This window comes from Pituophis catenifer, unplaced genomic scaffold (genome assembly GCF_029215685.1).
Source record: "Pituophis catenifer annectens isolate HBS135680 unplaced genomic scaffold, rPitCat1.0.hap2 SCAF_18, whole genome shotgun sequence".
Lineage (NCBI taxonomy): Eukaryota > Metazoa > Chordata > Lepidosauria > Squamata > Colubridae > Pituophis > Pituophis catenifer.
Genome location: NW_027256898.1, coordinates 636,756 through 776,883, shown reverse-complemented (window position 1 = coordinate 776,883; position 140,128 = coordinate 636,756). Strand labels below are relative to the sequence as shown.

General features: G+C 46.9%; 6 protein-coding genes across 11 annotated transcripts in view; 2 read left to right on the top strand and 4 right to left on the bottom strand.

The window, feature by feature from the left end:
- Positions 1 to 2,909, bottom strand: part of ICMT (isoprenylcysteine carboxyl methyltransferase) — a 4,945-nt gene extending 2,036 nt beyond the window's left edge. Inside the window, exons 1-3 of the mRNA XM_070956348.1 lie at positions 2,681 to 2,909; positions 1,697 to 1,785; positions 726 to 895 (exon numbers count right to left, since the gene is read on the bottom strand). Coding sequence (XP_070812449.1) covers positions 726 to 895; positions 1,697 to 1,785; positions 2,681 to 2,893 — 472 coding nt within the window. The 5' untranslated portion in view covers positions 2,894 to 2,909. The remainder of the gene's footprint in view (positions 1 to 725; positions 896 to 1,696; positions 1,786 to 2,680) is intronic.
- Positions 2,910 to 9,472: 6,563 nt separating this feature from the next.
- Positions 9,473 to 15,475, bottom strand: GPR153 (G protein-coupled receptor 153). Its single transcript, XM_070956338.1, has 5 exons — positions 15,120 to 15,475; positions 13,578 to 14,007; positions 12,210 to 12,399; positions 10,876 to 11,060; positions 9,473 to 10,276 (listed from the first exon to the last, which is right to left on the bottom strand). The coding sequence occupies exons 1-5, from the start codon at positions 15,473 to 15,475 to the stop codon at positions 9,473 to 9,475; spliced, it is 1,965 nt and encodes a 654-aa protein (XP_070812439.1).
- A 10,370-nt stretch (positions 15,476 to 25,845) lies between these two features.
- ACOT7 (acyl-CoA thioesterase 7) lies at positions 25,846 to 52,350 on the bottom strand. The gene is made up of 10 exons (XM_070956347.1): positions 52,198 to 52,350; positions 47,196 to 47,313; positions 46,349 to 46,505; positions 40,993 to 41,084; positions 40,538 to 40,652; positions 38,464 to 38,478; positions 37,634 to 37,720; positions 33,431 to 33,547; positions 29,463 to 29,647; positions 25,846 to 26,359 (listed from the first exon to the last, which is right to left on the bottom strand). Exons 1-10 carry the CDS (start codon positions 52,263 to 52,265, stop codon positions 26,255 to 26,257), a joined length of 1,059 nt encoding a protein of 352 aa, XP_070812448.1. The 5' UTR covers positions 52,266 to 52,350; the 3' UTR covers positions 25,846 to 26,254.
- Positions 52,351 to 53,434: 1,084 nt separating this feature from the next.
- On the top strand, positions 53,435 to 57,539 carry RPL22 (ribosomal protein L22). Its single transcript, XM_070956351.1, has 4 exons — positions 53,435 to 53,527; positions 55,560 to 55,664; positions 56,374 to 56,498; positions 57,328 to 57,539. The coding sequence occupies exons 1-4, from the start codon at positions 53,468 to 53,470 to the stop codon at positions 57,470 to 57,472; spliced, it is 435 nt and encodes a 144-aa protein (XP_070812452.1). The 5' UTR covers positions 53,435 to 53,467; the 3' UTR covers positions 57,473 to 57,539.
- A 3,315-nt stretch (positions 57,540 to 60,854) lies between these two features.
- On the bottom strand, positions 60,855 to 86,260 carry KCNAB2 (potassium voltage-gated channel subfamily A regulatory beta subunit 2). Of its 6 annotated transcripts, none has more exons than XM_070956345.1 (15): positions 86,184 to 86,260; positions 85,339 to 85,380; positions 73,534 to 73,577; positions 72,311 to 72,348; positions 70,950 to 71,029; positions 70,354 to 70,398; positions 69,941 to 69,985; positions 69,169 to 69,212; positions 68,220 to 68,306; positions 65,420 to 65,505; positions 64,493 to 64,613; positions 63,571 to 63,665; positions 63,368 to 63,488; positions 62,349 to 62,437; positions 60,855 to 61,141 (listed from the first exon to the last, which is right to left on the bottom strand). In XM_070956345.1, exons 1-15 carry the CDS (start codon positions 86,258 to 86,260, stop codon positions 61,052 to 61,054), a joined length of 1,104 nt encoding a protein of 367 aa, XP_070812446.1. In that variant the 3' UTR covers positions 60,855 to 61,051. The 6 variants fall into 6 exon arrangements, with proteins under 6 accessions (XP_070812446.1, XP_070812442.1, XP_070812447.1 ...); XM_070956341.1 differs by lacking the exons at positions 85,339 to 85,380; positions 86,184 to 86,260 and adding exons at positions 67,173 to 67,214; positions 79,493 to 79,710; XM_070956346.1 differs by lacking the exon at positions 85,339 to 85,380.
- A 13,296-nt stretch (positions 86,261 to 99,556) lies between these two features.
- NPHP4 (nephrocystin 4) lies at positions 99,557 to 137,393 on the top strand. Its single transcript, XM_070956333.1, has 30 exons — positions 99,557 to 99,568; positions 101,235 to 101,429; positions 102,421 to 102,573; positions 104,770 to 104,942; positions 105,455 to 105,519; positions 106,175 to 106,324; positions 108,194 to 108,321; positions 110,663 to 110,856; positions 111,478 to 111,604; positions 114,492 to 114,674; positions 114,954 to 115,098; positions 116,870 to 116,928; positions 117,278 to 117,388; positions 118,884 to 119,038; positions 119,844 to 120,035; positions 120,835 to 121,004; positions 121,792 to 121,952; positions 122,558 to 122,738; positions 126,803 to 126,931; positions 127,100 to 127,311; positions 127,932 to 128,158; positions 128,311 to 128,497; positions 128,629 to 128,718; positions 129,116 to 129,272; positions 129,815 to 129,900; positions 130,651 to 130,736; positions 132,630 to 132,801; positions 134,276 to 134,455; positions 135,141 to 135,284; positions 136,620 to 137,393. Exons 2-30 carry the CDS (start codon positions 101,292 to 101,294, stop codon positions 136,758 to 136,760), a joined length of 4,296 nt encoding a protein of 1,431 aa, XP_070812434.1. The 5' UTR covers positions 99,557 to 99,568; positions 101,235 to 101,291; the 3' UTR covers positions 136,761 to 137,393.
- The last annotated feature ends 2,735 nt before the right edge of the window (positions 137,394 to 140,128 follow it).

The following is a 140,128-nucleotide window of genomic DNA, read 5'->3' as shown; positions in this document are numbered from 1 at the left end:
GGCCGCTCAGAGTTAAAAATGGCAGAGAAGGGGCTTTGCAGATTTGGAAAACGGAGGGAAAGTGTTTTGTTATCTTGTTGGTGTATCTCTCTCTCTCTCTATTTATCTATCATCTGTCATCCTATCTTCTGTCTGTCTCTATTTATCTATCATCCATCCATCCATTTTCATCTGTCCGTCCATCTACTTACCTACCTATCATGTCTGTCTGTCTGTCTGTCTGTCTATCTATCTATCTATCATCTCTCTCTTTCATTATCTATCTATCTATCTATCTATCTATCTATCTATCTATCTATCTATCTCTATCATCTCTCTCTCTCTTTCATTATCTATCATCTATCTATCTATTTATCTATCTATCTATCTATCTTTTATCTCTCTCTCTCTTTCATTATCTATCATCTATCTATCTATCTATCTATCTATCTATCTATCTATCTTTTATCTATCATCTCTCTCTCTCTTTCATTATCTATCATCTATCTATCTATTTATCTATCTATCTACCTATCTTTTATCTATCTCTCTCTTTCATTATCTATCATCTATCTATCTATCTATCTATCTATCTATCTATCTATCTATCTATCTTTTATCTATCTATCTCTCTCTCTCTCTTTCATTATCTATCATCCATCTATCTATCTATCTATCTATCTATCTATCTATCTATCTATCTATCTATCTTTTATCTATCTATCATGATAAATTCAAGTGTTCACCTGGGAAAATGAATTTTTCCACGGTGAACTCGATCCACGAGGAAAGAGCGGCCATGTTATATTCGAAGCTGTGGTTGAGCAGGAAGGAATCCAGAGACAGGCTACGGGGGTTGTTGACTGCCGTGACCAAATATTCTGAATAATGGAACAGAGACAACGAACACATGTACCTGCAGAGAGAGACAAAGAAAGTGATGCACAATTGAGAAAATAAATCTGTTTTAAACTTCAAGAAAGTTCCCCCCCCCAAAAAAAACAGTAAGGTTTTCCTGTATTGTCAACAATAAGGATCAGCAAAGAATCAACCAGACTTTATTAAAATCTAGTTTGAGTATCACGAGTTATTTATTTATTTATTAAATTTGTTTGCCGTCAGTCTTGTTGCAAGGCGACCCAGAACAGTTTCGTTTAGTGTCGATTTATGACACGTTGATGTTTCTTATCCAGACACAAAGCCTGTGTGATAATCATAATAATCATTTTGTTATTTGGATGTTATTTGGATGCTATTTAGATGTTATAACACCCACTTGGCTCAAGTTTCCTTGTGCTTATAACACCAATTTGCAGTAACAGATAAGCACAAATGTATTTTTTTTTTTATTACAGATAGTCCTCGACTTACCATCCTAGACTTGAAAGTTTCAAAGAGAAAGGGATCTTAAGAGACTATAGAATCCTAGGGCAGGAAGGGACCTTGGAGATCTTCTAATCCAGCTCCATGCCCAAGGCAGGAATCCTAGACTGTGAGGTTATTTAGTCCAACTGCCCCCCTGAACAGTGCAGGAATCCCCAAAACAGTGGAGAATCCTACATTGGAACATTTGAAAGGGATCTCTGAGGTCATCTAGTCAAATCCCCAGGTATCCTTGCCCCCTCACAAAAAAAAAAAAAAGAGCAGATAATTTTTGACAGGAATGTTCGGAAGGGACCCGTGAGGTCATCTAGTCCCCAAAAATGGTTATTCTTACCAGCCAAAATGTTTCCAGGAAGACTGCCTGAAGCTGAGCAGCAGGCCGCATCCGAATGCGAAGCCCAGGAAACAGGCCCGGATTGCTATCTGCAAGAAAGAGGCAGACAAGGATGGTGAGCTGGGGGGAGGCAGGCTGCTATGGCACCGGTAGAGTTACTTGGGGCAGCTGGTGGGAGGGACTGCAGGCAAGGGGGCTGCCTTCAGTCAACACTACATGCCTCAAATTTGGCGATTCAGCTTCTTTGGTCTAGCCAAGTTGTACAGTCCTTGACTTACAACGTGTACAGGCAGTCCTTGATTTGTGACCACCATTGAGCTGAACATTTCTATTGCAAAGTGTTAAGGACTTTTACGACCTCTCTGGCCACATTTAAATGAATATTGCAATCATTATAAAAAAGAGGGATCCCATGACCCCAGGGGCAACTGCAGCTGTCATAAGTACGAGACAGTTGCCAAGCGTCTGATCATGTGACCGCAGGGGATGCTGCAACGGTTGCTAAGTGTGAAAAACGGTCATATTTAGAAGGGACCTCAGAGATCATCTAGCCCAACCCCCTCCTCTGCCCAGTGCAGGAATCCCCCAAAAGACGAAAGAGAATCCTAGTCTAGAACATTTAGAAGGTCTCTGTGAGGTTATCAAGCCCAACCCCCCCCTTCCCCCAGTGCAGGAATCCCTTTTAACAAGCAGAATCCTAAACTGGAATATTTGAAAGGGGCCACCGAGGTCATCTAGTCCAACCCCCGGGAGTTAAGCTAAACCAAAATTAAGCCCCCCCCCAATTTAAGTTCTGACCCCCCCATGTCGGGGTTGCGAAGCCTGGAGTCAAAGGAACCCTCTGTACATGCTCAGGAGCCCTTCCCTCCCATTCCAAGGCAAAGAATCCATTCAGGCAGGAAGCAGCAGAGAAAAAGATGCTCCTAAGCCCCGCCCCTCCGAGGACCAGGGGGCGTGGCCTCGCGGCCTAGCCCCGCCCCTCACCTGGTACATCCCGCCCGGCGCTCGGCCCCAGGCCAATAGGAGCGTCGCGTTGGCGCCGGCGACGTGGAGGGCCAGCGCGGCTCGGCCTTGGAAGCCGGCCCGGAGCAGAAGCGGCACGGCGGCCACCACGGAGCCGCCCAGCAAGAAGGCGGCCAGGCTGGTGCGCGCCTCGGCCCCGCGGAGCCAGCCCGCCCTCCGCTGCTCGCCAGCCATGGCGGACGGCCCGAGGCCCGCCCCGCCCCGCTCTCGCGAGACTTGCCGCGCGAGCGGGGCGGGGCCGGCCCGCCCGCAAGCCTCGCGAGACTCCTCCGTAGAGTCGAGATCGCAGAGATATGAAAAGGGTAGAGGTGTCCGCGCGGGGGGGGCTTCTTTCATTCATCCAAGCTTCTCCTGGAGAGCCGGAAGGTAGAGATAAAGAAAAAAAAATGTAGAGCTACGAAAAGTGTAGAGCAGCCCAAGGGCTGTTTCTGAGTCACTTTCCGAGCCCTTTTGTAGCGCTGTTGAGTCCCATGGGGCTACGCCGGGAGCACATGGGAGTTGGAGTCCTTTTGCAATCTGGAGGTGCTTTCCTGCAAGTTTGGAGGGTTGTGCGATGTTAGGCAGCCTGGAGACTGGCTGCACTATCACTACTGGCATTTAGAGGATGGAATCATTAAAAGAGAGAGATTGATCAGGGGGACCTCAGAGGTCATCTAGACCAACCCCAGTCTAGAGCAGGGATCCAGCACTGTAGCAGCGTCTGGTCCAGCAATGAGGTCCCATCTGTTGTATTTAAGTGCCCCGTGATGAAATAAAAGACCCCAAATTCCATTTCTCTCCCCCCCCCACAAGACTGGATCCCTCCCCCCAATTCGATGCGAAGGTCTTAAATTTTCTTTATATGACACTAAAAAGCGGTAAGCAACCTCAGCCAGGCAAGGGGGAGGGGGAAAAATTTGGTATTGGGAGTCTTTTCAGCACCACGGATAGCGACTTTCCGCTTCTGAGCACGGAGGCTCGGCTAGATGATCTTCAGATGCCTCCTGGGCTGGGACCCAGCGGTCCCCCCAAGCCTTCTGCTTCAGCCCGGAGGGGCAGAGGCGCCCATGATCCCTTGCTAGGAGGCCGGTGCCAACCAGGAAGCTGTTCAGCAGAGCCTCCAGCTGTGGAGACCCTGGAAGGAAGCACAACTGGATCGCACACCTGTGCCCATTTACGTGCCAGTAAGCATGGGTTTGCACCAACATGTGTCCTTCTGTGCAAATTGCAACGGTTTGGGCCTGGGTGGATGCCCCCTGGCCATTCTTGCAGGGGACATTTGCACCTGGGGGTCCCATCTGTGCCCCCTTGTCTTCCCTTCCACATTCATCAACTCCCAGCACCCGGAAATCTGTTTCCAGGTTTGCAGGACACATGAACCTGGTTAGTTGGTGCGACATGCCAAAGATGGTTAGTTTAAACCTGAGTTGGCATCTTGGGGTCCGGCCTGAAGCCAATCCTGGTCCTTTAGGATCCAAAGGCTTGCATGAAGCTTGAAAATTGTTTAAAATCCTAATATTGGTTCAGTTGGCCTTAGGACTGCTGATATGCTCTTTGTAATACCTGGTTAGGGACTTATTTTTTTAATACAATGCAGGTAGTCCTTGATTTACGACGGAGCCCAAAATTCCTGTGGCTAAACAAGACAGTTCTTAAGTGAGTTTTGCCTCATTTTACGACCTTTTCTTGCCACCGTTGTTCAGTCTCTGCAACGGTCATAAGTAAGAAAATTAGTCCTAAGTCACTTTTCTTTAGTGCTGTTGTAACTTTGAACAGTCACTAAACGAGAGTAGGTGTTATTTTTTATAGATTGGCGATGGGGGTGCTCAAATGCAGACCAGCCTGTGACCAGTAGATGGCACTATGACCCCACAAATTGTCAGATGGTTCTCCCGCTAATTATTTGCCTTTTTCACATATTCAAGGTGACAGAATCAACATTTAAATCAGTGTCTTTCAACCTTGACACCTTTAAGATGTGTGGACTCCAACTCCCAGAATTCTCCAGCCAGGCATGCATGTCATTTTTTTCCCCTCCCACTCCTTAGAGCAGAGAGATTGCAGAGGAAGGGATTAAAAGAGAGTAAGCCGGCATACAATAGGGGATAGCCATAAAAAGGCATGCGTTATTACCAGGGAATTATGGGAGTTGAAGTCGACCAATCTTAAAAGTCGCCAAGGTTAAGAAACCCTGCTCTCCACACACACACAAAAATTTGAATTAAATGTACCCCGACCCTCAGGAAGAAAATGAATGACCGACGAGACGACTTTTCTTTTTAATTTTTAATTCAACTTTTTACAGGAAGAAATCCTCAAGAGGTCCAAAAACTTAAAAAAGAGAGAAAGAGAGCAGGCTACAAAGAGTTTGGGAACAAAAAACCGCCGTGAAGAAAACGTGTTCGGGTTGAAAATCAAAGTCCGCTAGGACATGTTCTAGAAATATATATATATATATATATATACATATATTGCACCCCCAGAAAAACTGTTTAGGGAGGAGCGGGGTTATATCGAAGACGGAGCAAACACCCACTTAGATACCAGAGAGGAGAAAACGGGGGGTACAAAGTATCGCCCTAAATGTTGGAAGTCGCAGAACAAATTAAAATGCTTCCAAATTTCTGGAAATGCCACGAACCTCATTTCTTAACTGGAAAAAATAAAATAAAGTATTGCCTTAGGACCCCAGAAAGAGATAAAAAGGTACAGTATAACAAAGGGTTTAACAGTCCCCCCCTCCCCAATATCCCACCCTCCTCCTGTGTAAAAGAAGTCCGAAACCTCTGGCTGGTTGGATGACCTCTGGGAATCCCAAAATGGCCAGCATGGTTAATTTTTTAAAACCCTTTTAAAAAGGCACCATATTCTTTATTGTTTTGCTTTTTTTTTTTTTTTTTTGCAGGGAGGTGAGATTTGAGACGGCGGGTATGGAAGCCATCGGCAGGGTGGGGAGCTGCCATGAAAGTTTTTCAAAATTAATTTTTCAAAATTAATTTTTCAAAATTAATTTTTCAAAATTCACCCATTTTCTCCCCCACCTGTTCTCAAGAGGTACCGTCCATCGTTCCTGGTATGTTCTTGTGTTAGGTGGCTTCTTTGGGGGACCTTTTCATAGTGGGTTATTGTGCAAATTAGGCTCACCCTATCCTCTCATGAGGACTAGAAACCTGTCTAGTTTCTCAAAAGAGAAATGAACGATCAAGCTGTTCTTTTCTCTTTCGCTCACAAGATGAGTTTTGAGGATGTTTCTTCCCATCTGGCGGATTTGATCATGATGGGAGGTGGCCTTATAACAATGGCTTGTTCAAAGAATCCTGGTTAAAAGTGGCAACTCCATCTTGGCTTAAGTAAACCAGTCGGCTTCCTGGGTTTTTTGGTAAAACTTTTGATACACCGTGCCTGATTATATTCTGCATAGATATTACACAGCTCGCTTCCTGCTTGGAGACGCGAACAGTTTTACAACAATAGAATTGAGGAAATTGAGCTTCCATATTTAGTGGCAGTCTACCAGGATAAAGACACTAATGGTTGTTTTCTCATCATGAATATTTGGTTTTTTTTTTTTTTCAGAAGGATGCATCTAAACTTGATGGCTGCAGAACAAGAGTGGACTTCAACTTCCAGAATTCCCCATTAGTCTCTTATAATCCCTTCCACTGCAATCTCTCCGCACTGGGAAGGGAGTGGGTGAAAACGAAAATGAGCATGGCTGGCTGAGGAATTCTTGGAGTTGAAGTCCATCCATCTGAAACTTGCAAAATTTAGAATTACGGGTTGTTAGACAAACCCACATAAAGTTTAGATGCCATTCCAAGCTACGGGAAATAGAATTAAATTTGGTTTTTAAATCTAGTCTTGTTCTGCCTTTTTTGCTTTTAGAGAGAGGAACGGAGGACACCAATATTTGCATTGGTCATAATTCAAGGCTTTGGACGTTAAGCAGAGCGAAAGGTAACCAGGTTATATGCCGGGAGGAAAATGTGATTTTTTTAAAAAAAGCCCAGAACAATAGAAATGGCACAATTTGTCTAGATTTGGCACAGACACGATACCCACTTTAGATAAAATGTGTTTTTGTAGTAGAAAAAAAAAAAATCTTATTGCCTTCATTTAGATTTGTTTTTGTTTTGTAAATTCTCACTATCTACAGTTTAGTGATCGCTTCATAGAATCCCATCGGGAAACTCATCTTGCTTTTGGGGGGTCTTGAGCCCGGGAACCCAAAAATAAAAATTATTTTGGTTTTACAATGTGTAAACTGGCTTTTTTTTGGGGGGTAGGGGGTATCTTCCCAAGGCCACCATAACCTCAACACAAATTTTTAAAAATTGGATTGCGCGGAAGAGTTCTTGTCCAAAATAGCGAACTATCCCTGAACAGAAGGTGAGGGCACTTGTTGGGAATTGCTCGGTAAAAATCCAGAAAAGTTGTGTGCCCCCAACCATAGAGAGAGGAAGAAAGAGGGGCAACTTTCAGTCTTTAGGACAATTTTTCTTCCGACCAAAACTGGACGTTTGGGGGCAGGTAGCCTCCTTAATTCAGGACAGCATACAAATGAAATGAAAAGGCGAAGCTTTCGTATAATATTAGCAACCATTGCTCTCTACACTCCCTTTCTCTCCAGGCGCTAGATTTTTCCCCATCCCTGTTTTATTTTCAATCAAAGAACATGCAAATAGCTACCTGGATTAGGGCAGAAAAATCCATTCCCTTGGCCTGCACTGAACTGACCAGATGTTAAAACATTTGGTGGGGGGAGAGGGTGGGGTTTCCTGCATGCCCCAAGGTGGGAACCCTTGAGAAGAAAGGCGTAGGGCGGGCGTGACACGGGGAAGGACTCTTTGTCACAATGCAAGAGAAAAAATAAATTTTGTGTCCCCTGGTATACAGTTAAGGAGACTAAACAGCCCTAAAAAGTTTCCCTCGAAGCTGGATCCATGCATTCTTCCCCACACCCCATTATATAGGGCAGCAACCCCACTGGTTGTGGGTCAGGGCAATCCCTCCTGCAGGGATTGCCCCGTTTGTTGTATTGCTCGAGTGGGATGCTGCAAAAGGAAAGCTGCCATTTTTAGTGCAACCTTCCTCCTCCTCGCCCCATTTCTGCATCCTGTAAATCACCCTTGGGAGGTTATGGGGCTGTGGCTCTGTGCAGGATGTGGGGTGAGGCTTTGGCACTGAACAGGAGGTAAAGTGGTGAGTTTTCTTGCTTAGGGGGCTGGGGAACGAAGCCAAAGGGATTTTTTTTCTGGATCGGACTTAAATTTTGCTCCTGAGACAAACCCACAATTTTTTTTTTTGCAAACAACCAGTTGTTCCAGTCCCAACGTTGACGCTATTCTGGAATAACGGATCACATGCATGTGACACTATTCTGGAATAACGGACCACATGCATGCAACATTATTCCAGAATAACAGACCACATGAATATGACACTATTCCAGAATAATGGATCACATGCACATGAGACTATTTCGGAATAGCGGACTACATCCATTGGACATTATTCTGGAATAACGGATCACATGCATGTGATACTATTCTGAAATAACGGACCATGTGCATGCGACACTCTTCTGGAATAACAGACTCCATACACCTGACATTATTCTAAAATAATGGACCACATGCATGTGATATTATTCTGGAATAACAGACCACATCCATGTGACACTATTCTGAAATAATGGACCACGTGCATGTGACACTATTCCGGAATAATTGACCACATGCATGTGATACTCTTCTGGAATAATGGACTCCATGCACCTGACATTATTCTGAAATAACGGACCCCATGAATGTGACACTATTTCGGAATAACGGACCAGGTCCACATGACATTATTCTGAAATAACAGACCATGTGCATGCAACACTATGCTGGAATAATGGACCCCATGAACATGACACTATTTCGGAATAATGGACCACACGCAGGTCTCACCCACCACTCATTGCTCGACAAGAGGGTCTCTTGGAATGTAGAACAAGGACTGAGAAAGTTGGAGCGCGTGCCGTGCCCAGGTTTTTGGAAAGGGAAACTTGGCTCTTTTTGGCAACCGCTTCCTCCCACGGCTGTGCTCCAAGAGAGAAGGATCAATACCCAAAGACATGCACATTTAACATCTACCTAGAAAAGTTCTTGGAGAAGACGTGAGATGATTAGAAAAACGAACCAAACCAAAAAAGTCCGTCAATTTTGGACGAGCTGTGTGGGTTCTTGCGGTAGAAAAGAAAGAGAGGAGAACATACCCTCTCTCGCCCCGAGCTGAGATATGACCCGTCTGGATTCGAAGTGCTTTTCTTACAAGGTTGCTCTCTGAAGCATCCTGCTTAACGTCCCTCTCCTGCTTTTGACAACCAGGACGAGAGACAAAAATGAAGGTTCTTTGGTGCTTTGTCCAGTTCCCGTTACCAAATCCAGACCGCAACCAGAAGGAAATCCCGTCGAGCGAGAAACAAATCTGGAAGCCGAACAGGATAACTCGCCGCAGCCAACTCGCTGCGGGACAATTCAACAGATACAAAAGTTAATTTTCGACGGAACCGTGGCCCATAATAACAAAAGGAAGTCATTGCTGAAATACGAGAGTTACAAAAATTTCGACAAAAACGTGGCCACCGATCATAAAGTAACCGAGCGGAATGATTAACGCAGTGTTGAATTGTCCTGAGTTGTCCCACGACGAGTTGGCCGCGACGGGTTGTCCTACCTAGACCTTCTGGAAGATACGTGTACGAAGCGATTCCGGCTACTCTGGTGTCTACGAGGCCGAGCTAATCGAATCCGAGTGGAATGTGACGTATCCAGAGGAGGCCGAAGGTGAGCTCAAGAAACTGCTCGTGCTACCTTTGCTTCCATTTTTCTGAAGATCGTCTTGGCCTCTCCAGGAAGGACTCAGACCTGTCCGGAAACATTCTGTCTTGGAGCAACTCCTGATCATCGGACAATCCTCCGTCCCGGGACTCTCGCAGAGTTCTACGTGAATCTGTTCGTGGCAAGGCATGTCCAAACTCCCTTTGGGGAAGAGAATCTGAGTGTCCTCCTTGGCTGGGAGAGGGCCCGGTACCATCAGAGAAGTCCCTCGTCCCTGGACTGAGATGCTTCGCAAAACTTGAGGCTCTCGTTCGAAAGTGGTCAAAGGGAAGTCTCGGAGAACGGAGGTGGTTGAACGGTGTGGAAAGGCATCTGGGAGGAGAGAGACGGAGGCCGAGCGCACCGGCAGCCTCCTCAGGGTAGGACGGGGACTGGGGTCATCCGTGAAATCCATCACATCCTCTTTGCTAAAGCACTTGTAGCCTCCCTGCCGGTGGATGTCTTCGCACGAGAAGGGCTTGAGGGATAATGGGCTCTCGGCGGACTTCCTGCGCTTTCGGTGCAGACGCCGATCCTCCTGGTAGGAGAGGGCGCTGGTCCTCCGCCGGTTGTATCGAGGCTGAGGGAGGAGCAAACTTGCCAGTTCAGCGGTGATGTCCTCTCCTGCCACCCAGTGCTGAAAGTAGGCCGAAATCTGGCTGGTGGTCCAAATCTCAGTTTCGTCATGCGAGAAACGCCGAGTCGGAGGGACCTATAGGAGAGCAGAGCAAGAAAGACCATCATTTAATTTATTTATTTTCTAAATTTTAAATATTCTACCTTGTCTATCCTAACAGTGAGAACAATGAATGGGTTTCCTCCACTCAACGCCAAAGGTGCATGGAACACTGTTACATTCCCATCAAAGGTGGTCCCGATTTTTCTACTTGTGTTTTTTACCTGCTTTCGAACTGCTAGGTTGGCAGAAGCTGGGACAAGTCACGGGAGCTCATCCTGTTATGCGGCACTAGGGATTCGAACCGCTGAACTGCCAACTTTTCGATCGACAAGCTCAGCGTCTTAGCCACTGAGCCACCGCGTCCCTTCAGACTAATTAGCACATGGCAAATGCACCCTGCTGACAGCAGGTGAGAAGGTCACTTAAGAGTCGAACTCCCTCAGTCAGAGGGAGTATACCTTAAATAAAATACACCGGGGATCAATAACGGAGTGAGGGCTGTTGGCCTGGAGTCTGCCTCCTGGGAATTTGGATCCGATCTCGTGGGATATATCCTTTTAGCACAAGACAGAAATGAGAAAGATCAAACCTTAGTGGCATCTCCCTATCGTTCCCAAGGGCAACCTGCTCACCTGGAGATACTGCATTTTATCCTCCGGGACAGGCTTCGTGGCGTAGACCTGAGGGATCCCCCGCTCCAGTGCTGACAGGTCGTAGCTGGCGATCTGGTCCACAGTGAGAACGTCGCCGGAGAGGCTGTCGGGATAAGGTTGCGAGTACATCGCATCTGTGGGAATCGGCCGGTCCAAGCTAGTCTCTTTGGTCCCGGGGTAGACAAGAGAGGACAGGAGATAAACCGCGAGAGTCAGTGTGTCTCTGCCACATCTACCCAGTTCCCACCACAAGAACGTTTGCAAGTCTGAAAGTACAATTCTTCCGCCATCGCCATTACAGCCGGAGAAACTAGGGAGGGTCCCTTCTGAAGCTGTTTATCCACCTGTTATGCAACTGAGGGCTTTGTAGTCTCTTATCTGGACTGTTCCATTGGCTGTGTCTCTTTTCCCTGTCTACAAAGGTCCTTTCAACGTAGCACTATAAGAACCTTGCAAGCTTGAAAATACGATCCTCCCCACGCCCTCTCCTTTACAGCCTGAGAAACTAAGGAGGGTCCCTCCCAAGTCTCTTCCTCCACCCATTATGCAGCTGTGGGCTTAGCTGACTCTTATCTGACCCTTCCCTTGGCTGTGTCACTTTTCCCTGCCTCCAAAAATTCTTCCCACGAATCACTGCAACAACCTTGCAAGTCTGAAAGAACAAATCTCCCCCCGTCTCCTTTACAGACTGAGAAACTAGGGAGGGTCCCTCCTGAGCTTCTTGCCCTATCCATTGTCCAGCTGTGGGGTCAGCTGACTCTTATCTGACCCTTCTCTTCACTGTGTCTCTCTGCTCCATCTCACTTCCAACCACAAGAACCTTGCAAGTCTGAAAGTACAAATCTCCCACGGTCTCCTTTACAGACTGAGAAACTAGGGAGGGTCCCTCCTGAGCTTCTTGCCCTATCCATTGTCCAGCTGTGGGGTCAGCTGACTCTTATCTGACCCTTCTCTTCACTGTGTCTCTCTGCTCCATCTCACTTCCAACCACAAGAACCTTGCAAGTCTGAAAGTACAAATCTCCCACGGTCTCCTTTACAGACTGAGAAACTAGGGAGGGTCCCTTCTGAGTCTCTTTCTCCACCCCTTATGCAGCTGAGGGCTTAGCTGACTGTTATCTGTTTCCGTAACAGCAGCGTCGTATTTCCTGTTTGATCTACCTGGTAAAGCTGACGCCATCCATGCCTTATCTATCTCGCACGTCTTCCGCGCAACCAAGACAGGAACGGAAGACGGGAGCACCTGTACTGAGGCGTCGCCGAGGCACACCACCTGTACTGGAGGTGCACCGCCGCTGGGAACCGCACGCTCACCTTCCCCGCTGTCATCGTTGGACATGATGGCCACGCACTTCTCCCAGACCGAGCGGACATTGGCCCGGTAGCGGTCGCAGGCCCAAAGGAACAAGGGCAGGAGAAGGGACTGGGCCACGGAGCACCAGATGATACACAGGACCATCCAGTCGTAGGCCACGTCCGACTTCAGGCTGGCAAAACTCACCACCTGAAAGAGGACGGATGAAAACTCCTAATCCATTCTCATCAATAAGGCAGGCTGAAATTATGCATCGGTTATCCCTTCTAGTTTCCTTTTTCTTCCTCCCACCATTTCCTTCCTTCTCTCTTATTTCCTCCTCCCTCCCTCCCTTATTTTTTATAAACACTTCAAGGTGGTAAATATACCTAGTACTCTTTCCTCCTCCTCCTTTACACACGACAACCCTGCCAGGTGGGCTGGGCTGAGAGAGTAACGGGCCCAGCTGGCTTTTACCCCCGATCAACTGAAATTGAATCAATCTAAACAATAAGGGAGGCTATAAATTCATTCTCTCTCTCTCTCTGTCTCTCCCTCTCCATCCTTCCATCCACATCCATTTATCTAACTACCTTTCTCTCTTATCTCTCCTGTCTGTCAGTCTCTATCTGTCTCTATCTGTCTGTCTATCTATCTATGTACAATGTTTATAATCTCTCTCTCCTATCTACAATATCTATCTATCATCTATCCATCCATCCATCCTTCTATGTACAATATCATCTCTCTCTCTCCTATCTACAATATCTATCTATCATCTGTCTTTCTCTCTTCTATCTACAATATCTATCTATCATCAGTCTTTCTCTCTCTCTCCTATCTACAATATCTCTCTCTCTGTCTGTCTGTCTACCCAGCCACCCACCCATCTTGTCTACGTACAATATCTATCATCTCTCTTGTGTCTGTCTGTCTGTCTATCTATCTATCTACCTACTTACCTACCTTATCTATCTATCTATCTATCTATCTATCTATCTATCTATCTATCTATCTATCTATCATCTATCATCTATCTATCTATCTATCTATCTATCTATCTATCTATCATCTATCTATCTATCTATCTATCTATCTATCTATCATCTATCTATCTATCTATCTATCATCTATCTATCTATCTATCTATCTATCTATCTATCTATCATCTATCTATCTATCTATCTATCTATCTTTCTATCTATCATCTATCTATCTATCTATCTATCTATCTATCTATCTATCTATCTATCTATCTTGTGTCTCTTTGGCAGGAGACACCAGATTTTTCTCTGCTTGGGGCACCAAAACCTGCGTCCAAACAACCCCACCCTATGTTAGACTGTTGTCAGCAACAGCAGCCATCCCACTTCTGCCACCAGTTTTACCAAGACAGGAAATCCCATCAGGAAATCGTAGAGGAAAACGATGCCGGTGATCAGGTAAGTGATCTGGAGAGACGTCTTGATGGGTTCGGATCCATCGATGGAGGAGCGGCGTTTGCCCTGGGCGTCCTCCACCACGATGGTGGGCACGTTGAACTTGTTCTTGTCCAGGTTGTTGCCCGTTTGGATGGAGAAGGTCTGGAAGAGGGCGATGGCCACGCAGACCACCCCCATGGCCATGCTGCCGCTGATGAGGAGCAGGAAACAGACCCCGAAGCCGAGGCCGATTTCCGTGACGATGAAACGGCAGTCGCTGGCGTAGAACCTCTCAGTGGTGTCGTGCCAGCCCACAGCGGGCAGCGTGGAGAGGATGAAGGAGACCATCCAGATGCCCATTACCGTGTGAACCGCTTGCTTCTTGGTATTGCTTAATCTGCAGGAGGGGAAAAGGCAGCCCCTAAGATTGGGCAGGATTCCCTATCTGTTAGGTCAGGGGTCTCCAAGCTTGCCCACTTTTGTGGACTTCAATTCCTAGAATTGCTTGATGATAACATACGTCTTTTGACGCGCATCCCCATTGTATGCCTGTTTACTCTCTTAGGGTCCCTTCCTCTGCGATCGCTCCGCTCTAGCCAGTGGGAGAAAAAAATAAAACTGGCATGGGTAGCTAAGGAATTGAGGGAGTCTGATGAATGAATAGATGAACGAACGGATAGATGGATGGATAAACAAATGGAAAGAGGGATGGAGAAATGGATGGATGGAAACATGGATGGATGAATGGATAGATGATGGGTCAAATGGATGAAAGGATGGAGGAACAGATGGATAGACAGATATATAGATGGATGAGTGAATGGACACATGGAAAGATTGATGGATGGACGGACGGACAAATGAAGGTTTGAAGAGTTGGATGGAAAGAGGGATAGGCAATGGACAGATGGATAGGTAGATGAGTGGATAGATGGATGGATGAATGGACAGATGGATGGGGAGATGAGTGCACAGATCATGGATCAATGAATGGCTAGATCAGGGGTCTGCAACCTTAAACACACAAAGAGCCATTTGGACCCATTTCCCACAGAAAAGAAAACACTGGGAGCCACAAAACCCTTCCCGTCCCTGACTATTTCTTGAGCGGCCACAAAACTAGCATATATAGTTGAATTAAACGTTCTGTTTTCTTCTGAAACTTTTCTTTTCTTGGATTTATCCATGGTTGGCCTACCCGGGGTTGAAAAGCTCAATAAATCGCGTGCCGGCGGGTGTCGCACATTGGCGGTGGTGACGCATATTTTGAGTGACAAGGAGCCACAGAAGAGGGGGTGAAAGAGCCACATGCAGCTCCAGAGCCGCAGGTTGCTGACCCCCGGGCTAGAAGATTGAAGGACAGATAGATCTATCTCAGAAAATTTCATCTACCTAATTCCTTTCGATCCACATCCCGCCATTTTATTCAGGAGCTCAAGGTGGCCTCCTCAGCATTTCTCCTCCTCTTTCCCCCCCACAACGACCCCGCCTCCCACCCTGAGGTCCCACCTGTAGTTAACTGGCCAGCGGACCATCCACATCCGGTGGTAGGACAGCGAGGTGACGGAGAAGCAGGTGGCCATCGTCAAGGTGTAGAAGGTGGAGACGAAGACTTTGCAGAGGCCCTCGCTCCACTCATACTCCGAGTGCCGCTGACGCAGCTGGATGACCGAGTACATGGTGATGGGGACGGCGATGTTCAGGATGTGGGTCCCCGCCAGGGTGCAGATGAGGAACTCCAGCGGCTTCCATTTCTTCTGCTTGGCGCTGACACTCAGAATGCCCCAAGCGTTGGCCAGCACCGCCAAGCCCGAGCACACCAGCCAGGCCACCGCGTTGTTGTGGAGGGTCCGTTCGTGGTTCATGATGGAGGGCGGGGTGGTCGCCAGCCGGGGAGGCCAGGTGAGGATGGCGAACCAGGAAGAAGACGGGCAGGGGAGGCATCCTACCGGAGAGGCAGCGCCATCAGGGGTGGGTCAGAGGAGGGGGCGCCCCCCACTTGCGCACTGACAAGCCGGGTTTGATGGACATCGTGTGGTGGCCCATGTTTCTGGAAGGGAAAAACCGTCTAATTTAATTTAATTTAATTTAATAATTTAATTTAATTTAATAATTATTGTATTGTATTGTATTGTATTGTATTGTTGTATTGTATTGTATTGTATTTTGTTTTATTATTTTGTTTTTTATTATTTTATTTTAATAATTTTATTTTATTGTAATTTTATTTTATTATTTTATTTGATTTTAATTACTTTACTTTAATTTAATTTAATTTGTTAAGTTTTCTTTTTTTAATTTTCTTTTTTAAATTTATTTCTTAAAAACACGGACCATCCAAGAAGCTTTGAGTTTTCCTGGTCCCTTCTCTCTTGGCTTCCTCCTTGCAGGCTGCCACCTTCAAGCTGCAAATCCATCTTTTCACTCACCCCTTCCAAAAAAACCATGTCAGTTTTTTTATTTTATGTATTGAAATCTTACTGATTAAATTAACATTCTCCTGGTTTCTGCATTGCTGCCTTTGCCTTCTCAGCTGGGGAAAAAAATTATGTATACAATTTATAATCAATTTAATAATAAATAAATGTATGGTTTATTTATTATTAAATTGATTATAAACGCGGATAATCCAAGAAGCAGCTGCTTTCCTCTTCCTATGGCTTCTTGTGTGCTGCAACCTTCAAGATGTAAATCCATCTTTTTGCTCCCCCTCTCCAAACACACGCATAATTTTTTATATATTTACATACCGTGTTTCTCTGAAAATAAGACCCTGCCTTATATTTTTTTGAACCCTGAAATAAGCGCTTGGCCTTATTGCCATGCGTTCAAAAGCCCGATTGGGCTTATTATCAGGGGATGTCCTATTTTGGAGGAAACAGGGTATAAATCACATATACCGTGTTTCCCCAAAAAATAAGACTGGGTCTTATATTAATTTTTGTTCCAAAAGACATATTAGGATTCATTTTTTGGTTAGGTCTTATTTTGGGGAAAATACAGTACCAAACGCCTCCGTCTGGTTGACGATCTTAACTGGGGCTTACATTTGGGGGTAGAGCTTATATTACAAGCATCCTGAAAAATCATGCTAGGGCTTATTTTCTGGTTAGGTCTTATTTTGGGTGAAATATGATACTAAATGCATCCATCTGGCTGACAATCTTAACTGGGGCTTATTTTTTGGGTAGGTCTTATATTACGAGCATCCTAAAAATCATGCTAGGGCTTATTTTCCATCTGGGTCTTATTTTCGGGGAAACAGGGTAATATAGTAATAAAATATAATAATATAGTATGGTATAATATAGTATAGTGTAGTGTAGTAGTATAATGCAATATAATAGAATATAACGGAATAGAATATAATAATATAGTAACCTGTGTTCCCCAAAATAAGACATCCCCTAATAATAAGCCCAATCGGGCTTTTGAGTGCATTGCAATAAGGCCAAGCGCTTATTTCGGGGTTCAAAAAAAATCTAAGACAGGGTCTTATTTTCGGGGAAACACGGCATAATATAGTATAGTGTAGCATAATGCAATACAATACAATACATTACTATACTGTATTATATATATAACACACACATCTAATAATATAGTAATATACAATAAGAAAAAAAGGATGTATTAAATTCTTATTCATTGAATAACATTTCTCATCGTTTCTGCATTTTCGCTTTGCCTTCTCACTCAACCCGGGGGGGAAAAAGGAATGTTTTCCAACCTCCATAGAAATATTTCTTGCCCGTCTCGGATTTCATGTTTAATCTGCCACGTTTCCGGCAGCTGTAAACTGAGGCGAACTAAAAATGTCATTTTTTTTTTCTTAAAAAAATAAAAGTGGTGCATTTCCCAAAAATTGGGGGTGGGGGGGGAAGCAACAGCCTGAGGACTATTCCTTGATTGGCTGTAGCTCCAACCAAAACAACAAAGCGAATTCTCCAAGGAATTTTCAGAGAGAAATGGCCAGAAATAGAAGCTGCTCTCTTCCGCGGATACCATGTTTATTCTCTTCGCTTGGGGGAAGAAAACCATCTCGGTTTTTTAAAAAAACATTCTCCCCCCCAAAAACAAAATTGCATGCAGATAGTCCTCAATTTATAACCACAATGGGAGCCGGAAGTAAGCAATGCAGTCGTTAAATGATTCACCACCAATTTTGCAAACTTTTTGTTCTGACCCAGCTCCCCAAACATGACAAACCGACTGATGTGAACTCAAAATATTCCTTTATTAGGAGCACCGGCAAAAAGTTTCTCTCTCACCGCAGTCTAACAAGTCCGTCTGTCTGGAAGATGAATAAGTTGTCTGCCACATCTATTCATCTCCGCCCCCTGCCTTTGATCCCCAGAGCTAATGTGGGGCTTCACTAGCAGCCGTGGCTTTTCCATCCTGAGGACCGGCCCATAGATTTCCCCTGCTCTCCTCTCCTCTCTGCCTTCTGTGCATCCGCGCGACAGGCACTGGACCCAGCTATTCCTCCTCTTCCTCATCAGCCACCTCCAGACCTGGGGGCTGTTGACTCTCCATCACTCGTTAAGTGTGAAAAATGCTCCTCGATTCCTTTTTTTTCCCAGTGCTATGAACTGTTGTATTTGCTCAGTTATAGATGCCTTTTAGATAAAAAAGTTAATGGCACGATGACGGAGAGAAATTATTATTTTTGAAAAGTTACAAAATTCCTTCTAGCAAAGGAAAATCATCCCAATTTTCTCCCATCCGCATTTTTCACCATATATATATATTTTAAATCTGTTTTCAATTTTTAAGCGAATATCAGGATCGGTCTTAACCGTGGTCTCTCTTTTAAAACTCTAAATCAGGCTGAGATAGAATATTAGCACATCCTGTGGGTTGGTTTTAATCCGAGTTTCCCGAACAAGCCATAATGACTTTGTTCAGGCTGACCTGCCACAAACTGCAATAAATGAAAAGCCGTGCAACCTTTCTGGGGGATTTATTTCCAAATAGATAAAAGCAGCGGTAGGTTTAACTTCCATTTGGATTAAATTTTAATTTGCGTTCCGTGTAATTAATAGCATTATGCGCTGTGCTGCATCTACTGATTTGGGGTCTGTGCCAGAATGTAATCTCTCGTTTAGGAATAATAGCCTGTGAGAAGGCAGCCGGCCCCCAGTTCAAATCCTCTCCCTAAAATCTCTCTATCTCTCTATCCATCCATCCATCCATCCATCCATCCATCCATCCATCCATCGTCTTTGTCAATTCTATCTAACATTATTATCATTCTCTCTTTTTCTCCCTCTCTCATTTCTCTCTCATACGTCATTTCTATCGAGTCTATCCCTATTGTCTGTATGTCTTTCTTTCTGTGTCTATCTATTTCTCTATCTCCTATATTTCTCCTCTTTCTTTCCATCTCTATCACCATCTCTCTCTCTATTCTATATCTCTCTCTATCCCTATCTATTATCTCTGTCCCATCCATCCATTCATCCATCTTCTATCCTCCATCCATCATCTCTATCAACTGTATCTAACCCTATTATCTTTCTCTCCTCTTTTTCTATCTCTCTCGTTTCTCTCTTTCACACCTGTTCTATCTATCTGTGCCTGCCTATCTATCATCTATATTTCTCCTTTCTTTCCATCTCTATCTCTACCTCTCTCATATATCTCTATCCCCATCTATTATTTCTATCATCTGTCTCTGTCTATCTATCTACCTTTCTCTCTCTCATTCCATCTCTCTCTCATCTCTCTCTCTATCCCTATCTATTATCTCTCTATCATCTATCTATCCATTATCTATCTATCTATCTATCTATCTATCTATCTATCTATCTATCTCTATCCATCATCTCTTTCATTCCATCTCTCTCTCATCTCTCTCTCCCTATCTATTATGTATCTATCTATCTATCTATCTATCTATCTATCTATCTATCTATCTATCTATCTATCTAATCCATTATCTATCTATATTTATCTATCTATCCATCATCTATCTATCATCTACCTACCTCTCTCTCATTCCATCTCTCTCTCTCTCAATTATCTCTCTTCTATCTATCTATCTATCTATCTATCTATCTATCTATCTATCATCTATCTATCTATCTATCTATCTATCTATCTATCATCTATCTATCTATCTATCTATCTATCTATCTATCTATCTATCTATCTAACATCTCTCTATCTCTCTCTCTCATTCCATCTCTCTCTCTCTCTCGGATGGCAGCCTCGCAGAGCATCCGTTTAAAAAGCCGGCAGCTTCCCCAGTGTTGGGAGAAAAGTGCCAAAAAAAATACAACGGAAGTCGGTTTAAGATTTAATTGGGAGCGACAAGTAAGCCAGCTCTGTTTTTTCGGTCCGCACAGCCATTTTAAGCCACGGGTGAAGATCTTCCTCATGGTTTATTAGCCCAGTTGGTTAAAAACAGCAGGAATAAAATTGCTCAGATGCGGGTGGATTAAGCAAGAGGAAGAGCCCTGCTCCAACCGGGAAAATAAATAACTTTTTTTTTTTTAAAAAAAAGGACTGTGTTGTTTGCTTTAAGGACAACAATATAGATAGTTCTTGATTTACGACCACAATCAAAGGCAGAATTTCCGTTGCTAAGCAAGCTCAGAGAGTCGTGCCCGATTTGATGACTTTTCTCTCTTTTTAAAGTCATTTTTATCTGAGCCGTCATAAGTCGCTCAACGAGTGGCTGCATGTCGAGTGGTTGCGTACGCTCAGAGGCATTGCAAAGGAACGTTTTTTTAAAGCATGGTAGAAAGTCATAAGGACGGTCGCTAAATGAATGTTTGTAAGTGGAGGGCTTCCTGTTATTTTAAAAAAGGAAGGCTTGAGGACTAGTCTCCTTTTTAACAAAAGAAACATTCCAAACTGCTTCGGTTTGTCGCACAAAAGCGCTGCAAAATTGTGCTCCCTCTCTCCTTGCCAAGGGGCTCACGCACAACGCACTCACCTCTAAGCCCAGCTTAAATTAGCACACACCGACAAGCTCACAGCGTGGGGGATCAGACTAAATGACCTCCGGGAACACGCTTCGAATTCCCGCATTCGGCTGTAAATCCAGAATCAATCCTGCTGTGACATAATTTTCACCCAACTGCAACGCAGGCTGAGTCACGAAAGGACTCGTTTCAGCCCACGGTTGTAACCCTGAAAACACAACACAAGTGCGTGGGATTCACACCTTGATTGTAATTCCAGGCTTGGAAATTTTTGTGACGGAAAGAGGACGGCAAAAAATAAATAAATAAATAAATAAAAAAGTGTGAATAAAGCCATTTTTAATTTGTGCACCATTTCGCCTATCTAGGCCAGCCTCCCCTGGTCTGGCTGCGAATTTCGGGGTTCAAACAACCCGGGAGACGACTGGATTGAGCCCCCCAAAACTCCGAGGGTGACGGACGGTGAAGAAAGAGGAAGTGTACAGAAAGTCCCTGACTTACGACTTCAACGGAACCCCAAATTTCTGTCGCTAAGCCAGACAACTGTAAAGTGAGTTTCACCGCGTCTTATGAGCTTTCTTGGCACAGTTGTTAAGTGAATCGCTGCCCTTGTTAAGTTAGCCCCACGGTCGTTAAGCGAATCTGGCTTCCCCAGATTGCGTTTGCTTATCGGACAGTCGCAAAAGGGGATCGTGTGATCCCAGGGATGCTGCAACTGTCATAAATGCGAGTCAGGTGCCAAGCGTCACCACGGGGATACTGCAACAGTCGTAAGTGAGAAAAACGGTCCTGAGTTACTTCTTTTTCCAGTGCTGTCGTAACTTTGAACGGTCGCTAAACGAATACAGGACATACCTGTATATATAAGATGAAATAAAAGGAATAATTTAATATTGAAATGTGGGAATGCCTTAGGATGGTTATAATTGCCCATGAAAATGCATCATTTCAGACAGTAGTTACAACAGTTCGTTCAGCGACTGCTTCGAAGTTACGACGACACTGAAAAAAAGCAATTTAGAACCAGTCCTTGCACTTACAACTAATGCCCAGGGTCACAAGTTCAACATTCAAACACTCGGCTTCTGGCTCAGATTTATGACGGTTGCAGTGTCCCCAGCTCACGCAACCTCCTGGCAAGCAAAGTCAACAGGGAAGGCAGATTTGCTTAACGACGGCCATGAATTGCTTACAAAAATGGTCATGAAACTGGGCAAAACTCACTTAACAACTGTCTTGCTTAACAACAGGAATTTCGAGCTCAATTGTGGCCGTACGTTGAGGAGTGCCTGTGATTCCTCTGTGGATACCAACAACCTGCTTCACCAAAAGACGATAAATGAATAGAGAAAGTCCTCAACTTACATTGATTCGTTTAGTGACCATTCAAAGTTACAATGGCACTAAAAAAAACGACTTAGGATCGTTTTTCACTCTTATGACCGTCGCAGCCTCCCCCACGATCAGGAGATCAAAAATTCGGACACTCGGCAGTTGACTCGTATTTATGACAGTCGCAGTGTCCCGGGGGTCACGTGATCCCCCTTTTTGCGACCTTCCGATGAGCAAAGCCAGATTCATTTAACAACCGTATTACCCACTTAATGGCTGCGGAGATTCACTTAGCAACGGAAGCAAGAAAAGTCGTAAAATGAGGCCGAACTCACTCAACCCCTGTCTCGCTTAGCAACAGAAAATTGTTGGCCTCAAACGGGGTCGTAAGTCAAGGCCTACCTTCAAGAAAAACGTGCAGGAAGTGCTTTTTTTTAAAAAAAAAAAAGGAAAAAAAAGCAAAATAAAAAAAATATTCCACAGCAGCAAATTTGGACTTGGTTTAAGGCACACAGGGAAGGGTGGGGGGACCGAATTCCAGCCCCCTCCCCTTAAGCCTTTCCTTTGCTCATCCCCAAAGCCTATTTTTCTCTCTGAAATCTCCTTCTGCTAACAGGTCTCTGGAAAATCCTCCCCAAGCAGGAGCAGTCTATCTGCCTACCCACAGGTGCTCTGAAGGCTGCCCAGCCACCGATGTATCCATCCATCCATCCATCCATCCATCCATCCATCCATCCATCCATCTATCTATCTATCAAACAGGGATGGGGGGGGGGAGAGCCCCAGGAGTTTCTCAAAATATTGGGGTGTCCGAATCTCCAAAGTCATCCAGCTTTGATTGATGGGACCGGACGGGGAGGATGGGGGTGTCTCTCTCTATCCATGTTGAGCGCATTGGACATTAAAAGGGAGAAATGTTCAAAAGCTGGTTGGTTTGACATTGGGGGGGAGGGAATCCCCAAAAGGGTTTTGGGGACTCCTAGGGGGTCCCTCCCCCCCAAACCTCACACTTCTGCATTCAGACAATCAGATTAAACCAGGCTGGGACTCTCTCCAATGCTAAATGACACTCCCCCCCTCCCTGGATTCCACCACCAGCTGTTGCAAAGGCTCTACTCCGGATCCCATGCGCCACGTCCGCAACCCAGCATCCCTCTCCCCACCCTTCCCCCGTGAGCCCCCCCCCACCCTCCCCACAATGCAGGAAGCGCCCCTTGCAAAAGGGTCGATTAGACACTCCCAAAGCGCTCCCCGCAGAGGTGCATAGGAGGGGGGTGGGATTGGGGTGGGTGGAAAGAGGGGAGGGGAGAGGGATGGAAAAGGGGGCGTTCTGTAGGGGAGCGGGGGGGGGGGTTTCGCCTTGTCCACACCCCCTTCCGCGGAGCAGAGGCGCCCCCCCCTTCTCCCACCCAACCCCCGACCCAAACCTTTATGTAAGAGAATCTGCAGCGGAATTTGAGAATGGGATTTGAGTCCCCCCTCCCCTTATTTATTTCTTTATTTTGGCAATCATTAAATCATTGCAGTCCTGGGGAGGAGGAGAAGGGGGGGCACTAAGTGCATTTGGGGGAGGGGGCTGAGCCCCCCTCCCAAGAGGGCGGGTGGGGGGCAAACTTCGAGAGAGAGGGAGGCTGCAGAAAGGAGCCGAGAGGGCAGCGCTGGCATTTGCAACCTTCTGGGGCGGAGCGCGGTTGGCGCCCCCCTCCCCCAGCTGCAAGAGGTGGGGGGGGGCGCCCGGTTGGGAGATGACGTGGGGGGGATCCCCGATGGGGAGGGCGAGTTGGGAGGGGCGAGTTGTTGCCGCCCTGCGGGGGGGGGGTGGGAGGAGGGGAGAAAGAGCTCGGCGGTGGCGCCCGCGGGCGCCCCTGCTCCAGCGCCGGGGACTCACCTGGGCGAAGGTGCGCTCCGGTCCCTGCGCCCCGCCGGCTCCAGCGCCGCTGCCTGCGCTCTCGGTCGCCTGGCCGGGGCTGGGCGGGTCCGGGGCGGGCCAGCGCATGCTTGCGGCTCGGCTCCCCTCCCCCGCGAGAGAGAGCCCGGCCCCTCCCGCAGGATTGGAGACCCTCCCGGTGGGCAGGGGCGCGCCTTGCAGGGGAAGGGGAGGGGGGGGCTCAGCTATGCCCCCCGCCCCGCTGAAAGCAGGCGCCTTGCCCAGCCCAGCCCTCTCCTCCGGGGTCTGGGGGGAGGGGAGGGGCGCTGCTGGCCCCTCCCCACTTGATGAAGAGGGCCGGCTTTGGCGAGGTGGAAGGACTGCGGCTCCCATCGTCCGCAGCCGGGCTGGCCTGGAGGGGTGGGGGAGGGATGGAGCAAGGGCGGAGGGGTGGGGTGGGGAGGACCCCTTCTCCAAGGGATTCTTGGGGGTGGGGGGGAAAGAGAGAAAGGAGGGGGCTGTTGGGAGGTCTGCAACCCTTCCAAGGAAGGGCTGAGAAGTTGGATGGGGCTTCCTTCTTCTCCTTTCTTGTTTCCTTCCTTCCTTCCTTCCCTCTCTCCTTTCTTTCTCTTCTTTCCTCCCTCCTTATTTATATTCCCTCCTTTCCTACTCTCCTCCTTTCCTTCCCTCCCCTCTTCCTCCTTTCCTTCCCTCCCCTCTTCCTCCTTTCCTTCTGCCTTTTCCTTCCCTTCCCTCTTCCTCATTCCCTTCCCTTCCCTCTTCCTCCTTTCTTCAACCCCGGTGAGATGTTATCGGAAGGGTCTCTTTATGAGACTGTGTGCAGTCCTTGACTTGTGACTGTTTTGGGGAGGGGGGACTATTAGCCCCCGTCAAGATGCTTTTGAGATTCATTTGAACTTCCTTGAGAGCCCATCCCTCTGAGTGGTTTTCACCTTAGTTGTAGATCCGTTATCATAGATCGATCAATCCAAATAGAGCTGGAAGGGACCTTAGAGGTCTTCTAGTCCAACCCCCGCCTGCTCAAGCAGGAGATCCTATTCCGTTCCAAATGGCTCTTCTTGGAAACTTCCAGTGTTGGAGGCACCCGCAGCTTCCGGTGGCAAGCTGTTCCACTGGTGAATTGTTCTCACGGTCCTTAATTCCAGGTTGCTTCTCTCCTGGATTAGTTTCCATCCATTGCTTCTTGTCCTGCCCTCTGGTGCTTTGGAGAATAGGCTGATTCCCTCCCCCACCCCCCATTTTATGTAGCAGCCCCTCAAATATTGGAAGATACTAGCATGTCCCCCGCTGGTCCTTCTCTTTTTTAGACGAGATAGACCCAGTTCCTGCAACCGTTCTTCCTAGGTTTTTGTCTCCAGGGCCCTTAATCATCTTAGTTGCTCTTCAATGCACCCTTTCTAGAGTCTCAACTCCAGCAAGGGGTTCTCTGGGTGGGCGTGGCCATGGTGGGTGTGGCCTAGTCAGCCTCCTGTACCACGGCGGGGAGAGGGAGGTGTTTTTGCCCTCCCCAGGCTCCGGAGGCTTTTCTTGAGCCTCTGGGAAGGCGAAAACGGCCTCCCCAGGCTCCGGAGGCTCTCTGGAGGCTGGAAAGGGGCTTCCGGTAGGCTCATTTTTCACCCTCCCCGAGCCTCCGCGTGCGCCCAGCACTTACCTGCATCCAAAACGGGCCGTGTGGGGGCTCCTGGGAGAGGAGAGGGGGTGGGCGGGGCCAGCCAGGAGTGGGATTTGGGTGCACAGAATCTTAGCTAGGGGGTCTCCCGAACCCCTGCGAACCCCCAGCAGCCCCCCTGATCCTGGAGGACTTTTCCTGAAATCAAGATATATTACGATAGCTACATTCCCACCATCTATTACCAAAGTAACCCCGTTCCCCTCCAGAAAACAAAAATAAGGGTGAGCTAGGTTTCTTTTCGATGAATCTGCGATGACTTCTAATAACGACCGTTTTGGACAAATTCTAGCTCGGCTTTCGATGAAGCTCCTTCCTTCGACTCGGCGTTCTGGGGTGGTGGGGTCGAGGGGGACCCCCAAAAGGGCAGAAAACGGTCTCCGACCCCCACGTTTAAAGGCACCAAACCTTTATTTGCGACCGTCGCTGAATAAATTAGGCAAACATATACATCTGCACGACACGTACACTGAAGACGGGGAGGAAGAGGGGCAGAGGAGGGGGCTTTTGAGCAACGCCTGACGGGGAGGGAGGGAGGGGCTGCCGTTGCGTGTGTGTGTGTGTGTGTTTCTTGGGACGGTGAAGATGGACCTTCCCCAAGCGGGAAATGTCTATCTTAAGGTTGTTAATAAAAGGAAGCGATCTGGCTGGATCGGCTGGCCTGTGTGTGTTAATATGTGCCCCCTCCTCATCGGGCCGCCCTACCCTGTCTGATGGAATGAATCTTGGCTGGAAAGGAGAAGGCGAGGGTCCCCCGGAATGTTGTCGCAGCCCCCCCCTTTCCATCTGGGTCTAGGGATTGGGGAGATCTTTGGCCCGAGTGTCACTGTTGGGTGAGGGGCTGCAATTGTGCTTGGCGCTTGGCTTTCGTTTGCAAGTAGCGACTTTTCCCTTCTTCGAAACGTCGCCGTTCGTCCTCGGTTTCCAACTGCGGGGGGGGGGGGAGAGAAAGGAGGGCGAGAAACAAAGGGGGGGGGGGAAATGTGGGTGAGTCGTCCATGTCCCCACACAGCAGCAGGTCTGGCCGCTGGACGGGCTTCCTTTGCCCGCGGCCACCTCAGGATGTCCTGGGGGACTTTTGTCAAATGCTTTTCTGAAATCAAGATATATTACAGTAGCTACGTTCCCACCATCCACTACGCCAGTTAACCAGAGAGAGAGAGGGAGGGAGGGAGGCAGGCAGGCAGGCAGGCAGGCAGGCAGGCAGAGAGTCAAAGGATGGATGGATGGATGAATGGAGGGAGGGAAGGAGGGAGAGGAGGAAGGAAGGAAGGGAAGTACGAAAAGGAGGAAAAAAAGAAAAAGAACAAAGTATAAAGAGAGAGACAGGCAGAAAGAAAAAGAAAGAAGAGAAAAAGAAAGAAGAAAAAGAAAGAGAAGAAAAAGAAAGAAGAAAGAAAAAGAAAAAAGAAAAAGAAAGAAAAAAGGAAAGGAAGGAAAGAAGAAAGAAAAAGAAAGAAGGAAAGAAAGAAAGAAAAAGAAAGGAAGAAAAAAAAAGAAAAGGTGTCCAACTGGACAGCCATTTGTCAGGAATGCTAGAGGCTCTCCTCTTTGAGGACTAGAAGACCTCCAAGGCCCCTTATGTTCCCGTGTCTTTCTCCTGAATCGGACTGCCCGGCCCCACGACTTAATTCAAATTCCACCCCCAGCCCCTCTTTTTCCCTCCCCCCCCTTTTGCAGCCCAGGATCAGATGACCTCTGGGAAGGGCTGGGGGGGGGGGTTGGCACCCTCAGGATCTACAAATCTTTGAGGGTGGGGGTTCCTCCCCCTCCCCTCCTGGCGCTTGGCACCCCGAGGAGTTTGCCAGCTGCGTGTGGGCACCACCGGCTGCTGATAAGCGGTTAGGAGTCTCATTAACGGGGTGGGGAGCCGAGTTGAAGGTCAGGAGGGGGGGGGGAGCCTGACAGCACAGAGCCCCCATTATCTCCAGCAGGGAGGCTGGAGGAAGCCCCACGGTAAGAGACCGGGGGGGGGGGGGAAAGATACGTCAGGAGAGGCCCCCCTCTGCGGCTCTTGGAAAGGCCAGCGGGGAAGCTGGGAGGCTGCCAGATGGGAATGAGGGGTGCCCCCCCCCCCAGGAGAGAGAGAGGGGCAGGGGAAAGGAAAGGTCTGCTTGGCAGGAGGGCAGCTTCTTTGGGGTGGAGAGGAAGGGGAAGGAAGGGGGGAAGGAAAGGAGGGAGGGAGTGGGGAATAGATGGAGAGAATGGATGCCTGGATGGATGAATGGGAAGGAAGGAAGGAAGGAAGGAAGGAAGGAAGGAAGGAAGGAAGGAAGGAAGGAAGGAAGGAAGGAGTTGGAACAGACCTTCCACTATACCAAATATAGCCAAATTTATTCACTATATTTGATATAGTTGGGTTATATTTGGAAGGGAGGGAGGGAGGGAGGAAGGAAGTGGGAAGAAAAGAAAGAAAGGGAAGAAGGGAAAGAAAGAGGGAAGAAGGAGGAAGGAAGGGGAAGGAGAGGGGAGGGAGGGAAGGAGCAAGGAAAGAAGGAGGGAGAGTGGAAGGAGGGAGTGGAGGGAAGGAAGAGAGGAAGGAAGGAAGAGGGAAGAAGAAAGAAAGGAGAGCAGGGAAAGAAAGAAAGGGAAGGAAAGAAGGAGGAAGGAAGGAGAGAGGGGAGGGAGGGAAGGAGCAAGGAAAGAAGGAGGGAGAGTGGGAGGGGAGGAAAGGAGGAGGAAGGAAGGGAAAGAGGGTGAAAGGAAGGAAGGGAGAAAGAAAGGAAGGAAGAAAGGAAGGAAGGGAAGGAAGAAAGAAATGGAAGGACGGAGACAAGGACTTCCTCCCTCCCTCTCAGAATGTAACAGGCAAGAAAGAACAGAGAAATTTTGAGGGGAAAAAGAGGGGATTTAAAAGCAAGAGACGCTTGTGTGGCTTAAAACGCACAAAGACACACACACACACCCTGGATCCCAGCATCCTTCCATGCAGCAAAGGAGGGAGGGGCGCAGGGTGGGGGTGGGGGGAGGAGACCAAGGGACGTGATGCATAAATCGAGGAATGGCTCACTTCGCCCCCTCCTGCATCCTCGTCCTTGGGGTTTTTAATCTTGGCAAGCCGCGATGGCTAAAAATAGATGGGAAGGCAAACCACCAATAGCAGGTAGTGGGGAGGGGGGGGGGAGGAGGAAGAGGAGGGGGGGAGAGAAGGGAGGGGGGGAAAAGAGAGATGGAGGCCGATAAAATACAAAATAAAATTAAAAAGTGGAAGAAGAAATTCAAAGTTCCCCAGGCTTTGCAAAAAAAAAAAAAAAAAAAAGCCTTAAAGAGAAGGAGAATCTTTGCAAAGGCAAGAAAAAAATAAGAGAATTTCTTTTAATTTTATTGCATTGCTGGGGTTTTTTTTTGGGTGGGTGGGAGATGCTAAAATTAGGGTGTCACCTGGGAAGGGGGCTTCAATGGCAGAGGAAGAGATGGTCGAGAGGGCTCTCTGGGTCTTTTTTAAGGGAGGGGTTTTTTTCCCCCCATTGGGGGGTTGGATTAGATGACCTCCAAGGTCCCTTCCAGCCCAATGTCTCCACTGTGGGGAGGGTCAGCAGCTGAGGAGCAGAGGAGGAGGAGGGTGGGGAGGAGGAGGAAAATCAAAAGATTTTGAGGAACAGGGCAGGGTTTTTTTTTAAAGAAAGAGCACAACAGTTATTGCACTCGGCAGGACAATTTTTGTGTTTGTGGGGTTTTTAACGCACCTTTTTAAATGCCCTGTTTATTTTATTTTATTTTATTTTGTTTTGTCATTTTTTTTTGTTTTTGTTTTTGGGAGTCTGTACAGGGAGTCCTCGACTTACGTTTTGTTCAGCAGATATATTCTCATTGTGCCCAGAGAAAGAGAAATATCTGCCTCACGGCCCAATTATTTTGGCAGATTTTTCTGGAACGCAGCAGTTCGCTTGCAGAAGGAAAGCAACTGTCTTAGGGGTCCTGCAGCCCACTCCCCAGTTTTGATGAAACCAGACCTTGGAACCGAACTGGAAACTCAACAACCTCAGAGATGTTGTGTTGGCTTTGACACCATTCCACAAAAACTGACTTACCGCCAGCTGCGGGACGGGGAGGGGTCTTCCTTCCTTGCTGAGGGACACATAGGTGAAGAACGCGCTGACCGCCCGGTACGGCTCTTGGGGTTCACCCACGAAGCGGTCGGCGTCCACAAAGACCTCGATTTCCATGGACTTGTTGCTCGTGAAGGTCATGCGGCCGGAAATGGTGAGCACACTCCCTGAGGGACGGAGAGGACATTTGTGAGTGAGGGTCTTCTGGAGACAAGGATGGCCTTCCAGGTGAGGGACAGCTGAGTTTTGGATTTTTGCGGGGGGCGGGGATCGGTTTGAGGACAGCAGATGGCAAGTCCAAGGGGTCTACACCGAAAGAGGACTATAACCTTTGGAGGACGCCAAGTCACTTTGGTGAAGGACCTGGTCTTCTGGAAGAGTAACCTAAGATCAGGTGCAAAACCATTCTTGGAAATTTCTACAGCCAGCTGGTCAAAAACCTGGACCTTGTGAGAGAATATGGATAGGAAGGTGCATCTCGTTTGCAAAAGGATTATGGAGAGGTTGGAGAAGGTTCTGAAGAGAAGCTGGAAGATGAGATGGGATGTTCCTCAAAGAACTTGGTTTGTCCACAGAGGAATCTGAGATGTTCCTCGAGGAATGTGATTTGTCCCCAAAGTATCTTGAGTTGTTTCTTAAAGAACTTGACTTGTCCTCGAAGGAACCTGAGATGTCTCTTGAGGAATATATTGTCCTCAGAGAAACTTGAGATGTTCCTCAAGGAACTTGACATGTCCTCAGAAGAACTTGAGATGTTCCTCAAAGAACTCAACTTGTCCTCAGAGGACATTGAGATGTTCTTCAAAAAACTTGACTTGTCTCAAAGAAACTTGAGAAGTTCCCCAAGGAACTTGACATGTCCTTGGAGGAACTTGAAAAGTTCAACCTGAACAAAGGCCCAATGGGGAATTCTTGATGATCAAGAGTGGAAGACTCAACCTAGGGAAGTAGTGGCCTGTCCGTCACTGGAAATTTTTTAAGAAGAAGCTGGACAGCCACCTCTATAGAAGGGTCAAGTCAGCTTTCCTGCATCCTGCAGAGGGGTGGACTAGATGACCCTTGTGTTCCCTTCCACTGGATTTTTGCAGGAGACGAAGAAACGGGAATCCAGCTAGAATTCACAACCGTTTTTTGGGGGGGAAGCTGAAGAAGACAGCAGGAGAGGGCAGGACAATCGGGAGATTTCCCCCACACCTCCTGGGTGGGATTGCAAAGGCCTAATTTAAGGAGAGAAACGGGGGATTTACGCCTGCTATTCTCTCTCGTTTTAAGCCACTTCGGTGACCTTCGCAGAAGGCAAACAAAGGCATCTTCAAACAAAGAGCTGAGATGGGAAGAAAGGCAAAATCCCAAACACTGCAATCGTCCAACCGCGAAGACGGATGACTCGCCCGTCCCACGTCAGAGAGTCCCACCCGGGGAGATCTAACCTAAATTGAAACTCCGACGTTCAACAGGGGGCAGTTCGCACGCAACGCCTCGAGCCTCCCCGAAACGCTTCCGCCAAGGCAGCCGCCTCCAAGCGAGCGTCACGTGCCAGCGGAGGCAGGAATGAGTTCACAGGCGGTCCTCGGCTTACGGCCGCGATGGAGACCCAAATCCATCCATCCATCCATCCATCCCTAGGTCTCCATTCACTTCTCCATTCCACCGTCTCATCCGTCCCACCATCTTCCTTCTCTCTCTCTCTCCATCCATCTTTCCTCTGTCTCTCCATCCATCTCCCCAGCCCTCCATCTATCTCTCTATTCACCTATCAATCTCTCCATCTATCTCACCATCTATCAATTCCTCTCCCCATCTATTTCTCCATCTCTCTATCTGCCCATCCATCCATCCATCCATCCATCCATCCATCCATCCATCTCCATCTATCTCTCCATCTATCAATTTATCTCCCCATCTATTTCTCATCTCTTCATCTGTCTGTCCATCCATCCATCCTCTCCATCCATTCATCTCCATCTATCTCTCCATCCATCAATTCCTCTCCCCATCTATTTCTCCATCTCTCCACCTATCTGTCTGTCCATCCATCCTTCTATCCATTCATCTCCATCTATCTCTCCATCCATCAATTCCTCTCCCCATCTATTTTTCCATCTCTCCATCTATCTGCCAATCCATCCATCCATCTATCTCCATCTATCAATTTATCTCCCCATCTATTGCTCCATCTCTCCACCTATCTATCCGTCCATCCGTCCATTCATCCTTCCATCCATCCTTCCATCCATCCATCCATATCTCTCCATCTACCTCTCCATCCCTTCTGTGGCCCTCTTGACATTCTCCCTCTTGAGTCCGACCCCTGGCCAAACGGACCCCTTTCTTCTATCTGTCCCACCTTCTGGCTGTATCTCCTGCCTTGGGCATGTGGATCTTCGGATCTTTGTCCGCCAGCCATTCCTTCCCCTCATCCTGGCCTGATGAGATGCCAGCTTAGATTTCCTTCAACCAGACAAGGTTGCTCCCGATGCCGTCTCCTTCTGACCACCAACTGTGGGTCTTTGACGGAGGCTAGAAACTCCCCCGGGGGTTCTATTTTTAACCGAGACGGGAGGCCTCAAGGAAAGACCCGCCTGGAAGCCGGGTGGCCTGGTTGGTGGGCTTGCCCAGGAGCTAAAGCGGAGCACTTGGGCAGAACCTACGACACCAGCCCTCCGGGTTTCATCAGCCCTTCCCGGCATCTCTGGATCCTGGAAGGGAATTCGCTGAAGCCAAGAGAGGAAGTCAACCGAGCATCAGTAATGAAGAGCAGATGGCTACAAGCCAACCTCATTTGGGACGTGTTCGGATAGCAAGCTGTTGAGTTTTACATTCTTGGAATACTGAATAACAGAGTCAGAGAGGTCGCAAAACGAGGCCCCCCCAAAAAAATCACTTAACCGTCTCACTTAGCAACGGAAATGTCGGTCTCAATTGTGGCCGTAAGGCGAGGACTATCTGTAGATTGTAGGGGAATAAAATTCATCCGAGAGCATTTAGCGTCTGATTGCTCCCAAATTTAGCTAAAGAAAACAGCCAGCTTGAAAACCAAAAACCAAAATAGAGTAGGATAAACTCAACATTTGCTCAAGAAAATAATCAAGAGAGGCGTCCAAAAAAATCAAATTAGATTTCTCTTCAAGGAGAGGGCGTTTCTCTCGAGGATAACAAGCGATGGCCCACATGTCTCATTCAGGAAGTTCTTAAGATGCTAATTTGGTCCGCTTGGAGACTGGAGGGTTTTTAGAAGACGTTGGTGTGACAATCAAAATCATCCCAACGGGGCGTCTTGTGCTTCACGCAACGTGGAACGAAATGTTCCTCCGCGGAGAGCGGAGACTCGCTCCTAAATGCCACCGTGTGTTCCAAGAAATGTCGCAACAAGCACCTTTGCGTAACATCGGCCGGGTTGCAAGGGACGACAACGGTGACAGAAGCACACACCTTCTGAAACAGTCTTCCGGGGTTGAGCAAACGTTGAAGTTGGATACGAAGCGAATCAGCACCCTGGACAGCTCTCTCTGTTGGCCATGTTGCAACAGCCAGGATTGCAGAGAAAATCCGAAGGGATTTAAGAGAGTAACAAAGTTGGGAGGGACCTTGGAGGTCTTCTAATACAACCCCCTTCCACAAGCAGGAGAACCTATACCAGTGATGGCTAACCTTTTCCGGACCGAGTACCCAAAGCTCGTGCGTGAGTGAACGAATGTGTGCATGTGCGCCAAACCCCCCCAAATCCAATGCGCGTGTGGAGCGATGCAGGTGCTCCCCGCGCATACGTGTGCAGCCCCCCCCCCCACATGCATCCCACCCCACGCATGCACGGTAGAGACCCGAAGACCAGCTGCTGGCCAGCAGGAGCACTGCTGGCTGGGGGATTCTGGGAGTTGAAGTCCACCCATCTTCAAGCTACCAAGGTTGAGAAACACTGTCCCAAACCAAGGGTCTTACCGACCGCTTACCTTTTTTGATCTTCTCGTGAAAATTGATGGCATCCACAGAAGCCGTGACGATGTTGGTCTTGCAGTGGCGAGCAGCCACGATCCCAGCCACTTCATCCATGAGTTTCATGGTCACGCCTGGAAAGCAGGATAAGAGACGGGGTTTAATGAGGCAGAGGCCAGTGGAAGAGATCCCTGGGCCAGCAGGCTCCAACTGGGAAGGAGAATGAGGTGGTTGACAGCATTCTGATGCTGCCATAAAAAGGAGGAGACGAGGCTTGACTTTTCACCTACTTATTTTCTCTGTAGATAATATCCCCTAGGAGATGGGATGGGAGGGGGACATTCCTGTGGGCTGAGGTCAGAAGCTGGGGAGACTGACTTGGAAGATGGCCAATGAGAAGATGAGAATTGGGGAACGGAAAGGGAAGGGTTTGGGGGTCAGAGGGTTAGTATCGGCTACGACGAAGTCGGGGCCAGATCTGTCGTACTCAATAAATGGAATATTTCAGCAAAGATTAATTGTTTGGGAGTGCAATTTATTTGAGATGACATCCAAACCTGACAGTGGTCCTCTATGTACAGAAAACTAGAATGTAGGGTCAGAGAGTTGGAAGGGACCTTGGAGGACTTCTAGTCCAACCCCCCTTCCTCGAGCAGGAGATCCTATTCCATTCAGGACAAGCAGTTGTCCGGTCTCTTCTTGAAGACCTCGAGTGATGGGAGCACCCTCAACTTCTAGAGGCAAAACTTGACAGGGTTTCAATATCTCCCTGACCGTTGGCAGAGTGGACTTTTGGAATTTTGCTCTTTGCTTTCTGAGAGTGGAGGTAGTCAGGGAATCTTCTACGTGGCCTCAAGGAAGTCCTTCAGAGGCAGGTATGTCCACCCTGTTCCTTCCCACCTCTCCTTGCAGGAATTTGGGTCATTCTCCCAGCCCTTTTATCAACCGCTTCCAGTCTTTCTTGCTCATTATTAGGAGCCTGGGAGTTCTAGTCCTGCCTTGGGCATGGAAGTCGGCTGGGTGACTTTGGGCCAATCAACCAGGAGACAGCGAGTTCTAGTCCCACATGAGATATGGAATCCGTCTGTGTGATTTTGGGCCAGTTGCCAGGAAACTGGGAGTTCTAGTCCCACTTTAGGCAGGAAATTGGGGTCAATCACTGGGAGATGGTGAGTTCTAGTCTCCCATTAGGCATGAAATCTGTCTGTGTGATTTGGGATCAACCACCAGGAGACTGGGAGTTCTAGTCCCACTTTAGGCATGAAATTTGGCTGGGTGACTTTGGGGTCAATCACCAGGAGATGGTGAGTTCTAGTCTAGTCTCCCATTAGGCATGAAATCTGTCTGTGTGATTTTGGGCCAGTTTACGCTTACAATTTACGCTTGCATTTCCCTGTCCGTCAGTCCAGACGGAGGACGGAGAGAGCCTTCCTGCAAGGAAACTGAGTCAACGCCGGCTCAGTTTTCTAAAACTGGGTTGCAAAAATACCCCCAACGTGCCGCTTTGTGGGTGTGTGGGTGTTGTTGCTACAACCCGAGCTTTGAGGGAGGCGGAGGGGGGGGGGGGAAAATTGCAAGCTTGCCGAAGAACTGGAGGCCCTGCAGAAGACAATTAATTAAACCTCGTTGCTTCCTGCAACGAATTGCAGAGCTAATCCCCTCCACCCAGCTCCGAGCGAGGCTACTAATAAGAAGAGAAACGCCGGCTAAAAATAGCACAGCCGACACACACACGCACACACACACACACACACACTTGCAACCAGCCGGCAAGGCTTTTGTTGTTGTCGCTGGGGCCCCGTCTGAATAAAGCAGCAGGATCTAAACAAAGAACGACAACAAGGATAACAACCACAACGGAAAAAAAAAAAAACCCACTCTGAACATCTTCCTAACACAACAAATGGGATCCCAGAGGGGTCTTTGTGTGTGTGTGTGTGTGTGTGTGTGTGTGTGTGCGTTTGTGGGTCCTCTGCTCCACAGCGGGTCGTGCCAACCCCGTTCTTCCTGCCGCGATAAATTCAGGATTAATTCCACTTGGACGATGCTCCCCGCGGCGTTTCCAAAGACGTGGGGCTTTGGACAAGGAAGCTGGGAGCCGAGTCGCCCAGGGACCCGAGAGAGACATGTGGGTTAAGTGACGTTTATGAGTGACAGCCGGGGGGGGGGAGGAGGGGTTCAGCTGTCAGGTGGGTGGGACGGAGAAGGCATGCAAAGCAGAGATTTCAACAGGGGGGTCTCCCCGTCCGTCCGTGCGAGCGTTGGGGTGGGGTCAATCGAGACTTGTGCGCAAGGGACAAAGGCTTCTAAGCGAGGCGGTTCGTTTTGCAAATTCTCGGAAGGACCCTGGGTTGAATGGCCTTCCAGAAGATATCTATCAAGATAACCTTGACAGAGGGAGGGAGAGAGGGAGGGAGAGAAAGAGAGAGAGAGGGAGAGAGAGGGAGAAAGAAAGGGAGGGAGGGAGAGGGAGAATGACTGGCCCAAGATTTACCCCGCTGGCTTTCTTGGTTAAGATGGAACTAGAACTCCCAGTCTCCTAGTGACTGGCCTAAAATCACCCAGCTGGCTTTCAGACCTAAGGGGAAACTAGAACTCACCGTCTCCTGGTGACTCGACTAAAGTCATCTAGCCGGCTTTCGTGCCTAAGGTGGGACTAGAACTCACCGTCCCCTGGTGATTGGCCCAAAGTCACCCAACTGACTTTAGTACCTAAGGTGGGACTAGAACTCCCAGTCTCCTGGTGATTGGCCTAAAGTCACCCAGTTGGCTTTCATGCCTAAGGCAGGACTAGAACTCACCATCTCCTGATGATTAACCAAAAGTCACCCATCTGGCTTTCTTGCCTAAGCTGAGACTAGAACTCACCGTCTCCTGGTAACTCGACTAAAGTCACCCAGCTGGCTTTCGTGCCTAAAGCGGGACTAGAACTCCCAGTCTCCTATTTTCTAACCTGGTGCCTTCCCCATTAGTCCAAACTGGCTCCGATAGCAAGACGGGTGGCTTATATACACTGAATAAACAATTTTTTTTTTTAAAAAAAGGAAAACATTTGAGTTGAAAAACAGAAGTCCACATAAACATCCAACCAGGCGCCCCTCTCGGCTCCCGAACATGGGAGGGAGGCCTAACAATCCTCAACGCCAGGTGCCCCCAAATTGTTAGGGGGACCCCTTACTTCCCACCCACCCCGATGCCTTGCAAACCAACCGGTGCAGCAGCCTGGCTGGCAAAAAGAATTCCGTCTCCAATCTTTGCGGTAAGGAAAAAGAATAAATAAATCTATTTAATTTCCCCGACTGGCTCTTAAGTTCAAAATGCCCCCTCCCTCCCCCCCACTTTCAAAACCTCCACCGCGACCTCCCTAAAGAATATTTTAATTACAGGGGTCTCAATTCCCTCAGCTTTCTCGACCGTGAAAAGTTCCTATAGCAACCACTCCTACGTTGGAAGCTCATCCAGTCTCGGGGAAAGTAATTTCCCCCCCCCCCCTTTTTCTTCCTCCAATTAAAGGGCTTGTCCTCAGTTTACCCAACCTTGATTAGGGGATTGGATTAGATGACCTCCGAGGTCCCTTCCAGCCTATGATTCTAGATGCGTGGTCTCTCACTCAGCTCGCCGATTAACCAAGTAAATCTGGTTTATTTTCAAGGAAAGATAGTTTGACAACTGTCTGACCAGGTCCCGTGTCTTGAGCAGAGGGTTGGACTAGAGGACCTCAAAAGTTCCCTTCCAATCCTGTGATTCCAAGTCGCAAACAAGCCCGTCTGAATCATGTTTCTGGGCGGGAGTGAAGGTCAGGTTGGAATTTAGAGCAAGATTCTCACCTGGTGGAGCTAGCAATTTTTTTAATTTCTACACCTCTATCCCGAATCTTGTGACTTCCGCACACTTGTAAAAATAGAAAGGAAACCATGATAGGGGATGGATGCTACCTCAGTTGCCAGGGGGGGTTGGCTTAGTATTTATTATAAATTCTGGGGGTTTTATGATCTGCACAATGTGGAAGGTTTGATTGTGCAGGAGGTCCACACTTCAAGACTGAGGAAGCCTTCAAGAAGCGTTTGAGACGATGATAAATATTTTGAAGGTGGACATCTATTCGTTGAAGAAGTAACACCAGGTGGGGAGGAGTCATTTGGGCCTTGGGTAAGGGTGGAGGGGAGGGTAACTCCAGGGGAACACCGGTGTGGCCCAGTAGAGGTTCTCCTAGGACTTACCTCCATGCACAAATCCATGCATGGTGCAGTCAGATGGTCCCACCAGGTGGATGAGACTTGACTGGCTGTATCCAACGGTGTAGGGCTCTGGAAAGAGAAACGAGCAGTTGAAGGACAAGTGAGGATGGAAGCCAAGGACCCAACCCTACCCTTTGTGGAGGTCTACAAGAGGTTCCTAGAAGTGGAAGAATGGAAGGAGAACCAAGCTGGGCTCAATTCCATCAAAGGACGGACGTCCATCAAAAGTGGCCCTCGGCCTACTTTCAACCCCGGTTGACTCCCTTCTTCAGGAAGAAGGAACGAGGGACATTGAGGGAGGAAGAAGGAATGGGGTGGGGGACATTGAGGATTGAGGTGGTGTCCATGCCAACTTCTGCATCTGGCCTCCCTCATTTAGTTGTTTCAGACACATCAATCATGGGGCCCACCAAAGATTGCCTCTCCAACTGGATCCAGGATCCGGCTTGTAGCAGCACAGATCCACAGGTAGGGGTGTAGGAGGAATCGAGGACTACAACTAGGTGTAAAGTAAGTGTAAAAAAGCCCTCCAGACCAAGATTATTGAAAGTCGATCACTGTTCCCCTGTTGTTTATATTCTTTTCAAATATTGATATAAAATATATTGACATTTTCCTCAAAGGACAAAATTTATAGGAATCCACTTCTGTTATTAAGATATTTAAAGCGTTAAAGCAAGCGAGATGCTTCAGAGTGTAAGGCCAATTAAGCGGCTCCCCTGGTATTAAGCCAGAGGCAGAATTGTGAGCTCTTACAAGCCGGCATTCACAGATCTTGGGTTAACTCAGTTAATTCAGCTGAACAGCCTTACCTTTACTTTGCCTGTCTGGAAAGCGGTGAAAAGAGAGAGAGAGAGGCAGGTAAGCGAAGCATAATTTAATGCAGAAACAATTAGTTACAAGAGGAGATCCAGAGGAGATAGGGGAGCCCCGTTTGAACCCCGTTTTCCAGCAGTTACCTTGAGTAGCGGGTCGGACTAGAAGACCTCTAAGGGCCCTTCCAACTCTGTTATTCTTATTTCTGTGTTTGTCTAGGCACCAGGCCATGGAGCAAAGCAATCCGAGGATTGGGATACTGATTTTAAATTTCATTTTTTTTTTAAAAAAAAAGGCAGGTAGTCCTTGACTTATGGCCATTTGTTTAATGTCTGTTTGAAATTCTAATGGCACTGGTTTGAAAAGTTTTTTCAAACTAATGACCATTGCAGCATCCCCATGGTCAAGTGACCAAAATTCAGATGCTTGGCAACTGACACATATTGATGATGGTTGTAGTGTTCCAGGATCTGGTGATCTCCTTTTGTGACCTTCTGACTAGCAAAGCCAATGGGGAAGCCAGATTCACTTAATAACCCTGTTCCTATGTTAACAAAGTTGGTGATTCATTAACAACTTTGTTAATGAACCCAGCCCAATCCAATCCAACTCAGCCCAACCCAACCCAACCCAACCACAACCTAAGCTACTAAATCAACCCAACCCAACCCAACCCAACTGAACTCAACCCAACCCAACCCAACCCAACCCAATCAAAGCCCAAGCTACTAACTCAACTCAACCCAATTCAACCCAACCACAGCCTAAGATACTAAATCAACCCAACCCAACCCAACCCAACTGAACTCAACCCAACCCAACCCAACCCAATCACAGCCCAAGCTACTAACTCAACTCAACCCAACCCAACCCAACCACAGCCTAAGCTACTAAATCAACACAACCCAACCCAACTGAACTCAACCCAACCCAACCCAATCACAGCCCAAGCTACTAACTCAACTCAACCCAACTCAACCCAACCCAATCACAGCCCAAGCTACTAAATCAACCCAACCCAACCCAACCCAACTGAACTCAACCCAACCCAACCCAATCACAGCCCAAGCTACTAACTCAATTCAACCCAACTCAACCCAACCAGTCTAAGCTACTAAATCAACCCAACCCAACCCAACCCAACTGAACTCAACCCAACCCAACCCAATCACAGCCCAAGCTACTAACTCAACTCAACTCAACTCAACCCAACCCAACCCCAGCCTAAGCTACTAAATCAACCCAACCCAACCCAACTGAACTCAACCCAACCCAATCCCAGCCCAAGCTACTAACTCAACTCAAGCCAACCACAGCCCAAGCTACTAAATCAACCCAACCCAACCCAACTGAACTCAACCCAACCCAATCCCAGCCCAAGCTACTAACTCAACTCAAGCCAACCACAGCCCAAGCTACTAAATCAACCCAACCCAACCCAACTGAACTCAATGCAACCCAGTCACAGTCTAAGCAACTAACTCAACTCAACCCAACCCAACTGAACTCAACCCAAACCAACTGAATCACAGCCCAAGCTACTAAATCAACTCAATTCAACTCAACGCAACTCAACCCATTCACATCCAAGCTACTAAATCAACCAGACCCAGAACCCAACCCAACTGAACTCAATGCAATCCAATCACAGTCTAATCTACTAAATCAACCCAACCCAACTGAACCCAAACCAAACCAATCACAGCTCAAGCTACTAAATCAACTCAACTTAACTCAACTCAATTCAACTCAACCCAACTCAATCACAGCCTAAGCTACTAAATCAACTCAACACACCCAACTCTATTACAGCCCAAGCTACTAAATCAACCCAACCCAACTCAACTCAACTCAATTCAACCCAATCACAGCCCAAGCTAGTCAATCAACTAAACTCAATTCAACCCGATCCAACCCAACCCAACCCAAGCTACTAAGTCAACTCAACTAAACTCACCAATGTGTTGCACAATGGGAAACCCCCCCTCCCAAAAACACACATGCTGGAAATGCAAGATATAAATAAATGTGCAGGCAGGTCTCTCCATGCCAGACAGGTGCCCCTCGTACCTGGATTGATCACGGGCACAATGACATCGCCGTTCCTCTCTTTGGTCTCCTGACGTGCCAGCTTCTGTTCCTCATAACGTCGTCTCCCTTCTTCCTCCTGGTCCTTCCGTGCAAACTAGCAGGAAAGTTAGACCGTTGTTAAATGAATTTTGCCCCACTGTACGACCTTTTTTTGCTGTGGCTGTTAAGTGAATTGCTGCAGCTGTTATGTTAGTTACACGGTTGTTAAGTGAATCTGGCTTCCCCATTGACTTTGCTAGTCAGAAGGTTGCAAAAGGGGATCCCGTGACCCCCAAGACATTACAACCGTCATGAATCAGAAATGAATGAATAGTCCAAAATTGTATTTTAAAAAAAAAACGCCAACACGGATCCAAAGAACTAAACAGAACCATGAAACTCATTTTTTCCCAGCTACAAACGAGCATCACATATTTTCTTCCTTCAAGACTCACCTGGATTGGAGGCACTTCCAAAACCTTGTTCACGTTGTGGAGAGAAAGAGGAACGTACCACAAAGTGGCCTTGTTGGTCACTCTCTTCGCACCTAAGGAGAAAGGAAGAGGCTGCCCATGAGCAGATGCTGAGAAATTAAGCCAGGGGACAGTCACGCGAGACTCGGTTCTTTGGCTCCGTTGTAAGAAATGGATACATTCATTCATATTAATTTGTATTAATCAACAGATTAGGGATTGTAAGCAAACTAGCCAATGAATCATTCTCAGGGCCACGTCCTTTTCCAAAGTGGTTGGCAGGTGCTCTCAGAGACAAGGAGTGGCTCTACTTCACCAAAATATGGACTGCTAAGTTCACCAATTCATTTTAGTTTCACTCAACTCAATCCAATCACAGCCCAGGTTACTAAGTCAACTCAACTCAACAATCCAACCCAACCCAATCACAGCCCAGGTTACTAAGTCAACCCCACTCAACTCAACAACCCAAACCAACCCAAGCTACTAAGTCATCAACTCAACAACGCAACCCAACCCAATCACAGCCCAGGTTACTAAGTCAACTCAACTCAACTCAACTCAACAACTGAACCCAACCTAACCCAACCCAATCATAGTCCAGGCTACTAAGTCAACTCAACTCAACTCAACAACCTAACCCAACCCAACCCAAGCACAGTCAAGGCTAAATCAAATTAACTCAATTCAAGTCAAACCAACCCAACTCAATCCATCCCTGGCTATTAAGCTAACTCAACCCAACCCAACCCAATTCAACCCAAGCTACTGTGTCAACTCAACTCAGCCTGCAGGGAATACAGAGTTGTAAGGAACGTTGGAGGTCTTCTTGCCCAACCCCCTGCTCAAGCGGGAGACCCAATAACCATGTCAGACAAACGGTTGTCCAGTCTCTTGTGATGGAGCACCCACAATTTCTGGAGGCAACTTGTTCCACTGGTTAATTGTCTTCACTGTTAGGAAATTTCTCCTTAGTTCCAGGTTGCTTCTCTCCTGGATGAGTTTCCATCTTTTGCTTCCTGTCCTGCCTCCTGGTGTTTTGGAAAATAAGTGGACCCCCTCCTCTTTGGGGCAGCCCCTTAAATATTGGAAGACTTTTTTTTTTTTTGGAAGATCTTGCAATCTCTAAAGTTGGAAGTTCCCACCAGTCTTACTCCTGATTTCTAAGCGATAGCAGGACACCTCAATTTTGGGGTTCTCATACAACGTCACCTCCCCACCCCCCACCCCGAAGGGTCTTCATGGAGATATCTGAGCTTTGCAGGGCAATCTTATCCGCAAAACCTTTGCTCCCTCCCTGATCCTCCTTTGTGTCGGTTGCTATGGCAACCCCTTGCCCAAGAGGGCTTCGGCAGGTGAGGGGGTATCAGCCGTAAATCCTACTCCACTTCCCCCCACACCCTGGCAAGCTGTCACATCCGCTTGGGATCAAAGTCTGAAGAAAGAGCTCAGTTGTGGTCTTAAGTCGAGGACTGCCTGTAGATTGGTGGGAGGGGAGGCGAGGGGGAGAGGAAGAGAGGGGAGTTGAGATGTCCCAAGGGTCTCCATTAAAAAATTTGACCAAATTCCTGGACATCAAAGCTACGCAGTTAATTTTCCATTCGTGTTGTTCTACCCCGCTGAAGGACATTTGCAAGGGACGCAACCACGTTTCTCCAGCTAGCAAAACACAGACCGTGTTTTCAAAGCAGCCTCAAGGAACAGGGGAGGGGAGGGGGCCTGCCAGGAGAGGGAGGGCGAGCTCGGAAGAAGAAAGCAAAAGACACAGTTGAGCTGACCCTCCCCTCCCTTCCTGATGTTCCCTCGCCCGCCCCAGCTCCTCTGTAGCCCCTTGAAAAGAACGGTCGGACGCTCGCTGGGTTCGATTCCCCTTCAAAGGCAGAATAATCCTGCAAATTCCTGCTCCGTTTGAAACATCGGGGGGGGGGGGGGACAGGGCGGGGAATCTGCTTGTCTTTGCAACACGAAATGCAATGCCGTGTTTCTCTTGGCAGAGGGTGGAAGGCCAGGCGTTTACAGGAGGGGGTGGATTAAAGAGGGAGAAAGGAAAGACTACGCAGCCCATCATCCTGAGGGTGCAGACATCTGGGCGGGGGGGGTACACAATGCTGAGGCGTACAAGTCTGAATTTTGACAAGGTGTCATGTTTTTTTAAATTGTCAAGCCAGCGATCGTTTCACAAGCAGACCTCAACGTACGACCGCAACGTGGAGCCCAAAATGTATGTCACTAAGTGAGACATTGGTAAGGGAGACATTCACAACTTCTGCAGGCAAGTTGTTCCACTGGTTAATTGTTCTAACTGTCAGGAAATTTCTCTTTAGTTCTAAGTTGCTTCTCTCCTTGATGAGTTTCCACCCGTTGCTTCTTGTCCTGCCTTCTGGTGCTTTGGAGAATAGCTTGGCTCCCTCTTCTTTGGGGCAGCCCCTGAGAGATTGGAAGACTGTTATCCTGTCTCCTTAGTCCTTCTTTTCATTAAACTAGACATACCCAGTTCCTGCAACCGTTCATATGTTTTAGCCTCCCGTCCCCTATAATCATCTTTGTTGCTCTTCTCTGCACTCTCCACATTTTTTTTTTTTACATTTGCCTATCCTAAGTCCTTGGTAAAGATTCGATAGGTGGACAAACCCAGTCTGAACATCTGGCTGACTGTGTGATTATTATTATTATTATTAATAATAATAACAACAACAAGAATAATCAGAAGAAGAAGAAGAAGAAGAGGAAGAGGAAGAGGAAGAAGAAGAGGAAGAAGAAGAAGAAGAAGAGGAAGAAGAAGAAGAAGAAGAAGAAGAAGAAGAAGAAGGAGGAGGAGGAGGAGGATGAGGAGGAGGAGGAGGAGGAGGAGGAGGAGGAGGAGGAGGAGGAGGAGGAGGGGAAGAGGAGAAAGAAGAAGAAGAAGAGGAAGAAGAAGAAGAAGAAGAGGAAGAAGAGGAAGAAGAAGAAGAAGAAGAAGAAGAAGAAGAAGAAGAAGAAGAAGAAGAAGAAGAAGAAGAAGAAGAAGAAGAAGAAGAAGAGGAGGAAGAAGTCGTTGTCGTCATGGGAACATAAAGTGGAAAAAGTTATAGAAAATGAGAAGGTGAAGATCTTGTGGGACTTTCGAACACAGACGGATCATCACTTGGAACACAACATGCCAGATATCACAGTTGTCGAAAACCGAAACGTACAATTGATTGACATTGTGGTACCAGGAGATGCCAGTGTCGAAGAAAAAGAACTGGAAAAAAATCATGAAATATCGTGACCTGGTCATCGAAACTACACGGCTACGGATGAAACACGTCACAGTGATACCCATTGTCATCGGGGCACTTGGTACCATGTCTAAGAATTTTATAACATACATCAAGAAATTGCAGCTCCTTGCAATAACACTGCAAAAAAACTGCGCTACTCGGAACATCGTACATCTTAAGAAGGTTCTTGGTTGATCCCTAGGACGCTGGCAGCAGCCCCTATCAACCATCAGCGCCAGTCAATGGTATGTGTGATGCATTTTTGAATGTTCAGTTGACTGAGTTTCATGTTTAATGAGTAAAGTATATAATAATAACAATGCTATTTTTAAAAAAACGCAAGCAGGGAGCTGGCGTGTGGCCATGCCAGTCAATAATCCCTGCGTGAGAAAAAGAGAGAGCAGATGTTTGCCTGGAGTGTTAAAAGGGGAAGAAAAGAGAAGCAAAGTTGTGCGTTCGGAGGGGATGGTTGTGTACACATCTGGTGGGGTTGCAGCTGGAGGAGGAGAAGAGGAGGCCGGGATGTAAACACGGCGGAGATGCTTGTGCATCCCACAAAAGGAACAACGGAGTCAATTTGAGGGTTTAAAGTCTGGCAGGAGACAACACCCACCCACCCACACCCACACAAGCTCACAAACAGAAAGATTCCTGCATTGTGAGGGAGCTGGTCTCTTGCGTAAATAGGATGCAATGATGAAAGGCCTGGAGACTAAAACATACGAAGAACGGCCAGTCTAGAGAAAGGAAGGACCAGGGCGGATATAATAGCCATATTCCAAATATTTAAGAGGCTGCCCCAAAGAAGAAAGGGTCAACTTATTTTCCAAAGCACCAGAAGGCAGGGCAAGGAACGAGTTCTAGTCCTGCCTTAGGCATGAAGGCAGCTGAGTGAGTTTGGGCCAATCACCAGGAGATGGTGAGTTCTAGTCCTGCCTTGGGCATGTAAGCTGGCTGGGTGAATTTGAGCCGCTTTCTTTCTCAGCCCAACCCAACCTCACAGGGTTGTTGTTTTGGGGAAAAAATAGGAAGGAATGTGAGGGAATGTTCGCCGCCTTGAGCGATTCGTAAAAATAATAACGGCAGGGTGCAAATAAATTAAAATAAATAGAGAGAGTGAGGTGATAACAAACTGGACAGAGGTCTAAGGTTGCTCAATAAAATCAAGTAAAAAGTAAAGTGAAATGTAATAAAATAATTTATTGCAAACTGGGCAGAGGCGTATTGTGGTTGAAAAAAATAAAAATATATATAACAATATTATATATTATTATTATAATAACATAACCCGAATCCCCTTTCTAACTAAAGCAGCTCCCCTGAATTTTGAGGTGCTGTCCGAGGTCCTGAGCCCCAAGCATCGCCCCGCTTGATGGTTTCCATATTCTGACAAATATTATAATATAATATAATATAATATAATATAATATAATATAATATAATATAATATAATATAATAATATAATATAATATAATATAATATAATATAATATAATATAATATAATAATAGTAAAATAGAATAGAATAGAAAATATAGAATAGAATAGAATAGAATAGAATAGAATAGAATAGAATAGAATAGAATAGAATAAAATAGAACAGCAGAGTTGGAAGGGACCTTGGAGGTCTTCTAGTCCAACCCCCTGCCCAGGCAGGAAACCCTGCTCCATTTCAGACAAAGGATTGTCCATTCTCTTCTTGAAAACTTCCAGTGTTGGAGAATTCACAACTTGTGGAGGCAAGTCGTTCCATTGGTTAATTGTTCTGTCAGGAAATTTAAATAAAAAGTAAACTAAACTAAAATAGAATACAATACAATAATAAAATGAAATGAAATGAAATAAAATAAAATAAAACTAACAAACTAAACTACACTACGCTACACTACACTCATCATCTTCTTTTAATGACCGCATAATCCCTTGTGGGGTGGAGTCAGGGCAAACTGAATGGAGGTGAGTGTTTACTGGCCGGATGCCTTTCCTGTCACCAGTGTGGAGTTTTGTTCGGCAGATACAATCTCATTTACAATACAATAAAATCATGGAATCTACGGAACTGGTCACGTTCCCCAAGAGCCTCCAGGGATGCTTACCTGTGAGGATGTTTTCGGCTTCCACCTGTACCTGGACTTCCACGGAATGCTTGGAGGTGTAAGTGATCTCGGCACTGACGTGGGCCACTTCGCCGATGCACATGGGGGAAAGGAAGTCCGTGCGCTCCACACGAGCCAGGGCAGCCACGCAGGGCTCCTGCCAGGGAAGGGGGGGTGAAATGCAAAAATCCCATCAACAACGGGAAAACCCACAGACCCAATGCAGGTAGGAAGTCATCCACCCATCCAGCGGTTTTAAAAGGAAACGCAGCTGCCGCTATATATATTTTTTCTCTCTCTTCCAATTATCCTGCAGCGCCACCTACTGGACCATTGTTTATTTTATTTATTCCTGAGCTTTCGGCTGGAAATAAAACTGAATTGAAACCGAAATGGGAAATTAAAAATCGAAAGGCAAATAAAAAATTGAAATGGAGTTAAGTTTGAAATTTTTAGGATATCAAAAACAAAAGCAGGATGCTTCTGAGCTTTTTCTCACCCTGTCTGCTTTCCCAGGACTGACTGACGACCTCTCTCTCCCTCTACCTCCTCCCCCCGCCGGGGCTAAATTCCTCTACAGCTGTCTTTCCGAAGGTGGGCCGTTTCCAGACCGTATGAACTACAACTCCCAGCATCCCACAAACGGCCAGGCTGTCGAGGAGAATTCTGGGAGTTGTAGTCCAAGCCTGGAAGTAGCCAAATTTCGCACAAAGCGTTCTGTAGCACCTTAGGCTTTATTGGCGGCTGCTTCGTGGGCAAAGAGGGTCTCCCTTGTGGCCTTGGAGACCCGATACTTGTGACGCTGGGGCTGCCCAGAGCGGTTGTGGGAATAGAGAGCAGCACGTACCCCGGATTGGGAGTTGCAATGTCGGGTGCTGATGATGGCTCCAGCCTCTTCGATCATTTTTAATATGGTGCCTCCGTGCACGTTGCCGGCGATGTTTGCATCATCGGGGCGCATAATCCTAGAGAGAGAGAAAAAAAAAGACAGAAGCGGTAGTCCTCGACTTACAACCGTGTGCAAAGTCGCGGAAAGAAGGGGTTCCCGTCTCTTCCTCGCACTTACTACCGTGGCAGTTCCTGTTCCCTGCTGGTTGTTTGAGCACTCGGCAGCCATTGCAAATTTGTATGGAATGAATCAAATCGAGCGAATTTTGTTTTAAAAGTTGAAAGGTTTTTGAAAGGAGAAAAAAAAGAAGTTGGAAATCGAAACGTTCCCTCAGGACTGCTTTGCCTTTTATTCTGGATTGCAAATATTGTAGGAAGTTAGCACCCGTCCTTCTCCTAGAAGAATGAAATACTTTGAGAAATATTTAAAAAAGGCAGAATATTGTATTTCCCCCTAAAAGAGAAATACAAATCTTAAAAGGGAGGTAGAAACTCCAGAGCCACAGTTCCCTGCCCCCCAAGCGGATCCTAAGCTTTTAGAAATGCAGACTTGGTAATCCATTCAAGGCAGGATCTTTTGAACAAAGGCAGAATGGTAGGATCAGGCCTCACTCAAGATCCAAACCAGGAAAGCCATATAGACGCAATCGGCATGGCCCAACACCCTTCCAGGACACATTCAGGCCTCCTCACTACGTGTCATCTCAGAGAGTCCAGGCTTCAATCAAACTTAACTCAGACAGCCTACAAAGCTAGCTAGGATCCCTACAGCAACTCATAGACTACAGGCTCTTGCCACAGGAACAGGAAGCTCAACTTCAAAGCCCTAGAGAGGGTCTAAAAAACCCTTCACTCTCAGACCCATGTGGTCAGTTGCCCAGGACCTCAAACCCATGTGGTCCTGTCCATTAGCCTGACTAGGTGGCTCAGTGGCTAAGATACTGAGCTTGTCGATCAGAAAGGTCGGCAGTTCAGCAGTTCGAATCCCTAGTACAGGTCTCCTGTGTGAGCAGGGGGTTGGATTAGATGACCTCCAAGGTCCCTTCCAACTCTGTTATTGTTATCAATAAACCATCTTTCCAATCAGCCTCCATGTTTCCTTTCTCCCCGCTCGGAACTACTGAACCCAGATGGATATTAATTCCAACAATATCTATTTCGATTGATGGATTTTCTTGTTGAAACCCCCAACATATATCCTGAAAGCAAAAAAATCTTTTGGGATCCATTCATTTCGTGTGAAGAGGCCGTTTTTGGGGAGCCCCCACTGCTAAATGCGAGCCTGGTTGCCCCCCAAACCCATTTTTTCCCCTTATTGAAAATCCAGATAGATAGTCCTCGACTTACGACTGGTTGCTTTAGTGGCTGTTTCAAGCTACCTTCCCAGGGATTCTTATGATCCCCTCCCGCACTCGGCAACTGGCCCACATTTACCCATTGTTTGTTGAAAAACCAGAATTTTCTTCTAGTTTCCGGCATAAATTAGGCCAGGGTGGACAATGGATTCGCTTTACGACCACGGTGTTTGTTTTTAACAACCGGGGTGACCGCTTAACGACTGCTGCAAAAAAAACCCAGGTGGATAAAATTAGGTCGGTCGTGTGGGTGACCCGCTCTACGACCATAAGGGGCAGGCTCCCTCACAGTCATAAGTCGAGGACTACCTTTCCAATCCACAGAAAGGGTGGGGGATGGGAGGAGGGTCCTACTGGATCAGGCGAACGGCCATCCTCAGAAACGGAGAGAAACGGGCGTCGGGGATTCTGCCGGCGAGACGTCCCAAACTCGCCTTTCCACTTTTTCTGTGCGATAACCGGCACCCTTCACAACTTCCTCTCTGGCAAGCCAGCCTATCAAGGTTGCGTGTGGGGAAGGGAAGGTCCCCACAAGGGTGCAGAGGGAGAGAGGAAGGAAGGGAGGAAGGAAGGCTAAAATGTTCACCCCACGCGGCTGGGTAGCTTATGAATCACCAGGAAGTGGGTTATTCCGGCACCGGCTCAGCCGGTGACACACATCAGCCCATATGTGAGGATACGGTTTACAGGGAGGGTTGGACGCCCAGAATTGCACAACTTCAGAAGTGATGAGAGCTTCATCACTGGAGGCCTTCAAGAAGACACCTGTCAGAAATGGTGTAAGGTCTCTTGCCTGGGGGGTGGTGGTGGGGGTTTGAAGGAATTGGACTAGAAGATCTACAAGGTCCCTTCCAACTCTGTTTATTTATTTATCTGTCCGTCTGTCTTTCTGTCTGTCTGTCTGTCTGTCTGTCTGTCTGTCTATCTATCTATCTATCTATCTATCTATCTATCTATCTATCTATCTATCATCTATCTGTCTGTCTGTCTTATCTAGTGATCTATCTATCTCTCTGTCTGTCTTTCTATCTATTTGTCTTTCTATCTCTTATCTATATGTCTGTCTGTCTGTCTATCTATCTTATCTAGTGATCTATCTATCTCTCTGTCTGTCTTTCTATCTATTTGTCTTTCTATCTCTTATCTATATGTCTGTCTGTCTGTCTATCTATCTTATCTAGTGATCTATCTATCTCTCTGTCTGTCTTTCTATCTAAATAGGAAGTTGGGTACACAGGTCGACCCACTCCATTCACACAACCCATTTCCCACCACCGATTTCTGGTGCGCAGCAGCTGAAGAGAGCCACGAGGAAAAACCCGAGACAAAGCCCCACCACGCAACAAAGCTGCAACTTCAAAAGCTTGACCGCCAAACATTTGTGCAACCTGCTGACCCACAAAAGACTTCACCTCTGGGCTGGAGCATCCGTGAATCACAGATTCAGTCCATTTGCGAGGACCAAAAGCGGCCAAAAAAAAAAAAGGAGAGGCTTGCAATTCTGAAAAAAAGCAGGGTTTTTTTTTTTTTTTTTTTGATGCGCTGTCCACCAGCAGGTGAGTCAGCACAAGAAAAGCAGAATTATTGTTGGGGGAAAAAAATAATAATAAAAGAGCAGTTGGTTCTTTGGGGATCAATCTCAGCCTGGAGAACTTAAGGCGATTAAAATTCCCGCAGGGAAAAAGCCAGCCGGCGGATGCTGTAATTATTCTCATGTGCTGCCTGCAAACTGGGCACCGAGGGAGGCTTTTAAACCCCGCAGCCATGAGCCTGGGAAGCTCAGCCTTAAACCGTTATTAAATCATGGTTACAAGCCATCCGTTCGTTGGAGGAAGGAGTGGAGAAGGGCGAGGCCTGGGAACGAAGGGTTGGGCACTGCCACGGCTGCCAAGCTCTTTCGGGTAAGAGTTTTTTGTGGCACACAATTCACCAGCCGCCGCTGTCGTAAAACATCACAAAGGCCGTTGAATTTCCTGCCAAGCCCTTCGCAGGAGCTGAATGTTGTTTGATGGACTCGCCCCTCGAGGATCAAAGTGCACGATTCAGGGTGAAAAGCGAGTGCATGTCGCCACGTGTTTAAAAAACAACAACCAGCCTTGCCCAGTTGCCTAGGAAACGTAAAATGGAAAGAAAGGAAAGGAAAGGAAAGGAAAGGAAAGGAAAGGAAAGGAAAGGAAAGGAAAGGAAAGGAAAGGAAGGACGGAAGGAAGACAGGAAGAAAGAGAAGAATTGGTAGTAGAGGGAGGGAGGAAAGGAAGAGAGGAAGGAAAGGAAGGACAAAGGAAAGAAGGAAGGAAGGAAGGAGGGAAGGAGAAAGGAAAGGGAGAGGGAGGGAGGGAGGAAGGAGGGAAAAAGAAAGAAAGATGGAAGAAAGAAAGAAAGGAAGGAAGGAAGGAAGGAAGGAAGGAAGGAAGGAAGAGTGGAAAGGAAGGACAAAGGAAAGAAGGAAGGAAAAAGAAGGAAGGAAGGAAGGAAGGAAGGAAGGAAGGAAGGAAGGAAGGAAGGAAGGAAGGAAGGAACTGAGCAGAGGATCAATTTTTTTGAAAAGAAAAATAGAATCGAAGCGCTAGATGGGACCTCAGAGGTCTTCTAGTCCAGCCCCTTGGCCAAGGTAGGAAACCTTATTGGATGGATTTGGCAGGCCAGGAGAAGGTTTGAGAAGTCTGTTCATCTGATAAAATCCCAGTTTTATAAAAGCAAACGAGAATAAAGGGAGAGAGGGAGGGAGGGAGAGAATAAAACAATGAAATGAAATAACAAAAGGAAATAATAAAACAAGGAAATGGAGTGATATAAAATGAAATGATAATTAAGTTTAAAAAAAATAATAATGAGATGAGATGAAATACAATCCAAGGGCTCTGGGTGTGATTCAGCCTCCTTTCTGCCGCCCACTTTGCAGATCTATGGATCCAATACAGCACACATACATACAACCACACAAAGTAACATATATCACAGATAACCAAATAAATCTTAATTTACATCTATCTATCTATCTATCTATCTATCTATCTATCTCAGTATAAATGATATATATCCTTTAGTTTATATATGTGTGTGTATATATATACACATATGCACACACACACAAAGTTTATATATATATATATATATAAATATATATTGTGTCTTTTTCTTTTTTCATAGGCTTTTATGTGCATATTCTTTCTAATAGGTGGAACCTGGCTAGAAAGAATATGCATAAATATATATTATATATACACACATACATACGTCATACATACATACATTACATATATATACATATATATATATATATATAACATTATATATGTAACATACATACATACATAACATGTAACATACATACAATGTTTATATACATATAACATACATACAAATATAACATGTTTTATATACATACATACCTATAACCAAAAAATAAAAAACTAAAAAGACATTTTATGCCCCCCAGAGCCTGGAATTAATAATAACCAACTGTTATTATTGATAATAACCGACATACACATTTGTGTGTATGTTATATGTATATATAACCAGCTAATTATTAATAATGACCACACAGAGCACTCTGCCCATGCCCAGAGGCTCTGGGAGCGATGCCCGAAGGGAGGCGGGTACCTGCTGATCTGGATGGCGGCGGGCGGAGGGGCGGTTTCTCCGGCCTCGGGGGCCCGGGAAGGCTGCATGAGGATGGAGGAGGATGGAGGAGGCGGCGGCAGTCCAACCGGAGAGAGATCGACCGGCCGGCCGGCGACCTGACAGGAGGGCGGGTTGAGGGGACGGGGCGGGGCTTATCCCCGTCTAAGCCCCGCCCTCCGCGCCCGCCCCCTCCCCATTGGTCGGTCTGGAGCCTTTTTTTCCCCCCTTCCTCTGGCCACGTGACCCCAACAGCTCCGCCGCTACGTCACTCTCGGCGGCGTGGGTCCTTCTTGCGTCGGAGCGTCCGACACCGAGCGGAGAGGGGCAGAGCGACCCCGGCGATGGTCGCCACCGAGAGGAGAGCTAGAGCGGGCTAGAGCGTCTCAGCCAGTCCCTGGGACACCTTTTTTTGGTGTTTTTTTTTTTTTTTGCAGAGGGGGGGAAATGCATCAAACGTCGATTTGTGCTTTCCAAAGAATGAAATTTCCCCCCTCCCTCTCCATTATCAGCCCCTTCCTCGCCTAGGCATGCTTGCTTGTGCAACTGGGACGAAGGGTTCCCCTCTGGCTGTGGGTGATGGGAACAGGAGTCCCAAGGCTCTGCAAAAATACAGGTGGTTGCCAGTATGGGTGGGGGGGTGGGCTTTGGAATGGTAGAATTAGAGAATAAGCATTGGAAGGGACCTGGGAGGTCCTCTAGTCCAGCCCCCTGCTCAAGCAAGAGACCCCATACAATTTGAGACGATTGGCTGTCCAAGCCGTTCCACTGGTGAAATGTTCTGACTGTCAGGGAGTGAGGAATAGGAAGAATTTAATGGGGTGGTATTTAAGATAAGGAAGCTGGACAGAAAGAGAAACCACATTTCCACATCATTCCAAAGAGAGAATAAAAAAGAAAAAAGAACGAAGGAGGAGACCAAGAGAGGAGAAAGCCTCCTTCCCAGATAAAGTCTCTTATTCCACTTTTTAAAAGAGCTTTCTGGGTGGCCACTTAAAAAAAAAAAAAACTCTAATAAAAAAAAACTACAACTCCCGGCGTGCTCTTCGCCTCCTCTTCTTCAATCGATCTGCTCTTTAGAGGCCGAAGCGCGACCGATCGATGCGCTCGGCGCTCGGCAGGCCCGAAGAGTCCAAGCCCAACCTCCTCCTTGGGCTTCCTCCCGGCGCACGTGCGGCTGGGTGGGCGGGGCCGCCTTGGCCGGAAGCGAGCGCGCCGGGCGGAAGCGCGGTGGGCGGGGCCCGGGCGGCGCATGCGCTCTAGCCTCCCTGCCTTTCTTCCCCCTGTCGTCGCTGCCGTCATGGCGCCCGCGGTGAGTCTCCGAGCGGGCCCGGCCGGGAAAGCGGCGAGGATGGGCCGGGGAAGGGGAGGGGGTACCCGGGGAGGCCTCGTGGGGGCCGGAGGGCCGGAGGGGGAGCCCATCAAGCTCGGCAGGGGGGGATATTTTGGATCTCCCTCCCCCCACAGAAGAGGCCTCAGCGCCCCCTCCCGCCTCAGGCCCCGCCCACGCCCCGCCCACATCTCGCTTTGCCCCCCCGGGAGGTGGGGGAGGGGAGGCCTGCTGAGCACGTGGGGGGGAGGAAGGAAGGAAGGTGGGGAGGCAGCCAGACGAGGCCTCTTCCCTGGGTGTGTGGAGGGGGGGCTCCTCTTATGGGGGGGTCAAGGGATGGGGGGCTGCTCGGTCTCTGTCCCTTTAAGGGAAGGAGCCCCCCCCCGAATCTCCCTCCCTCCCCTCCTTCCTTCTTTCCTTCCTCTCCCTCTCTTTCTGATCCTACCTATCCCTCCCTCCATCATCTGTCAATCTAATCTATGCACCCGCCCTCTCTTCTTCTGTATCTATGTCATCATTTGTCAATCTAATGGATCCATCCATCTATCTCTCCCATCTATCTAATACCTATCCCTCCCTCCATCATCTGTCTATCATCTACCTCTATTTATCTATCTATCTCTATCCATCCATCCAGCTATCATCTAGTTATCTCCATCCATCCATCAAACTATCTCTCCATCCATCTAGCTAGCTATATCTATATCTATCTATCTATCTGTCTATCCATCCAGCTATCATCTATCTATCCATCCGTCAATCCATCCATCCACCTATCATCTATATCTATCTATATCATCTATATCTATATCCAGCTATCATCTATCTCTAGCTATCCATCCATCTGTCAATCCATCCATCATCTATATCTATCTATCTATCTATCTATCTATCTATCTATCTATCTATCTATCATCTATCTATCTATCTATATCCAGCTATCATCTATTTATATCTAGCTATCCATCCATCCAGTTATCATTATCTCTCCATCCATCTATCTAGCTATCATCTATCTATAGCTATCTATCTATTTATCTTTTAGCTTTCATTTAGCTATCATATCTCTCTAATCTATCTAATCAGAGAACCAACCTGGAATCAAGGAGAAATTTCCTGGTGGTTAGAACAATTCACCCGTGGAAGGGCTTCCCTCCAGAAGTTGTGGGTGCCCCATCACTGGAGCTCTCCAAGAAGAGACTGGGCAGTTCTGTGTCTGAAATGTAGCGGTGATGGCGAACCTATGGCATGGGTGCCACAGGTGGCACATGGAGCCATATTGGTGGACACGCGAGTTCAGCTCCGGCACGCATGCATGCACTGGCTAGCTGATTTTCAGGCCTTCTGGGCCCACCAGAAGTCAGGAAACACAGTTTCTGGCCTCCGGAGGGCCTTGGGGGGGGGGGGTGGTAGACTGTTTTTGCCCTCCCCAGGCTCCTAGAAAGGCTCTGGAGCCTGGGGAGAGCGAAAAACAGGCCTACCGGGCCCACTGTGCCATCACATGCCAAAATCGGGGGGAAGCACAGGGGGTTGGGGCGCATGGAATTATGGATGTGGGCACTTGTGCGTGTGACCCCACTGCGCTCCCTCCACTTTTGGCACACGATGGCAAAAAGGTTAGCCATCACTGGTCTATAGGGTCTCCTGCTTGAGCAGGGGGTTGGACTAGAAGACCTCCAAGGTCCCTTCCCACTCTGTCCTTCTTTTGTAACATTTTATTTCACACGATAGCAACGTTTGCACTCCCTGCCTGGGAGAGCAATGAATGAAGGTTTAAAACATAGTGATAATAGGTGAAAAATGTACCAGCCTGTGCAAAGCTCAGCCTTTGGCTATATTTTTGAACATATTTGTTGTCATTTCATGAGTTAATTTAATCCACCTCTACCTATGAAGGGTCTCGGCATTGAAGGCTGGGCAGAGAAAGCTTGATTCCTTCTTTTTACTCTTCCTCAGCATCTGAATCAAGACATTTTTCTCTTTAATTCCTTGTCATCTCCCACCCCTCCTGCAGAAGAAGCTCGCGACGAAAGGCAGCAAAAAAAAGAAACAAGTTTTGAAGTTCACTTTGGATTGCACCCATCCGGTAGAAGATGGAATTATGGACGCTGCCAACTTTGTAAGTCGCGAACACCCGCGTGGGACGTTTTATCACACAAGCGCTATGAACGCCACTTTTGTCCCCGGGGCACGATTTAAACGTTGGCTCCTAGTTGGGAATAGAATACAGGCAGTTTTCAACTTGCGACCAATTTTCTGTTGCTGAGAAGTGAGCCTTTCTGGCCACCATTGTTAAGCAAAACACTGCAGCTGCTAAGCTAGTAACATGGTCGTTAAGTGAGTCTGGCTTCCCCATTGGCTTTGATGGTGAGAAGGTCGCAAAAGGGGATCGTGTGGCCCCAGGACTCTGTGACCGTCAGTTGCCAAGGAATGCTGCAACGGTTGTAAGTGTGAAACTGTCTTAAGTACTTTTTTCAGTGCCTTTGTAACTTTGAACGGTCACTAAACGAGCTGTTGTAATTCGAGGACTTCCTGGGATAACTTGAAGGCACAGACACAAAACAGTTGTTAAATTAAAAGTAATTGAGAGAGAGGTGCCGAGGTGTGGTTAGTACTTAAAAGCAACTGTTTTCAGCTCCTCTCACTGTTTACTCCAGTGGGGTTTGGGTTAATCAAGTTGAGAGATCTCATTGAGGTCCGACCAACCTCAGATTCCTGGCTAGGACTCCGCCAGTTGGAGATTCTGGGAAACCAGAAGAAAAAATGTCAAAAAATAATCCGTGGGCTGCGTCCGGTAACCCCCCCCCCCCTTCTGAATTTCTTCCCAGGAACAATTCTTGCAAGAACGAATCAAAGTCAACGGTAAAGCTGGGAACCTCGGCGGAGGAGCGGTGACAATTGAGAGGAGTAAAAGTAAAATCACGGTGACCTCCGAGGTCCCGTTTTCCAAGAGGTAAGCGGGTGGCTGTTGACCCCGGGGTCTCCCGCCGATGGGGGGGGGGCGCCTGGCCCCCTCGGGCCTTCTGTGTTGGGGACTGAATAAATGAAGCTGGGTGTATATTTTATAACTGGGTGTTTTGTGTTTCGGGGTTTGGGATAACAGGTAACAATCATTGGTGAGTTTGGCCTCCCCCTTTTACTACCTTCCTTGCTGCTGTTGTTAAGCGAATCGCTGCACTTGTTAAGTTAGCCACACGGTCGTTAAATGAGTCTGGTTTTCCCCCTTGCTTGTCAGAAGGTCGCAAAAGGGACCCTGCGACTGTCATAAATACGAGTTGGTTGCCAAGCCTCTGAGTTTTGATCACTTGACCACGGGGATGCTGGAAAGGTTAAGTGTGAAAAGAAAACAAAGAACTTAAAAAGAAATACATAAATTTGAAAGAAAACATAATGAAGAAATACATTCAAAAGAGACCAAATCCCTCAAACTCGAAAGAAAGCAAAACACTTAAGAAATACATAAATTTGAAAGAAATGAAGAAACAAATTCAAAAGAGAACAAATCCCTCAAATTCAAAAGAAAGCAAAACACTTAAGAAATACATAAATTCAAAAGAAAAAATAATAATTAAAAAATAAATTCAAAGAACAAATCCCTCAATATACAAAAAACTTAAAATACTCAAATTCGAAAGAAAATAAACTCAGAAATGACCCTCTAAACGCAAACGATAAACAAAAAGCTAAAAGAAATAAAATTCCATCGTCTTTTTCTAGCTTTGAGTTTTCACATGTTTTTTAATGTCTCTTCTCTTTTCTTTTTTCTTTTTTTTCCTTCCCAGGTATCTCAAGTACCTGACCAAGAAATACCTGAAGAAGAACAATCTGCGCGACTGGCTGCGTGTGGTGGCCAACAGCAAGGAGAGCTACGAGTTGCGGTATTTCCAGATCAACCAGGACGAGGAAGAGGAGGAAGAGGAAGATTAAACGCCAAGCGATCTGGAGCCGTTTTGTATATCCGTTTTTCCCGGAATAAAATTGTAGTAGAAATTGTTCTGATTGTCCTTTTTGTTTGGTGTTTGGGACACAAGTTGTGTGTCTGAATACGCACCGTTTCCACGCAAGGTGTTTTCCTCCTTCAGGTGGTTTCACCTCCTTGCAACTCTGCTTGCAACTGATACACATTAGGATGCGGATGGGTCCCCATGGACGCAGGTAGCGCGCTTCCGTAGCTGGAGGTTCCACAGCAGCAAGGGGATGGCTCCTCTCAAGGCCCCTCCAAAGGGGAGTCCCCCTTCCCAAGCCGGGCTGGGGGTCTCTCTATTTTGCAGAGCTGCCCAAAAGGGAGACCGAAGTCCCGTGCAAAGGTGCTCTCTGTCCTGAGGTAGATTACCTCTACACGGAGAGGCTCCATTGAGGCAGGGGGCTCGCTCCTCTCTCAAGAGGGGAGGCCCCTTCCCAAAGGGTGGCGGGGGGGGAAGCTGGGTTTCCCCATTTTGCAGAGGGAGACTGGGATCTTGTTCGAGTGCACTTTCTTCCCTGCCGGCTAAGGTAGACTGCCTCTTGACTGGGGAGGCTCTCTCAAGATGCTGGAGCCTGCCCTCCTGGGAAAATCCTTGGGAAAAACCCTCCACCCGGCTAATGAATACTAGAAAAGGACTTGAAGAGCATTTTTAATCACCTGCCCAGCCCCAAAATTTCCCTTTCTCCCCAAGAAAGCTTTATCTTTACGTTCCTATAGGTTGCAGTACCCATACCGGCCACCAGGGGTAGCATGAGACCGATGACCTTGACTAGTTGTACAATATTGAGAACAGAAATAACATCCCAGTCTTCACTTGTTTATTCGCTGTAGTAACTAAACATGTCCACCGGAGGGCAACATTCACCGTTTTTTAGCACTGAAATACCCCAAATTAGCCACTAGAGGGCAGCATATATTGCCCTTTATGGGCTGCACAGGTCCCAAACACGCCCCCTCCCTCCCACTACACCACAATACGGAATTTATTTCCCATTTGTTTCCCCCACCATAGGATTTTCCTAGCGGTGCCCCATCCAAGCGGTAGCCAAGCTCTCAGTTTTTTAAACCCCCCCCCCCAAAAAAACACACCAAAAAGAGAACTCCATTGCTGAAATAAGGCCTGATTTTATTTAGCTAGTAGTTTGTTCATTCCGTAAATACAGTGGTAGTTTTTGTCTTTTTTTTTTTTTTAACAATCCAGATCTTTTGTTAAGCAGGATGGAGACGCCCAGAAGGTTACGCAATTAAGCTTGGGAATAATTACAATCATATATGCCGTGTTTATTAGAGAGACCCGTGGTTTGTCGTTTGGGGGACGGGACACAACAGATTTGGGGGGGAAAGAATAGGAGGAAAAAAACCGGGATTTTTATTTACACAACGGCGAACGGGCGAAACCTGGAAGCCTTCATGGCCAACTCAAAATCGAGTTTCTTGTTGGCCAACACAACCGAGGGAGGGAATGCATGGAGACCTCACAGCAACCTTGTCCCCCCTTTTAAGAAATGATCTGGGTCTTCCAGGATTGGAGACGGACCGACGGACGGAAAATGAACTTCCGAGAGATGTCAGAATGGCCTTTTGATTGACGGACAAGTTCCCGCCTTGGGGGTCAAAGCCGCCCTTTCCATTTTGCAGAGTGGTCCTTTTTGAATTGGGGGGGGGTCTTAAGATGGGGAAAAGGGGTCTGGAGTTGGAATGACAGGCAGTCCTCAACTTACAACTCTCTTGTGGAGTGACCTTTTGATGTTAAAATGGCACTGGACATGACCATTTTTCACACTTAATGGCCACGACAGCATGCCCAGATCTGATGATCAAAATTCAGACGCTTGGCAACTGATTCGTGTTTACGACGCTCGCCATGTCCCCCTTTTGCGACCTCCTGACAAAAGTCAACGGAGAAGCCGGATTCACTTAAACAACTTCACAACCGCAGTGATTCCCTTAACGACCGTGGCAAGAAAGCTCAGCGACCATCTCCCTCAGCAGCAGAAATTTTGGGCCCAATTGTGGTTGTAAGATGAGGACTACCTGTATTTAGGAGAACCCAGATAGCAAACATGGATATATATATATATTTAAGCCTTATTGAAAAAAAAAGTCATATTTTAAAAACGGTTTTAACCCCAAATCTTACATTTAAGGTTAGATATGATGTAGTTTGATCCAAGCTCATTTAAGGAGGAGGAATATTTTTGGGGGGGCAATGGGGGAGAGAGAGAAGACATGGGTGTTTTCACTCAGGCCTTTTTAACAGGATACGACTCTTTTGCCCTAAATTTAAGATTTAAAATTCTGCATTTCGCTAAGGCACAAACGAGTACATCAACTGCTAACGCTGGGAGACTTGGCATCCTTCCATGAAACTCTTTCTGGGGTGTGTGGGGACAATGTGGGGTGTACCCACAGCAAGCCCCCTCCCCAGAATGCCACCCCCTAACCCTCCAGTGCAAGGGGCATGTCACACGCCGCTAGCCGTGCAAATTCCAGCAAAGCAGCGATCCGATTCTCAAAATGCAAAGATAATTTTGTCGAACCAATGCTCAAAAAAGCCAAAAGCTGGGGGGGGGGGGGGCACACAGAACCCCATCGATTTTGGGGTGCCTGGAAACGTGGCCCGGCCTTGCCTGAATGCCACCTTGAAATATCTGAAATAAAGATAATATTTCTGGGGAAAATAACCTAGAACCGAAAACTTTGGGGGAGAAGACGGAGCCATTTCTATGGTAAACGGCCATAAACGGTGCACCGTTATCCCAAAATTTCCTGGCTCCCTCTATCCAGAAACGATCCAGAAGATTCTTAACTCTCTTTTTTTCCCCCTCCATCTTAAAAAAATAAATCTGTGTTCTTTTTTCAAACCAAGAAATAAATAAACCACGTTAAGGAGGGAGTGATGGTTTGGGAAGGATGCATGCATTAGTTTCCCCATAAGCAGTTTCTAATAATAATCACAGCTCGGTCCATGCCTGCATTTTATATAAAAATAGTGCCAGCTCTTATTAGAGGGAAGGGGGGTGGGATGGGGTGGGAGGGAGGGAGGGAAGCGAGGTGAGGTCCAGATTAATGTTTAAAAACACTGACACTTGTGCCTACGAGTTATTTTGGGGTGGTTTTTTTTTTTGGAACAGGGAAAAAAAACAAATACCAAATACCAACCCATTGCCGTAACGTCAACACGGGGCCAAAACTTTGCTTTTCCCTTTGCAAACAAACAAAAAAGGAAACGACATGATTTTTTTCTCCGGAATGTTGTTTCTTGCATTCACAGAGGGGTGGGGAAAAGAGGAAAAAATTAAAAAGCAAAAAATAAAATAAAAGCTTAAACATGATCTGGCCACGTTGGGAAAACGGGGGTGTCCTCTGAAGTCTCCGGGTACGGTGGTTTGTTTTTTTTTTAAATTCTCAGATGCGAAACCTTTTTGTTTCCTTGGCTTCTTCGAAGTAAGCTTTAAGCAAGCGAAGAGGAGAGAGGCGGACGTGAAGATTAGTCCCAGATTAACCGGGGGGGCCCCACCACAAATGCGCCCCCCCTGTTATTAAGAACGGTAGTCCTTTTTGCTGTAAGGTTTATTGCCTAGGATGCTATCGATTTCATGGATAATTGAAGAGGAGAGTTTGGGAAGAACCTGTCGGGAAACAAAGATAAAATTAAAGAAAGCGACAGCTAAAATTTTTGCAATATTGCCTATTTTTCCTATCCTGCATCCACCTGGGGGAAAAACAAAATACCCTGAAATTGAGCTAATTTAGAGATTGGATTTATAAAGAGATTTTTCAGGAAAACGGTGATCTGTAAAATGGGCATGCATTTTAGCCTTTCTTAAATTAATATCTATATATCTCTATCTCTATATATCCATCCATCTCTCTATCATCTATCCTCTATCTATCTATCTATCTATCTATCTATCTATCTATCTATCTATCTATCTATCCATCCATCCATCCTCTATCCATATTCTTTCTATCTATCATCTATCTATCTATCTATCTATCTATCTATCTATCTATCTATCTATCTATCTATCTATCTATCTATCATCTATCTATCTATCTTATCTATATCATCTATCCATCCATCCATCCATCCTCTATCCATATTCTATCTATCTATCTATCTATCTATCTATCTATCTATCTATCTATCTATCTATCTATCTATCTATCCATCTATCCATCCAGCCATCCTCTATCCATATTCTTTCTATCTATCCTCTATCATCCATCTATCTATGTATCTATGTATCTATGTATCTATGTATCTATGTATCTATGTATCTATGTATCTATCTTATCTATATCATCTATCTATCCATCCATCCTCTATCCATATTCTATCTATCTATCTATCTATCTATCTATCTATCTATCTATCTATCTATCTATCTATCCATCCTCTATCTATCCATATTCTATCTATCCATCTATCTGTCTTGTTGGAATTTTTTGGCTCAGCTCACATCAGTGCCAAGCTGAAAGTCCCCGGCCTGTGGATCAGCCATCTGTTCCAGATTAAATTTTTAATAAGCAATATTAAGGGGACTGACGAGCTGTCAAGTCCAACATCTAAAAGGAAGAAGAAGAAGAAAAAAAAAAAAGAGGCCCACAGGAAAAATTTAGAAGTAAACACGAATAAGTTTTGTTTATATTTAAATAAAGGCTTATTTAAATAGGTCTTAGGGAGAGTGGTATAAAACGTTACTTTCCAGTGATTTAGTTTGGAAAAAAAAAGTGACAAGGAACACAGAGTGACTTTTAGGGTCAATGTCTGGAAATTGGTGCTTATAATTTCCACCACCACCCTGCCTTAAAAGACTCCTCCCTTTCCCTCACCTGTATTGCTCCAATATTCTCCATCAACTGATCGGCGTTAGAAGCTCCTAATAGGACGGAACTGACACTCTCGTTACGTAGACACCACGCTGGTGAAAAATGCACAATTATTAGAAGAGTTGACAGGATACCCAGGGGCAAAAATCTGATTTAATCTGTTTTGCTTAGGGGTGACAGAGAGGGAGAAACTCAAGGGAGGTAACGATTACAGGTAGAGTCCTTGAGTTATGACCATAATGGAGCCCTACATTTTCGGTTGCTAAACCAGACAACGGTTAAGTGAGTTTTGCCCTGTTTTACGACCTTCCTTGCCACCGTTGTTAAGTGAGTCATGGCAGTTGCTGAGTTAGCCACACGGTTGTTAAATGAATCTGGCTTCCTCCTTGGCTTTGCTTGTCAGATGGTCGCAAAGGGGGATCACGTGACCCCTCCTCCTCCCCCCAGGTCACTGCAACCATCGTAAATACGACTCGGGGGCCAAGCGTTTGAATTTTGATCACATGCTGCAATGGTCGTAAGTGTGAACACTGGACATAAGTCACTTTCTCCAGTGCAGTTGTTAAGTTAGAATGGTCACTAAATCATCATCTTTTAACGACCCCTTAATCCCTTGCGGGGTGGAGTCTGGACAACTGAATGGAGCTGAGTTTTTTCTGGCCGGATGCCTTTCATGTCGCCAATACGGAGTTTTGTTTAGCAGATATATTCTCATCGTGCCCAGAGAGAGAAATATCTGCCTCTACCTAGGATCGAACTCACAGCCTCCTGATTGTGAGGTGTGAGCTCCACCTCTAGGCCACCCCACCACTCAGAATGGTCCCTAAATTGGTTGTAAATCAAGGACTTCCCGAAGGGAAGAAGAAACAAAGTGAGATTTTTAACATACTACAAACATGAGGTTCCACCAATCTGCAGGCTTGAGACACGTAATGCCCCTCCGCTATCGCTCGATGCCTGCGTAACTCCCTGCCACAATATCTGAAGTTGGACAAGGATGCGAGCTCCCCGTTCCCACTCACCGATGGCGAGCTGTGGCAGGGTGCAGCCCAGCCGCTCGGCAATCGCTTGCAACTCCTTCAGCTTTGCCTGCTGCCGCCTCCCTTCCTCGCTTAAAATTTTGTCCTTCAGCCACTGGTAACCCTAGACGGAAGAAGACGGAAGAGACCATGATGGACGGGAGTTGAGCAGGACGAGGAGGAGGAGGAAGCAGACGGGTGCTTACTTTGAGCGACGCTCGCGAGTAAGGGGGGATGCCGCCGTCGTACTTCCCCGACACGATTCCGCATGCCAACGGGGACCACGTCATGGCTCCCACGCCTGGGAAGGAAAGGGATGGCGGTGAGGTCGCACGGCAAACCCGGATTGCAAGGAATCAGAAACCAAACCAATTTCCTAAGCTGTCTCGTTTTCTTGAACACCGGAGGATGCTAAGCCACATTGTAAGGAATCAGTGGTCCTCGACTTACGACCACATTTGAGCCAAACATTTCCATTGTTAAGGGAGACAGATGTGAAGTGAGTTTTCTCCCTTCTTATGACCTTTCTTGCTATCATCGTTAAGTGAATCACTGCAATTATTCAGTTAGTCCCATGGCTGTTGAGTGAGTCTGGCTTCCCACCGTGGAAGGTCACAAAAGGGGATCATCTGACCCCGGGACACTCAACCGTCATAAGTACATGCCAGTTGCCAACCCTCTGAATTTTGATCACGTGATCGCCACAACAGTCATAAATGGGAAAAACAATCCTAAATCACTTTTTTCGGTGCCGATGTAACCTCAAATGGTCACTAAATGAGCGGTTATAACTTGAGGACTGCTTGTACTTTAGGAAAGAGACTTCTGGTGGTGCTTTCTGATTTTTTTTTTTCTATTTTAAACTCATTTTTTTTAAAAAACCCAGGACTAAGAAAGCAAATTTTTAAGCGTTCTCGTGTCCCTGAACACCGGAGGCAGATAAGCTGACTGAATTTTATGAGGCTATGTTCCTACAACCCAAATAAAGGGAAGCTAAAGAATGGCATTTCCTGCTTGAGCAGGGGGTTGGACTAGGAGACCTCTAAGGGCCCTTCCAACTCTTCTTTTTTCGCTTATTTGGGGGGCAGGATAGCACCCTGCGACGGATGGGGGAGGAGAAAGGCTCACCGATCTTGTGGAAAAGCTCTGGAAGTTGAACTTCGACCTTCTCCCGTTGGAACATGTGATATTCGGCTTGCTCACAAATCGGAGGGATCAGGTTGAACTGCCGAGCTACAGAGTAGGCTTCCTACGGGGAGAGATCAACTTAGAATGTGCAAATGACTTAAGGAGAAGGGATCCATCCCTAGGGAGAATCTCTAGGGAGGACAAACCTGTTTCTACCTTTATTATCAAAACATCCCACTTACTTCGGACTACAAATTCAGGAAGTCCCCGACTTACGACCACAATTGAGCCCAAAATTTCTGTTGCTAAGCGAAACACCTGTGGAGTGGATTTTGCCACATTTTTTTTTTTTTTTTTACAATTGCTGCAGTTTTTAAGTGAATCACTGAAGTTAAGCTAGTAAACTGGATTTTAAACGGGGGTCTTTGCACAAAAACCTTCACATGTTGTGGAAATACGGTGGGCAGGACATGAGATAAAAGCGAGTGAAAAAATGCCTATTGGAGGAGAAATGGGTGTGAATTCGGGTAGATTTCCCCCAACGGCTCCAGAAGTTGTGGGAGCTTCATTCCTGGAAGGTTTCAAGAAGAGACTGGATTGTCATTTGTCAGAAATGGTGTAGGCAGGTCTCCTGCTTGGGAGGAGAGGTTGGACTAGATGACCTACAAGGTCCCTTCCAACTCTATTATTCTATTCTACTCTGCTGTGAAAAGTGGATGAAGAAAAATCACTGGGGAAGACAACAGAGTTCTGGTTTTGTCTAAGACTCCATGACCCGTTTTGCTACTTTCAATCTCTTTAAACCGGCTTGTTCTCCATCTGGACAAAACCGAATTCAGTGAGAAAATCCTCCTTTTATTTTCCTTAAATCGATAGGATTCGCAAAGCCTTTAATGACGGGCGCGTGGTTGTTAGCAGGTACAGTACCATAATCTCCATGGAACTCCACCGTGAAGTCCCCCAGTACATCGCCATGCCTTGGTTAATGACGTGCGTCATGGCTCGTACGGTCTCTGGAAGAAAAAAAAAGGAACGAGACGACAGGAAGAGAAAAGAAAAAGGGTTAATCCGAAGAGCGGCAAAATAAACAACGCTGTCCAACCGAAATTAAGGGCACAACACCAAACAGGAGAAAGGAAAGGAGGAGAGGGTAGGAGATTGGGCGACATCTTGCAAGCAAATCGAGACCTCGAAAAATCAGAAGAAAACGGGAGAGCTTTCCCGCGAGAAAATCTAGTTGGGAAATGGCTGGTTTTGTTGAGATGTCTTTTTCTGACCCGACAGATGGACATGTGGGAGGATAAGAACACAACAAAACGGGGGGACATAGATGGAGGGCTTTGATAGGTGATCTTCTGAAGTGTTTGTTGTAACCTAGGCTTACTGAGTAATTACAATGCACAATTAGTCCCAAACAAACCTATTTTATTGTTACAGCTGAGAATTATGTTCATTCCCAGCTGAGTCTCAATTAGTTGCAAAACAAGTCCTTTGGAAGGAGTCCTTCGGGATAATCACCAACCTTTATCTTCTTTGACACCCTGCCAAAGGCCTTACTTGGCAAAGCCCCACAAAGTTTAGAAACAAACAAGAGATGCCGACTGGAAACAGAGTTAGCAACGTTGCTTTCCTACAAAAAGCCCAAGTGCCTCTGTTTCTCTTTTAAGCCTTAAGGGAGGGGCCAATCATCTCCTGGCCTTACTCCTGAGTTGTTCCTTTTGCTTTAGCTGCTCTTGCCTTCTGGCAGCTGTGCGCATGTGTGCATTAGGAACAGGCTCCTCCTGTTTCTCTGCGCCTCTGCTGTCCAACTCTAGAGGCTCCGGAGTCCGCGCATCACTCCCAGATGGCCCTGGCCCCATCTCTGCCTCCGACGTAGAGCCCTTGTCGGGACCTTCCCCAGACTGCAGGACTGGCCCAAGGTCCTGAACCATGAATCCCTGGGCTCCGGAGGCCAGAAACGGACCTGTTTCCAGACTTCCGGGAGGCCCGTTTTTCGCCCTCCCAGAGCCTCCAGGCGGGGGCTGCACTTACCTGGCATCCAAAACGGGCCGCGTGGAGACTCCTGGGAGAGGCGGGGCGGGGGGGGGGCAGCCAGTCCTTGCAACTACCGGTTCGGCGAACCAGATGTAAAATTAGCATCCGATTCACCCAAACCGGTCTGAACTGGCTGAATCCTACCCGTCACTTTCTGGAGAAACTGGCTAGGCTAGAATCAGGTAGGAGAGCTTGTAGGAGCCACAACATTAAGCCATGAAAGGTTGCTTCGTTAAATGTCGTGGTTGAGGAGGAGGTGAAATGAGACCATTAGGAAAAGAGGAGGAAAGGAAGGAGCCCCGATCTCTCGTTTTAAATAAAGCATTTTGTGCTTTCCGTGTTGTTACTTGCAAGATGTTAACTAAGGGGACAGAAAGGTTGTTGTTGTTGTTATTATAATATTTTTGATCATCCTTTTTCATTCTTTGCGTCCTTTGGCATTTTATGGCGAACCTCGTCCTCCGAGGAAAGGGAGCTTCGGCCAATCAGAATGAAAAGTCTCCAAAGCGAAAAAGGGGGAAAGAATTAAAAAAAAAAGAAAAGAAAGAAAAAAAGAAAAGAAGGAAGGAAGGAAGGAAGGAAGTAAAAGCTAAGGATTTCTGTCCCGTAAAATGCCGCTCGGATGCAGTTAATCAAGGAGGGGTACCTTCTATGATGAATGTTCGCGACTTGGAACTAAATGGGTTCCCTGGTGATAGAAAACAGATTTGAGAGAGGCAAGAGTTTAGAGCTGTAACCCTGCTTTTCATCCAGGGAGTGGGAGAGCCCCCTCCCCTAATTCGGGCCCTGTTCCTCACGGATGGTTCTCGTTCAAGAGCTAGTAACGAGTCTACTTAAGTGTCCAGCGATTCCCAATTTCTTTCGCCAAGAATTTTAATAAGGCCGCTATCAACTCACAAAGCATCCCTGGCCTGCTCTCGAGCTGCCATAGGCAAGGGGGATGGGAAACCAACGAAGCGGTATGGCAGCCTAAGACAGGAGCACATTCCAGACATATCTTTCTCAAGGCTGTCTCCCAGGGTTACCCACAGCAGCGGGAGGGGAGTGATCTCTATAATCCACGAAATTGCTCTGTTGGCGAATGTGATTGATGACACACCCTGGGGGGGGGGGGGTTGGGTTAGGAGTTGAGTGTTTACTGGCCGGATGCCTTTCTTGTCACCAATGAGAAGTTCTGTTCAGCAGATATATTTTCAGTGTGCCCAGAGAAAGAGAAATATCTGCCTCTACCTAGGATCGAACTCACAGCCTTCTGATTGTGAGGCGAGAGCTCCACCTCTGGGCCACCGCACCCACTCCAGCGAATAAATTCAATCATAACTAAAAAAATAAATTATGCGACTTTCGACTTCCCGCTGGCTTCCCCAATGCTTCGTGACCTCCCAACACTGCAGCCATCCTAAATGTGTGACAATTGCCGAGCGCCTAACCACGATCCTGTGATCATGGGAAGCCGTGATTGTCGTTGCTAGGTGCAAGGACCAGTTGCAAATCCCTTTTATCAGGGCCCAGTTCAAATGGTCGCTAAATGAATTGTCCTAAGGGCCAATGAGCCAATGAACCTTTGAAAAGGCAGGAATCGAATGGCCGTAGGCATAGCAATTTTTTAAGGGCCTCGCCAAGGTTAACTGGGATAACTAAGAGGTTTCTGTTCTGTAGAAATTCGAGCAAAAAACCCCAAATGGTAGCTTACCTTCCATAGGTGTGTTCGGATCCGGCCGATTGGCAAATACCACGTCCACGTAATTCAGTTGCAGCCGTTCTAGGGACCCCTTTAAACCTGGGGAGGGGGAGAGAAGAAGCCTACTAAAAATAAAATAAAATAAAAAGGGGGCGCACTCCCATTTGTGAACCGGTAGGGAAAATGAGTACCACAACACAACACAACACAACACAACACACAACACATGAACAGGGCTTCGTTTCTAACCGTTCCTTGTCTGACCAGGAAATGCAGGTAGTCCTCGACTTACAACCATAGTGGAGTCCAAAATTTCTGCTGCTCAGCAAGACAGTTTTGAATCGGGGTTGGGCCTCATTTTACGACCTTCCTTGCAGCCGTTGTCCAGTGAATCACTGCCGTGGTTAAGTCCTCGACTTATAACCATTCAGTCTGAAGCGACCACAGCACCCGAAAAAGCGACTTAGGACCGTTTTTCATACTTATGACCGCTGCAGCATGCAGCGGGATCCAAATTCGGACGCTTGGACACCGCCTCGTATTTATGACGGGGTCGCATAACCCTGGGGGTCACTGCAATCCCCTTTGGTTACTTTCTGAGGAGACGGGGAAAGCAGTTTCCCTTAACGACCATGTTCCTAACTTAACTGCAGGGATTCACTTAACAACGGCGGGATGGTGAAACGGGACAGCTGCCTCACTTAGCAGCAGACATTATGGGCTCAATTATTTTGGTCGTAAGTCATAAGTTGAGGACTACCTGTACAAAGAACGGTGGGTAGGGGGACGGACCCTGCGCACCCCAAAACTAGACCAGGTTGCTTTTGAAGGACCAATGGCCGTTTTTCACACTTACGACCGTTGCTGTATCTCTTAGTCACATGATCCACGTTTGGACACAATTCTGGATCAGGAATTATATTTTAGGGATGGGGAATGGAAGGAAGCAACATTTATTTACCTTCTATAATGTGCTTTCTGGAAAGGCCTCGTTCTGTCTCGGCCCTAGAAAAAAAAAAGAAAGCAAGACAAGGATGAAGTCATTAAACAGGGAGTCCTCGAATTATGACCGCCTTGCTTAGCGACGGTTCGAAGTTACCACCTGCCTGGAAAAGGAGAGTTACGACCTGGATCTGAAGTCCTGACAATATGCCCCACCCGTTGTCGAATGATTGCCCTTGGGGTGGTGGTCAACACAACCACAATTTACAATTGTTGGCAGGGACACGTTTTATGACAGACACGTCATAAAACGGAAAAAATTCACTCCCTTCCGTTTTTAGTTAAAATTCTACTCATTGTGAACAATAGGTTTGCGCTTATAACGACTGTGTGCGCTTAATGACCACTGCAAAAGCGTCATAAAATCAGGATGTTCACCTGTTTTGCAACCACTATGACTTACGACCATCCTAGGCAGCCTTTATTACGGTCGTAACTGGAGGACTGACTACCTGCATGCCAAATCCTCGTTTTTTATTTTGGAAGGAGAGAAACTGGCAGGGCCAGGAGGATGTGGCACTCTTCACATGCTCAGAGGCTCACTTCTCGTTGTCGTAAAAACGACACCGGAGATCAGACAGTAATTTCTGAAAATATTTCAATATTTTTTTCCTTCTCTTTGTTACGATGGGGCCCGTTTGCAAGGAAGCGTCTACTGGAGTGAGCGACGGCTAAAATACATTTCAATAAATGAAATAAAATCATAAATAAAAAAATATATATATACGTACTTCCCTCCCCAAAAGATCTTCGTTGTGATCACTAAACTGGACCGTCTGAAACGAAAAAAAGAAGAAGAGAGGAACAGGGATTAAACACCACTCAGTGCTCTAATTTCGCTTTGTTTTGATTGGAGACAGGCCTACCCTGCAGGGCTGGTTTTTCCACCCCTCCCTCTGTAACCGCCTTCAGTTCCCAGTCAGCCTAAGCGGACTTCAACTCCCAGGATGCCTGCCGGTTGAGGAATTCTGGGAACTGAAGTCCACCCATTGTGAAAAGCTCATCTAAAATTCTAAGTAGCTACTAGAGCCTATAGTCTCCTTTATCAAGATTCTAGTCCACATGAGGTCGTGAAAGACTCAAAAACGTTCACGCCCCTCCTGGGGGCATAAAAGTGGAATTTGGTCGTAGGAATAATGGTTACCTCCATCCTTTCTTTTTGATAATGTTGCCTAGGACGACTTCAGCTCTGCGAAATAGAGAGAAAAAAACACACAACATGAACAGAAACTCATAAAAGGCACTGCGGGGAAACTCTCCAAAAAGCAGGTTCATATTTTTTGGCTCACATTCTTTTCTAAAAAAAAAAAAAGGGGGATCGAAGGATTAAAATATTATGGATTTAAGATCCATATTTGCACTGGAAACCGCCCCAAATTTAAGGAAGAGAACGCAGACTCGTGCAGAGACGCGCCGTTTGAGCAAACAGACTCCCTGCAGGATTATCAATTGCAAAAAGCTGGATGGGCGAAAAAGAACCACAAAATATTTTTGTGTCGGTTTTATTTTTAGTTTTATAAGCCGCCCATTCGACCGAGGTTGTGTTTTCTTACAACACCCCTTCACAGTAGGCCAGTGGGAAAGAGAAACGCCAGGCGTAACAGGTAATCCTCGATTTACAGCCATTCGTTTAGCGATGTTGTAAGTCGAGAACGACCGGTGTGTTCAATGCTTTTCTTCTACTCCTTTCTCACTGGCCTACCGTGCAGGGGTGTTGTGAGAAGCACGAGTCAGACTTACTTCCCTGCGGCGTAGACCTCGGCCGTGTCAAAGAGGTTGATGCCGTTGTCGTAAGCGAGGGTCATCAGCTGCTCGGCCACCTGCAAGACAGACACGGATGTGATCCCGGGAGCTGAGTTGAACAAACCACGATTGCTGGTCCCATCACTTGGGATGTGAGGTTTGAAGGGGCCAGATCCTCCATTAAACTCAAAAACAAATATGAAATAATAAAATAAAATGCAAAGCTACGAAACCCACAAAACTATTAAATAATAAAATAAGCTATAAAACATGTAAAAAGACAAGCTGTAAAAATGAAATAAAAACGAACTGTAAAATACAAATGGTAAAAAAAATACCCCTAAATAAAACAAGCTACATATAAAAAAAAACAAGCTGTAAGAAATAAACCATAAAAAATAAAACTACAAAATACACAAAAAGAAAAAGTATTAAAAAAACTATAAAAATAAAACAAATTATAGAATATCAAATTAACTCATAAAACATGCAAAAATAAAATAAGGTATAAAAATAATCTGTAAAAAACTAAGCCGTGAAAAATAAACTACAAAATATACAAAAATAAAATACTAAAAACCTAAAGTATAAAAATAGAATAAAACAAGTTGTAGAATATCAAATAACCCATAAAATATGCCAAATTAAAATAAACTATAAAGATTATCCGTTAAAATAATAAGCCCTAAAAAAATAAAATAAACTAGAAAACATACAAAAATATTAAAAAGCTAAACTATAAAGGTTATTGTATCTTTATAGTTTAGCTTTTTAATATTTTTATTAATGATAACGCATGAAATAAAACTGAAAAGAACATGCAAAAATAAATTAAGCTACACAAATAAACGATTAAAAAAATGCAGTACATTAGAAAACATGTACAAATAAAATATTAAAAAAGAAACTATAAAAATAGAGTAAAACACATTGCAAAATAAGGCTTATGAGAAATATGCAATTAAAAAAAAGATATTACAAAAAATAAATTACAAAAAATTAAACATTTTCCTGGCTCTGGATGTTGTTGAACCCAAGTGTGCCTATTTTGTCTCCGCCTGGCCTGCTCTGCAGGGCTGGTGTTACAAGATTTTTCTCATCTCTAAATGTGGAACCATTCCGTACTTATATATTTATTAAATAGATTTAGCTGTCCATCCAACTCACACACACTAATTCGTGTCACACTCAAGTTTTACAACCCTCTGCAAAACTGTCAGTTCTGATATTTGGCAGGCGAGAATGGGTCTGTGTGTGTCAGAAGAGATTAAAAAAAAATCTATTTTGGTCCAACTTTGGCTTTTTATGCCTGGAAAAGAATTCCTAAAATTGAAACCAGGGGGAAAAAATATATTTACCTCATCAGTTATCTGTCCTCCAAAAGTCACCCATGTTCCTGCAAACAGGCAGAAATAATTAAAATTAATATTGTTTTATTTAATAACAATATCATTTAATAATTTTAATATCCCAGAAAGAGGGTGGAATTGGATTAAAGGGGATAAGCAGAAGACACAGCAAAAAACCTTGCCTTAATATGGATAATCCTCGATTTACAACAGTTCATTTAGTGAGGGATCAAAGTTACGACGGGGAGAGAAACATTTTTTTGGGGGTCAAATATCAGCAGCAAAGGGGAAAGCACAGAATTGGTGGATTATGGTTTATTTTTTTTATTATTCTGATATATTTATTTTAGGAGCTATAAAACACGTTTTTGTGATATATATCTATAAATGAAAATTATTTTTATATATGCACTATATATATATATTAGGTATTATAAATATATTTTATTGATAAGTGCATTTATTTTAGGAGCTGTAAAACAGGTTTTACACGAGCGTCCAATTTATTTTTATTTATCAAGATTTAATATATTGTATATGTATATGATCTATTGTAAATATGTTTTATTTATCAATTTTGGGAGCTGTAAAACAAGATTTCGTGAGCATCCAGTTGATTTTTATTTATAAAGATTTAATATTATTTATATATATATATAATATATATAGTATTATGTATTGTAAATATGTTTTATTAATAAATAAATTTATTTTAGGAGATAACAAAATAACTTTTCGTCCGATCGTTACGTGGCAGGAAAGTCTAGTCTCCTGCCTTGTGGTCAGAAAATCCACCGGTTAAGTCCAAATATTACAATTCATCACATTGCAGACTAGAAAATCTGCATGGGATCTGGGAGGTCATCTAGTCCAACCCCGCATCCCTTCGTAGGGGAATTCTTAAATTCATAGGTGGAATCATAAAATGCAAGGCTAGGAAGGAATCTCATGTAATCCTGGGCTGGAATCTAAATTCACACGTATTATCAGAATGGAAGGGACCCGGGAGATCATGCAGTCCAACCCCCTGCAGCCATTCAGCCTGAGTTAAATAAACAGCGTCGATAACGCTGACGGAGACCTAGTATGATTTAAAATGTTGTGTGTGTGTGTGTGTGTGTGTGTATTTAAAGGAGTAGTGGAGAATTCAAATTTTGTGCCCAAGTTGTGTTCCTCACAGACCCGCAAAAACTCCCTCGCACCCAAAGCCGGATGTGGGAACGTTCACTCACCTAAACCGAGGCAGGAAACCCGCAATCCCGACTTCCCGAGGTTTCTGAAAAACACACACAAATCACATGAAAAAGGAAGTTTGTTCGTTGTGCTCTGATGCTGGCTTGTGAGGAGCGGATGTCTTTGCAACTCCGACCTGCACAAAAAGTACACAAAGACACACACAAAGACACACAAAGCATGCACTTGGCTAGGAGAGCTCCCTCGGCTGTTTCTTGAAACCGACGTTATAAAATCTAGAGAAAAACACAAGCCAGGATTGATTCATGCTTCCTTTAAGCACCCTTCCAAGTTACAGCAGCACTGGCTTATCACCACTCCTCACACTTACGACCGTTCCTTGCAATGACAGCCATCACGACATCCCCGTGAGAGCCAAATTCGTCCTCGACACAAGTTCATTTAGGGACCGTTCAACGTTACAAGGGCACTGAAAAAAGTGACTTATGGACGTTTTTTCACACTTATGACCAAATGATCACGTGATCATAATTCAGACCCTTGGCAACTGACTCGTATTTATGACGGTCGCAGCATCCCGAGGTCATACAATCCCTTCTTCAAGCAAAGTCAACAGGGGAAGCCAGATTCACTTAACAACCGTGTTACTCACTTAACAACTGCGGCGATTCACTTAACAACGGTGGCAAGGTAGGTCTCAAAATGGAGCAAAACTCCTTTAAAAACTGTCTCGCTTAACAACAGAAATTTGGGGCTCCCTTTGGTCGTAAGCCGAGGACCAGGGTCGTGGGGAAAGCACCTCCTACCTGTATTTCATGCCCGTCTGTTTCGTGGCCGCGTGGCTGGTGGGGGACACGCTCTGCGTGGACAGCTGGCCGACGCTTTGGGCCACCATAGCCACGGCCCGAAAGCGACCCCGGGCTCCGGGGCTCCCCGCATTTTGCCGGCTGAGTCGCTCCTCGGTAGTCCGGCTCTTGACGTTGTGTTCCGAGCAGGCGAAAGAGACTTGCATGCCGGCCACTGAGCAGGCTCCCTTTTGGATACGGAATGGCAGAAAATTCCTTCCCGGATGGAATGAGCAGCAGGAGGTTCGTCCGGTCAAAGGGGGGACCCTCCCGGAGCCATCGGCCCTAGTCCTTTATTAGGGTAGAGGCAACTCCGGAAAAAGGGGCACAGGGTGGCACAGAGAGGGGGCCCCCCAGTTTCAGGATGCTGGTGCGAATGGTGGCTTGCTGGATCCGTCCAGCTCGAGAGGCAGCTGGCAAAGGGAGGCTTGTCCAAGTCAGAAGCCCTCTGCCACGCACGGCTGCTCCTTCTCTTCCTTTGCGGCGCCCGGAGAGACGGCAAGCCTCGTGCGCGCACACAAGCACACACACACACACACACACAAGCTGCCTTTTCACTCCAGCCTGGGCTCTTTCCTCTTCCCGCTGCTCCTTCCTCCCCCCGTCCCCCCCACGGAGGAAGCAAAACTGCAGGAGGGGGCAGCAGCCTCTGGGCTCCCCCCCTCCCGTGTTTTCTCCTCCTCTTCTCCCTTCTTCTCTCCTCCTTTTGTTTCTCCTCTCCTCCTCTTTGTCTTCCTTCACTCTTCTTTCTCTTCTTCCCCTTCATCTTCCTTTCCTCTTCATCTCCTCCTCCTTTCTCCTTCCCCTCCTCTACTTCCTCTTCATCTCCTCTTTTCTCTCCCTCTTCTTCCTTCTTGTCTTCCTCCTTTCCTCCTCTTCTTCTCCACCTTTTTCTCTTCTTCCCCTCCTCTCCTCCTTTTTCCCCTCTTCGTCTTCATCTCCTCCTTTTTCTCCCTCTTCTTCCCCTTCCTTCTTTCTTCTCGCCTTCCCTTCCTCATCTCTTCCTCCTCTTCTTCCCCTCTTCTACTTCCTCTTCATCTCTTCTTCCTCCTTTCCTCTTCTCCTCTTCTTCCCCTCCTCTCCTTTTTCCCCTCTTCTACTTCCTCTTCACCTCCTCCTCTTTCTTCCCCTTCCTTCTCGTCTTCCTTTCCTCGTCTTTCTCTTCTTCCCCTCCTCTCCTCCTTTTTCCCCTCTTCTACTTCCTCTTCCTTTCCTTCTCCCCTTCTTCCTCCTTTCCTCTTCTCCTCCTCTTTCTCCTCCTTCCTTCTCTTGCCTTCCTCCTCCTTTCCTCTTCCTCCCCTCCTCTACTTCCTCTTCCCCTCCTCTTCCTTCCCTCCAGAAGTTGTGAACGATGCATCACTGGAGATTTTGAAGAATAGGCTGGAGAGCCAACAAAAGGTAGATGGTTGCAGAACTGCGTGCACCACGTTCTGTGCATCACAACTCCCCCCCCCCCACACACATGCACACCCTCCACCCGCAAATCAGCACACAATTAGCCAGCTTCCAAGGAAGGGAGCTGATCTGTTTTGCCCCCCCCCCCCCCGGGGGCTGCAGCTGTGCAGGAGGTTTTGGAAAGTGGGGATTTCCTCTCCGTGAAAGGATTTGAGAAATTGGGGGGGGGGGGGGCGGGGGAGAAAAGAGAAATACAGGAAGTCCTTGAGTTATGACCCCAATAGGATCCCAACATTTTAAACACTCCCCCCCCCCCCTTTGCTCCCCTTAAAGAGCTTTGAAAAACTCATTTGAGAAGTTCGCCTCAAAAAGAAAAATCCAGATCAGATCAGGGCTTAATAAGCAAACATCTCCAGAAGTTGTGAATGCTCCATTGTTGGAAGTTTTCAAGGATAGACTGGGCAGCCACTGGTCGAGGGTCTCCTGCTTGAGCAGGGGGCTGGACTAGATGACCTCCAAGGTCCCTTCCAACTCTCTTATTCTGAGATAGAGGTAGATAGATAGATAGGACTGATATTTTATTACATTTAAAGACAGATGGATGGATGGATGGATATAGATAGATAGATAGATAGATAGGACTGATATTTTATTAAATTTAAAGACGGATGGATAAATGGGAGATAGGTAAGATAGGTAGACAGATAAGATAGACAGAAATCTTATTAAATTTAAAGATATAGATAGATGGATGGATAGATAGGATAGATAAGATAGATATAGAGATAGATGGATCAATGGGTAGGATAGATAGATATAGATGGATGGATGGATGGATGATACGATGGATGGATGGATAGGATAGATAAAGATACATAGATAGATGGATGGATGGATGGATGGATAGGATAGATAAGATAGATAAAGATACATAGATAGATAGATGGATGGATGGATGGATAGGATAGATAGATAAAGATACATAGATAGATAGATGGATGGATGGATGATACGATGGATGGATGGATAGGATAGATAGATAGATAAAAGATACATAGATAGATACCTCCGAGGTCCCTTCCAACTCTCTTATTCTGTAATCCCAGATCTGGATTAAAGGATAATCAGTGGAATGGAAGTTGCCTTCAGAGGTTGTGGATGCTCCATCACTGGAGGCTTCTAAGAAGAGACTGGATAAGTTTCTCGTTTGTAGGGTCTCCTGCCTTGGCAGGGGGTTGGACTAGAAGACCTCAGAGGTCCCTTCCAACTCTCTTATTATTTAATTTTTCTTCCGATAATTTGCAACAGGCATGGGACGCGTCCATCCTCTCTTCCCCCACCCCAAAACAATTCTCTCTAAACCCAGAAAATGGAAACCCTCCCTTCTCTTCTCTTCATGAAGTTTTGCCCGTTTTATTTTGAATTTCTCAGCGGCTGGCGGAGGCTTCCTTCCGCTCCCTGCTAAGGCCTTCTCTGCTTTTATTTATTTATTTTATTTGCAAGAGATGAATAATATATCAACCCTTATTAGAAAGGCTGTAATCCAACACTTCTCTAAACGTCCTGCCATGCACCCGGAGTTATAAACAGAGGCATTTGCAATATTCATGACAGGTCGGAGGGAAGGAAATGCAATATTTATGGCGCGCTGCCCAATTCTGCCCTCCGAGTCAAGCTAGGCGCCCAACGGGGGATTTTGGCTCCCGGATGATGCCTCTTGCAAATAGGGATTTTGTGTGTGTGTGGTTTGTGTCTCCGTTGGTGTGTGTGTCTAGGTGTGTGTGTGAGAGAGAGGAGAGAGAGAGAGAGAGAATTTAGAGATGTCGCCTGCTGGGCCATCTGGTCGTGGTATCCGAAAATGGCACTGTAAGCTTTGGAAATCCTTTTTTTTTCCTCCACCCCCAAGGAAAAAAAATGGACAATTTGAGAGTTTTGGTTGTGGGCTGGGAGTTTGGAAAAAAGGGAAACAGAAGGGGTAGGAATGGAGAAAATCAAGTTTCTCGGATGGAAATAAAATAAAACGATACAATCCGGAATAGGAAGACAGTAGAATAGAGTAGAAAATAGAACGGAGAATGGAATGCGGAATATAGAATATCCTGAATATAGAACAGAATGTTGGAACAGAGTATAAAATAGAATATAGAACACAGAAAGTTGAGGCTCTAATTTTGCACAAAATTAAAAGTTTTTTTTTTGCTGCCGTTGCAAACGAATCCAATGCTGGGGATTTTAAAGAGCAGAAAAGCCCACGGATGGGATGAGAGACGTTCGGAGTTGAATAAATAGCCTTTTAGCCGTAATCTGCTCCCTTGGATTTTTTATTTTTCTGCTTGCGGAGTTTACAAAGGAAAAGGGTGATAGGAAAAAGAAGGGAAAATGCGCTCGGGTGTAAACTCAGTGTACCCCACCCTATGGGTGGGGGGGGGGGGGACTTGCGTAAAAAATCTTTTTCCTGTGGAAAAGTGCAAATTTTGGGGGGGGGTATAAATTCCCTGAGAAAACAATTTACTTTTTTTTAAAAAAAGCACATCGTTTTCCTGAAGTTTTGTTACAACAACCACCGTCGTAAGAAAAAGGTTGCAACATCAGCCATGACTCGCTTAAGGACCGCCGGGGAATTCTGGTCGTTAAGCCAAGGACTTCCTGTACCAAGGATGATTTATTGATTTATTTATTTTCTCCATTTCAGATAGCGCCACCTGGTGGCAAGTGAACAAACTACACAAACACAATTCAGAAATAAATCTCTCTCTCCATTCATCCATCTCCTATCTATTACGGTATCTCTCTCTATCTCTTCGTCCAGCCATGTTCTATTATCTCTCTCTCTCTCTCCATCTATCCATCCATTTTTTATCTATTATCTCTATCTCTCCATCCATCCATCCATCCATCCATCCATCCATCCATCCATCCATCCATCCAATTGGTTGGTCCAAACTCTTGAGAAGGTCTACTTGTAACTTTTCCAGCTAATGTTTGAAAACTGTCTTTTTTCCCCATTTCTCCACCAATGTCAAAGAGGACTCTATCTTACGATGCATTCCTAGAGTGCATGAGAATTCCATTTTAATTTCTTTTATCAGTCTCTCTTTTTCTTTCTCTTTCTTTCTCTCTTTTTCTTTCATTCTCTTACTCTTTTTTTCTTTTCTCTCTCTCTTCCTTCCTTCCTTCCTTCCATTTAGTTCTCTTTTTTTCCAATGCCTGGCAACGCTGTCAGCTGACCACAACGTCCATTACCACACAAACTGTGTTTTAGGATTGCCTCGAAGGACGCGCAGCCAGAAAAAGCCGCAGAAAATTGAACGGCGGTTTCTACAGGAAGTTTGCATACTCGCTTCCCGGCCGTCTCGCACGACCCCTCCCCCGTCCCCAAGTGCAAGAACAAGACGATTTGAGAATGTCCCTCAAATTTCTCTCCTCCGAAAGCAATATCAAAAGCCCGGAATAAAACTAAAATTTTTGCTTGGTTGCAAAAAACGCGGAATTAGAACCGGAGGAGAAATGGACATGTGAAGTTTTATATCCAAATATATTTTATTCTTTATATGGTTTCCATCTTCTCTTAAAATATTAACAGAATCCACCATGTCTCAGAATCAGCGTCTCCACTAGATAATTGACCTGAAACTAAGTTAATCAGCTAAAATGAGCAAACTTCCTCCAATAAGTTAAACCAGACCCAATCCGCATATCAAAGGTTAAGGTCTGCAAACCCAAACAGACGCAAGTGTGAAAACGCCATTTTGCTTACCGATATTTCATGCCGGTCGTCTGCGCCGTGCACTCGTCCAGGGACAGGCCGTGCATCCGGAGGAACTCTTCCCTGATTCGGGTCTGGGCCGCCACCCGGACTTCCCTAAGTTTTTGCAGCTCGACTGTGTCGTTTTGGTGCAACTGGTGGAGGCCCCACTCAGAGTGGGACCGGCTGGCCACGCTCCGCAGACTCCCGCTGTACGTCATCGACAGCATGATGCTCCCTGATTGGGGGATCTGCGCGGGATCCGTGAAGGAGAAGGGGTTTGCCTTAGGATCGCGCGAGCCGCATCACAATCCCACCTGTCTCGCGCACACATCCCCGGTTGGTGACGAAGTATGCAAGCACTGTTTTATGACAGTTGGTTGAGTGACGGTTCAAAGTTACAACGGCACTGAAAAAAAGTGACTTAGGGCCATTTTTCACACTTAACGACCATTACGGAATCAAAATTTGAATGCTTAGGAACTGGCATGTACTTATGACAGTTGAAGTGTCCTGGGGGGGGGGTATCACGTGATTCCCTTTTGCGTCCTTCTGACCAGCAAAGTCAACAGGGAAACCAGATTCGCTTAACAGCCATGTTACTCACTTAACGACTTAAGCGATTTATTTAACAACGGTGTTAAGAAAGGTTGTAAAACGAGGCAAAACTGGCTGAACAGCTGTCTTGCTTAGCAACGGAAATGTTGGCCTCGATTGTGGTTGTAAATCGAGGACTGCCTGCAAGGTTCAGCATTCTCTAAACTCATTTTTTTCCTTCCAAATTTAGCACCTGGGAAGATGGCTGGACTTGAACTCCCAGAATTCTGTGCAACTCTCTCTGTTTTTTTTTTTTTTTAAAAGGATGGGGTAGCTTGCAACTTTTTTCACCAGGGGATGCTATTTGGATGCGAAGCGTCCCGAATTCCGAATTATCCCACCAACTGGCTAATTTTAATCAAGCCATCCAAAAGAAATAAAATAAGTTTTAAAAAGTTTGCCCCTTAAATCCACTCTTCTCAAATCCATCAGACGCTGCCCTAGCACATTCAATCCATCACTCGCGAGAAAGAAAATTGCAAGAAAAGGAGAAAGGATAGAAAAGCAGAACCAAATCCACTAAAAAGGAGAAAAACGGGGTGAAAACATGAAAAAAAAATCGTTTTGAATAACCTACGTGGACCTCACTGCAATTCTGAACGCGGAATTAAAAAAATAAGAGATTTATTTATTTATTTATTTATTTATTTAAAGTACGGCCTGAATAGCAAAAAGTAAAAATCTTTGCAAAGAAGACATAGGATAGGATGCAGCCAGTCCTGGACTTACAACAGTCTGTTTAGTGACCGTTCAAAGTTAATACGGCATGGAAAAAAGTGACTTATGACCATTAAATTATATGACCGTTGTATATTGAATTGCATTTTCAAATACATTAGCTCGCAAGAGAAAATAAGTGTTCCTTATATTAATAGCTAGGCCATTTATCCAATTAAGGGCTTTTAGAGATCACTCCAAATGGCTTTAAAAGGAGGATCCAGTTTCCAGCTGTCCAAATGTCTAGATTTGGGAATTAAAAACCTTGAATGTTATTTTCTTCAAAGTTTCTTAAACTTTCAGGCGGCTAAGGACCATATCTCTTTATGAATTGCATTTTAATCCTATACCTTAAGTACTTATCACTTAACTACTTAAATTTGACCAGATAAAACCTGGATGAATATTAATTTTTAACACAAACCCCTTCCTGTTTTTAATGCAGCCTGCAACTGGGGTAGGGGTCTATTGGTAAGAAATATCTTTTTACATTTTGGGGGCACCGAACAGCGAGGCTAAAATATCTTTTTGGGAAGGGTTAGTATTATGCAAGTGTGCTCAAATGTCTATTTTTCTCTGCTTCCTACAAAATAAAGCAACCCCTTCATTCAAAAATCAAATTTTGGCCAGTGGCAGAACACGAATAGGTTAGTAGCAAAATAATGTTTATTTTTGTTTTTAAATGAAAACAATCTCACAAGGAAATTGAAGTTGCAGGGAGCTTAAGGTCTGTGGACTACATAGCCCATACATTTCTGTTCATTCCCTGGACTGATTACAGCTGCCAAGGGGTGGCACCATGAGATTTGATGCTGCCTTTGCAAACATGATTTGATTCTATTAATTAATGGAATTCATTCCCATCGATTAATTCCTAATATTAAGAACTCAGCCAACTAAGGATTAATTTTCAATTCCATGTATGAACACGAAGGGGATTCATTTTTGTGCATTTTGTAAAAAAAAAAAAAAAATCTTGCAGTTGGGTTGGGCACAGAGACTCTGGATTAAAGTTAAACCTTGGTTGTGAGAATCTGGTTTACAATCTTGGTTTTGCAGAATATCACAGAAGCTGCCGCAGCTAAAAGTCTTACCCTGCCCCGTTCTGAAAATTAAGGAAACCTGAAGGATTTGTGCAAAAGGCGAAGGACTGAAATTTTAAAATTTGGAGACGAATTTTCCGCTAAGAGGGTTTGTGTAATTTGTGATGCATTTTTGAATGTTCAGTTGACTGAGTTGCATGTTTAATGAATAAAGTATATAATAATGTTATAATAATATTAATTACCTTAACAGATCCTTGGTTAGGAGCTGAACTGTTAGAAGTTTTTACCAGACTATGAATTGAATTGAAGATTAAATAATAACAACAACAAACGAGGAGAGGAGAAGGAGAGTGAGAAGGAGGAGGAAGGAAGAAGCAGCCCTTATCTAGGCAAGGTTTAAGCCAAAAACTGAGGTTTTAAAACCCATTTTTTCCCCGTGTTTGATCCTAAAATTGCTCAACCTACAGCTCTCAGAAGTTTGCAAGGTGTGGCTGTGGGCCTTTTCATTCCAGCCAAATCATAAAAGATAAGCAGCCACTGAAATGTGAAGAGAAACGAATCTTGGGCTATTTTTTTTTAAAAAAGGAGAAATAAATAAAAATATCAAGACACGCACAATTTTGCACACGGATCCACCTCTCTCCCGCAACCCCTCAAATCCCGCTGGATGCAATAAAGAGGCAATCCTATTTCAGGAGAGAAGGAAGAGGGGGTGGGGGTGTCCAGGAAACACCCCCGTCCATCCTTCTCCTCCCCCCCCCCGAAAAAATTAAGCAGAGAGAAACTCAATTCTGATGGACAATGCAAACACACCAATGATGTGTTGGATGCAGAGAACTTCCCAATCCTACAGCCGCCCCACCAAATTTGGGATCCTGAGTTTCTTTTAGGATGGAAAGGAATAGAAAATAATAAAAAAATCTAAATAAAACCTGTTTACTTAAGAGATGGGGGCAGCCCCCTTCTGTGCCATAAACCATGGTTAAGATTTGCGACTGTGGCTGCTAAAATCCAATTCCTGTACGGGATGGAGACACCGTATTAAAACTTTGCCTTCCTTCTTTCCTAACAAAGCAGACGAAATTTCTCCCCAAAAGCAAGAAAAACAGACAATTAAGCTTTTTTAAGCTGCCCTCCAAGCCCAGCCATTGAAATACCTACAGATGAAGGGTGTTGGGGGGCTCGGTGACTCCCCTAAATCTAAACCAGTAATCCCTCTTTTGCGTCTGTCTTATTTGGAGGTCCTCACTCACCTGGTGTCTGGCGAGCCTGCTCATTAAAAGATAACTTCTCGGTTACTAGATATATAAATATATATATTTTCTCACGGACGGGTGGAAAAACAGCGCACAGGCGTGGCCTTCCATGCAAAGGGGGGGGGGAGGAGGAAAAATCCACTTTGGGTTGTCAGAAGCAATCTCCAATAACCCACCCCCCACCCCCACGAGAGCCTCGGAGAGAATTTAGCAGGAAATCCATTAAGTCGGTTATGATGATCTGAGCTAAATTATTCAACGGCGCGTCGCTCTAAAAAGCTTCTGGCAGGAGAACCTGATTTATAGGAGGGGCAGAATCGATCAATGGATCGCGCACTTTTTATTAGCGGGGACTCGTCGCTGTTGGGAGGGCCGGATGGACGGAGGTGGCTCTCTGGCCCCGTGGACAGCCACGGTGGAGACAATGAAAGATGATGGATGAGACGAGCGAGGAAAATCCGGGACAGACAGGAGCCCGCGATTCGAAACGTCAAATGAATCCCGTTCAGGATGTAAACGGACGGCGGGAGAGAAGCGTCCCCGAGATTCCCACAGTTGGCAGAGGATGGGGGATTCCACGGGATCTGTTGGGTTCTCCACCACCTTGGCTCAAATTCACTGGTTCGGGTTGTCATTTGGAGGCGAAGCTGGAAAATCCTGGGCAGAGGCTGCTTTCATGAGCTGTGGATGCAGCTGCTTTCATAAGACGTGAAGACGGCTGCTTTCATGAGATGGGAACAAGGATTTTGATTTGCGTTTCCGTGATCTCGGAAACTCTGCAGACAGGAGCCCAGCATTCAAACATAAATCCCGCTAAGGGTGGAAACGGATGGTAGGTGAGGTGTGTCTCCCGCTAATAAGCCAACATCCAACTCACCATTTACCTCCTCCATGTCCATGTCCCTCCTTCCAACAAGCCAAGATTGCCAAGCAAGACCGCGGAAGATGCCAGCGATCCAAACCCCCCAGGCATGAAGCAACCGCGGGCATCTCCTCACCCCGATGCCTGTCCTGGTAAGCCGAGATGTATCCTGGTCAATTCTTCGCCTCTACCCATTTTACCTCCCTGCCAACACAGAGATGACCATGCTGCCCATCTGAAGGCCGAAAATACGACAGGCATTTCTGCTTTTCCTCCATTCTTCTCTTAATGCATTTTTTCTCCCGATTCACACATGCTGGATCGTTTCCCGGCTTCGCTCTGGGGAGAAAAGCTAATTATCTCAGCTTTTGCCAACCCAGCAGCGTCGATGGACGCCAGGGAAGGTGCCCAGAAGCTTTGCAAGTTGGCAGAACTTCTGCTGATGGATCTCCTGGCACCTTTCAAAAAGATTACCGCATTTTGCCGAATGTGGGAACTCGACGGTGGGAAGACGCTGATGAGTTTCCTGCAAGACGAGATCCATTTTTTTCTCCTTTCATAGATAGTCCTGGACTTACAACTGTTCGTTTAGTGACCATTCGAAGGCACAAGAGGACTGAAAAGAATGACTTCTGGATGTTTTTCACACTTACGACCGTTGTTGCAGGATTCCCCTCCTGAGTCATGCGATCAAAAATTTGGAAGCTTGGCAACTGGCATGTTCTTATGACGGTTGCTGTGTTCCCAGGTTACGTAATTCCCTTTTGCGACCATCTGACCGGCAAAAGTCAAAAGGAGGAAGCCGGATTCATTTGACAACCGTGTGACTCATTAAACAACTGCAGTGATTCACTTAACAACGATGCCAAGAAAAGTTGGCAAAATGGAGCAAACTCACTTAATAAATGCTTCATAAAAGTGACTTCCCGGTGGGGAAGCCAGATTTCCTTAACGACCTCAGCATAAATGGTTGTGAAATGGGGTGCAAGTCAATGAACAACTGCCTCGTTTAGTGACGGAGCTTCTTGGTCCCGGTTTTGGTCGTAAGTCAAGGACCACCTGTAAAAAACGGCTTTTAGGATGACGATGGCAACCTGGAATTGAAAAACCGTACCCCGCCTTCATGCCAACAATACCTTCCCACCAAAATAGTTTTCATTTCGTGTTCCTTGCAAGAGCTCTACCAGCCATCAACAGAGTCACAGTTAGAAAATCCCAGTTTGCAAAGAGGAAGCATGCACAATTTGGGGGTTCATAGAGTCAGCCTCTTGGGGGAACTCCTGATTACTACTACTACTATTATTTTTTTGCAGAATCGCCAATTGGAAGCTCAGAGAACACAGAGAGGATAAAAAAAAAAAAAGAAGAAGACAAAATTACCTGTAAAACTGGAGCTGTCTTTTCGGACTTCCATAACGAGCACTTTGGAAAGCAAAAGGGGAAAAAAAAGAAAGAAAGAAAGAAAGGAGAGAGATTCCACAAATCACAGATTTTGAAAAGGAAAAAAAAAAAAAAAGGCAAGGAACGGTGCAAATACATTGGACGAACCACGTATTATCTCTCCAGACACTCTGGCCTCTCAATGCAAGACTCTATGGTTGGTTGCACGGTCTTGGGTCAGGAGGGTTGAGTCAACGTATCCTCTTCCCTAGACTCTCTGGCCTCCCAATCCAAGACTCTATGGTCATTTGCATGGTCTTGGTTCAAGAGGGTTGAATCAACATATCATCTTCCCTAGACTCTCTGGGCCTTCCAACCCAAGACTCTATGGTCATTTGCATGGTCTTGGATCAAGAGGGTTGGGTCAACAGTACCCTCAAGTGGAGCAGGTGGGAATTGCATATTTCTGGCAGTGACATCCTGATGATCCGGGAAGCTAGATTCATTTAACAACCGTGTTACTAATTTAACAACAGCAGTCGTTCACCAATAGTGGCAAGATAGGTCGTAACATGGCACACAACTCTTCTTAACAACTGTCTCACTTACCAACAGACATTTTGGCCTCCAGCAAAAAGGAATAACTGACGACTGACTCCGAGTGCGATTCGCTTACCAACCATCTTTCTTAGCAGGGGGAATTTTTGTCCTAATTGTGTTCGTAAGTCAAGGACTACCTATGTTTCTGATTTTGAAGGTCCAGCAGGGGATAAACGCGGGATAACACACTTGGACGGGACCGGAGTTGCAACCGACACGCATGGCTGGCCGATGCTCACACTCACCTGTAAATCATACCTGGGGATCCAGTGTGTCGGTTTGAGAATCTGGCCGGGGAGTCCGTGGTGGATTCGGGGTACATGGAGGCAAGCTCCTCCAGGATCCAGATGAATCTTTGTTAGCACCCACTGCAGAAAGAAAAGAAACAGAAAGAAAGAAAGAAAGAAAAAGAAGGGAAGGAGGGAGGGAGGGAGGGAGGAAAGAAAGAAAGAAAGAAAGAAAGAAAGAAAGAAAGAAAGAAAGAAAGAAAGAAAGAAAAGGAAGGAAGGAAAAGAAAAAGAAGGAAGGAAGGAAGGAAAGAAAGTTAGACCATGAGTTTAATCTTTTTATTTTTATTTTGTTCTTTTAAAGACATTTTAAGCATTTTGCTTTCCATTTTGCCCTGGTCTTTTGAAGGATGGCAAAAGCCTTTCATTTTATATTCTTTTTGTTTTTCTTCCTGGTTCTGTACACTTTTTGTTCAGCTTTTACAAATCCTGGATGTTTTTTTTTTGAAGTTATTGATATTACTTTAGCTACAACTGGAGAAAAATTCAACAAAAGCTCTAAATTCTGTTCTGGATAAATCTTCACCCTTCCTGAATAATCTGCTTACTCAGCAAAGCTGGCGGCAAAAGCAGAAAAAGGTAGAAAAAGAAAGGAAGAAAAAAGGAAGAAAAAAGAAGGAAAGGAAAATAAACATGAATCAAAAAACGGGTAAAGGATGGGCCACTAAACCATGATTTGCAATCCAGAACTGCCTCCAAGCCATCATGACCGCTGCTGTCCACAAGAGGGCGGTGCAGACCTCTTAGCCGCCACTCCAGTTCAAATTGCAAATCTGCTATTAAAAAAAAAAAAAAAAAGAAATTCTGCCCCCAAATTGTTAATGGATAGATAGATAGATAAATAAGATAGAACGGATGGATGGATGAATGACACAGAAAGACAGGGAGATAGAATGGATGATTGGATGGAGATATGGATGGATAAATAAGACGGATAGATGGATAGATGAATAGAATGGAGAAAAAGGATGGATTGGATAAGATAGGTACACTGGAATGGATAAATGCATGGATGGATATAGTAGATGGATGGAGAGAATGGAGAAAAATATGTATGGGAGATAGATAGATAGATAGATAGATAGATAGATAGATAGATAGATATAGATAAGATTCTGTCGATCCAGTGGGGGAGAGAGAGATAAAATAGATAAGATTAGATAGATAAAATAGATTAGATAACTATAGAGACATGATTGATAGATAATTACAGATAAATGATAGATAAGATAGATAGATAGATAGATAGATAGATAGATAGATAGATAGATAGATAGATAGATTCTGTAGATAGGTGGGGAGAGAGAGAAGATAAATAGATGATAGAGATAGATAGATAGATAGATAGATAGATAGATAGATAGATAGATAGATAGATAGATAGATTCTGTCAATCCAGTGGGGGAGAGAGAGATAAAATAGATAAGATTAGATAGATAAAATAGATTAGATAACTATAGAGACATGATTGATAGATAATTACAGATAAATGATAGATAGATAGATAGATAGATAGATAGATAGATAGAGATATAGATTGATTCTGTAGGGAGAGGGAGGGAGAGAGAGAGAAGATAAGATTCTGTAGATATGATAGACAGACAAAGATAGACTCACAACTGTAACAAGGAAGGTAACAGGGGGCAAACCTCACTTAACTGTCTTGCTTAGCAACAGAAACGTTGGCCTCAATTGTGGTCGTAAGTCAAGGACTCCTTGAATGTTACCAAAAGACCATCCCTCCCGCCAACTTTGCAGAGCCAGAAACTTCGAAGGGGCTGTAAGATGAGATGTGAGCCAGCCCGGTCGGAAGACGAGAGCTAGAAAAAGGCTGCCTGGTCACAGGAGGAGGACTTGGGCTAGGAGACGATCCTGCCCCCCCCTCCAAAAAAAGGGGGAGGCTTCAAGGTGACATTAAGAGGGGGGGGGGGGAAAAGAAAAAAAAGAAAACAGGGAAAAGCGGAAAGGATTTTGGCAGCTGCCATCGGATCCGTCTGTTGGAGGAGCTCTGACTTTGCTTGCCAGAGAAAATTCAGCTTTCAGTGACTCATTCTCTGGTGAAAAACACGGAGTTTGATGTTGGAAGGGGGGGGGCCCTCCCTCTTTCCCCCCCGCCCTCCCTTTTTCCTTCTTTCCTTCCTTCCTTCCCTCCCCTTCCTTCTTCCCTACCTCCCTCCCTCCCCTTCCTTCCTATTCTCTTCCTTCCCTCTCTCTTTCTTTCCTTCTTCCCTCCCTCCCCTACTTTTCCCTTCCTTCCATTTTTCCTTCTTCCCTTCCTTCTTCCCTCCCATTACCTCCCTCACTACCTTCCCTCCCTCCCCTACTTTTCCCTCCCTCCCTCTTTTCCTCCCTTCCCTTTTTCCTTCTTTCCTTCCTCCCTTTCCTTCCTTCCTCCCTTTTATTTTTCCTTCTTTCCTTCCTACCTTCTTTCTCCCTCCCCTTCCTTCCCTCTTTCCTTCGTTCCTTCCTTCTTCCCTCCCCAACTTTTCCCTTCCTTCCTTCTCTCCCTCCCAACTTTTCCTTTTTCCCTTTTTCCTTCCTCCCTCCCTCCCTCCCTCCCTCCCTTCCTTCCTTCCTTCCTTCCTTCCTTCCCCTCCCCTCCCCCAGAATAACCTTAGAACAAGAAAGAAAAACTTTTTATTGGACAGATTTTTTCTGCAGATATTTTAAATAACTAATAATAGAAAATAAAAACCTGAATAAAGGTTGGAGAGGAGTCTGTCTTGTAAGGTCACCCCCTCCACTCCCCCTCCCCAAATTTGGCCACCACCGCACTCAGGCCTTGCAAAGCCGGCCAACCCCTTCCCCAGCCGCTGAGGCCGGCCGCCCCCCCCCCCTCACAAGCATCCCACGCTTGCAAACACACAGCCAAATGTTGCCACAGCGCCACCCACAGGCGACACCTAACCGAGCGGTTTCTCAAAATTCTCTTTTTGTCACCCAAAAGTTGGGCGAGCTTCCCTTTCGCAAGGCAGATGTCGCAAGAGCCAACGGGCAGCTCTGCTCTCGTTTTCTTTTTTTTTAAAAAAAGACTTTCTATGGAACAGGAGAAAAGTGAAGAAAGTTAAAGCGAGAGGAAAAAGCAAAAAGAATTATGAAAAAGAGGACCAATCTACACGTGTGATCGGAAAGAGAAATATTTTAAAAGTACATTTTACACCCAGAACTATATTTGCACAAATCTTTCTTTCTCTCCCTCTTTCCTGTCCTTTCCTTCCTTCCCTCCTTTCATCTCTTCCTTCTCTTCTTTCTTATGCTTTCATTCATTCATTTCTGTCCTTCCTTTTCTTTCTTTCATTTGTTCATTTCTGTCCTTCCTTTTCTTTCTTTCATTTGTTCATTTCCGTCCTTCCTTCCTTCCCATTTTCTCTCCTTTCCTTCTTTCCTCCCTTTTTCTCTCTCCCACCTTCCTTTTCTATTTCCTTCCTTCCTTCCGTCCATCTCTCTCTTTTCTTTCTTTCCGTAGCACAATAACACCCCTTCCTTCCTCCCTCCTTCCTCTCATTTTCTTTCCTTCCTTACAAATGTGACCCTGGGACCCTGCAACCGTCATAAGTACATGCCAGTTGCCAAGCGCCTGAATTTTGATCATGGACCGTGTGGGGATGCTTTTGACGGTCGTAAGTGTGGAACAAATGTCTATATTAGTGAGCACCCAAAATCCCTGACTAACAGGGTAGGGGGGTGGACGTCAGAACTTCAAAACTAGGTCATAATTCTTTCTTTTTAGGGTCCAACGTAACTTCGAACGTCCGCTAAGCTGGCGGTCATAAGCCGAGGGGGGCTGGACTAGAAGACCTCCAAGGTCCCTTCCCACCCTGTTATTCTCTTATCCCTCGCAACGCCTCCCTTCCTGCCATGGAGAGGTGACCCCTGCTTAATATTCGGTATAGGACCTTCAACACGGAACCAAGTTTTTCATTCTGCCTCTTGAGTGCTACGTTTCCCAGGCGCCGCCTTACACCCGAGGCTGTTCAAAACCCGCCACTTCCATTTCATCAGGCTAAAAGCCGCGGCCGGAGAAACCTGGCCCAGGTGAACACGCGGTCTTGGAGGTCAAGCAGATAGAGTGATGACGGACGTCACGGAAAAACAAGACCCGGTGAACTCCGGAGCGTGTTTCACAACCTGGTGGCAACCTGATCCTCCGTCAGGCCCTCGGAAATCCGCAGGTGAGCCCCCTCCTCCCTGGCCACACCCTGCTGACCGCTTCAGAGGTCCAGTGAGAATGGCTGGACCGTCTTTCTGCTCCTCAACAACGACCAGATATCTTCTGGTTTGCAAGGACAGAGATGCTATGCAGGCAGTCCTCGACATACAACCGCAACGGAGACCCAAATTTCCATCGTTAAGCGAGACATTTGTTAAGCAAGGCATTTGTTAAGCGAGTTGCACCCCATTTTATGACTTTTCTTGCTACGGTTGTTAAGCAAATCCCTGGCAGTTACTTAAGGGCAGAGATGCCAAGACTGTCTCTTTAGCGCTTCCTATGCGGGTAGTCCTCGACTTACGACCGCTGCCCCAAATTTCCATTGCTAAGCGAGGCATCTGTTTAGCGACTTTCACCCAGTTTCCCGACCTTTCCTGCTACGCTTGTTAAGTGAATCCCTGGCAGTTAGTAACACGGTCGTTAAGCGAATTTGGCTTCCCTGGTGACGTTGCTCGTCGGAAGTTTTCAAAAAAAAAAAAAAACAAGTGGAACACGCTGCTTAATAAGAGCAACGTGTTCCACTTAACGATTGTGGCAAGAAAGGTCGGAAAACAGAGCAACGTTCATCGAAAAACTTTCTTGCTTCGCGACAGAAATCTGCAGCCTCCATTGCAGTCGTAAGTGGAGGACCACATAATTTTTGCTTTCTTGTTTCCCCCACCCCAGAAAAAACACTCATTCACAACCGCATTATTTGCAATTCAACTTTTGGGTCGCAGCTGCAGCCGAGTCAGGACTGCAAAATAATTCGATGTGATCAGCGAAACTATTTATATGTTTTTTAACACTCTGTAGAGAAAAAAGAAGAAGGAAAAAAACCAGACTTAGAAAATCCCCTAGAAATGCAGATTTGGGTACAAGGTGGAAAAGGCAGGTATGGCCGCATTAGGGAATTTTAAAAATATTCAACATCCAGCTGAGCCTTTTTCTAGTGAAAAAAGAAATTATGATTAGTTTTATTTACGCGGTGATGGCAAGGTTGTTATTAAGTGTAGGAAAAGACGGATAATCCTCGATTTACGACCCCAAAGTTTCTGCAGCTAAGCAAGGCCACTCGTTAAGTGAGTTTTGCCCCATTTTACGATGTGACTTGCAACGGTTGTTAAGTGAATCTTAAGTGAGTCTCACAGTTGGGGATCGCGTGACTCCGGGGGATGCAGCGACCGTCCTAAATACGAGTCCGTTGCCAAGGATCTGAAGTTGGCTCTCGTGGCTGTGATGGTCGTAAGTGTGGAAAACATTCCTAAGTAACGTAAGTGCCGGTTGTAACTTTGAACCGTCGCTAAATGGGCGTTTGTAAGTCAAGGACTAACCCTGAGTTGCCGTATTGGTGAGATGGAGAGTAGAGAAATTCAATTAATGATAAATGAATAAAACCCAGGCGGAAAGGGGACCACAGAGAAATCCCAACCGTCAGAATTTCAAATTTGAGTCGTCAGTCCCTATTTTGGGGACAGGTGTAACAGAGGATTACCTGTGCAGCTGGGCCTTTTGCTGGTCATCTCCTGGAGGCCACCATTACTCGCTTTAGGTGGCCAGGCGAAGCAATGCAGGTGGTCCTTGACTTACGATGATTCATTTAGCGACCGTTCAAAGTGACGACAGTGAAAAAAGTGACTTATGGACACACTTAGGACCGTCGCAGTTCCTCCCATGGTCACGTGATCAAAATTCGGACGCTTGGCAATTGACTCGTATTTATGACGATTACAGTGTCCCTTTTGCAACCTTCTGGCTAGCCAAGTCCACCAGGAAACCTGATTCATTTAACGACTGGGTGACTAACTGAATCACTGCACCGATCCACTTATCCACGGTGGAGAGAAAGTTCGCAAAACGGGGCAGAACTCCCTTAACAACACTCGGCAACGGAAATTTGGGACTCCACTGTGGTCGTAAATCGAGGAACGCTGGTATTGAGGAAAACAGCTCCGATATTCTATTTTTTTATTATTATTATTATTCCAGTTTGATATAGAGGAACGGTGGGAACTGGCTTTTAATTGGCTGCAGAGTGATCCTTAAGAGAAATTTATTAATTGAGGCCGTTACCACTCTGCTGGGAATATGTGGTAATGATATTTGTCTAATTTTTTTTTTAATGGAAAATATTTGCGATTATTTTTTTTAAGCCCTCGTTATATAAATTTCGACCGGCATATTCCTTTTCTTCCAAGGGGAGGTGGGGGTGGAGATTGCAAGCTGTCTGGGGCAGGGACCCAAAATTACTAATTTTACACAAGGGGGTGGGGGGGGCAGTGAAAGGATTATTGGGGGGGGGGAATTGTGGCTGGGATAGATCAAATTTGGTGAAGATTTGGATGCAGCAAAAAAAAAACAAAAAAAAAAAAAACCAGCTGGACCTGAACCAAGAATGACTTGCAGTGGCATCCAGAGATGAGATCAGTCCCGGAACGGCGGGGGTGGGGGACCAATTCCCCACTGCATTTATCTCATCCAACTTCTGCCCTCCCCCAAAATATGGGGGTGTCTGTGCCCTAGCTGAAGTTAGGGGGATATACCGGTAAATCTAAGCGCTATGGCTATCAAAACATTGTATTTTCCCCACTGGGGTAAAGACGAAAGTTGAGAGTGGGGGGAAGAAAAGGGGCACTGGGCTCGCTTGCACGCGTGTGCACACCCCCGAGTGTGCGATCGCACAGGAAGAAGCCCCCCCCCACATTTCTCACCAGCGCAAATCTCCTGCCTTCCTTCTTCCTTTTTGACGGAAGGGCGCACCGATATTGCCGAAACACACAACCGCACAACCAGCCGATGGAGAAGGCGGCACACGCTCAACTTCCTTCCCCCCCCCCCATTTTGCACCAATATCCGCCTTGGAAGTCCCCACCGACCCCCCCCTCCCCCTTCCTCCTCCTCCTCCCTGCAGCATGCAACCACCACAATCAGCCCCGCTTGCAATAAAATTCAGCAGTGGGGAATTAGCCAACATTGGCCGGTCTGTTTCCTGTCACTGACGACGGGCAGCTGTCAAATTTGCAGGGCGCCCCCCCTCCTCCCCCCCCCGCTTGAAATATCCCTCCATGCATTTATGGGGAGGGTCTCCCCGCCCACCCTCTTCCGCCTGCAGGCAGGTAAAGGGGGCAAGGCCTCCCCTCCTGAATTTTGCACCCCCTCCCCACCGATGGCGGGCCAGCCCAGAGCTCCCCACTCATACCCTCCCTAGCGGGTGGGGTTTTTTTCCCCCTCTCTGCAGTGGGCCCCTTTTCCATGGTCTCCCAGTTCCTGCTTTTGCAAGCCGGGTTGGGGGGGGAGAAAGAAGGGAGGGCCAGCTGCTTCCTGAATGCATGCATACATATATGCATTTTGCACCAAGCTGCTGCAGTGGCACCGGGCAATGCAGTGGGGGGGGGGGGGAGGAGGGGGGGAGGACCCCAACTTCTGGGGCTTTGCAGCCTTTGCAAAGAGGGGGAGGGGAGGGTGGAGGAGGGGGGGTGTTTTGCATCTCTCCTCCTGCCCCCCCCTCCCAGGGTTGCATCTTGCTGCAATGCCCCCCCCCCTTGCAACCCCCTCCCCCTCTTTGCTTCCCCCCTCCCCATTTTCTGGAGGCCTATTGCAGCCCCAGAGCGCCCCCAGAGGGAGATGCAGCCCCCAAGGAAGGACCCCTCCCATGCACGCCCCCCCCCCAGCCCTTACCTGCGGCGGCGGCAGGAGGGAAGCGGCTGTCCGGGCTCACACCATCTTCGCCCTCGTGCCAGGAGAGCCCGCCCGCCGGCGCCTCGCATTGGCCCGGCGGCGCCGTCAATCGCCCGCATGCAAATAGCCCTCGGCCGCCATTGGCCGGTCTTGGGAACGCCTCCAAGTGAGCGGCGGGTGGCGCGGCCAATCGGTGCCGTCGCCTGCATCCCTGGCCCGGGGCTGGTACCCAGGTGCGTAGCATCCTTGCGAGCGCGCATCCTTCCTGGCTTCTCGCCCTTGGCCCAAGAATTCAACCCAACGCAAGCCATGGTTTAGGCCGTAGGGGGCGGCCACAAGCCAGGATGGGGGTTCTGTAAACCCTCTGGGGGTTCTGCAAGCCACACTCTTTCGTGCGTTCGGTTTGCAAGCCGGGTTTGATCCTAGTTTGAGAGCTGGCCAGTGACTCGATCTGCGACAAACTATGGTTTTAGGCGGCAAATTTATGCCAGCATGGCATCCTGGGCATTTGGGGTGGCTGTAAACCATGATCTTTTAGGGCTTCTGTTTGCAAGCTGGCTTTGGCCCTAGTTTGTAGAACCAGCCAAGGACTCGATCCTCTACAAACTATGGCTTAGACTCTAGTTGTCAGGGATAAGCCATGCTGCAGTCCTGTAGCCCTGTGCAAGCCAGTCTTTTGTGGCTTGTTGGCGAACCCAAACTTTGTCCCCAATTTGCTGACTCAATCTTCCACAAACAAGTGTCTAAATGCCAAATGTGGGGCACAAGTTATGATGGCATCCTGGACATCTGCAAGCCATGATTCTTGACGGCTTTTGTTTGCAAGCCTGGATTTACCCAAGTTTGTAAAACTGGCTAATAACTCAAGCAACCAGAAACTGGTGCCTAAACTCTAGGTGTCGGGCACAAACCATGATGTCATATCTATGGAATTCTAGGGTGTTGCTAAAAATGATGCAGAGTTTGACCCCATTCATGGGTTGTGTGAATGGGGGCAAAAGTATGATCCCAGCCCCTGGGGTTTTTTTGTCAACCCTGGTTGAGATGTAGGCCTACTTCAGGCTTAACCTGTAACCCCTGTTGCAACAAATCATGGCTTTGATGCCTGGTTGATTTGCACCTCACCGATTAGTGAGCGAATAGAATAATTTGTCTCAAATTATTCAGTGTGAACCATCATCCTTCATGTTGTGTAAAATATACCAGCATTACACAGCCATAATTTTGCTAAAATTCAAATGGAAGCTTCCGGACTTGGCTGAAAATAACCCTAGTTGAACATTATTAATAACTAAACTCTGGTAAACATGGTTTGTTTGGATTAATAGATGCTGTTATGAGTGCAGTTCATCATAGTTTGTTCAGTAAGCCACAGTTAAATCCTAGGAAGAGCCTTAAAGATGGGCTGTTCAGATTCTGAATTGGGAAGGGGCTACTACTAACAGATACAGGGGGATCTTGGCTTTCTTTACCAGCTATGAAAACAAGCCACTTTTGATCCATGATGATAAACAGACATCGAGGTTAGTAGCCCTTCTTAGTGAATCCGATAACGATTAAATTAGGGGCCACCATTCCTGATAGTGCGATTTCCATACAGGTAATTCTTGACTTACAACAGTTTGTTTAGTGACTGTTTGAAGTTACAACGGCACTGAAGAGAGTGACTTATGACCATTGTTCACACTTATGACCATTGTAGCATCTCCATGGTCACGTGATCAAAATTCAGACGTTTGGCAAGTGTTTCGTATTTATGACGGTTGCAGTGTTTGTGGGTCACGTGATTGCCTTTTGTGACCTTCTGATGAGCCAAGTTTAGGGGGAAGTCAGATTAACTTAACAACCATGTTGCTAATTTAACAACTGTAGTGATTCACTGAACAAACGAGTCAAGTCGTAAAACGGGGCAAAACTCACTTAACAAATTTCTCACTTGGCAACATCAATTTTCGGCTCACTTGTGGTCGTAAGTGGAGAACTACCTGATTTTTTCAATGTCTGACACTTTTTAATATGGGTGGATTTCTGGGAGTTGACTTTCACCCACCCACCTTAAAATTGCTAAATTGCAAAAAAACAGGTCTAGAATTCTGCTAAACTAAGATCCACAGCACAAAGGGCCATTGGCTGGGCTAACCCAACATTTTGAAGCCACAATTTAAGGTTTGCAAGCTCGCTATTGCCCTACCTTGCAGGGTTGTTGTGCTGTAGTAAAAGTGAGCTGTGGCTATCATCTCGGGTTTCCCGAAAGAGGAGGCAGCATAAATCTATCCGGACACGCTGGAAAGCCAATATCCGCATTCAGACGATCAGAAAGCCCGCGCAACGCAACCACGTGTCTTCCCCTCCTTTCCCGCGCGCGGGGCTTTGGTTCCGCACAGGGACACGCCCCTTTCTTCGTCGCCCTGGCAACCGCTTTGCTACAACAACGAGAGGGCGGCCCGCCTGCTGGGTCGAACCATTTACCAGAATTCGGGGGAGGAGAGGAAGATAAAAGCTGTATCGTGAGGGAGCGAAGGAATAAAAACAGCAAAGGGAGGAGAGGAAAGACGGTAAAATATAAAGGAGTGTATAGGGAGCCTCAAAGAGCCCGTTTTGCCAGGGAGGCTTTAATTGAGGAGTGGGTTTTGGTGTCGTCTCCCCCGCGATGCAGTTGGTACGTCCCGAGCAAGATGGCGGCCGCCGGCCGAATAGGGGAGCGCGGCAGCGGCAGGTTGAGGTGAGGGGCGGGAGGAGAATCGGGGAGCCCTTTTTCGGCTCTCCCCATTGGGGGGGGACGTAAAGGAGTGACGGCCGCTGATTGGCTCCGGACGGCTCCGCCCTCGGGAGGCTCGAGGCTGCCGCACTTGGCTCCCTCCCCTTTGGGAGAGCGCGCTGATTGGCTGGTGGGAGTTGGGGGGCCCCTTTGTCCCTCCCCCCATTGTTCCAGGTGGCTCTAGAACCCCCTTTCCTGCCTCCCCTCCCCCTACTTCCTCCCAGGAAGCCCCCCCACAGAGCTGAGAGAGGGTGACAAGGGTGCCTCTGAGCATGTGCAGAGAGCTTTTTCTCTTCCCCCTTCCCAGGACCCCAAAATTAGGGTTGCTGAGTTGGGAGGGGGAGGGGTGGAATTAGGTTGCTCATAAAAGCCCCCCCCAAAAAAAATGGCTTAAAGAAAAGGACTCTTAAGCATGTGAGGCTATGGGGAGAGGCCACCTAGGGACAAAAGGGTGAAAAAAGGGGGTTTCATGGGGGGGGGCTCCCTAAGGAAGGTTGGCCAAGGCTAAAGTTTCCTGGGGAAGACCAGGATGGGGGTTAATTAACCAGGTTACAATGTGGTTTAGTGCAAGGGTGAGATGGGAAATGTGTTTCTTGACGAGGGGGGGTCCGCCCCCAAATGCTTGGTGGAAAAGGGGGGGCAGCTTTGTTTTAGGGGAGGTTGCATTCATTTCTCTCCTTAGGTGCTTATATATTGCACATTTATATTTACACATTGCATGTATATGAGTGTTTATATGTTGCATGTATATTTTTATACATTTGCCTATACTTTGCCTATATATTTTTATATACACACATACACTATATGTATATATAGAGTATATAGTTTGTTTTATATTGTCTTTGTTTATTGCACGTGTATGTTTATGCGCGCGCACACACACACACACACACACACACACACACACTATATATATATATATATATATATATATATATATATATATATATATATTTGTTTTCTTTTCGTAGGCCTTTATGTGTGTTTCTCTCTTTAGCCAGGTTCCTCCTATGTAAACCAAGATTTTTATGCAGCCCTAGTTCAGTGAAATCACAATCCATATATGTCTTCTCAAGTTTTCACGGGTGTGTGTATGTAAAAAGTTAAAATCTCGTGTGTTTTTCCGCATCATTAAAAGTCTGTTAGTTGAAATGCTTAAAATCCTGGCTAAAATCCCAGCTTAAGATCCTCCAAAATCCCAACAAAACACTTTGTAAGGTCTTTTGAAACTCTGGCTAAAATCCTAACCAATACTTTAAAAGTTTTCTTTTTGGTTATTTTAACCAACTTATTTATAATGACGTGGGAAAACACCCGAGATTTTAATTTTTTGCATATGCACACCCGCGAAAACTTAAGAAGACAAATATATATATATATATAATGTGTGTGTGTACACTTGTGCAATAAGCAAAGACAATAGAAAACATACTATCTATAGCATGTATGTTTTCTGTTATCTTTGTGCTTATTGCACATATGTACATGTTTATATTTTGCCTATATGTTTTTATATTGCATGTATATGTATATTGCATTATGCGTGTGTGCTTAATGCATATAGTTATGCATATATGCATTGTAATGATGCATATATACATTCAGTGTATAATTATATTGCATATAAATTATACATTACACACATATATATATTATGCTGCATATATATGTATTGTAGGCACATGTTCTATACTGCATTTATATAATGTGTTGTATATATTTTTATTTCTTTTATATGGTGTTTTTATATATCATCTTTCCCTGATACACAATCTCTCAGTATCTGTGTGTTTATGTATACAAAATGTACATGTTTATTTACCTTATATTTGCCCATAGTGTGAACAGATTGTGTGTTCAGATAGAACATGTGCAGATTTACTCCAAAGAAAAAACCTTGTTGCTAACCTGGAGGATCATTTTCTGACTCCTGAATAAACAAACAAGGTTTTGGGGTCATGTGAACAGACCAACATATAAATCCCCAGGACCATTTGCCAGTTTAAAATCGGCTGCCTGCCTTCCTGGGATTACTGGTTTCCTAACCTGGCTAAATTCCACTTCACATTTGGGCCTAAAATCCAGTTAAATTACATTTTATAGCCACTCTTTTATTCTGGATTTGGGCTTATGTGCCTTTCGCAGCCGTATATGAGTGGAGAAAAACCTACAGAGAACTAGCTCGCTTCTAAGAACATTTTGTACTGAGTGTTTTTACTCCGCGGAGCATTTTACTAGCCTAAAAGCATGTAAAAAAAAAAATAACAAATTTTCAGACTAGCCTCGTGCTGCTGTCGCCTGCGTGTTAAAATGCTTGATTAATTCCGTTGTTCTTTTTTGTACTGGGGCGATGTGCAGCTGTTGTTTAAAAAATCAGCAAACGCGGCAATATATCTATCCGTGGCTCTTAGTGGGAGGACGAATCACACAATATGTTCTCTCTCTTTCTCTTTTTCCAGCTTGGGACATGAAACGTGTGGATTTAATGCTTCCAAGGGGGAGGGAAAAAACTCACAGGGTCTTGGTAGCCTTAAGCCGCTTAGCGTCCAAGTTAGCAGGAAAAATTAAATGTTTTGCCGCTTCCTGAGCTCCCAATTGTAAAGGCTTTTTAAAAAAAAATAATAATAATCATTGTCGTTGTGTTTCCTAGGGGCAGAAGTGATTAGACGGTGAAAGGAGCAATCTCTGTTTTTGGATGGCAAGCTGGGTCAGGAGGTGAGAACTATTTGATTTTTCTGGCAAGGAACTTTTCTCTGAAAATCTCCTTATTTTGCAGCTTTTAAGCCTCACATCCACAGATTTCGGCAAAGAAGATTTGCACTTAGGGCCATTTGTGTAGCGACCACGTAGCGACACTGACACTTAAAAGAGACTTGTTATGGCTGATCCTCAGACTTAGGACCGCCACAGAATCCCCAGCGTCACGTGATCAGAATTCGAGTCCTTGCCGACTGGCATATTCCAGCATCCCAGATTGCCAAAAAAAACGTAGTTTTCTCAAACACCGCAAGTAAATCTGTCATAAAATACCAAGTGCCCGAAATATTGGTTATCAGTGACCAGGGAAATCATACGGTTGTTAAGTGAACTGGCTTCCCCATTGAGTTGTTCAGAAGGTCTCAAAAAGGAGATCATGGGACCCCAGGACACTGCAACCATCATAAGTGTGAGTCAGTCATCCGTGACCCTGGGGATACTGCCAACAGTTGTGAAAACCAATCAAAATCATTTTTTACAGTGTCGCTAAACGAACGGTTGTAAGCCAAGGACATATATAATACGTATTAGGATCTGAAGGCACAACTGGTAGAGTTTGTGTTTTGAGGCAGAAAGACGGTTTTGACTGACCGGGGGGTTAGCTGCCTGTTTTTTTTTATGGTCTCCTCGGCCTCCCCAGTTTGGAAGAGAGTCACACATTTTGTTCTGACCTTCCCCAAAAAGCACGAAGCAGAATCCTGGTCCCGACAAAACCCCTTTTATTAAACTAACAGCGAATTCCCCTCTGCTCAAGTGGGAATCCCTATACTACTTCAGACACACGCTTGTCCAGTCCTCTTCTTAAAAACCTGCAGTGATGGAGCACCCACAAATTCTGGAGGCAGGCAGTTCCACTGGTAAATTTAATATATTTATTCAATGGTATAATTTACTACATGGAGGGACCTGCGTGCTAGTTACGGTGACTCATGCAGAAATTAAAAGTCTGAATGCAAAAAATTGCCTATGGATTAGGGTTAATTCTTTTGGGTATTATTATTATTATTATTATTATTATTATTATTATTATTATTATTATTATTTTGCTTTGCTTTGATTCCTTTTTCTTCCTGGAATCTGTTTTCTGATGAAGTCAGCTTCTCTCCAGCTCCCCCTGTGAAATCTCTGAATCACTGTGACCTTGCAAAAAAAGTGTCAAACGAGCAACTAAATTAAGAGCTGAAATTCGACAGCTCCTGGTGTAGGAAGACGTGTCCTTCAGACATCACCTCTTTACAAACGTAAGAGTGTTTGACTTGAAAGCTGGTACTTTTTATACTTCTAGATCAGTGTTTCTCCAGCTTAGCAGTTTGAAGATGGGCAGACTTCAGTTCCCTGGTGCGAATGCATTCCTTTTGAGGTGTATTTCCATTGTGGCCCGCTTACTCTCTTCTAATCCCTTTTGCTCAATCTCTCCACTGTGGGGAGGTGGAATGAGGGAAAAAAAGAGTGCCTGTAGAATTCTGGGAGTTGGAACTCTGCACATCTTCAAGTCGCCAAGGTGGAGAAACCATTAGAGCCTTCAGAATTCAGATTTTTCTAATCCAAGCCTACTCTTTTCTCTGAGAAATGAAGCAAAAGGGACCGCTTCCCCACTCACCAAACAGTCGCTTTGTGTTTGAAGGCCGGGAGCCCAGAAGCCGAAGTGAAACACACGGTGCCACCGCACCTGGTCCCCAGGATGGGGGAATGGCACAAGATCTTCCACCAGAGCCTAACCCTGCCTCCGCGTAACGTCCGGAGGCCAAATTTGCCGCTCCAGCCATCGGTGCCATTTCAGTGCGTCTTGAAGAGCGTGCACGGGAATGCCTTGAAACAAGTAAGATCAGTCAATCAATCCATCAGAATAGAGCTGGAAGGGACCTTGGAGGTCCTCTAGTCCAACCCCCTGCTCAAGGCTGGAGTCTTTATCTCCTCGGCTTCCTTTAAGTTGCCGTCTCTAGTGATTTTATGTTCCGTATTGTTTGAGTTGTAGTTTCCAGGGCTTTAGGGTGGGTGGACTTCAACACCCAGAATTCCCTGACCAGCCATCTCCCTCTCTCCCTCTCTCTTTTCCTTCTTCCCTCTCTCCCTCTCTTTGTCCTCTTGTTTCCCTGTATTCCTTCCTTCCTTCCATCCATCCATCCCTCCTTCTTTCCTTTCTTCCTTCCTTCCGTCCATCCATCCGTCCGTCCGTCCATCCATCCATCCTTCAGTCATTCATTCCTTCCTCCCTCCCTCTTCTTTTCTTCCTTCCTTCCTCCTTTCCTTCCTCCCACTCTTTCTTCTCTGCTTTCCTTCCTTCCTCCCTCTCTCTCTCTCCCTCTTCTTTCCTTCCTTCCTTCCTCCTTTCCTTCCTCCCACTCTTTCTTCTCTGCTTTCCTTCCTTCCTTCCTTCCTCCCTCTCTCTCCCTCTCTCTCTCTCTCTCCCTCTTCTTTCCTTCCTTCCTTCCTCCTTCCCTCCCTCCCATTCTTTCTCCTCTGGTTTCCTTCCTTCCTTCCTTCCTTCCTTCCTTCCTTCCTTCCTTCCTCCCTCCCTCCCTCCCTCCCTCCCTCCCTCCCTCCAGAATTCTGGGAGTTGAAGTTCACCCCTCTCAAACCTTGACCAGCATGGGTTCATCCTACCGTACGTGGATGACCTCAGGGACAACCCAAATCCTCCCGTAGGTTGCCTAAAGCAAGATCTGATCAACTCCTTTCCTTCCCCTTTCAGCTATTTCTTGGCGATTTGATATTTGCTGTTCACCCGAGACCTCCTTCCTCTCGTTCTCCCTCACCCACCCCTCTTCTCTGGTGCTAACTCCCCTCCTTGGTCCTTCAATGCTCCGCAGAAAGTTCTTGAGAACATGGTGGAAGTGGCCTTCCAGCTGCGCCTTTCGCTCTTCGACGTGGCCTACCGCCAGTTCTTTGGCAGGACTTGGAGAAGCCCCCCAAGGCCTCTGAAATCCGTCCCGGGGCAGCCGCCCTCCGCGGTCTTCAACGAGGTAAGAGCTGATGGGTCTTTCCCCCCAAATTATGTGGAGACCCCCTAGTTTAATGGAGGCTCTAGATTAGCTTTTCTCAACGGTGGCAACTTTCAGATGAGGGAAAACTGAACGACGGGTAGTCCTCGACATATTTAATTTAATTTAATTTAATTTCCAATTTATATACCGCCCTTCTCCCTGAGGACTCAGGGCGGTGTACAGCCAAGATAAAAAACATAGAATACAAATATTAAAACATTTAAAATATATATAAATTTTTGGCCCGAAGTTAAGAATCACAAACTAATTAAAATAATTTAAAAATTTGTTCTAAGCCAACCCGGCTTGCTGAAAAAGATAGGTTTTCAGGGAACGACGGAAGGCATTGAGGTCATGGATTCTTCTTATCTCCGGGGGCAACTGATTCCAGAGGGTGGGAGCCCCCACAGAGAAGGCCCTCTCTCTGGGGGCCACCAGCCTACATTGTTTGGCTGATGGCACCCTGAGGAGGCCATCATAGGGTCTCCCAGTTATGGATGTACGTCATGACAGTCGTAAAATAGGTCGGCCGCGTGTTTGATCTGAGTTTATAACTTTTCTTGCGGCCGTCATTAAGTGAACCCAGTGGTTGTAAAAGAATGCCGTGGTCGCTTTCACCCATTCACTATTGGATGATTTTGCCGAAAACCAGAATGAAGTGCTCCTATTTATGACCGTGATGTTTTCTTGTTTTATTTGGTTGGTTTTACGTCTTGCAAGTTTTATGTCTAGAGTCTCCTCTTGGCTAGGTGGGCAGGATACACATTTCAAAACAAATACAATAAGTCAAATCTCCTTCCCTGCACTGAAGTTATCATCTTCCCTGCAGAGTATTGTTCTTAAAAAAAAAAGAAAAGAATTTTCTCCAGAATTGGGAAATTTTGTCTGCAGGCTTCCTTAATAATCCTCCCGGTCCAGTGGTCGAAGGTGGGCTCTCCATCCCAGAAGAGCTGGTTCTAAAACCAACAGCAGAGGGCGCTGTTGTTCCAAGAATCGCGTGAAAAAGCTGCCAAAACTTTTTAAGGGCTAAACTTGCCCTCTCTCTTAAGCATCCTTGCGTCCTTCCTGCAGCTTTCCTGTTGGGGGCTTTTAAATTCAAATTTTTCAAGAAAATAGCAGCTCGGTCTTTATTTTCATCCAAACGTCCTCCCCGAGATTTAAGGATTAAATTTTTTAAACAAATCATTGACCCTTTTTTCACACTTATGACTGTTGCGGCATCCCCACAGTCACGTGATCAGAGTTCAGACTCTTGGCAACTGACTCATACTTATGACGGTTGCAGCGTCCCGGGGTCACGCGACCTGACAAGCAACGTGGAAGCCAGGTTCACTTAACAACCATGTTGCTAACTGAGCAACTGCAGTGACTCACTTAACAAATGTGGCAGGAAAGGTCGTAAAAGGGGGCAAGGCTCGCTTAACAAAAGTCTCGCTTAGCAACAGAAAGTTTGGGGCTCCGTTGTGGTCGTAACTCGAGGATCAACTGCAGTTCACATTTCGCAACTCAGGGGTATTCCAGCTTTTCCTTCCTGCAGGTGCTCGAGATTGACGGGTGGGGTGGGGGCGGGAGCGTCTCCTCGCAGGGGTGGTTTTGACTTCCGCTGCCCGGCTGACCAGAGCCAGCCCGAACGGCCCTTTGAAGTCTCGGCATCTTCTGCGTTGCGTTGGCATCTGTTATCCTGCTGGGAGAGAAGTGTTTTTGGTTTTTTTTGCTTTAATTTATATGCCGCCCTTCTCCGGAGACTCAGGGCAGCTTACAATGCGCTAAGCAATAGCCTTCATCCTTTTGTATATTTATACAAAGTCAGATTATTGCCCCCACAATCTGGGTCCTCAATTTACCTACCTTTGAAAGGATGGAAGGTTGAGTCAACCTTGAGCCTGGCGGGATTTGAACTTGCAGTAATTGCAAGCAGCAGATGTTAATAACAGTGCTTTAGTCCACTGTATTATCAGGCTCTTTTTGCCAACAAAAGAGATCACAAACCCGCCTCGCAATCCCAGCTTCTGTGCCGGAGGCGAGAAAGTGGCAGGCCTGGAGAAGCTGTCAGCCGAGATGATTAATCTCCTGTCACCGAGACCGTCTCGCCAACGAGCAGCCCCGATCGGGAAGCGTACAGGAGAAGATCAAAGGCCCGCTCTCCTTCACCCTTTCTCTCCGCTGCCCTCCCAGACGGTGTATTTCCTCACGTCTTTGGGTCACCCCGGTGTCTTGATGGTGCTAGAGATGGTGGCGACCGCCAAGGGACAAGACACGGCCTACCGGGAAGTCGGCTGCGGGTTCGGGTTCCTCCGGTTGTTTAACGGCAAATCCGAGCCGCTGATTTGGAACGCGACGGGCAAAGGGTACGTTGGTTAGCTTCGGGATGAGACGTGGTTGGTATCGGTGACAAGGAGTCCCTTGACTAAAAGCTCTAAAAGCAGGCGCCGTTCTGCCAGGTGGGGTGGGATTTAACACCTTGGCGAAAAAGTTGGCTGAGTGAGTTTGGGGCAGTTGCCAGGAGACGGTGAGTTCTAGTTCTGTCTTAGGTATGAAAGCTGGCTGGGTGACTTTGGTCCAATCGCCAGGCGACTGGGAGTTCTAGTCCTGCCTTAGGTACGAAAGCCAGCTGGGTGACTTTGGTCCAATCGCCAGGCGACTGGGAGTTCTAGTCCTGCCTTAGGTATGAAAGCCAGCTGGGTGACTTTGGGCCAATCACCAGGAGATTGGGAGTTCTAGTCCTGCCGTAGGCAGAAAATCCGGCTGGGTGACTTTGGGCCAATCACCAGCTCAGCTGTCAAAAATTCCTTTTTTAAAAAAACAAAAAAAAACAACAACCCAATTTCTCTCTGATCCGATACTCCCCTTCTCTCTGCAGGCTCCCTTTGTATCAGGGGACTCCCCGCGCCCTCCTGCACCCGCTGCTCCTGGAGCCCATAGAGAGTAAGTCATAGGGCGCCTAGCGATTTGCACAGGCCAGGCCCCCCGTTCTTTGCACCTGGGAAATTCCGGACGAAAACGGGGGTGGGAAAATGATTCTGGGTGCGAAGAGCAGGGAAGGGAGAGGCTATTGGAAATCGTAATTGCTGAATTCAAGATTCAAGAGAATTCAGTTTTCTCTCTGGTTGCAGCAGTTCCTCCCTTCTGCTACAGACCCACTTCCTCTGCCGCCTCTGCTGCCCTGAAGGTGCCCCGCTCTGCCAGCCAGAGAGCCCGTTGGCACCTTAGCCCAGCAAGCGGAGCTCTCTGTCATGTCCTTAGGATACCCCGGAATAGTCGGTCATTCGGGGTTAAAGGGTCCTGGGCTGGGTGTTGATGGCCAGACTAAAAGCAGCTATGCGGAATGTGTGAAACCTGGATTCGAATTGTCCTGATGTGAGTTTTAATTTATTATGTCACAATGTCTCCCTTTCCTTCCTTCCTCCTCTTTGTCCTTCTTTCCTTCCTTCCTACCTCCCTCTCTCTCTTTTCCTTCCTTCCCTCCTTCCTTCCTTCCTCACTCCGCTCTCCCTTTTCTATCTTCCTTATTGTTTCTTTTTTCCTTCCTTCCTTCCTTCTTTCTGGTCTGTCTATCTGTCTGTCCTTTTGGCTCCTTTAGAGAACAAGTACCTGACGGTGATGGAAAACACTCACCTGCAATGCACCCTGCAGCTCCACCCACCCTTGGAGGCCATTTACCATCTCCTGCCTGAGAATACCCCCGTATCCAGTGGGCAGAGGGTCCCAGGGGTCTTAGCAGCACCTGAAGGTACGTATAACCCTTGCCCTTCTTTCCTCCCTCCCTCCCTTTTCCTTCCTTCCTTCCTTCCTTCCTTCCTTCCTTCTTTCCTTCCTTCCCTCCCTCCCTCCTTTTCTTTTCCTTTCCCCTCTCCTCTCCCTTCTTCCCTTCCTTCCCCCTTCCCCATAATTTAACAACAGCGATTCATTTAACAGACGGGGCAAGACAAGTCGTAAAAACGGGGCAAGTCTCATTTAACAAAATATGTCACTTAGCAACGGAAATGTTGGGCTCAGTTGGCGGTCGTAAGATGGGGGCTCCCTGTATTTCTTCCTCTTTCTGCTGGTTCATGGCCTCAATAAAGTTATTTGGCTTGACCTGAATATCAATTTAATCCACACTATGAAACATTAAAAGTCCGAAGAATTTAAGGACTGAATCATTTTAACATTAGAAACCAACGTAATAAAAAGTTCCAAAAGATGACAGATCTCTGAGATCCCATCGCTCCGGCCACCCCCTGCTCTGTACAACGGGGTCCTTACCTCCCTCAAATTCCCAATTCCCTTCACTCCCCCTCCTCGTTTCCCTCCCTTCTCCTCATCTCCCCTTCATCAGAAAAAGCCCAGCACTTCAAGCTTGCCAGCCCAGCTCTGAAATTGGTGGCAAATTGGTGGCACTTCCAGCCGAAAATGAACCCAGTAATTTGATTCCCCCCCCCCACCCCCCCGAAGCCGCTAGATCACAGCCTCCGCAAAGGCGAGAAGGGGAAAAAGGCGTATTTCGGCCCTTGAAAATTGAATTAACGCCAATGACTGCAAATTATCCCCTTTTCGAACGCGAAGGGGACTCCCGGGCTCTGCACGGCTGGCAGATTTTTATTTTTTTGTTTTTAAAGCCAGCCGGATAATATTTTATTCGGTTTTTATTTTGCTTTTTTTTCTTTTCTTTTTTTTTTGCCCCGGTTTTTTGAGCTGCAAAATACATTGAAGGGGCAGGAAGAGAGACGCCATCGTCCACAAACCTCTTCTACTGTTTTTTTTTCCCCCATCTTCTGAAACTTTCCCAGTCTGTAAATTCGGAAAGTGTGTAGGATTAGGGGGCGGGTTGTCTCAGTGGCTAAGAAGCTGAGCTTGTCGATGGAAAGGTCGGCAGTTCAGCGGTTCGAATCCCTGGTGCTGACGTGTAACGGGGGGAGCTCCCGTGACTTGTCCCAGCTTCTGCCAACCTAGCAGTTCGAAAGCAGGTAAAAAATGCAAGTAGAAAAATAGGGACCACCTTTGGTGGGAAGGGAACAGCCTTCCGTGCGCCTTTGGCATTGAGTCATGCCGGCCACAGGACCACGGAGACGTCTTCGGACAGCGCTGGCTCTTTGGCTTTGAAAGGGAGATGAGCACCGCCCCCTAGAGTCGGGAACGACTTAGCACATAGGTGCGAGGGGAACATTTTTACCTTTACCTTTAAGGATTTGGAAAGGATGCAATTTGTCATAGATTCCACAACCTGGGTCAAGGAAGAAAAAGTTAAAAAAAAAACCAAAATCCTGCCTACGGGCATTCCTCGACTTACAGCCGTTTCATTTAGTGACCGTTCGAAGTTACAATGGCATTGAAAAAAATGGCTTTCACACTTAAACGACCGTTTCCGCATCCCCCATGTTCACGTGATTTAGATTCGGATGCTTGGCAGCTGACTCACATTTATGACAGTGGCAGCGCCCCCGGGGTCCCCCTTTTGCGACCTTCTGACCAAGAATGGGATAAACCAGAGTAACTTTAACAACTGGGTTACTCATTTTAACAAGGGTGTTGATTCACTGAACAACGGTGGCAAGAAAGGTCGTAGAACGGGGCAAAACTCACTTAAGGACATACATTTGGCGCTCCTCTCTGTGTGCAGGAGACTTTTTGCAGAAGCCCCGCCTGATGAAGAGCCAGACGTGGTACCTGGACAAGCTGACCGTCCACCTCTACCCTTCCCTGGAGAAGTTTGAGGAGGAGCTCCTGAGCTTGCTTACGTACGAGCAGGTAGGTCTCTTCCCCCCCCTCCCTCTCCCCCCCCCCCACTCTCTCATCTTTGTCTTTCTCCGGCCTGCCTGCCTGTCTCTCTCTCTCTCTCTCTAATCTATTTATCTTTTTGTCTCTGTCTCTTTTTATTTATCTTTCTATGTCTTTCTATTTCTATATCAATCATCTATACCTATCTATCTATCTATCTATCTATCTATCTATCTATCTATCATATCTAATCTATCTAGCTATCTTTTTATTTATCTTTCTGTGTATATCTTTATCTCTCTTTTAATATTTCTGTCTTTCTATTTATCTATATCATCTCTAATCTATCTAGCTATCTTTATCTTTCTGTGTATATCTTTACCTCTTTTTTAATTCTTCTGTCTTTCTATCTCGGTCTGTCTACCTACCTACCCATCTCTCTCTCTCTCTCTCTCTCTCTCTGCGGTATCTATCTATCTCAATACTCTGTCTGTCTGTCTGTCTGTCTGTCTGCCTGCCTGCCTGCCTGCCTGCCTCTATCTATCTATCTATCTATCTATCTATCTATCTATCTATCTATCCATCCATCTCAAACCTATGCCTGCCTGCATCTATCTATCTATCTATCTATCTATCTATCTATCTATCTATCTATCTATCTCTATATCTATCTATCTATCACTGAGCCACGGTGGCACAGTGGTTAGAGTGCAGTACTGCAGCTCTACTTCTGCTGACTGCCGACCGCCTGCAATTTGGTAGTTCGAATCTCACCAGGCTCAAGGTTGACTCAACCTTCCATCCTTCTGAGGTTTGTAAAATGAGGGTCCAGATGGTTGGGGGCAACCTCTGTAAACTGCTTAGAAGTGGGCTGTAAAGCACTGTGAAGCGGTATATAAATCTAAGTGCTATTGCTATCTCTCTCTCCCTCCCTCCCTCTCTCTCTCTCTCTTATCATTTCTCCTCTTTCTCTCATTAGAAAGCTACTAACTAAACCAAGATACCAAGAACCGTTCTTGCTCAGAAGCCATTTAATTATAACTACGATTGTAATTATAATCGGGGCCATGTGGTTATGAAACTTTTCTCCAGCGGTGAAAAACGGGTGATTTCCTAGAGCAACGGACCTTCTCTTATCGGGACAATCACAGCCCTTTTCCTCATTTGTTTGTCTACAGATCTTTTCCATAGCCACGTTTCTTTTTTTGTTTTATTTTTTTCGTTCTCCTGTTTGCGCACCCGCCTGGGAGCTGCCGTATGGTCTTTGTTCTCCTTCTGTTAAAAGAGGAAAACTCTTCTCGGCTTCCTGGATGCCAGTTTGCAATGCCGATGGATTTTTCCCCCGCGACGGGCAGCCGCTAATGAGCTGTTTTGCAAACTGCCCCGCTGGAGATGGATGGAGCCGGAGAGCGAATCCTAAGTTTTTTAATGTCGTCTCCGGGAGCTCCCCGTAATTTAGAAAGCAATAATGACCTTAAGGAGAAAAAAAAGGGAGAAGATGAAACGGTTTAATATCCCCGCAATCACTCTGGGGCAGCTTTGAGTTTTATTAGTTTATGACAGATGGCGTAAAATTACCACCCGCTCCCCCCCCACCCCCACGGTGATGGTGCATCTCGTTTGTTGGTGCATCGGCCCAAAATGGAACTCTTTGCGCGTGAGAATTCCCCGTTTTCGAAAGAGGAGGGGAGGCTGTTTCCAAATTTGGAGAAATTTCTCAGAAATCCCTCCTTTTGGTTCCCGCTGAGGTTTAATTCGAACCACCAGATGGGCAACAAATCACTGCGGTAATAAATAAATAAAATACAACTTGTCTATTCCACATCCTCCCGAACACCCGGCCCACAATTAAACCCAGGATTTCTCTGGCTAAGCTAAGTTAAAGAAGTCATGCTGAACATAGAACGTAGAATAACAAAGAGTTGGAAGGGACCTTGGAGGTCATCTAGTCCAACCCCCCCCTCCCGCTCGAATGTTATGACCTTCTTTGCTGCGATTGTTAAATAAATCACTGCCATTATTAAGTGAATCACACAGTCGTTAAGCGAATCCCCCCTTGACTTTGCTCGGCTGTGAAGGTGTCGCAAATGGCAATCACACGACCCCGGGCGACCCTACAACGGTCATAAGTCCATGCCGGTTTGCCAAGGACCCAGATTTTGATCGCGTGACATGGGGAGGCTGCCAGGGTTGTAAGTGCGGGAACGGGTCGTAAGTCACTCTTTTCAGCCCCGCTGTAACTTCGAACGGTCACTAAATGAATTGTTGTAAATCGGGGACTCTCTGTAATAATCTTTCCTAGGGACGGAGTACCAAGTGGTGAGCCTACATACAACGCTGGAGTTAATTTTGGTCTTTCGATTGAATCTAGGTTAACTCGATCCTGGACGGGACCTCCCTCGCGATCCAGGAGCGCCGGCTACATGTTGGCGTCCACAACGGGTTGTGTTTCGTTCAGCCCCCCCAGGTGGTGGTGGTGGTCCCTGTGGCATTGCCAGAGGCCAGTAGAGCCCGGGGAAGCAGCGGCAACCTGCGCCGGAAACAAGGAAGTCCCCTCAAAGGCAGGTGAGTACCGTGGAACGGAAGGCGTGAACATCGTTGGGTACCTCACGGGAACGAAGCGAGCTCCTTTCCTGTAAAAACGCGGTGGTGGCATCACGAAGATGATGTTCCAGCTTTGAAAACAGCACTCTTTTCTTTTTGAGTCGCTCTGTTTTCTTATCCAGATGTCCCTCTGGCGTAGCTTGGAGGGCAGTTGTTGGCCTAGAGCATGATTTCCCACGCTGTAGCAAAATTAGAAAAAAAAGCACAGCCGAGCAGCAATCCAGTGAAATGGCTGTGGGAGCATCAAGGCTTCTTAAGTTTGGCTACTTGAAGATGGGTGGTCTTCAGCTCCCAGAATTCCCCAGCCAGCCATGGCCCATTTTTTTTCTCCAGCTCCCTAGAGCAGAGAGATCGCAGAGGAAGGGATTATAAGAGAGTAAGGAAGCACACAATGGGGATACGCATCAAACGTTACGGCCAGGGAATTCTGGGAGTTGAAGTCTACCCATCTTCGTGTCCCCAAGGTTGAGGAACATGGGAGAAAGCAGATACGGTTTAGGTGGACCTTAGCAGAAGGAGTTCCTGAACATTAATGGTGATTCCCTCACACTTTTTTTTTTTTTTTGGTTCTTCCAAACTCAGTGCCGAGGGACAAGCTCTCATCCTGCGAAGCCGCATCCACCTGGCCGAGATGGTGCCTCACCCTGCTTTTGGAGTGATCTTCCTGTTGGAATATGTCTTCTCTGTTGCAAGTGGCCCTGATGGGAAGGTAGGAGATGACTTTTGAACAACTTCTTCTTCTTCTTCTTCTTCTTCTTCTTCTTCTTCTTCTTCTTCTTCTTCTTCTTCTTCTTCTTCTTCTTCTTCTCCTTCTCCTTCTCCTTCTCCTTCTCCTTCTCCTCCTCCTCCTCCTCCTCCTCCTTCTCCTTCCTCCTCCTCCTCCTCCTCCTCCTCCTCCAAATAATGCAAGGGTCAATTGAGTGGACTTCTTTGTAAACGAACGAACACTTTTCTGAAGCTGATCTCTTCCAGTGGTCTTAAACTTTCACACTTCATTGGTTGCTCAGGAATTATGGGGCCTTCGTACCCAGAGGGTTGGGGGACACCAGGTTGAGGGCACCTCAAGGACATCTGTTGAGATACAGTGGACACCAGGTTCACGGCATCTCAAGGGCAATTGAGTAGACACTAGGTTGAGGGGCTTCTCAAGGATATGTGTTGAGATATGGTGAACATCAGGTTGAGGCCATCTCAAGGAGGTCTTTTGAAACATGGTGGACACCAGCTTGAGGGCATCTCAAGGACATCTGTTGAGACACGACAACTGGAGAAGGCAACTTTCCAAGTTGAACGAGGAACTACATTATGCGTGTTGGTCTCCAGAATAACCCCTAATACTTATATGACCGCACAGCAGTTCTGGAAGTCTCATGTTGATGGCACCAAAGCCCATGATTTCGAAGCCCCCTGAGAAGGAGCTATCAACCATCAACATCGCTTTGAGTTCCTCACAAGAAGAAGGATAAGGACGGGCGTCTGGAGGTAGTTTCAAGTTTTATTTATTAAGAGGGACAGGGGAACTGTCCAGACAGAACCCAACATCTATGCTAGACGTCTTAAGTAACTGTTGTCTTCTTAACCGAGGACCTCATCCTGCCCTTTCTGCGTTGACTTCTGAAAGCTTGATCAAAACTAACCGAAGCTTGGTAATAATGAGACAGTCTCCTACTGATTGCTGTTGGGATGACGGCGGTGGCTGAGTCATTTTGACCAACCTCTGATTTGCAATTAGCGCTGATCAATGAAAGCAGGGAGAACTTTGAAGTCCACCACACAGAAGAATTGGAAGTTGTATGGCCTTGAGGGGGAAACAACAAAAGCCCAGATTGTCCTCTCCTCTTATGTTGACCTGCTGAAGCGTCCCAGGAGGTCCATCAAAGCCACCTTCACCTCTTCGTGGAGGCTTTTTAATGGGGTCTTGAAAGCTTCTTCTGAATTTAGAAAGTCCACTGGATTGAATCATGATAAGGAAAGGAAAGGGAAGGGAAGGGAAGGGGAAGGGAAGGAAAAGAGGAAGAGGGAAGGAAAGGAAAGGAAGAGGGAAGGAAAGGAGGAAGAGGGAAGGAAAGGAAAGGAAGAGGGAAGGGAAGGAAAGGAGGAAGAGGGAAGGAAAGGAAAGGAAAGGAAAGGAGGGAAGGGAAGGAGGAAGAGGGAAGGGAAGGAAAGTTGGAAGAGGGAAGGAAAGGAGGGAATGAAAGGAAAGGAGGAAGGAAGGAAAGGAAAGGAAAGGTGGAAGAGGGAAGGAAGGGGGAAGGGGAGGAAAGGAAAGGGAGAAGAGAAGGGGAAGGGAAGGGGGAAGGAAGGGAAGGGAAGGGAAGGAACGGAATGGAACAGAAAGGGAAGGAAAGGAAAGGAAGGGAATGGAAGGAGAAAGGAAAGGAGGAAGAGGGAAGGAAAGGAAAGGTGGAAGAGGGAAGGAAAGGAAAGGAAAAAGGAAAGAAAAGGCTGGGGAAGGGGAGAGGGTGGGAAGGAAAGAAGGAAGGAAGGAGGGAAGAAAAAAGAGAGAGAAGGAGTGGTGAAGGAAGGGAGCACCATTCTCGAGTGGCCGAACCATCTCGTGCCCAGCCAGGGAGGCCCTCACTTCTAATCAGGGTTAATCCTGGCTTAATGAGTCAAGCACGATCGCCCAGGCAAACCCAGGAGGCTCCAGCCAGCTAATTCCCTTAATTACTGGTAAAAGGCGAGCAGAGAAGCAAGAAAAAGGGGGGAAAAGAATGAGAATCAGGCCAGGCTGGACTTCAGCTCCGTTGAGCCATCTGATGCGGCCCATGCGCCAGCCTTGAGCCGGGAGCAAATCTTGGTTAATTGGCTCCTCCTGCCGAGAGGGAAGTCAAGGACAAAGAGAAAGCAGGGAGGACCTTTGTCAGCCTCCGTCAGAAAAAGAAGAAGAAGAAGAAACCGAATGAAAAGGAATAATATTTCCCCTTTTCCTAACAGTTATGGAACAGGACGATTTAGATGAGGGGACTTCAACTCCCAGAATCCCCCAGTCAGCCATCTCCCTTCCTCCCTTATATTTTCTTTTTTCCTTCTCTTTCATTTTTCCTTCTTTCCTTCCTTCCCTCTTTTTCTTTTTCTTTCTTTCTTTTTCTTTCCTTCCTTCCTTTCCATAATACAATAACTCCCCTTCTTCCTTCCTTCCCTCTCTTTCTTTCTTTCTTTCCATACTACAATAACCCCTCTCCTTCCTCCCTCCCTCCCTCCCTTCCCTTATATTTTTTTCCTTCTCTTTCATTTTTCCTTCCTTCTTTCTCTCTTTCTTTCTTTCTTTTTCTTTCCTTCCTTCCTTCCTTCCTTCCTTCCTTCCTTCCTTCCTTCCTTCCTTCCTTCCCATAATACAATAACACCTCTTCTTCCTTCCTTCCTATCTTCCTTCCTTCCCTCTCTCTCTCTTTCTTTCTTTCTTTCTTTCTTTCTTTTCATACTACAATAACCCCTCTCCTTCCTCTCTCCCTCCCTTCCCTTATATTTTCTTTTTTCCTTCTTTCATTTTTCTCTTTCTTTCTTTCTTTCTTTCTTTCTTTCTTTCTTTCTTTCTTTCTTTCTTTCTTTCTTTTCTTTCTTTCCTGATTTAACACGATTCCGTCCTCCCACAGACACCCTCCATGACCTCCCTGACGGCCGCAGCCTACATGCACTCAGTCCGCTGGGCCCTTTGGCAGCCGGTTCTGGATGCGAATTCCGCAGACGTGGTCCTTCCCTTGCGAGGCGGGCCTCAGCTGAATCCCCACCACGTCCTGGTTTACAAGACTCCTCCGGCCACCATGAGCTCCGAAGAGGTGAGCAGCCCTTCCCTGCTTGGCTCTCCAGTCTCAGATCTGGGGATGATGGGTCCTAGGGCAGCACACCGGGAAGATAGGTGCCAAAAAGTTCATTTTGGAGGAGCTGGCTGGGGAATTCTGGGAGTTGGAGTCCACCAAGAAACCCCATCCTAGAAATTCATTATTATTGGGGAAGAACTGGAATTTTAATGGGGGGCCTCTTACCTGGTATAAGTACATAGGGCCAGGTGAGGAAGATTAATCTGTTTTTTTTTTTAAATTAAATTAAAATTGTAGGTGAAGCAGGTCGAATCGGGCACCCTCGCCTTTCACTTCTCCACCAGCTCCGAGGAACGACTCGGAACAGCGGCCAAAAGTCCAGGCGTTAAGAGAGAAACGCCGCTGCCTCCCAAGATCAAGAGCCCACCCCTCGCAACCTCCGGTGAGCGGTTCTCCTACCTTGGGGGCAGCCACCAGACCCCTTCCGAGGCTGAAGCGGCACTTAATGGGGGGTCAGAAACAGCCAATCCTCGACTTAGGACCGTTCAAAGTTATGACGGACCTCTCCCAGGGGGTGGGGGATACTTGCGACCCAGTTCGGAGGTTCCAATGTTTACCCCTCTCCCAGTCACATGACTGAATTTCAACCGCTTACGTCTCACTCAGCATAAACATTTTGGCCTCTGTTGTCACAAATCAAGGACTTCCTCGCCTCTCAGTTTAAGGAGCGAGATTGAAAAGCTTCCAAAGGAGGGGAAAAAAAGAGGGGAAAAAAAAATCAAGATTATTCTTTTTTTCCAGCCACTAGAGTGCAGTCCGTTCTCGCTTTTTTCTCTCTTTTCCTGGTCTGGAAATATTTTGATATTGATGTACCAGAGACGGATTTCATGGGGTTGTTTGAATAGATGCTAAAATCTAGAATGTAGAAAAACAGAGTCGGAAGGGACCTCGGAGGTCTTCTAGTCCAACCCCCTGCCCAAGCAGGAGACCCTAGGCCCATGATGGCGAACCTTTGGCACGTGTGCCACAGATGGCACGTGGAGCCATATCGGTGGGCACGCGAGCGTTGCCCTAGCTCATCTCCAGCACGCATGTGTGCGCCAGCCAGCTGATTTTTCGGGCCTTCTTGGCCCACCGGAAGTCGGGAAACAGGCTGTTTCCGGCCTCCAGAGGGCCTCTGGGGGTTGGGGAAGGCTGTTTTCGCCCTCCCCAGGCTCCTAGAAAGGCTCTGGAGCCTGGGGAGGGCGAAAAATGGGCCTACCAGACCCACCATGCCATCACGTGCCAAAAGTGGGGGCAGCCGGGAGGGGGGGGTGTTGCGTGTGCATGTGCGGGGGAGCGGGGCACATTGAATTACGGGTGTAGGCACACGCCTGCGTGACCCCCCCACTCCCCCCACTTTTGGCACGCGACGGCAAAAAGGTTAGCCATCCCTTCCCTAGGCGATTCTGGACAAAGGGCTGCTCATTCTGGAAAACCTCGAGTGATGGAGCGCCCGTGACTTCTAGTGGCGAGCCGTTCCACAGGTGACACGCTTGTCAACGGACTCGTGTTTACGACGGTCGCAGCGTCTCCTTTTGCGACCTTCTGACCAGCCAAGCCAAAGGGGAAAGCCAGATTCACTTAACAACGTGTTATTAGCAGCGATTTGCTTCACGGTGGCGGGAAATGTAAAACGGAACAAAGCTCGCTTAACAGCCGCCTCGCTTAGCAGCAGAAATGTTGTGGCCGTAAGTCGAGGACCACCCGTAGATAGAAAGAGGCATCGGTGACCTTGTAAGACAGTCGGGTGTCTAGTTGTGTCCATCCTTGGCTGAATGGCAACTCGACACCCCTTGGCTGCCAAGGAAACTGACGGAGATTCTCTCAGCGAAACAGATTTATGCCAGCTCTTCTCATGGTTTAAAGACAGCCGGTTCTCGAGTTACGACAGGTTCATTTAGTGACCATGTGATCAAAATTCAGACACCAACTCGTATTGATGACGGTGGCAGTGGGATCCCCTTTTGCGACCGTCTGACGCACGAGGTCAGTGGGGGGAGTCAGATTCACATCATGACCGCGTGACCGACTTTTAACGACTCTGGTGATCGGTTTATCGGAGGTCTGCTCGAGCAGCGGGTTGGACTAGATGGCCTCCGAGGTCCCTTCCATCCCTATGATTCTATGTTTTATGATTACGGTGACGTTTCTTCCTCTTTGCCCTTGCCTAGGATCACCTCCTTCCGTCCAGATGTTGGTTTCTACTCAGGATTACACTCAGGGTCCCGGGGTAAGTCTCTGTCCCCTTAAGACCCCTGCGGGGAAACCCCCCCCCCCGAAAGAATATTTTTCAATGACAGCTAGTCCTCGACATACGACCACAATTCAGCCCCAAATTTCCATCGCTAAGCAAGATGGTTGTTAAGTGAGTCTTGCCACATTTTACGACCTTTCTTGCCTTCGTTGTTAATCTAGTAACGCAGTTGTTAAATGACATCTGGCTTCCTCATTGGCTTTGCTGTCAGGTGGTCGAAAAAAAGGGATCTTGTCATAAGTACGAGTCGGTTGCCTGGACATGCCTCTCCCCAATTCTAGCCCGGCCTCCTCTCACTTCTTTCACGGGTGACCTTGCCTTACAGCTGTCGATGTCGCAACTGTTGGCATCCCCGATAAACAGGAGCGGCCATGCATTGCTGCCCGCGGTCAGCGGTGCTCAGCCGTCCCAGGACAGTCTTCAGCCGGCCAGAGAGGTAAGAATTTGTCTGAAATGGTTGTCCCATCTCTAGCCCTGGCGCGGGTCGGTTCGAAGTTGACACTAGGGTCTCCTGGATGAGTTGCGAGTTGGACTAGGTCCCTTCCGACATTGATTCTCTAATCCCATGTCAATTAATCATTGGAACCATTTGAACTATGATTTTATGATTCATAGGTAGGTAGGTACGTAGATAGATAGATAGATAGATAGATAGATAGATAGATAGATAGATAGATAGATAGATAGATGATAGATAGATTAGATAGATAGATGGATAGATAGATAGATTAGATAGATGATAAATAGATTAGATAGATAGATAGATAGATGATAGATAGATTAGATAGATAGATGATAGATAGATTAGATAGATAGATAGATAGATAGATAGATAGATAGATTAGATAGATGATAAATAGATTAGATAGATAGATAGATAGATAGATGATAGATAGATTAGATAGATAGATGATAGATAGATTAGATAGATAGATAGATAGATAGATAGATAGATGATAGATTAGATAGATAGATAGATAGATAGATAGATAGATAGATAGATAGATAGATGATAGGTAGGTAGGTAGGTAAATAGATAGATAGATAGATAGATAGATAGATAGATAGATAGATAGATAGATAGATAACCTGTTTCCCCGAAAATAAGACCCAACCAGAAAATAAGGCCTAGCATGATTTTTCAGGATGCTCGTAATATAAGCCCTACCCCACCCCCCCAAAATAAGCCCCAGTTAAGATTGTCAGCCAGATGGATGCATTTAGTACTGTATTTCCCCCAAAATAAGACCTAACCAGAAAATAAGCCCTAATGCCTCTTTTGGAGCAAAAATTAATATAAGACCCGATTTTATTTTCAAGGAAACACAGTGGATGGATGGATGGATGGATGGATGGATGGATGGATGGATGGATGGATAGATAGATAGAGGTTTGATGTATATCCTCAGTGTGTGCCTGCTTACTCTCTTATAATCCCTTTCTCTGCAATGTATTTAATCTTGTCTATCTGTCTGTTATCTATATCTATCTATCTATCTATCTATCTATCTATCTATCTATCTATCTATCTATCTATCTATCATCTATCATCTATCTATCTATCTATCTATCTACCTACCTACCTACCTACCTACCATGTCTATATCTATTTATCGATCTATCTATATCTATCCATCCATCCATCGACAGATGAAGGAATTGATGGATGGTCGGATGGAACAGCTGACCTTCAGAAGTTGTGGCTACTCCATCACTGGAGGCTTTTAAGAAGAGACTGGGCAGATATTTATCCAGGAGGGTAGATGGTCTCCTGCTTGGACAGGGGGTTGGACTAGAAGACCTCCAAGGTCCCTTCCAGTACTGTCATTCCATATTCTAAGATAGATCGGTTCAGTCATCAGGCCTGCTGAGTCTAACCAACCTCCACGCTGATCGTCTCTTCCGTCTTCGGACATTTCCTCCCTTCCCAGCCGGAGCAGAGCCAAGCAGCCATCGCTCACCTGGAATCCGACCTGAGTTACAACCCTCAACTCGAGGATGGCTCCACCGTGGACCAGCTGCAAGAGCTGCCCTTCACGCCGGTCCACGTGCCCATCCTGGCCCTCGGAGGAGCCCCTTCGCGGAGGTGAGGCCCCGAAATCGGACCGGTTTCCTCTGCAGGAAGTGGTGGGGTGGGGGCTGCAGACCTGTCTCTGGAAGGGGAATGGCTCCAGCACTGTTGAAGGACATGAGCTTCTAGAAGGGAGAGCAAAGTTTCTCAACCGAGAAGGGAGGGAGGAAAAGAGGAAAGGAAAAGATGGAGGCAGGAAGGAGGGAAGGAAGGAAAGAAATGAGGGAAGGAAGGAAAATGAGATGGACAGAGGGAGAGAGGAAGGGAGGAAAATGAAAAAAGGAAGAAAGGAAAGAAGAAAAGAGACTGAGGAAGGAAGGAGGAGATGGGAGGGAGGGAAGGAGGGATAGGGAAGGAAGGAAAATGGGAGGGAGGAAAAATGAAAAAAGAAAAATGAGGAAGGAAGGAAGGTAAAAGAGGGAGGATAGAAGGAAGACAGTGAGGGAAGGAAGGAGGGACAGGAGGGGGAAGGAAGGAAGAAAGGATAGGTGTTATTATGGAAAGAAAAAAGGGGGGAGGAAGGAAAGAGAATGAAGGAAAGAAGGAAAAATGAAAAGGAAAAAAGAAGGGAAGGGAGGGAGGGAGGGAGGAAGGAGAGGTGTTATTGTATTATGGAAAGAAAGAAAGGAAGGAAGGAAAGGAAGGAAGGAAAATGGGAGGGAGGGAGGGAGAGAGAAAGGAAAAATGAAAGAAGAAAGGAAAGAGAAAAGCGACTGAGGAAGGAAGGACGCATAGTGGGAAGGAAGGAAGAAAAAAAAAGAGAGAGGGAAGGAGGAAGAAAGAAAGGAAGGAAGGATTCAGAATCTTGTCCTTTTCACAGCCCCAACACCGCCCCCACCCGGGCCTCGCTTGCCCGCCTGCGCACGGCCGGATTCCCCGAGCTTTTGGATTGCAACAAGGAACCACTTGAGATGTTGGATCCCAACGATCCCGCGCCCTGCAGCCCCCAGCGGGAGGAAGGCGATCCTTTGCCCGACCACGAGATCCACCTGCAGTTCCTGGCCTTGAGCAGGTGGGCGAGCACTTTCGATTCCTCTGTGGGTCTGAAAAGATCCCTGCCATTCAATTGTTCCCCTCATGCAGGTGCCACAAAATAGGGGGGCCGGAGGAGAGCTTGAATTGACAGGGGGTTGCAGTCGTTAGCCCCCCCACCCAATTTTAATGACTTAGCTCCCCACTGAGTTGGAAGACTGTTGTCCCAGCCCAAAATTAGATTGCCATTCCTGGATCTTTTCCATCCCGGGCTGTAGGTTTTTCTTGATTTACGACTGTTCACTTAACAACCGATCGAAGTTACCACGGACCTTGCAACCCTGTTGTGGGTCTGGCCATACTTGGGAATCCAGTTTGGGTGTTTGGCAACCAGTCCCCATTTGTGGCCTTTTGCAGTGCCTCAATTTATGACTGATTTTTTACTGATAAAAAAAACACTCCATGATGAAAAATGGGTGGGGTTTTGCTTGAAAGAGGGCGGGTCTGTTCCTTTGGGTTTGTCTAGTGCAGGTTTTCTTAACTTTGGCAACTTTTAAGGTGCCAGAATTCCCAGAATTCCCTGGTGATAACGCATTCCTTTTGATGTATATCCTCAGTGTGTGCCTGCTTACTCTCTTATAATCCCTTTCTCTGCAATCTCTCCAATCTAAGAAGTCAGAGAGAGAGAGAGAAACCAGGTATGATTGGCTGGGGAGTTCTGGGAGTTGAAGTCCAAATGCTTTAACATTGCCAAGGTTGATCTGGTTTAGGGGGTAGCTCTTAACAGGCTAGGATTTGGGGCTTCGCTGGTTGAATTTCCTCTCCTCTCCTTCCACCAGGCCTGCCCAGGACGACCCTGCTACGTGGCCCCAGAGCGTCTACTTCACCCTTCAGTTTTACCGCTTCCCCCCGGTGACCACGCCACGGCTGCAGCTGGTCCAGACTCAGGCCTGTGGGCCAACGACCCACATCTTGGCGCAGATCAACCCAGACGGGACCCTGAATCTCGGTAAGGCTGGGACCCCACAGGCGAGAAGAGGCTGATGCGGAGAGGACCATTGGCTAATATTCGGAAGTTGCAGGAAGGCTGGGATATACTGGGATTGGCAAGAGAGTTAAGTCTAGGCCTTTTATGCGATCGGGGATGCTCCCTTTGGCATTCAACTCCCAGAATTCCTCAGCTAGTCATCTCTCTCCTTCCTTCCTTCCTTCCTTCCTTCGTTCCTTCCTTCCTTCCTTCCTTCCTTCCTTCCTTTAATCTTCCTTCCTTCCTTCCCTCCCTCTATTTATCCTTCCTTCTCCTTCTTCACTTCCTCCCTCCCTTTAATCTTCCTTCCTTCTTTCCATCTATCCATCTATTTCATCCTCCCTCCTTCCTTCCCTTTTCTGTTCTTCCTTCCCTCCCTCTATTTATCCTTCCTCTTCCTTCTCCTTCTCTTTCTTCACTTCTTCCCTCCCTCCTTCCCTGTTTCTTCCTTTTTCCTCCACCCTTCTCCCCTCTGTCCTGTCCTCCTTCCCTCCTTCCCTCCACCCTCTCCATTTATCCTTCTTCCCCATCACCTTCTCCCTCTCCTTCTTCTTCAAATGCTCCTTCCCTGTTTCTTCCTCCCTCCCTCCCTCCTTCCCTCCCCTTTCTCCATTTATCCTTCTTCCCCATCACCTTCTCCCTCTCCTTCATCTTCAAATCCTCCTTCCCTGTTTCTTCCTCCCTCCCTCCCTCCCTCCTTCGTATTATTGCTTCTGGAAGGTTCCTGCCATCTTACTATGCCCCACTGTCCTCTTTTCCTTCTCTGCAGCCCCGCCTGGTTTCCACCTGAAGTACCTGGTGGACCTGGCCTCCCTTAAACCAGGTGAGCCGCGCTGGTTCCTCCACTACCTGGCCCAGCAGGCCCTGCAGATCGACGTCTGGGACGGGGACTCTTTGCTTCTGCTGGGATCTGCCACGGTGAAGCTGAAGGTAGGTGGGGAAATGCTTAGAGAGCAGTCCTCGAGTTACGCCCAGAGTGCATGCGATCCCCTTGGAAAAAAGTCAGGTCCGTTTTTCACGCTTATGACCGTCGCAGCTCATGGGATCAAAATTCACAGGCTTGGCAGGCGGCTCATATTTATGACGGTCGCAGTTGTCCCAGGGTTGACCCCTTTTTGCGACCTTCTGACCAGATCCACTCAACGACCATGTGACTCACTTAACAAACGGCGGTGATTGCCTTAAGAACGCTGGCAAGAAAGGTCGTAAAACGGGGCAAAACTCACTTAACGAATCTCCATTAGTCACAATAACAGAGTTGGACGGGACCTTGGAGGTCACCTAGTCCAACCCCCTGCTCACGCAGGAGACCTGTACTAGGGATTCGAACCGCCGAACTGCCAACCTGTCTGATCGACAAGCTCAGCGTCTTAGCCACTGAGCCACTCTCTCACATAGCAACGGAAATTTTGAGCTCCATTGCGGCCATAAATTGAGGACTGCCTGTATTTCCAGGGTGGGGGCAATGGAGATAGAGATATGGGGTCCACCCCTCCATTCAGATGTGACCCTCCACAGCTGAACTCTCTCCGCAGCATCTCCTCCGCCAAGGACGGACGGGGGTCCAGGTCTACCACGAGTTGGAGGTCCTGACCGTGGAGTACAAACCGGATGCAACCGTGCTGAGCGGGGAGGTCTTCCGCCCTTGGGGGGTCAAGCCCATCGGGGTCCACGCGGTCGTGAGGGGTCAGCTTCACCTCCGCCTGGCGAACATCGGTGAGTCCCAACTTCCGTCTGTTCACCTTACTCAATGTGGAGAAATTGAGGAACCCCAAGGAACCAGGGTTCCTGATCGCAGGAGGATTTGAGTCCTAATTGGGGAGACTAGTTCTCCTTACTCAACGTTGGAGAAGTTGAGGAACCTCAAAGATCCAGGGTTCCTGGTCTCGGGAGGATTTGAGTCCTGTCCCAGGAGACTTCTCCTCCTTACTCAACGTTGGAGAAGTTGAGGAACCTCAAAGATCCAGGGTTCCTGGTCTCGGGAGGATTTGAGTCCTGTCCGAGGAGACTTCTCCTCCTTACTCAACGTGGAGAAGTTGAGGAACCTCAAAGATCCAGGGTTCCTGGTCTCAGGAGGATTTGAGTCCTAATTGAGGAGACTAGTTCTCCTTACTCAACGTTGGAGAAGTTGAGGAACCTCAAAGATCCAGGGTTCCTGGTCTCGGGAGGATTTGAGTCCTGTCCGAGGAGACTCCTCCTTACTCAATGTGGAGAAGTTGAGGAACCCCAAGGAACCAGGGTTCCTGATCGCAGGAGGATCTGAGTCCTAATTGAGGAGACTAGTTCTCCTTACTCAACGTGGAGAAGTTGAGGAACCCCAAGGAATCAAGGAATCTTTATCAGCTTGAACCAGGGGAGAGATTAAGTGTTTTTCTATTGAAGCACCTGGTCTACCCCAACATGTGGGAGGGAGCATCCTGCTTCCCTTTCGCCTTTCAGCTCCAATCCAGGAGCCCTCAAGCAGTCGCATTCACGACAAATCATTTTATACCAAATTTATATTTGCCGATAAAGAAAGAAAGGGAGACTAGCATAGATCTATTTCAAGCTATTTAGCTCTCATCAGCTAGCCATACCCTTACTCGGATTCGAACTTGGGCTTCCCTGCAGCCTCGTTGGACCAAAAACAAGCCATGGGGTTTATGTGTGCCCTGCGCCCTCCCGACCCACCGCCGTGCATGCCCGCTCGTCTCCCACATGGGTCCCTCCCACATGCACAAAAATCAGCTGTCCGGCGAGAGGTGCACGCACATATGCGGTGGAGCTGAGCTAGGTGAAGGCTCGCGTGCCCGCAGAAAGGGCTCTGCCTGCCAGTGCTTGAGGAAGGACACCCCCCCCCCCACCCTGAGGAGACAGATTTCCTTGCCCCCGAGGAGGCGAAGCGGCTCTCCTTAGCTTAGCTGGACCTTTTTAAGCGGCCTTCACAGCAGCCGAGAATGAAAACATTTTTTGCAAAGCAGCTTCTCCGTTTCCCCACCGCAAATCAAAGGCTCTCCGATGCCCGAGGTGTCTCCTTTGATACCGTCTCTGCTCTGAAAAGGCTACCAGCCTTCTTCCCCCCCCCCCATTTTCTTTTTTTCCTTTTTTTTAAAAAAAACAAAGAGAGGAGAGGAGAGGAGCGGGGAGTTTTTGGCTTGCAGGTGGAGATCAAAAGAGCCATCAGGATTGTGAAGGGACTAGATAAACCGATTAGGCATCAAGGTGTTCTTTTCCGAGAGTCAAAGGCAGGGACCCCACCGAGCCCCGCTTGGGGGTCAGAACCGCAACAGAACACACAACAATGGTTGCCACCATAAAGAGGGGCAGAAAGAAAAAGAGAGAAAGAAAGAAGAGAAAATGAAGAAAGGAAAAGAAAAGGAAGGGGTGAGGGCTGGACGAAGGATGAAAGGAAATGAAAGGAGGAAAATTGGGAGTCAGGGAGGAAGGAAAGAAGGAGGGAAGGGAAGGAAGGAAGTTGATAGGAAGGGAGGGAAGGGGAAGAAAGGGAAGGAAGGAAGGAGAGAAGGAAAGGAAAGAATGAAAAAAGGGAGAGAGGAAGGAGGGAAGGGAAGGAAGGAAGGAGAGGGAAGGGAAGGAGGAAGGAAAGAATGAAAAAAGGGAGGGAGGAATGAAAGAAGGAGGGAAGGAAGATGATAGGAAGGGAGGGAAGGGAAAGAAAGGGAAGGAGGGAAGAGAGGGAAGGGAAGGAGGAAGGAAAGGAAAGGAAAGAATGAAAAAAGGGAGGGAGGAATGAAAGAAGGAGGGAAGGAAGAAAGGAATTTGAGAACATTGATTTTGGCAGCCGGAGACCCTCGGGGCGCCCTTGCAAGAAGCTTTCGTGCGTGCAACTCCGTGTAAAGTTTAATAATTTTATTAATATTATTATTGAAAAACCAAGAGAAAGAGGCGAAGTGAGAAAAAAAGAAGAGCAGAGAATCAAAAGCGGAAGCTCCCAAGTACAAGAAAGAAAGAAAGAAAGAAACAGAAGCGTTTTCTGATCTTGTTACAAGTACAATTATGAATTTAGCTCTGCCTCTCTCTGGTTGCAACCCAGCTCCCCTCTAATCCATTCTCTCTAATCATCAAAACCATAAAACGCCAAGTTCATTTTGGTTCTGTTTCATGCCAAGGAAAAAAAACCCCATCCGGGGTTTCCAGTCATCCACAAACGCCGTTATTGTCTCTTCTCTGATCAAAAGACGCCGACTCGGCGCTATCAGCAGCTTCCATCATCTCCCGCCAACCGTCCCTCCATCGTGGGCCGCGTCCAACCTTCCTCCCCGCGAACGAGTCCTCGACGGAGAGACGAAAATCTGGGTTGCTCCATCACCTTCATTATTCATGAAGAAGAAGACGTCTTTGTTTCCTCCTTGTCAAAATGGAAGCTCGCCTGAGGCATCGAGAGATTTTTGTGTATGTGTGTGTGTGTGTCTTCCAAGGAGAAGAAGCGAGACGGGCCGGGAGAAGATACCACAAGAGTGTTAAAAAAAAAAAAAACAACAACAAAAAAGTAAAAAATAAATCTCCCATCTCCTTCAAATCATGATGAAGTTGAAAGTCATAGTTGTCAAGTGTTGGGGAGATTTGCGAGATGCGGTTGACGTTTTTAGAGCAGGACACGGCATCATCTCAGGAGGCCTCCATCCATCCCTCACGTTCTGCCAGTGTGACCAGGATCAGGCTTGGGGTATGGAAAGAGAAAGGTGTTTTGGTTTCTACCATGGCTGTCCTGTTCCATGTGCGAAGATCTGGTATGAGACGACATGCAAATGTGATGCAATTGCGATGCCCTTCCTCCGTTGTATGGTCTTAGAAGCTGGGATGATGTCTCTGCTCTCTTTGACCTAAAGAGCGTAGAGAAGAGCATCAGGGATGGCAAAGGTCATCTTGGAAGCTTCATCTTCAGAAGAACTTGGGTGTGTTTAGGCTGAAGAAGAGAAGGCAAAGGGAAGACCTGACAATCCATAGGTCTTCTGGGGAAGAAGACAACATAGCGCCCGAGGGTAAGACAAGGACCAGGGGTTTGAAGTTCTATCAAGACACATCCAAATTTGAAATGTTGGAGGAAGGTCCAACATTTGAGAGCTAAGAAGCACTGGAACAGCTTTCTGGAGTGGCGGGGCTCTCTCACAGAAGGACTTCAAGGAGGGACCACCCTGTCTATGATAGAGCGATGGATGGATGGATGGATGGATGGATGGATGGATGGATGGATGGATGGAACAGCTTGCCTTCAGAAATTGTGGGCACTCTAACCACTGGAGGTCTTCAAGAAAAGTTTAGACACACATAGGGTCTCCTGCTTGAGTAGGGAGTTGGACTAGAAGATCTTCCTTCAAGGTCCCATCTAGCCCTAGGATTCTATGGTTCTGAGATAGATAGATAGATAGATAGATAGATAGATAGATAGATAGATAGATAGATAGATAGATAAGATACAGGATGGATGGATGGATGGATGGATGGATGGATGGATGGATGGATGGGTGGGTGGGTGGATGGAACAGTTTGCCTTCAGAAATTGTGGGCACTCCATCACTGGAAGTCTTTAAGAAGAGACTGGACAGCCATTTATCCTTAATGGTATAGTGTCTCCTGCTAGAAGACTTCGAAGACTTCCCTTCCAACCTGTGGTTCTATCTTCTAACCCTTCTCTTCCACACCCCAAATAGGAGAAGTTCAGAAGACCTCATCCCTGGTCTATGCTAGCCCCTTCCTCATCCCTGAACAGGTTAAGGGGGGAGCCCTGCTAATGGGAAACACCCCCCTCCCCATCATTCTTCCCTTCTCTTCTCTTGCAGGCCACCGGTGTGAACAGAGGCTACGGAGGTCACACTCCTTACCTCCTTCTCAGAGGCGGGTCATCTCCTCGCAGGACGGCGCCAGGGGCTTCCCTGGTGGCAGTTTGGTCTCCCTCAGCACTCACAGGGGTAGGTTCTCCTTGATTTTATGGGGTGGGTGGGAGACGGGTGGGGTACTATTAGTGTGAATTTAACCTAGCCGCGGCCATTGCCTGAAACAGACCATCATGGATTGAACCTGTCCTGGGTTTGATGCGGGTTGGCTTGACTGCCAACTCTTTGGCGCGTCTCTTCCAGCCGGAAATGTGTGCCAAGCCAAAAAATTGGCCGACGTGGACAGCGAGCTGGCCGCTCTCCTTTTCTCCCGCTTGCGGGAAGTGAGTGGTGTCGTGCAACCTGCCAGCCAGGACGCCGGACTCACCCGACGCCGGAAATTAGAGAGGATGCTTTCGGTCCGGAGGAAGGAGTCCCAGGAGGGCGACGTTGGGAGGAAAAGCAGCTTCATCTTGGTGAGGGAAACTGAGCCCACAGAAGGAAAAGGGACGTGGGAAGCATCTCAGGAGGGACCCTCCCTAGTTTCTTTGGCTGTAAAGAGGAGGGAGCAGAAATATGGTAATGGTGTGTGGGAAGGACCTTGGCAGACAGGAGGAAGAGATGCAGACTGGGCAACAGTCAAATAAGAGACAGCTGATCCCACAGATGGAAAAGGGACACAGGTAGCATCTCAGGAGGGACCCTCCCTAATTTCTTAGGCTGTAAAGAGGAGGGGGGCAGAAATACGGTAATGGTCTGTGGGAATGGCCTTGGGAGACAGGAGGAAGAGATGCAGACAAGACAGCATTTAGATAAGAGGCAGCTGAGCCCTGAGAGGGAAAAGGGGACATGGGAAGCATCTCAGGAGGGACCCTCCCTAGTTTCTTGGACTATAAAGACGTGGAGGAGGAGAAAGGCACTTTCAGACTTGCAAGATTCTGCTATTGTAACCTTAAAATAAAGCCAGCATTAGTACTCACGATCGTGGTTTCTTGTCCGGGCCGACATTGGTTGAGAGCCAGCCAAGCAAGTATATGAGGATTCCCATGAAGGAGATTAAAGTCATCTCTCTCCCCTCCACCCCCCACCCCTCCAGGGCCGGCACGAGGATCGGGTTCAGCACTCCCGAGACCTCCAGCTGATCGAGGCGTACCGGGAGCGCGTCAAAGCCGAGAGCATCACCGCCATGCTCTGCCAAGCCATCACCACCCACCACGTCATCTACGCCACGTTGGGCACGGCCGAGTTCTTTGAGTTTGCCCTGAAAAACCCCTACAGCGTCCAGCACACCGTGACCATCAGAATAGACCATCCGGAGCTCAGGTAAAGAACGGCAGGAGGTTGAGAAGAAGCGTGGTCCCCTCCTTGTGGGACTCCTTTGTGGAAGGAAGGAAGATGTAGGAGAGGACATCCCAAAACTCATCTCCACCATCTCCATGTTTTCTTCGTTAACGTTGTCCTTGGTCTTTTCCTAGCGTCATCTTGGACGTCAGAGAGTGGAGACATTTTAAAGAACTGACCCAAACTGTCACACCGTTGGAAGAGGACATGTTTCATCTTCATAACGGCCTCACTCCTCAGGTCTACCTCCGTCCCAAGGAGACCGTCTACATCCCCTTCAAGTACCAGACCTTCTCCATGGAGCAGACGGCCACCATGCAGGTAGGGAAGTCCTCCTCACCCCTCGCTTTTCCACACAGGGGGTCCTTGATTTATATCTATTCATTGAGTCACCATTTGAAGTTACAACCGCCCCGAATGGCCTTCTGCCATGTCATCTCTTTGATTTCCAGCAAGGTCCCCCTGAGCCGACGTCTAAGGAAGGTGAGAAGATCTCCATGGCCACCTCTTCTGGAAAGTTCAGCGAGACTCTACGCATAAAGGTAACATGACAGGAAGGGATGGATGGTGCACATGACCTCTTCATGGGCTAGAAAGCTTTTTGTCATCTTGCTGAGGTGGCCAGTTCCTTTCTTTGTGGATTGGACAGTGGCCAGAATCCATGGGACAGCATGAAGACCATGGACAAAAGCTTACAGAAGGTGTGTCCTGGATCACCACCTTCTTCTTCTTCTTCTTCTTCTTTTTCTTCTTCTTCTTCTTCTTCTTCTTTCTCCTTCTCTCCTCCTCCTCCTCCTCCTCCTCCTCCTCCAGCTCCTCTTCTTCTCCTTCTAACACTTTGGGTGTCAAGGGAGATAACAAAATTCTGGTTCTAATTTTCCGAGAAAAGGAGAAGGAGAGACTTTCTCTGCCCTTTAGTGTCTTCTTCTTCTTCTCCAGGTCTCCTTCACGGTGGGCAACGGCAAGCCCCTCGCTATCCTGAGCGTCAGCGTGGAAACCCAGCCCCACACGGTGGATCAGACCTTCCGCTTCTACCACCCGGAGCTGACCTTCTTGAAGAAATCCATCCGCCTGCCTCCGTGGCACACGCTCCCAGGTGGCTCCCAGGTTCTCCTCCTCCTCAAGTTGACCATATCCTGAATGTTTAGGATACGTAATGTCCCATCAACACAACTTTTAAGATGGGTGGACTTTCACTTTAATTTGCTGGTTGGGGAATTCTGGGAGTTGAAGTCCAACCATCTCAAAGGATGCTGGTTGGGGAATTCTGGGAGTTGAAGTCCACCCATCTCAAAGTTATCCAAGTTGAGAAACACCACTGGGAACAGCTTAAACAGCTGGATAATAAACTAGGAAATTGTATCAAGCTATACAGAGGTGGTGAACCTTAAGGTTGGGATTCAGTTCTCCTTGAACTTGGATGATCTGTAGATCTGGACCCTCTCAAGATCACCTCAAGAAGTTCTTTCTGCAGAGAACTTAGTTGCTATGTTTTAAGAAGTTGGCCACTAGTTGGGTTTCTAGTTGAGTGGGTCATAGTCTATCGGAGCTGTGGTCATGGATTGCAAGGGGGGGACATTTGATTTGAAGTCCTTGAAGGCCAGCAGCTCTTGAGACCCTCCTGTTTCTCCTCGGCAGGGACTCCTGTAGGTGTTCCCAGTGGAGAACCTGAGATGTTTGTCCGCTGCAGTGACCCCAACGTCATCTGTGAGACCAAGAAGATGGTACGGTTGACCATCATAAGTTTATGGGTGTGGTTGGTGCGATGGATCAGGGCAGAAAGCAAAGTGTTCAAGGGGGAACGGGCTAGAACATGCTAACCTGACCTTCGCAGGTCAACGAAGTCCATCCCTTTAAGTCAGAAGAGAGGCTGTGAACACAGCAAGGCAGTTCTCCTCAATGGGTTGACCGCCGTGAACCGAACCCTCAAGAATGTCTGTTGGCTTTTGTCAAAGACACCAACCTTTGCATGTTGCATCCTTCCAGAAGGTTCTGGGGGAAAGAGATGGCCATCAAGAATATCCCAGAGTTCTCTGTAGGCATCTCCAGAACCTATTTTCATGCCGAGATCCAGCAGGTTTAGCCTCCAACTGAAGATGGGTAATACCGATAGAAGAGAATATTTGTAGCTCCTTGGTACCCTCTGAGCTTGGTGGTTTCCTTGTAGACGTTTCATGACCCAACTAGGGAACATCATCAGAGCAAAGAGTGGATAGGAGAACCATAGAGTTGCAGTGCTGGAAGGGACCTTGGAGGTTTTCTACTCCAAGCCAGGAGAACTTAGACCATCCTGGACAAACCATCTTTCCTTGGAGACCTCCAGCTTGGGTTTATCGTAGATCATGGATTCAACCCTATACAAGTCACTAATTTGGGGAACTATGTAGACCCCTACTTAAGATCCCAAAATCCCCCATCCTAATTTTAATTCCCAAAGGAACCGAATTAAATCCGCTCTTGATGTTCTCCTCCAGGGACCTGGGGAACCTCAGGACATCTTTCTGAAGGTCGCTGCGGGTTCGAGTCCCCAAATCCAGAGATTCTTCGTGTTGATTTACACGTAAGCCTCGCCGCCTTAAAAACTACTCAAACTCCGATCGGTTGTTAGCATATATATATATATATATATATATATATATATATATATATATATATATACATACAGATTGTGGTCAGAGAGTTGGGTGTAATCTGTGTGTATTATAAAGCAGGGGTCTCCAACCTTGGCAACTTTTAAGACTGGTGGACTTCGACTCCCAGAATTCCTCAGCCAGCGAAGCTTCGCTGGCTGAGGAATTCTGGGAGTCGAAGTCCACCAGTCTTAAAAGTTGCCAAGGTTGGAGACCCCTGTTATCAAGAAACATTAGATTATAAAGAAACATTAGAGATTGAAATTTAATAGTTTCATATTAAACTATATGAAACTATTATAAACTATATGAAACTATAAACATATAAACACTATAAACGTATAGCGACCTTCCTTGCCACCGTTGTTAAGTGAATCGTTGCAGCTTTTCAGTTAGGAACACGGGCGTTAACTGAATCTGTCTTCCCCCATTGATTTTGCTCGCCCGACGGTCGCAAAAGGGGGTCACCTTATGTGACCGTCATAAATATCAGTCCGTTACCAAGCGTCCGGATTTTGATCGCACGGGGATCCTGCAAGTCTGAAAAAAAAACGATCCCAAGTCTTTTTTTTTTTTCCCCAGTGCCGTCGTAACTTCGAACGGTCACTAAACGAACTGTCGTAAGTGGAGGACTACCTGTGTGAATTATTTTTAAGGGAGTATCTAAACCCATTGATACGCTGCTTTGTAAATCCATTTATTTATATCTTGCTTGTTGTACCCCCAAACCCTCTGGAAGCCGAGGTTCGCTTTTAACTTGGTTTTCTCTGAACCGAGAGGGAGGCCGGCGTCACGCCGAGCGCTAAGCCATAATTCGGGGATTGCAAACTGGCATTGAGCTGAGCCGAAAAGTGGCAAACCTGTCACCTGTTCGAACACCTTTATGCAAATCAGAGTGGGGAAAGAGGTTTGTGTCATCCTGTCAAGTTTTAAGGCAGGTCGGAAAATGGACAGCAGGAGAAATCCTCAGAGTTTATATTTTATAATAACCAGCTTGAAAATCGCAGCTGATTTTCTCTCCCAGACCAAAAAAGACTTAAGTCCATTGAAGCTTAAGATATATTTCTTTCCCCCCCCACCCCCTCCCCAAAGTTCTCTGCTTTTGGCGGGGGGCTTAAGTTGTGTTTTTGTCATCACCCTCCTCTTGCAAGGTCACCCCTGGGAGCACAGAACCTGCTCGGAGGACCTTGTAAAATTCACAAAGACCTGGGAAAAATTCTTCGGGGAGGGAGGAAGGGAGGGCAAGAAGGAGGGAGGGAATAAAAGAAAAGAAGGAAAGAAAATGAGGGCTGGAAGTGATCCTTCCTTCCTTCCCTCCCTTCCTGTATCCATCCATCCATCCATCCATCCTTCTTTCCTTCCTTCCTTCCTTCCTTCCTTCCTTCCTTCCTTCTTTCCTTCCCTCCTTTCCCGTATCCATCCATGCTTCCTTCCTTCCTTCCTTCCTTCCTTCCTTCCTTCCTTCCTCCCCTCCTTCCTTCCTCCCCTCCCTTCCTGTATCCTTCCTTAATTCCTTCCCTCCCTTCCTGTACCCTTCTCTCTCCTTCTTTCCTTCCTTCCTCCCTTCCTTCCCTCCTTCCCTTCATTCCTTCCTTCCCTCCCTTCTTGTATCCTTCCTTAATTCCTTCCCTCCCTTCCTGTATCCTTCTCTCTCCTTCCTTCCTTCCTTCCTTCTCTCCATGTATCCTCCCTCCCTCCCTCCCTCCCTGCCTTCTTCCAGCTCTGAAAAGGAGGCTGGATGTCCTCCAGAGACCCCCTCCTGCTGCTCCCATTTCCCTGCCTCTCAGCGAGCGCCCTTCCTCTCTCCTTCTCCCTTTGGGCAGAGACCCCTGGCTGGCTGCGCCCACCCAGACCTGGCAGTTCTACCTCCACTGCCTGCAGTGGGTCGAGGCCAGCTGCATCCTGGGGCAGCTGACGCGGCTCTCCCTGGTGCTCCGGGGGACCCACACCCTCCGTAAGGTCAAGGCCTTCACCTCCCACCCGCAAGAGATGAAGGTAAGGTCCTCGGTTTACGACCACGGCTGCCCCGTTTTGCGACCTTCCTTTCCTCCGTCATTAAGTGAACCCCTGCAGTTGTTAAGTCAGTAGCATGGTTGTTAAGGGAATCCGGCTTCCCCATTGACCTTGCTCGTCAGACCGTCACAAAAGCGGATCTGCCACCGTCATAAAAACAAGCCGGTTGCCGAATTTTAATCACACGACCTTGGGGGATACGGCAACGGTCGTCATAAGCCTGAAAATTGGCCAGAAGCGACTTTTTTCCCAGTGCCGTCGTAACTTTGAACGGACACTTAAGCGAACAGTTGCAACTCGAGGACTCCCGGTAGCTTGAAGGCTGAAAAATCAGGCTGTTACTCCATCGATGTATTCAAGTTTCTAGTCCTTATGGCGGGAGATTGGCCCAGTCAGGGCTTTTCAGCAAAATGCTCGCCCGTCTGGATTACTACGACCTGCTCTACGCCGGGCTGCCCTTTGTCACTAAATGAACGTTTTTTGTGCGTAATTGCTGAAATATCCCGGTCTCGGGGTTGACTAAACTCGGTTAGTGATGGAGGCCCCGTTAAAAGTTTGCGAGGGATGTTGGCTTAGAGTCCGCCGATGACTTTGGACGGTCGTGTCTCCTTCGGTGGCGAGAAACCGGTGGAGAATTTATCGCGGGGAAACCGCTCGGTAATTGTCTTTTGATTAAAGCCATCCTAGAGTCCAACCCCAGTCCGGCCGCCTGAATTAATGAGGTTATTTGGAGGCAAGAGAATTTCGTTGGGGGCTTTTCTTAATCATCATTATAAATGGGGGCTGTAAGAGGAGTGCAAACTCGGTGGAGCCTCCCGCGCGGGAGAAAAAATCTGGAAAAGTTTTTTTTTCCCCCAAGGTCCAAAAACGGCCAAGAAAATTAGGCCTGTTGGTGGAGAAATCTCCAGGGAGGCCTCTTTGAGCCAAAATAATAACAGTCCTGGGTGAAACCCTTTTTTTTTTTTTTGGGTAAATTGTGCTTTTATTATGGGCCAAAGTATCTTTTTATGGATGTGGCCCAGCATGAAACCTTCGTCTTCTCAACCCTGGCAAGAGAAAGGAGGAAGGAGATAGGAAGGAAGGAATGAGATAGGAGGGAGGGAGGGAAGGAGGAAGGAAGAAGATGGAAATAGAGAAGGAAGGAGAAAGAGGAAGGGAGGGATGAAGAAAGGAAGAAGAAGGGAGGGAGGGACGGAAGGAAAGGAAGGGAGAGAGGAAGTGAAAGAGATGGGAAGGAACGAAGGAAGAAAGGAAAGGGAGCGGGGAAAGGAAGAAAGGAAGGATAAATGAGAGGGAAGGAAAGGACGGAGGAAGAAAGGAAAGGAAGGATAAATGAGAGGGAAGGAAAGAAGGAAGCTCTGATGCCCTCAAGCATTGAGGGTCTTGGGGGAGAAAAAAACCCCTTGTCCCCTTGAGTTGGGGCTCAGCTCTTTCTGCTTCTTCTTCTGCCCACCAGCTGGAACCGGATGGGGTCTTCATCCTGCCGGCCAACGGGGTCCAAGACCTGCACCTCGGATTGAGGCCGCAGAGCGCTGGCTGCCGCTTCATCTCCCTCAACCTGGTGGACGTGGAGTTCCATCAGCTGGTCTCCACCTGGCTGGTGTCCGTGACCTGCCGGCAGCCCTTCATCTCCAAGGTGAGCCTTGGTGGAATTTCATTGGGGCGGGGAAGGAAGGAAGAAGGGAGGGAGGGAAGAGAGAGAAAGGGAGGGAGGAAGGAAGGAAGGAAGGAAGGAAGGAAGGAAGGAAGGAAGGAAGGAACGCAGGGAGGGAAGGAAGGAGGGAGGGAGGAAGATTAGAGGAAGGAAGGAAGGAACCCAGGATGGAAAGGAAGGAAGAATAGAAGAAGGAATGCAGATTGGGATGGAAGGGGGAGGGAGGGAGGAAGATTGGAGGAAGGAAGGAAGAAAGGAAGAAGGGAGGGAGAGAGAGATGGGGGAGGATTGAAGGAAGGAGGGAGGGAGGAAAATTTGAGGAAGGAAGGAAGCAAGGAACACAGGGAGGGAGGGAAGGAAGGGAGAAAGGGAGGGAGGAAGATTAAAGGAAGGAACACAGGGTGGGAAGGAAGGAAAGGAAGGAAGGAAGATTAGAGGAAGGAAGGAAGGAAGGAACGCAGGGAGGGAGGGAAGGAAGGACTTCTCTCTAGAAGTGGTGGGTGCTCCATCCCTGGGGGTCTTTTAAGAAAAGATGGGGCAGCCATTTGTCTAGGGTGGTTCAGGGCCTCCTGCCTTGGCCAGGGGGCTGGACTAGAAGACCTCCGGGGTCCCTTCGGGCCCTAGGATTCCTCCTTTGAGCCTCTCCGTCTCCTTTCCCCACCGCCAGGCGTTCGAAATCGTGCTGCCTTCCGGGGGAGGAAAAGGGTCGAACAAGAAGATCACCTACACCAACTCCTACCCGGCCCCCCGGGCCTATTTCCTGCACACCAACCACCCGGATCTCCTGCACTTTAAGGAGGACTCCTTCCAGGTCAGCCGCCCCCCCCCACCCCCTCTCTCGGCCTGCTTCTCTCCTGGCAGACCTTTCCTCCCCCAGCTGGGGGATTCCGTCAGTGCTAGAAGGGAGGGAGGTTTGCAGGGAGGAGGGCAACTCGGGGTCCTTGGTGCTCTCTGAGCTTGCCGATGTTTCTTTGCCAAATTGGGTGACACCGTCAGTGCTCCGCACACGGCACCGATGGGGTTACCTACCTGGGTCATGAGACGTCTGCAGGAGAGCACCAAGGACCCCCACAGTCCTCCTCCTCCTTTCCCCAAACCCCCATGCCCTTGGAGCATGGATGACGCTACCTAGTTGGGTCATGAAATGTCTGCAAAAAAAGATCCAAGATCAGAGAGCCTCAAGGACCCCACAGTTGTCCTCCTCCTCCTCCTTCCACTCCCCCCTCCTCCTCCTCCCCCTCCTCCTCCTCTTCTTCTTTTTTTCCTCCTCTTCTCCTTCTTCTTCTCCTCCTCCTCCTCCTTCCATTCCCCCATCCTCCACCTCCACCTCCTCATCTTCTCCTTCTTCTCCTTCTTCTTCTCTTCCTCCTCTTCTTTTTCTTCTTCTCCTCCTCCTCTTCTCCTCCTCCTCTTCTCCTCCTCCTCCTCCTCCTCCTCCTCTTCTCCTCCTCCTCCCATCCTCTTCCTCCTCCTCCTCCTCTTCTTCTTCTCCTTCTCTTCCTCCTCCTCCTCCTCCTCCTCCTCTTCTTCTTCATCTCCTTCTCCTTCTCTTCCTCCTCCTCCTCTTCTTCTTCTTCTCCTCCTCCCCCTCTCCTCCTCCTCCTCCAACCCCTCCTCCTCTTCTTCTCCTCCTTCTCTTCCTCCTCCTCCTCCTCCTCCTCCTCGTCTTCTTCTTCTCCTCCTCCTCCTCCTCTTCTTCTTCATCTCCTTCTCTTCCTCCTCCTCCTCTTCTTCTTCTCCTCCTCCCCCTCTCCTCCTCCTCCTCCAACCCCTCCTCCTCTTCTTCTCCTCCTTCTCTTCCTCCTCCTCCTCCTCCTCCTCGTCTTCTTCTTCTCCTCCTCTTCCTCCTCCTCCTTGCAAACCCCATTCCCTTCCAGCTGTTCCCTAGTTGTGCTGTGATTGAGGATAATCCCAGGGAATGCAAATCTCTCCTGGGCAGGAAGGAAGGTGGGAGGGTGGGGCAAGCAGAGAGCCCCATATCTGGGTAATGAACAGGTCAAATGAGCCCCTTTTGGGGAGCAGCTCATCTGGGTGACTCCAGAGCAGGGTGACCTCTTCCCGTGCCACCGGTTGGCCCCCCCGAAACCAGCTTGAGCCCGGGTCTCCTTAACCTTCCTTCCTTCCTTCCTTCTGGCTCTCCCTCCAGGTGGGCGGTGGGGAGACCTACACAATCGGTTTGCGGTTTGCCCCCAGCCAAAACTCCGGCGAGGAGGAAATCCTGATTTATATCAACGACGCCGAAGGGAAGAACGAAGAGACGTTCTGCGTGAAGGTGGCCTACCAGTGATGGGGCTTCAGACCGGGTGGCCGGATCAAATTAAATCCCCGTTTGTTTCCCTCGTACCCCCCAGTGGACTGCGGAGACCCTTCCTCTCCCCAGATCTGAATCGGATTATTCCGATCCTTCCCGCCACCGGATCATCGGAAGCGGATCCCTCGCACCTTGGTATATCGCCTGTCAGATCCCTCCTCCATCCTTGGGATCAGGGATCCAGTCCTCATTCCCAACGAGGGTCTTGGGGGGGGGATCTCAAACCCAACCGTCGAGGAAGATGAGGAGGAGGGTTATCTTTTGAAAAAAATAATAATAATCTGCACCAAAAAAAGATTTTAATCTGCACATCGGGATCGTCTCAATTTGACTGTCCTAGCAAACAAGAATCATTCGGTCCGTGTGGTTTATTTTCCCACGTGATATTTTTCTCCAGGTTGCTGGAGGGCCCGTTTTTAGATCCTCGGGGTGCCCCTTTGTGCCTTCTATTGAATTACCCAGTGGCATCTCTGGGGGAAAAAAAAACTCAATTTTTTTCTTTTATCGCCGGTTCTCCTGTTGAATGAACTTTCTGGAGTGGTAGGAGTCGCTGGTACCCCACTAAGCATTTCTGGTGACCCCAAAAAAAGAAAAAGAAAAAAAAGGAACAAGACTTTAAAGTTAAAAAATCTGGAAAAATTCATCGGCTTTTCGAAACCCTCAACTTAATTCCAACTGTAAATACTGAACTTGCAGCCTTTTTTTCTGCAATGTTTTTTAAAAGTTTTGTTCGCTGGGATTAAAAATTAGCTATCTATTTTTCCTCCGCCGAGCACATTTAATGTGTGATGTTTGCCGAATGTTGAAGGTCTTTTTAAACAGAAAACAAGTCGCGAGGCGCACAACCACAAGACTCACACAGACAAACAGAGACGGGATCGACTCGTATTGAATTAAATCAATTAAAATGCCTTGGATTTTGCAGATGGCAAAAATATTTAATATTCTTGTTTTGTTCCTCGGGAATAGTTCAGGTCGGTTTAGGGTTGGGAAGAATCATTCACACGCACCCTTCCCTGCTCTTTGAGGCAGGATGCCAGTCTTCCCCCAAACTGTCCAGAATCAGGCTAACATGGTTAAATCCTAGCTTACAGCTCTGAATGTAGTAGGTTGGAAAACATCTGACTTTCCAGAATGGGGAGAAAAAATACAGATAGTCTTCAACTTAACAACAGTTCATTTAGTGACAGCACTAACAAAAAGGGACTTATGACTGTTTTTCACACTTAATGACCGTTACAGCATCCCCATGGCCACGTGATCAAAATTTGGATGCTTTGGAAACTGATTCATATTTTTGATGGTTGCAGCATCCTGGTGAGATGTCATCCCCTTTTGTGACCTTCCTTCCTTCCTTCCTTCCTTCCTTCCTTCCTTCCTTCCTTCCTTCCTTCCTCTTTCTTTCTTTCTTTCTTTCTTTCTTTCTTTCTTTCTTTCTTTCTTTCTTTCTTTCTTTCTTTCTCTTATTTACTTACTTATTTACCTGCTTAGTGTCTTCCTCCCTCCCTCCCTCCCTCTTTCTTTCTTTCTTTCTTTCTTTCTTTCTTTCTTTCTTTCTTTCTTTCTTTCTTTCTTTCTTTCTTTCTTTCTTGTCAATGGGGAAGCCAGATTCACTTAACAACCGTGTCTCTAACTTAACAGCTGCAATGATTCACTTAATAACTGTGGCAAGAAAGGTGGTAAAACAGGGAAAAATTCACTTAACAAGTGTCTCAATTAGCAACCGAAATTTAGGGGCTCCATTGCGGTTCTTAAGTCAAGGACCACCTGTATTAAATCACTGAATGAAAAAATGTACGATTCTCGAGATGCATTTTTTAAAGATGCAGCTGAAAACCTGCCGGGTTTCAAGAAAGACCGGAAGGGGCTAATCTGCTCCCCCCATGATATATATATATATATATATATATAAAAAATAGACCAGGATTAATGCATCTTGGCGGCAGAGAAACCAGCGGTCTGCAAAACGAGCTAGCCGGCTCGTTAATTAACGAAGAAAGGATTGGCGGCAGCGAAAAAGAAAAAAGTAAGGAAACCTGGAGATGAAACCGCTAAAAAAGAAATAGGCTTAAGGATGATTTCTCCCCCTCCCCAATTTCCCTCCGTATTAAGCCTGGATCGTGCAGAAAACCCAACGGCGGAATTAATTGCAGGCTTAGCAACTGTCGACACAGCAGTGGAAGCGAGAGGCAGCTTTGATTCTCCTCTGCAGAAAATTTAATTCCAGAATTGCAAATGATTCTTAAAAGTCACGGGAGGGATCCGGTGGTTGGCCAGGAATATCCAGGTTTAATGGGGGACGGGGGTTGCAGGGGGTGGGAGAGAAGTGAGGCCTGTCATAGCTAACCAGGATCACGGGTCTTTATTTTGAAGGAGGGGGGGGTTAGGTTTCCACGGTGGAAAAGTGTCACTTTTCATCTTTTAGGTAACATTGGGGGAGTATGAAGACCTGGAGAGAGGGAGAGAGAAGGAAGAAGGATGAAGGAAAGGGAGGGAAGGAAGAGAGACAGAAGGAAGAAAGATGGAGGGAAGGAAGGGAGAGAGTGAAGGAAAGGAAGGAAAAGATCGAGGGAAGGAAGGAAGAAGGAAGAGAGATAGAAGGAAGGGGGAAGAGAAGGGAGGGAAAGAAGGATGGAGAGAGAAAAAGATGGAAGAAAGGGAGAGATGAAGGAAGGGAGAGAAGGGGGAAGGAAGGAAAGAGACCTGGATTGAAAGCAAATGGTGTCAGCGCATTTCCTGGCACAATGAGGACTAGTCCCTTGCCTACCACTTTTAAGGACATTAGATTGCAAATGAACAGTGTTGGCTCCCCTCCTGGCACAATGAGGACTAGCCTCTTGTCCGCCACTCTCAATTCCAAGGACGGTGGTTGGCGCAGCTTGCGAGAACGCAACCCAGCTTCCTTTGCTGATCCTTCATTTGCATCCTTTTTTTAAAAAATAATAATCATTTTGCATTTTATATCCCAATAGGGTTCATTACCTGGAGCAATCAGCCCTTTAAAAGAACGATTTGTCCCGTTTCGTAGCCGGGTCGGCCTCTCGGCAAAGGCAGCCGGGACCCCGAGGGCGGTTGTGTGTCGTCTAATCATCCTTGGTGAGGTTTGTTGCAAACTCTGGCCAATTAATCCCAAAAGCTCGGCCTGAGGATGAAAGCCGAAATTCTCGCCGGAATATTCTCTTTGCTCAGCTGCAAAGAAACCTCTCAGAAGTCCCTTTTTGGCCCCCTTTTCTGCTCTTTGGGAGGTTGAAGGTCCAGGATCAAAAGCTTTTCGGGGGGGTGGGGGAGTTCAAATGGTGTGATGAACTTGTCCTGCCGACATTGTGTAGCCGGGAACCCTTAAT

Bases quoted from the DNA above. Each gene is read 5' to 3' on its own strand.
- GPR153 (XM_070956338.1), bottom strand. From the start codon at position 15,475: ATGAACCACGAACGGACCCTCCACAACAACGCGGTGGCCTGGCTGGTG. The intron at 12,400-13,577 runs GTAAAACTGGTG...GTCCTCTTTCAG, and splicing joins TGATGGGATTTCCTGTCTTG to GTGGTGAGTTTTGCCAGCCT. The intron at 11,061-12,209 runs GTGAGCGTGCGG...CCGGGACCAAAG, and splicing joins CAACGATGACAGCGGGGAAG to AGACTAGCTTGGACCGGCCG.
- RPL22 (XM_070956351.1), top strand. From the start codon at position 53,468: ATGCGCTCTAGCCTCCCTGCCTTTCTTCCCCCTGTCGTCGCTGCCGTC. The intron at 53,528-55,559 runs GTGAGTCTCCGA...CCCCTCCTGCAG, and splicing joins CTGCCGTCATGGCGCCCGCG to AAGAAGCTCGCGACGAAAGG. The intron at 55,665-56,373 runs GTAAGTCGCGAA...ATTTCTTCCCAG, and splicing joins TTATGGACGCTGCCAACTTT to GAACAATTCTTGCAAGAACG.
- KCNAB2 (XM_070956341.1), bottom strand. From the start codon at position 79,710: ATGCTGTCGATGACGTACAGCGGGAGTCTGCGGAGCGTGGCCAGCCGG. The intron at 63,666-64,492 runs GTGAGCCTTTCT...TTTCCTTCCCAG, and splicing joins AGAGCTTTTCCACAAGATCG to GCGTGGGAGCCATGACGTGG. The intron at 61,142-62,348 runs GTGAGGGAAAGG...GTTTCCCGACAG, and splicing joins AGAATATTGGAGCAATACAG to GTTCTTCCCAAACTCTCCTC.
- ACOT7 (XM_070956347.1), bottom strand. From the start codon at position 52,265: ATGCAGCCTTCCCGGGCCCCCGAGGCCGGAGAAACCGCCCCTCCGCCC. The intron at 41,085-46,348 runs GTAAGCATCCCT...CTTTCTCCTTAG, and splicing joins AGCCGAAAACATCCTCACAG to GTGCGAAGAGAGTGACCAAC. The intron at 26,360-29,462 runs GTAAGTCAGTTT...CCCCCCCCGCAG, and splicing joins TCCCCGTCCCGCAGCTGGCG to TTGGAAACCGAGGACGAACG.
- NPHP4 (XM_070956333.1), top strand. From the start codon at position 101,292: ATGGGGGAATGGCACAAGATCTTCCACCAGAGCCTAACCCTGCCTCCG. The intron at 119,039-119,843 runs GTGAGGCCCCGA...TCCTTTTCACAG, and splicing joins GGAGGAGCCCCTTCGCGGAG to CCCCAACACCGCCCCCACCC. The intron at 121,953-122,557 runs GTAGGTGGGGAA...CTCTCTCCGCAG, and splicing joins CTGCCACGGTGAAGCTGAAG to CATCTCCTCCGCCAAGGACG.